The following is a 144,179-nucleotide window of genomic DNA, read 5'->3' on the forward strand; positions in this document are numbered from 1 at the left end:
GAGCACATTTCACAATAACTGCAAATCAGAGTCAGTTCTTTTCTTTCTCAGCCAAAAAGTACAGCATTGCATTTCTTAACTAGGATGACAACTGGGAATCAACAGAGTTTTCAAATATTTTAAGTATTCTATGCACACATACACATGTAAATTAATACACCCAACTTGTCAACAGTAAAGCTTCAAAGGCTGTTCTTCAGAGCTACACTTACAGTCAAAGTTCTTAAAATTCTGGCTGAAACAAATGAAGTATCATTGATTTTTAAATAACTTGAGATCTAAAGTTTCCACTTGGTCTTTTCACCAGAGAGCATACTTCAGGCAAAGTACAATGGTGATACTTCATCTTGTCCGTGCTTCATTGCACATTCAAACTCTTTGAAGCTGATGCGCCCATCAGAATCCTGATCAACCTCTCTATAAGAGAAAAGAGATCTGGTTTTAAAACCCAAAAGACATTACGTGAAACAGACATACTTATTGTAGGTATTCAACACCAACATTGTTTTGAAGAGCTCAACTTCTACACACTTGAATTCTATGCCATGAACTGAAATACACTTTTTGCATAGCACATCTCATTTGAGGAGTTAAAAGATTTTAAAAAAAAGTATCGTTCTGTCTATTCAAGAGGAAGCAGAAGTGAATTACAAGATGAAAATTTGAATTCTACAAATTTAGCACTTTTAGCACAAATTTAGCTCTTCTACATCGTCCCTAGTTCCCAAAATTCAGTTATCTGGGGTGGAGATCCTCAGAGTTCCACAACACAGCATAAAATCCAAGACTTCTAGGTCATAAGATATCATAAGCTTACATTTAAATTTCCCCAAATTGTCCTATAACCTTTTGCATACCTCAAGCAGCTTATTTTGAAGCAAATATTGTGTTAACAAACCTAATACTTGTAGCTGTAAGAAAAAAATGCTCTTTTGCATATGAGTATATGCTAAAGTGCATATTCTAATGCTCAAAGAAACACCTCTGAGAAGAAAAACAATTTTACTTATTTTTATCCCCATGATATAAGCTGATAGAGGACAGCAATTCAGTTAATGTCACTAACATACAGGTCTAGGCTTTGTCAAACACGGTTTACAAAATTTGATGTAGTGACAGATAAGGCTAACAGAATAGTCTTCTGTAAAGTATTTATCATAGTTCTGTCTACCTTTCTTACTAGAAACTAAGAATTATATAGAAGTTAACATTAAATAATTAAAAAGCTGATGAACTCTTGGAGCTCAAAATCTGCTCGTTGTCTCAGAAAATATTTTGTTTATAACAATATGCAGTCCAGCATTCCACTAACGATCTGGAATAACATTTTTAATTATTACTGATAAAATTTGCAGATGACAAAAATTGGTGGTATTATAGTTCTGCAAACTTTGCCATCACAATTAGTGTTCAATTGCAGCATTCCTACTAAACCGCAGCATGCAAAATGTGATGCATATTCTACATAGATTAAAAAGAAAACTTCAAAATAATCCAGGCTGTTTAGCAGTAGCCTCTGCTAAACAGCTTTTGAATGCCCTGGAAATTTCAAAGGGATTCTAGATCCTGCAGAGGTAGTACAGCATCTCAGTATTAAAGAAAGCCTCACACAAAGAGACAGGATGTACTACTCTATGCACATATGCTTAAACATATGCTAGAAATGAACTTCTTGTGACATGAAACATTTTCTGAACTTGGTCAGATGAACTTCAGACCTCATGGTGCAATAGTGAACCCTATAGCTCCACAAACCTATGAAATGGCACACTATCAATGTGGAAATATGTAAATGAAAGTAGTTCTTTCGGTTTATTGTTGGCTCTCAATCAAGACTAAATCATATTCATATTCTGCTGCTTTTCAGGTAATGACAGGTTTGGGATGATGATCACCCATGTGTCTTGGTGGACAACATGACAACTGATAACGGATCCTCTCAAATATCATATGCTGTAATAGCAACAAACATTCACCAGCAAGGGACAAACACAGGTCATAATTACAAAATGGAGATGCTGTCTTGGAAAGCAGTAACTGAAAAGGGCTGAGGAGTCATAAGAAGTAATCAAATGAAGATTACTTCCTACTGTGATGCTTTACATAAGAGGGGAAATATGATCCTTGAATGTGTAAGCAGGATAATATCTAAAACAAATACAACTGATTTTATTTCAGAATACAGAATTAGGAAAATTCTGAAGAAAATATTGTGTTTAGTTTCTGCTGCCCACACTTCAAGAACGATACTAAGCAACTAAAAAGAACTGAGAATAACTGCTGTAAATTACATGAGTTCTGGAAACGATGCCTTATAATGAGACATTAAACACTCAGTTTAAAAAAGGATTTAGTGAACTGATTCTATCAAATCAAGTCCACAGGTATCTCCTAGGGAAAATATTTCAGATAGTAAATATCTTTTAAAGGAATGAGGAAAGACATGATGGTAGACACCAGTTGGAAACCAAAGCTAGAAAGATTTATATCTTATATTAGGTTTATTTATTTATTTATTTTATGAAGCTGACAAGCTATTGAGATAACTAAACTATGGGTTATGAGACAATTTCTCTCTCTTGAAAATCAAGACTATGTAACTTTCTACAACATATATTCTAGTCAAAAGGAATACTAGGTTTAATTACTTCAGGACAGACTCACTCTGTGGTGGAAATCGTTATTCTTTGATTTGTATTGTATGTACCTTAATTATCTATTAAATTATTTAAGCATCCTCCATCAGTATCAGAACAAAATAGGCATTTCTAGAGAATACTCATATTCATGGTTATAGATAAGTGAAACGAAGCCATCCATAAAATTCTAAGCAAGGCTTAAGAACCTGATGAGTTTTGTGATTGAATAATACCACCAGACTTATCCACTGATACATTCTTACACAAAAGACATTGAAGATGATGAATGATGGTCCACGCTTGTCTTGTTTTTACCTATACATCCCTATTTGTATACTGGTATTTTTCAGACAAGCAGAAACCCTATAAGAAGGTATTTGAACCTGCTCAGAGGATCTGTTCTGGACTTCTAGCTGTGGTATTCCTGTTCATTGCAGGGGAGTTGGACTAAATGGCCTTCTGAGGTCCCTTCCAACTCTAAGGATTCAATGATTCCATGAACAGTTTAACCATCCCAGGCCAGTTCATCCTCTTGCCTCTGACAGCAGCCATCAGTTGGGTATGTATGGAAGAAAGGGGAATGTCTAGTAACATTCCCTTGATGTATTCTCTGTACATTCATGGCTTTCCAAAACCAGACATGCATGTGTGTATGTAAATATTCTTGATGCGCTTTTATTGCATGATTTTTTCTAGCAGCTTTTCAAACCCCTGTGAAGCCCACAGCTTGAACACCTGTTCTATGAATAAGTACCTCATCTTATTTGAACCTGCAAGCGATTTGACATTTCCATATTTTCAAGGGTTAACTGCCACTGAAGAATACCCTGTTCTCCACACAAATCAATTCCAGTTCTCTCAGCACTCCAAACAAGACTTGTGCTCTAGACCTCTCACCAGCCTCACTGCCCTTCTCTGAACGCGCTCCAGGGCCTCAATGTCTTTCTTGCAGTGAGGGGCCCAAAAATGAACACAGTACTCAAGATGTAGTAGCCTCACCAGAGGTGAATACAGGGGGATGATCACCTTCCTGCTCCTGCTGGTAACGCTATTTCTGAACCAAGCCAGGATGCCATTGGCACTCTTGGCCACCTGGGCACACTGCTGGCTCATGTTCAGCCAAGCATCAACCAACACTCCCAGCTCCCTTTCCTCTGCACAGTCTTCCAGCCACTCTGTCCCAGGCCTGCTGAATTGCCTGGGGTTGTTGTGGCCAAAGTGCAGGACCTGGCACTTGATCTTGTTGAACTTCATCCCATTGGCCTCAGCCCAGCTATCCAGCCTGTCCAGATTGCTCTCTAGGGCCTTTTCTACCCCATTTATGTTCACTATGTATGTCCTCAAATGAGCTTCATTTGGAAGCTCATCTTGAAAAATTGCCCTCTTCTTTATATAGTGTTTGCTCTACATTCCAAACGCCACCAAATGACTCTTAGAATTAAGTATCACTTTCTGAACAACCTTTCAGCAGAGATTATCAAGATATGCTGGCTGATATATGACTAATAAACCAGTAAGTAGTTAGCTTTTGTGACCTGAAGAAATGCTGTCTTTATTTAAATCTTATGGATTTTTGAAACCTTGCCAGAAGTAACCTAAAAGCTGGAATGGCCTTGGAGTGTTAAATTTTCCTTTTTTTTCCAGCTGAAACCAATGACACATTCACTCTTACGATTATGAAAATACTTTGTCACAGCATATTGATCTTTATTTCACAAACTACTAATCATTTAACAATTTTAGTACAGAGATGTTTCAAGGTATGTGGTGCTGTGGGTAGATTGTGTGATCTTTCATTGAAAATTGAGTAATAATCACCATCACAAGTTGCTGACTGTGAGATATAAATTATTCTCTTATACAATTAGGTAGTTGAAGACTCCCCAAATCACCTAAGTGTATTTTCATAGCAAACTGGATTAGATAAATGGCACTTCCCATCTGACAGGAATATTTTAACATGAATCTAAGTAGAGTAAATGAATAGCTTAAAAGACTAATGTCGGTATAAATTGCCTCTTGAAGTTTCATGTTTATTAATTCACGGAAATTAGTACTTATCAGAAAAGTATCCACATGCAAATACTGCTTACTCGTTTATAAATAACTGTATGTATTAAGCAGGCACTCCAGCTTTTTCCCCATCATACCTGAAACAATTCATACACGGTCAGATTTTACAGTTCCTAAAACAAAAACACTAAGAACAAGAAATACAGTATGCCTTCTTTTTGTACGGACTATCACAAAAACAGAACCCTTCAAGTAGGCACAAAATTTGAAATATTCTTTATCTGGTTTATACACAGTTTCTCATTAACCCATCATATTTATCTAAAACACGTAAAAGTAAAGATTAAAGATTTTAATGCTGCTCTTTGTTCCCTAGATAATACAGTATCTGACCTAAGTGGTAAATCAAGAAATTGAGAAAGCATTTCTATTACTCAAAAGGAAGAGTAGGGAATGCACATCAAAACCAGCATATACTGCCACTGAGTTGGCTTTCAACTCATTAGTTCAGTAAAACAAGCCCCAGAAGTCACATAAGAGCCAGGATAAATTAAACTCTATTCAGATCACTGATGTCGTGGCCATACATCATATATATGCAAGTGAGTAAGGTGGCTTAAAACTTGCTTGGATTTCTCCACTATGAAAACATAGTTAAAGATCATTAATTAAACAGCAAAGGGTAGATGGTCCTTGCTTCGACTTTGAAAGAACTGAAGTTAAACCATGGGGAGAAAGTTTTCATTTACTCTGTTTTTTGGAGACAGTACTTTACATAGATTATTATTTATTGCTAACATACAACTTTAAAATGCTCGTGATACATTTAAATGAGTAAAATAGCATAAGCAATTACCACAACTAAGTATGAAGAGACAACTTTTTGTTCACAAATAAATGTAAAATTAGAAAATTGAGAAAGCTTAACCACTTATTTGCTAACACGTTTTGGGAGTGCTCCTGGGTATAGTTCTTTCATGCTTAAAGCCCCAGCACCATTTAGGTGTTACAGCATCTGCCTTAACTTCATTCTTCTGATGTGGGTGTGATAATCCAAAGCTCTTTTTCTATTAAAATAACTTTTCTCATTTTCCTTTCTCTTTAAGGAATTCTAACATGAACATCATAGGGAACCTACCCAGGAAGTTCAGGAGAAAGCACTCTAATAATCCCATTGCCTTTTTCATTAATAATAAAATAAGTTCAATTTTGATCTAATTCATGTTTTCAAGAAAGTAGAAGCATTGAAGAAATGCAACTTGCAGTGTGATCCACAAATTTTCCTTTACAGCTCCTCTACTATTTCTGACACTATCCTTTCTCCGTCACAGACAGAAAATCTGTAATAAGTTTCCAAGGGAACCTGTTTCCCATTAAAATATAATCACCTACTGCATGTGCCTTGGTGATAAAATTTTACAAATTATGTTTGTCTGTATGCAAATTATATTTAATTCTATTACTGACACCCTTTTTTACTACCTCCACTTGCTCTGTTCTCCCAGTCCTCCTTGATTCACTGTGCTTCTAAAGCAGTTTGGTTAAGTGACATCTGGCTGTCATTCTGTTGGCTCTCATTCTAACTTATTCCTTGTGACTTAAAGAACACCAGAAGATCTGGAGGGTAACATGTTGCCTGTCTGCCATGAGTCAGAGATGACTGATTTACTGCCTTTTGCCTCAGATTCAATTTCAAGAGCACTGAGTTCAGAATTATCTATTTCTCCATTTCACTGGCTGAAAATTTCAAGCCTCAGTTCTTCCTTCTGGAACGACAATACAAATAATAACTTCAAAACATTAAAAATAAGGTAATTTACAAATATCGCTCTGTGAAATGCAGTTGCCTACTGTTTGGTCATGGGTTTACACATTAATATTGGCTCCAGTAGAGAAGGATCATAAAGTAGAAAAATATGTAACATTAACTGTAAAAAGATTTTTTTTTTCCTCCCTTGAAAACTGCCTATGGAAAGAATAATGAAATGAACAGAATATTTTTTTAAACTTTCCAAAGTACCAGCCTGTGATACAGATTCATGAAAATGTCCCACATTGATACAATATAATTCCAGAGTGTAAGCAGAAATTACTTGACAGTTATTTAAGAAAGAAAAAATTGAAAACAAAGCTAGAAAATGCATAAACCGATCACAATTAATTTCAACTGTCACATGAAGAAGTTTCCTCAGCCAGAGTTTTAAATCAATTATTTCCTTTACATTCAGATTTTATTGCTATTTATTTAATATTTTAAAATAAAAACTATCAGGGAATAATTAAAATAAGAGTCAATACATTCACTGCATCAAAACCTAAGCTGTCCTAATGATTGAACAGTGAGAGTAAAACTTACACTTCTTGCAAGCAGTCCCTGCCAAGGATAAAATGACCCACCAACTGAAGATTCGAGGATGACAGCTTCTTCAAAAAGCTGCCCTCTCTTCTGCTTAACCAGCTGGTTCTTCCTGTTCATAGTGCTTGCTTCTTTGTTGATGGGATTCCTGCAGAGCTCCACAGCTGTTTGGTTACTAATGCATATTAATTTCACTTCCTTAAAAACCTGATGAGAAAAGCCATTCTGAAGCGCTGAAGAATTATGAAGATACCTCTAGTTTTGCTTCCTGAAACAATGTGGTACTAGAGTACTAGTAATCAGAAGTTTCAGACAGATAGAAGAGTTTAAGGAACCCTTTAAATTGTTAGAATTACATTACTATTAAGGTAGAAACGTGCTTCCCTTCACCTTCAGTGCTGCTCAGTTTTTACAAACGTTTTAAAGTACAGAAAACAACAAATCACTAACTGTGGGGAGAACTGTTCCGGCAGTACGTTACATTCAGTTGTTTCTTCCCTGGAGGAAATACTGCCCTTTTTTTCCGAATGCACTGCTTGACCACTTCTCTCAGTAATTGTAACATACCTTACAGTATAGTAAAGTACAGTCTGTTGATGTCTGTTCTCTATCTGCAATATTTTTTATCCATTCTTGTACAGTTTCCCTGATTTTCTTCTCCCCGAACAGCAGAAATAGTCTTGGACACAATAGTTTTGCCAATACTTGTTGCTTCTTTCTTAACCAGTTCTCTTTCCTTTCAGTCTTTTTGTATCTTCTCACTCTTGTTCACTTAGAAAAAGATATGTATCCCTTGAATGTAAACGATTTTGCTTACATCATATATTTACTGTTTTTTCTGGTTCTTAAGCTTCTATCTCTTAGAAAAGATTTACTGAAGCCTACAAGCATCTACTGATTTTGTAAGTGAAGAAATGCCTTGCAGAGCTCAAGAAATAACTACTGTTTGGAATTGCTATCAAATGCTTCCATTTCCAGTGGCATTACTAGTTAGCAGCTGTAGAAACATAGTTAATAAATATTTTCATCCCTGACTTGAAATCAAGCATAATTCATTATATATGACACGTTTTAATAATATATACTATTATCATTCTACACTACATAAGCTAAAACATAATAATATTTAACAAGCAATACATAACACGTAATCTGTAATCTATAAGGGTTATATAACGATACAGTACTACATAACATTATCACTTTAATTATTATAATATGTAATCTACAATTGTGGATTATTCACAGAATGATGCAACCATATATAATGTGGAAGGCACAGTGTTTAGATACAATTGTCTGAACTGTGCATTAAGCTTGCAAGTTCAAACAAAATCAGGGTTTACAGAGCTAAAACTAGGAGCCTAGGAAAAAGAAATGCAGATAAAATTCCTAATGGGAGGCTTATCATAGAAAGGAGATCATAAAGAGCTTAATGGAAAATCTTAGTGGAAGATCTTAGTGGAAATCTTAGTGGAAGAGCAATCCAGTGTGAGCTTTTGAAGAGTAGTCAAGACATAAATAGTGAACTCTTTTTGTGATACATAAATAAGGGAGCAGCATTATTTACTCTGTAGATGTGAAATGCCATGGTTGACATCAGCACTGAAATACTACATTCAGCTCATGCCTGGTTTGTTGGTTTTTTTGTTTTTTTGTTTTGTTTTAAAAAGAATACTTAAAATGTTAGATGCAGAAACCTAATGTGACAACAATTATTTGAAATGAGAAATTGCCTAAAGGAGTTCAGTTCTTCCATTTCCATCGGATGCTGTTGATATGACAAAAGGCTTCCTCTGTGCAGAGGATATTTCATAACAAAGAAGTGATGAACAAAAACAGTCATAAGGCTTAAAGAGAGATTAAATGAAGAATAAAACAAAAATGTATCGGAAAATATGAGGCAAATTGTATAGCCGTATAACCTGTAATGTACAAAACAGGATAACATCTTTTTAAGATCTTTTAAAAACAACCATACTTATGTCAAAAGAGTTCAGATAAATTCCTCATCTCTTCCCGTTTTACTAAGTATAACTGCATTAAAACCATCATCCTTGCTGAGGACTAGATTCCTAATTCTAAAGCCTACTAATTTTGCCTTAGAGTGCCCAGTGAAAGCACTGAAACTGACACAGAAAATGTCTATTATCCCCATTGCACTAACTCAACAGCAGAGAAAAAAAGGGAGTTTAAAAATCAAGTCTTTAGATAAATCTAATGCACTTCATGTTTTCATCCTTTTGTCTACTAGCAGCTCTGAACAAATTTATTTGAAAACATGAAATACTTCACGGCTGTTTTTGTCACTAATCTTCATCTTCTGCTGTTGCTTAAAAGCCCCATTTGGGCTTGAGGTCTCACTTAATGAGAAACTATAAAATAAAATTAAAAAAGCAAGAAAATGAGCCTATACCTAAAAAACCAAGACATTTAAAAAAAAAGCGCCAAATTATATGAGAACTGGTCCATTCAAATACTGCCTAAACTGGAACTTGGCTTAAAACTTTCCAAAACTCAACATGGCAAATGGACAGCCTTCTTTCCAGAGCTGCCAGGTCATTGAGATGTGTGACTAGGCACTGCCTTGCTAACCAAGGTCTCTGTGTATAAGGCGCTTACCCGCAAGTGCACCCAGAGATGGTAGATGCAGAGGAGGGCATGTATGCACCTATTGCCCAGCCACAAGCTGCACTTTCCCCGTATTCCCATATTTAAATAGTTAAACACCATCAAGCAACTGAATTCAATATAACAAGATGGTATCACAAAGTTTGCCTCCTCCATATGATACCCTAACATTATTGCTGAAAAAGAACAATGCTAGTTCTCTAGTTAACTTGCAGACTGCAGGGAAAAAAAAAAAAAAAAACCTGCACAAATCCACGTATTTCATGTTTTTTTTTCTTAGTACTTAGAGCTGTGCTCTCAGATATTGCAAGCTAGATAGGATCAGATCTAAAAAGTTTTATTTAAAAGGCATAGATTGAAAAAGTAGAGTAGTACCTGCGTTCCAGTACTCATTCTTCTAAGTCATACTTCAAACAATGTTCTAGCATGGACAAAGCAGGTACTCTGCAACTTGAGATCTTATCTTAACAAAAAGATTAAAAGTTGAGTACTGAAGTCATGGGGATATCAATAGGCTAAGAGGTGGCAAGTTAAGCTCTCCTATTTGTACAAAGCTGAAAACCCACAATATGAACTTGGAAAGTAGTAGCAAATGTCCTTCTTGATAAATGATGCAATTTTCTCATGCTCTCAGATGTCCAACTTTCATGAACAATCTGCTTGTTTCTTATGCTTTCCAATGCATATCCGCTCATTTGTGTGCAGCTGCCCTAGCACAGTTTGCTTCCTTGAGCTTGACAAGTAAAGATACACTTGATGGGGTAGCTCTAATTGCACAAAATTCAGTCCAATGTCACACTCATAAGATATTCTTACTCAATCTTAGTTACTATATACTTGTTCCCTACACTTTCAACAGGATACTAGCAATCACTTAAACCTGTCTGATAATAATCTGAATTTACTGCAGAACAAGGAATAGAAAGAGTATTCCTGCTTCTGCCACACAATCCACTCTGCAAACTTGAGAGAAATCTTCATTCTTTCTTTTCAATCTCTCTACAGCATTTGACATAGCTAATTAATGAAGAACTGTACGTAAAAGAAGCTGACTGCTCAGAAACTGTTCATTTCAGGAGGGTGACAACCAGAGAGAAGAAAATTGTGCCTCAGTTTCTATTTTCTTCAATCCTGATTAAAAAACAGACATAGAAACTTAAAGAACTGGAAAGGTGTTGTGAACTCCAGGTAAAATACTATGTAGAGATTATAAAATCCATCCTTTCATCATATTGTGTTGTATATGGTAACAGTGTCACCAAACTGCATTGGCACTTAAGCTCATGGATAAAAAGTAGAGGTGAAAGCAAGAAAAAGAGAAGTTACGTTGGTGGCAGGAAGAAACACCTTAAGGAGCTTGTGGCATTATGAAATACCTTCTGGCTGATGGTGAGTCGGTCAGTCATTTGGAACTGATCTTGGACTTCCCTCTGGCAATAATGCTAAACCAGGTACAAAAATTCATCCCATCTTTGCTGTTGATGATTTAGCCTTCATAATACATGCCTTTGTCACCTTTCAGCTGGACTACAGCAATGCTGTATCCTGGGCACAAAGCCATTAGCCCTTAGGAAGCTCAGAATAGCACAAAACACAGCAGCACATTTCCACTGCAACCCAGGGAACTTTAAGCACATCAAATCTGCGTTCATCTTCTACACTAGCTCCTGTAAAATACTGAGCCAAGTTCTGCATCTTTATCATTATCCTTAAGGTGCGCAACAGTCCAGGCACAAAATACCTACATGACTAATTGAAAATCTGCAGCTCTGCCCCATTAAGGACAAAGCTTAGTTTATGCTGTATATAGAGCTTTGACAGAGAATAGCCTAAAGCAGTTGAACAAATTCTCCTTGAATCCAAAGCATCAGCACTTGCTATTGAGAACAAGACGTACTCTTTGAATCTTAACCTCACTAACAATTTCTTTCATAATAATAACACAACAGTTTGAAATTAATTCACAAAATTCTAAGTTTTTTCTTTGCTGTAGAAGGAGACAATGAAGGAAAACAGAGTCACACTGTGATGTTTCCTGTGTTTGTTCTGAAAACGAATAATCTACTACATGATAATAAAGAATATACAAATACATAAATAGAAGAGCACTTGCTGTTTTTTCCAAATGAGGGGCACTGCTTGCCTTGCATGAACCAAGATATTCAACGTTGCAACTAATCTAATTGTTAAAAAAATATATACATCAGAGCAATGTGTTTTAGAAACCTTTAGAAAAAAAAAAAAAAAGACAAAATATTAAGCAATAATCATTCAAAATGTTTGAGGATATAAGTGTAATTTATTTTCAGTAAGACAGACTTGTAAATACCTACCAGACACAAAAGTAAAACTTGGACACATTTAATGATTTTGTTTAAATTTCATTATACAGTAACATATTTAAGGTGATATGAGAAACCTAGTTTCTCATGCCACACCTCACTTGCAAAGATTAAATTAAAAAAAAAAAATCCAGAAACTCTATTCAGTAAAGGAAAATATAAGTGAAAATTTCTGCAGGGATATAATAAGCTTTCTCTCTCTTTAGAAATCATCAAAGTGGAATCCATATAACATTAATAAAAGTACCAGTTTTACCAACAGAATCTGTTCTGTCATCAGTTCACCCTTTGGAATATCACCTATATATAATATAATCACAGTGTAATAAAAGCTTTTGAGAACTTCTGACTGCTCAGAGGAAAGGTCCAGCCTCCCATTTAGCTTTCTTTGAGGCATAATGTTCCCATTTTCAACACTGTTAGGTGTATTTTTTCTTAATTGTATTTATTAGCACCAAAGTAGATAAGAGTTTGAAATCTTATTTCCAGCATATCATTTCTTGGTATTCAGATTGATACTCTAAACGTCAGTCAAATCTCCAAGTAAACAAACAGTTGCAAGGAACAATAAACATGTTACCATTAATGAAAAGAAATCCTTCTATCTTAAAAACTATGATACCAAAAAGAAATAAAACAATTTCTATTGCAAATATACAACCACTTCAACTGAGTTACCTACTACTATCTTGAAGCTGATTATGAAATGAAAGAAATGGGTCAGGGATGATAATCATTTTATCCTTTAAGAACAACTATTACGAAGGGCTTTTTACAATGCACCTAACAGTTTTTTTAGTTTGTTATGATCTGTCTAGAAAAGAACTATAAGGATGTGGAAAACCACGCTTCCAGCAACAGAACATTCCCAATAACAAGAAGTTGTATAAAAGAAATAATCAAGGAAAAGTGACTACTTCAACCAATGGTGTCACAGAAGAATGCACCAATGGAGTTAAGACAGGGATAAGTTCAGATTTTAAAATTTGGTAAGGGTTTGTAAACTTCAGAATTAATGTAGCAGAGGTTACATACATTTGCTAGTCATGGATGCTGAGCTTTTATTCACTACTGGATGAGATAGGAGACTTGTTCTTAAGAGTGGATGAGAGACTTTGTGATTCTCACTACACATTCACTGACATACTCCAAATGAAATCCTAGTCATTAACAAGCAAGGTGTCTGGACAGGTGACAAACAAATACCCAAGCAGCTTCTACATGGACTATCTGAAAAGGAGGGAATTTCAAGCACTGAACAAGTGCAACCGGTTTGTCAACGTGCTGCAGACAGGCTACTGTGGAACACAAAGATAAAAGAAAGAGGCACATTTAGGATGCCCTGAGGTCTGTAAGAGCTGTGGTGTTTTTCCTACGGAACACTAATGCCATCTTCCTCTAGAAAGAGACCAAACCATTCTTTGGTCTCCATCAATGTTCAGCAAGTGTTGATGAATATCAATAGGTGCAATTTTTTTCATATACAGGAATTCAATTTCACACCTTTGCTTCATCTGCACTTCCACATCAGATGTCATTTGATCAGAGTGCCCCCCTGCTGCCATCCGCCACATGGCAACAGAGTATAACGGCATATTGGTGGAAAGGTTCAAACTCTATTGCCATACACCAATCCATCTCTGATGCTGTGGGCCAATATAATAAAATAGGAGGCATTACTTTCAGAGCAGCCCTCAAAAGGGCATGAAAAGGACTGTATAGCCCTACCATGAGGTAATTTTTGCTGAAACCCCTTTTACATTCTCAGTTACTGCAACATACTTTGAAGAATGTTGTCTCTTACTGCAAAATGTTTTGGAATGTTCTAAGCAGATGCTCCTTTCTGGCTGAGTAAACATAAAGTTAGCATTGCGTTGCAATATCAATCAAACTTAAATGTGGTCTAAATGACTAGTTTGAAAGAAGAAAACTAGTAAGTACATCACTAAAGCAGCTAGCACAGCAACATATGATTGAACTTGATATGTAAGATCTGCTCTGTATACAGGCTACCAAGTATTTTTTTAATATAGGTATATGTATGTACATATATTTAAATATTGTGTGTGGTCTAGCAAGTGCAGCATCTAATACAATTTATTCTTTTCAAACCATGGAACAACCTCCTTAAAAACAAAAATGGGAAAAGAAAAACAGTTTAAGGAAATGCTTATTTTTAATAATTAAAGAAGTTCAGTAAACAGGAATAGAATCAGTCTGCTCTGATGATGCATGATAAAGCTGCACAGCAAGGAATTTCAGTGCTGAAGTAGCTATCATGTGATCACATACTGAGGTAGCCAAAGTTTTCAATATTGCAAGATTTGGAAACATCACTTCAGCCACTAAGAGATAAAGAAGTTACTTCAAAATTTATTTTGTTCCATTGTGACAAGATTTCAGAAAATTTGATGTCAGTTTTTGTTCCCATGAAAAATTTCTAAATGTTTGTTAGCACATATAATTAAAATTTCAACAATTTTATGGAGATTTGAAGTCATATAATGTTATAGATTTGATTTGTAAAAAGAATACTTAGTTTTATGATTCAGTCATAATATGCGGTCAGTTAAGCTTCTTTAAAATTCCAATAAAAACTACCATCACCTCATTTGTATCTACATATAAACAAATCTAGTGCAATAAAAACAAAAATCGAGAGCTCGGGAAACTGCAAAGTGGACAAATGTCTGGAAAAGCAGGAAGTTTTGATCAAAATTTACAACCAACAGAAGTGATTCAAGAAGAAAAACAAATTGCCTCAGAAAAATAACTTTTATCATGCTCTGAGTAGAAGAAACAAACTTAGAAGCAACCTTTTTTTCAGTTATTCATTAAAGTTGCAGAAAAAGCATAAATTCTTCTGTTGATATGCAATCATAATGAGCCAGAAACAAATGATGGCACGCGCTATACACAAAGATACAAGTTTTTACATATTAGTATATATTACAGAGCTCTAGATCTTCACAGTAACGTGTTTATAGCAACTTAAACCCATACTAAACCACTGACTTACAGAAGTACAGAGATACAGCCAAAACAGACTTTATTTTTAAATTAATACTTCACTAGGTAGAACTATTGCACTGCAGATTCATACAACTGATCTCTTAAATTATGCATGAGCTGTAACATTATTTTAAATTTTTGGCGTAAACTTGAGAAATGAAACTTTTCTATAATATTTTAATTTAAAAAAAAAAAAAAGAATACGGCCTTTTTGTTACATTTACTTCTGGAAAAAGTAAAATGTCAGCAAGACCTCTTTTGTAAACATTGGCATTCACATGAGATTTTGTACTTCATGTGGGTTTGGTTCTTAACAAAGCATTTCAACACTTCAGTGAAAAATGAATATCTCCCAATTCATTTTACTTTTGCCAGAATGTCTCACTGTGATCATCTATTGACATTACTAATAAATCAGAACAGACTTATCCCTTTGTGTACATGAAGAAATATAGGTATTCTGGTTTCTGCAACTAGCATTACATGAAAAACAAATTCCTCATAAGATAAATCAGAATTACTGATGCATGCAGTCAGCCCTATACTTCTGATTATTACATTCTGCCTGCCTAAACAACCCTCTGACACTGCATACGGTAAGCCTTATGTCTTGATTCCAACTTGTTTCTTGTGTTATCATACATTTCTGTCACATTTCTCCTCAGAAGCAGCTTAACTCAGTGATGGGCTAATGAGTCTGCATACCTGATTCTGGAATATGTGAAGCGATGCAAAAATGCAGCCTTCCAAGATTACTTGTATTCCATGCTGTAAATTGTATTTTTCTCCAATGGGCCAGCTTATTTTTTTTAATATGCTTTTTTTTTTTTTTTTTGTTATTCTTTGCTTGTATTTTGTTGAGTTTTTATTGTTTTTTTTTGTTTGTTTGTTTGTTTTGCAGAAATTAAGAAACTTTAGTTGGAGGTAACAGTAAATTCAAAAAATGGTATTTGGATTTTCCACTTTTCATTGATGTTATTTGTATTTTAGTAATTTCATGTCCAATGAAGGACATCTTAGCATCAAATATTTTTTTTCCCCACAGATTTGTTATAAAAAATATTAAATGTCTTATCCAGACTTTTCCTATATACATTAGTCTCCACTTCAGATCACAGCAAATTAATTTTTCTAGATATAAAGGCATGGCTTCAGGAATTCTTTTAGGAAGCTACTTTCAAAACAAGTGAAGCATAAAATCTTAGTTAGATAGGTTGTTCCAAAAGTAATGCCTCCTATTTATTTCCATGAAAACTACAACAGGTGTGAAGAGTACAAGAATACTATTTCATAGAGCAAATTATCAGCTACAGAAGACCAATTTTCAACACAATTGCCAGCATGAGCTATGCATTTTCACCAGCCATGTATAAGAGTCTGAATGCTACTTTCAAAAAAATCTGACCAGTGAAGGTGACCCACTATTGCTGTCACCACTGCTGAAACACCACCCACTGCCTCATTGTGCTCACATCCACTGTTTGGTCTCCATAAATGTTCAGCAATTATTGATGAATGCCAGTGAGTGCAATTGTTCCCTTATAGAGAATTCAATCCCACGCCTCTGTTTCATCCATATTTCTACATCAGATGCCATTTGTCAGACTGCCCCTTTGCTGACATCCATCACATGGCAACAAAATGGAACGGAATATTGGTGGGAAGGTTCAGCCTTTACTGCCATACCACCAACATCCCCCTCTGACATCGTGGGACAACGTAATAAAATAGGACACGCTGCTTTCAAAGTAGCCTTCATATAATAAAACAAAGTGAATTTCTGCTAAGTGAATTTTCTGTTCGCTTACGTAAATATTATCCAAAAAATGTATGAGGTAAAAAATAGCATTAACTGTGCATCAAAAGTACTTCACTTTGATATTTTCAGATGTTTACATCGTCTAATTAATTATTCTCATTTTTCTCCCAGCTCAGCAACTTGATTCACCATCTGTTTCAGTATAAACAAGTACGTAATGGTAGCGGAGAACTGGATAACATTAACTGCCCCAAAAGCTGCCTTGATAAAAACAGATGGAATCATACATGCATAAGCTTTAAATGTGCAGTTGCTGAAATTACACTGTTTCTATAAAAAAAGAGCTTTTTGTATTTATTTAAAGAAAACTAGGCCAGCTAGCTAGACTACTTCAGTAAAGGATGTGTTACAATAGATTTTAAACATTGACTAAACTATCATGAAACCTGCATGCATCATGTGATGTGCTCCTATTTAGCTGTATTGTATAGAGCAAGCAAAGATATGCATCAAGACATAAAAATACAAATATATGCTATAGGCAGAGTTACGAAGAAAACAGATTTCTAGATTTATAGGTATCAGATTAAGATTAAATCCTACTCATTTACTAAATTTATTGAATGTTTTATATAATTATTCCACTCTAGACAAATTTTATTTTCATTAAACTGTATATTTATATACATAAAATAAATAATGTTTGTAGAAGTACTAAAGAAGAACCTTCTTTAACAAGTGTATTACTCAAGTTTTTCCAACATGGACAGCATCAACACATGCAATATCTCAGCAACAGAAGCAACATTTATAGTCAATATTCTTCAAGTTAAAAGGCTGCTACTTAGCAGCCCATGGAGCTAGGCTATCTCCACTACTCGCAAGAGCTATGTCGAAAGAAGTCATTTAACCAAGTGTTTATTCCAGCACAAATACTTAATTCCATAAAAGCTATGTTCCTTGCTGCCTTGGGGGACTTGCATAGATGAATTAATTAAAAAAAAAAGTGAGAAAATCAGACAATTTACAATGAAATTCTTTTTTTGGTAAAACCTTCTTTTTCCATGAGAGGAATCAGTTTCATCAGGTATTGAGATATGACTGTAATAGCTAAGAGAGGTAGCAGGAAAGAGGAAAAACAAGATTACATTTTCAAAACAAGAATCTGATTACATTTATGGATTACAAGTTTTAATTGGCACTTTACATTTTTTTCAAAAAACTGTATCCTGTTCCAACAATCTATAGACAGTCACTTCATGTTTTATGGATAAATGCTCTGGTACAAATGCACCCTCTAACCCAGTAAGAAGATTTAACACAAAAGTTAATGCATTTACATACCATCTGAGATGAACTGACTTCCTCTTTAACCTTACATTCTCTCACCTAAATGAATAAAGAATATGAACACAGAAATCACCAAACTAGATCAGACCATTGGTTATACATTGTACCCAGCCTTTGACAGTTATCAAGATACTTACAGAAAAATTGCTATTACTTGCCCATAGTCCCAAGTACTGAACTAAGGCATTCAGAGGAACATTCTCCCCAGTGATCTTTGCTTTGCGGCTGCTTTATGCTCTCAGAGTCCATATTTTGTCACTTTAAAAACCATCAACTTAATGTAACTTGCTGTAATTTTAATCCACACATAAATGCTTAAGCCTTTTAAAAATACCATTGAATATTGGGATTTATATGAAAGTTAGTGTTTATACAATCCTCATTGCATTTTTTTTCAGATGGTGTTTCTTCTTTCACTACAGTGTAAGTACTAGTTTGTAGTTTCTTGGTTGTTTTTTTTTTTTTTTTTTTTTTTTTTTTATAACCATCTCTCTCTTTTGTTTCTTTCAAGAAAAGAAAAGAGAGGGAGAGACACTTCTTATAGCGAGGCATACCACTCTGTTACAAGTATCTAATACAGGTGAGATGAATCATCTCCTGTAAGAAATACTTTGCAGATGAGACTATCAGTTTCCAATGATTCACATAGAGTAAGCATGAGAAAGGAATACCAGTTTACAACCACGTAGTACAAATATACCAATATTGTCTTTTATCTTTCTCCCTTTACTTGCCAACCCTATTTCCATATGTTACTGACTATTGGTTAACATAAGCTGAGATATTCATTGACATGATCATGGCAGTAATCAGTACTCCCTTGAGTAGTTGCTGAGCTAATTTAGAACTTGGAATGAACATGACTATTGAGAACCACTCCTTTGGATATATAAAGGCCACTCTGAAAGTAATGCTTCATATTTATTTTTATGGAATCTACAACAGATACAAACAGAACAAGAAAATGATTTGATAGAGCAAATTCTCAGCAACAGAACACTATTTTTCAACATGCATTTTTGCCAGTGATGAACAAGAACCTGCATGCCATTATTGTAAAATTCTGCACCAGTACAGGTGACACTTCGTACCCTTAAATCCTAAGTAAATTAAGAGATTCCTTTAGTTAGCAGAGAAGGTGATTTTAAAAGATCATGGGGAAAAAGACAGCCAACCTTCAATGGCGAATGAGTATGTTAAAAAAAAAAAAATCAGAAACTCTGCTACCAAATGGTATTACTTTACACGTGAATGTGAATGCACATACTATCACCCTTACTTCTTAGAATTCTATTTTTGTAGTGACAAAAAGAATTCTCTGTGATCAGGTGCAACTCTTCCTTTTACTCTGAAATACCACAAACTGTCATTGGCTTTACAAACAAAACAGAAAGACAAATGAAAACCGAGTCATAAGTAATATCTCACAATTTAGGTATAAATAGTATAGTCTTTCCCACAAAAGCTTGCAGTTGCTCTATAAATAAGCAACATCTCTTTTTCTCAAAGGAAATTGTACAATCAGTGAATGTACAGATGTTATAGTTACAAGATGTACCAGAGAGCTTGGCTACGCAGTTATTGCACCAAAGCAGAAAAGATAGGATGCTTACCCATATCCTGGGCTAGCTTATAAAACTTCAGCAGAGCGGATCTCTGCAGCTGTTGTAAAAGAGTTAGATAAGGAATTCGTCATCTTTTGGGCCAAAATACAAGACTAAATCAATCCTCCTTCTTTTGGTAAGAAGCATAAAGATATTTCCCTCATACTGAGGAACTCTTTTGTAGTTCCTGACAGACAGAAGCATTGAAAGGTAATTAACTAGCAACAGGAAAAGAAGTAATGGCCTGAAGTTGCACCAGGATGTTCAAGTTGGATACTAGGAAGAATTTATTCTCAGAAAAAACAGTTAAGCATTGGAATACGTTGCCAAGGGAATGGTGAAGTCACCATCTACGGAGGTGTTTAAGAAAAGGGTTGATGTAGCACATAGTGACACAGTGTAGTGGGGAAATACTGGCGATAGGTGGGTGGTTGGATTAGATTATCTTAGAGGTCTTTTCCAACCTTAATTATTTTGCGACTCCAGTTGAAGTCTGAAAAGTGACTGGACAACCACTTGGTGCATTACTCTGCAAAGTTGAGTAGAAGGGACTTTGAAATACCTATGTTGCTCCAGAAGTAATGCCTTCTATTTATTTCCATGGAAACTGCAATAGATACAAGTACACAAATGCTATTAATAAAGCAAATTCTTAGCTATAAAACACTTTTTAATCATAGTTACTACCATTAGATATCATTTCCATAGAAGGCATTACTTTCATATCAGCTCTTGTAGATCTGTCCTTGAAATACACAAATACTACTAACTTGAAGTTCTTCCTACTAATGAAGTAGGAAGTTTCTGCCTCACCTGGTCTCTTTTTGTGTCTCATTAACCCGCTCTATCTTAACATTAAAAATGAGAGAAAAACTGATGTTCTGAATTTCTTGGGCAAGTTGCTTATGGACAGAGAATAACCTGCTCATCATATTTTCAGTGACAGACAAATGGGAGATATTTAGAAAAGCAATTATAATGCAGCTTCCATGTATCCTGGTTTTTCTCTTCATTCCTGATCAGATGCTAAGAAGGTAGAAAAATGACATAACTGTTCAATTCTCTTATTCTGAACAGTAAGAGATAATTGTAAAGGGAATTTCATGTCTCTTTCTGTAGGAATAAGAATAGTCAGTTTCTCATCTATTTCCTAATGAATAGATAGTGCTTTAATTTGGAGTTCCAACATCCAGTTTCTATAAAGCAAAGAACATTATAGGTTCAAAAAACAATTATGACAAATTTAGTGTAATGCTTTCACAACTGAGACACTCTAATACCTGAAAAATTCCCTAGATAACTGGATAAAGCAGAGGAATGAATAAATCAAGCAAGATTTCAAGCATAAAAGTTCTTCAATTTTTCCATTTTTTAAACTATTTTTTGGTGGAAAAAATCCCTTAAATGCAATATTGTAATTGAAATGGCAGTACAGTAAGTTTATTTTTTTAATAATAAAACCAAGATTTTGGAAAAATAAAAATAGTATATACTAGTAGCTCATCACATTTGGATGCTACCAAATTTGTGTCAAAAAAGCTAAGGTGTTCGTGTAGCTCACAGAAAATCAGTGAGAAATAATGGTCTAAATGTTAAAAGATCAATATTTGACTTATCCTATTCTTACTAGAGCTGTTGAAGATACCAATACACAACTTCTATAAATAATTGCATTTACATTCTTATATTACCATAATCTGACAACAGAAATGGGATTTTAAAAGGAAAAATCTTTGCTGACCATCATTCTCCAAAAATAATTTTCTTTGCATCTGACCAGCTTTATCCATTTGTGCAGAACATAGTGCATTTGGTGTTTTAGAAATTACACTTTCAATCATCAGCAATGCAATGGAACAAAATACTAAAGTGCTGAAAAGTGAATCGTGGTGTTTGAAGTCCAGTGAGTAATTATGCAAGACAAGCACCACACATTTCTTGTAAGTGATATTTACCCTTCTTACATCCAACTATTTTACTATAATAGAGGAAAGTCATGTTTTTAATTTGTAGCTTCTTACATTTTTACTATGCGAATCAATGAAGCAATAAATTTGTTTGTAATGAAGGAATATTGCTGCATATTGAAATTTTAATGATAGTAGCATCACAATACAGATTTAACCTGATAACTATGAAAAAGAACAATAGAACCAATTTTATGTACACTCTTACATCCACAAAGAAAACATAGTTTTGATAGGTACAAAATACTATTACTCCTAAATATGACTTTACTGATTAGTAGATCATGCTCAGATAAGTTTATCGTATTTTCAAAATAGATTACTCAATTTTGTGCAGATAACATTTTGTTTTAATAATCACCTTTGTGTTTTTCTTTTTTTCTGTGAACTGTTTCAGAGAAAGTCAACTTTTCTCATGCGCAAATGGACAAGAAAGCAGACATGTAAACTAATAAAGAAGAAATCAGTTTTATAACTCAACATAGCGTGAACTTACTTGCTACCTGCTTCTCTTCTGTTAATGTAGTGGTGTTTACAACCTGATTCTCCTGCTTTCATTCTTGGAGTTTTTCCTTTCAGCTGAACTCTAAATACTTGTACAACATTCCTGACTACCTCACTTTTCTTCCTATTGCTTAAAGCTTCAATGCTGGTAAAGAAAACAATCTCCTCTATTACTCTGTCCTTCTTACTACTCCTTCCTGAATTCATAACAAAAAGTTTTTGTTCTCAGGAACAGTAGCATCTATATCCCCCCTCCCCCTCTTTTTTTTTTTTTTTTCCCCTCTAGTTGAAAATGATTTAGAAAAACTGCCAATAAATCACTACTATGCTGGTTGGAATAAAAATAATCAAGTGATGAAAATTTGAAATGTACAGCAACAATTTTCTTTATCAATATCCACAGGGTGTGAGACATTGTAGGAGCTTACGAGTGCTATGAACACCACTCAAATTGCTATAGGAACAATACAGACTGGTATTTCAACACCAGAACATTCTTAGAAAGGATATTTTTAAAAGAATTTTAACTCTGGGAAAATTAACAGTTACTAATTACATCTGCAGCAACCATTAACACATCTACCACTTTTTACACTGTGTTATGTATCTGTCTGAGCAAGAAAAAAAGCTATGTTATTTCAGCCTAAAACACATTGCTACACCAGAACTGAGGTTTATAACACAGATAGGATTGTGAAGAAGATGGAAGAGCAATTGAGAGCAGAACTAAGACTCACAACCAGGAGGAATAAGGAATCATGTATTTAAAATGTTCAGATAGTAAACTGAGAAATCAAGTCATCTAGACTTCCTGCCTCACTGCTGGAGTAGAATATCTGACTTAACTGATTTGATATTGTATCTTTTGGTAGCTTTGAGCAAGTGATGAGGCTTCTTTGTCAGCTGTTGCTCTGCTTATTTCTTTGGATATTCTATTTAGAAAGTTCACATTAAAAGGAACATCTACTTTGCAAAAATCCAGGAAAGCAAAGTGGTAACTACTTGGTATTAAATAATAACATTGCTCAAATACAGTATGAGACTGAAAAGTAAGGTCTAATGATATTTTTGTCACTCAGAGGAGGACTTCTGGGACATTTCCACTGTTTAGGTTAATAAGTATGTAAAAACATTTGGCCAGGGTTGGAAGGGACCTCAAGGATCATGAAGCTCCAGCCCTTGTGCCACATGCAGAACCAACCACCAACCTCCCCACTTAATAGTAGACCAGGCTGCCCAGGGCCCCATCCAGTCTGGCCTTGAACACCTCCAGGGATGGGGCATCCACAACCTCTCTGGGCAGCCTGTTCCAGCACCTCACCAGTCTCATAGTAAAAAAACTTCTCCCTGAGATCCAACCTAAATCTTCCCTCCCTCAACTTAAAACCAGTTCCCCTTGCCCTGCTATTACCTACTCTTTCAAAGAGTTGATTCCCTCCCCGTTTGTAGGCTCCTTTTAATTAAGAGCACTGTTCATGGCTGGCTAGAAATCTTTTCTTAATATGTGAAGGCTTTAACTAGTGAAAAGAAAATAGAGCATTTTTTAAAGATTCAAAAACATACTTTGTTTCAAATGAGTTTCTACTTGACAGCAATGAAATTATTCTTTTTCTTTATGTTGTCTCAAAGTCTAAAATTCATCTGATCTCAGGAAGATCATTAATAGGTTCATGGGATTAAAACTCAAAAGGGTTGCTATAACCATAGCCTTTATGAATGAGGCCCCAAAGTTTCCAATCAATAATTCCTCTGATTAAGTAAATTATTCAGTTCTTCTTTACAACTAGTCCAACTATTTTTTTTTTCTTTTAACTAAGATATAGATAAAACTGCTTTATTTTCAGCAGCCTATGGGGAAGTAAGACCTGCTTTCCACGGGATAGGTATCTATATATTCATTAAGTGTTTCAATGAGCTGACTTTAGATAAATGGATGAAAGCTAGCAGCTTTAATCATATACTATTTTACTCTTGAAAACAATCTCCTCTGTTATAACCTTGAATTATATATAATTATATATTATATATATATATATGTATATGATATATGATACTCCATACAAGCAAAGGCTGAGTAACCCGAGTCTGTTCAGTCTGGGGAAAAGAAATCTGAGGGGAGATCTGATAAATAGGAGCTGAGAGGCAAAAAGATGAGGTCAGGCTCTTCTTGGCAGCTACATTTGACAGTTCTTCTCACCACTCTTATATCCTAAAACCATGGAGGCAAGGTCCATGAGAAAGATGCAAATGTTGCTATTGATTTCATTCAGCATGGAATCATACTTCTTGCATTATGTTTCTCCTATGGTAAACTGAAATGAAAATTATTTTGCCTGAATAACAATGAAAATAGAATAAATCATAAATACAAGAAAAAGCGTGAAGTTGTAAAAAAAAAAAAATATCACCAATACTACCAAAGATCTGGCACAGTTCCAGATCATCCTAAGAATGAAGATAAATATGTACAAAGCAAACACATACAAAAAAAAGATTCCTAGAACAGCAGAAACTCACTAATCAAAAGATTTGCATAATAATCATCCATCTGTATGAAGCACCATATGGCAAACAAGACTATAATTTCACTAAATGTGCTTTCTAGGAGAAACATGTTGCTGGTGTTTTCAACTAAGTAAAAAGAAAAAAACTCATCATAAATGGCTGATACACTCAAGCAAGGGGAAACTTTTGATATAAATATGAGCAAGGCAATGGAGGCAGCATGCTGCAATAATCACACAGCTGCAAAATGTATTTCAAGCGTGTAACAGAGTATGTAACAAAACAGTTTAGCGAAGAAAAGCAGTGGGCTACTGGTAATGATTTACAAATCTTCATAAGATTTATTACATAATTTTAAGTTTCTAACAAACTAAAAGCTAAATTCCAGCCTAGCTTTCAAGAGTTGCATCTTTAAAAAGTAACACTTTCATATTATTTTCTTACACACATTAAATAACAGAAATTGTGATCAAAATTACAAGGTGATAAAATTCAGAACTCTTCTGCCTATGTACATGATGAGAACATTAATGTTAACATGAGAGTAAACCAACTTTTGATCATTTATATGATACATGGATCACATGTGAAATTTCTTCCTGAACTGACCAACAAAGCTTCTAACAGCAAGAAAAGAATCAAATTGTAGCAGAACCGTATAAGCTATGCTCCAGTTTATCTTTGTAATATTTAGATAGCTGTATCTCAATTAGAAACATGAATTCATTGATTTTATAGTAAAAAAATAACTTTAGATAAGCATCTTCATTCGATAATGATGTTAGGAATGTTGTGGAACTGCACACGCACTGGGAGGTTTTAATAAATAAGCTAGCACCTTGTTTCAACCACTGCTGAGGAAGCTTTTTTGGAAATATTTTAATTACACTGTGCTTACCATAATAGTATTTAAATAAATCATTGGACTTTTTAAAATCGAGTGGCATAGAGAAACGTCAAATCAAGGAAGAAACAATCTGTGTCTCATTGCTGAATGGGTCTGTTTTGTAGATTTATAAATATAGTAAATGTGGTGGAGAGTTTCAGTCTTTGAAGAGGAGGGTAGGCAATTTTATTTCAGTAGTCATATACTCTTAGCTCTCAGGATCTAGCTACATCAGCAGAAGGCCATTCAGTCAGAAGACACAGTAGAAGATAGGACTGATTTTCATGGAATACACTGATTAAATCTTAAGCAACTCATGGGAGAAAGGCAAATAGAAAAATGATAGAGTAAAAGATGGGAGAAACTATATCAACTCGTTGGAACTATACAGTAGAAATACATAGAATCTGTTTATTAATCTAGCCTTACATAAGTCAATGCCTAACTGAAACTTTCACCACAAGGAAGTGTCATTTCACTTTAGAAATATCATTTTCACTTTTGTTAAATGAAAGTCCAGAAAATCCTCTGAAAGATTTTGTTTAGGACACAGCGTTTTTGACCTCCCTTTTGACCTCCTTCAATTTTCGATGTTCAATAATTGAAGAAAGTTTTCTTGAATGGAAGACATTCTTTGTCAACTGACCTTTGAAGCAACAGAAACTGCCACAGAAATTAAAACAAAACTAAACTGGAAAATTAAAGTGGAATATCTTTTCAAATTAATCATAGGAGACGGTTACTAAGAACAAGGTTGATCAAATTAAAGCTTCATTTTTCCCACTGGATAAAACCATCCCACAAGTCTGGGACAGTTACAGCTGTTTCTTAAAGAAAAGGGTTGGAAAGGATAATTAGTAATATAGTAGGTAGGGGCCTCTATTTAAAGAATCTCTTTACTGATGGAGTCTTCTCAACTTCCTACATAGTTGTGTCTATCTATCATATTCATTTTAATGAGCTCAACAGAGAAGTCACATCTTTGACCTCCAGAGAGCAAAGATCAAGTTATCAGTTATACTTCTTTCCAAAAAACTCTGAAATCTATTCACATCATGGGCATTACATGACCAATTGTTTTAATTAAACTTAAGCAAATACTGAAAGAAGAGTCAAAGTGACATGTTGCCTAGAGCCTTGGTGTCCATAATTGATTCATCTTTAAATAATTACCATCTCACCTATAAACCTGCCAAAGTATGTTTTAGGGCTCAGGACTCCCTGGAGAGAATAGTGTTTGATTACTAATTGGTGTTGCATTAGAGAAGATGAATGGAGAGGGAGGCTAGGTTTAATGCTACTTCTTCAATGTTGGCATAACGAGCTGGTAAATCTTTCTATGCTAGTCTTCACTCTTTCTATGTTTCTGCTCACCTATATAACTTGGTTGCTATTACGCAACTATAAGAAAGCTGTATGTAATTGCAGGCTGATGGTTCTCCAGTGACAAAGCTTTTCAAACTACGGTACAGCAGTAATATCAGTTTGCACTTCACCTTTTCTGAGGAGAGTTAATGCAACCAAGACACACACTGCAAATGGAACAAAATGCAAAGCAGAAATAAAAAAAGTCTGCTTTCTTCACAATTATTTCAGAAAGACAGCAGAAGCCATGTCATGTCTCTGAGTCTTTTCCTTTGCAAAGGTAAATACACCCATACACAATCATCAAGATAACTAGGATACTGAATGCCTTTTAAACAGTAAGTTGAAACAGTTAGCAGAACAGCTGTAGCTGCTTTTGGCCTACATGACACATGCATAATACTATGCTTAAAATAAAAATGCCATGTAAAGTCTGTCTCTAAACAATAATTTTTGTCACCAAACCTCACATCACAGAAAATGAAAGCACTGTTCAAGTTTTGTGTCACTGGGGAAAACTAGTAAAGAGTGTATCACACCCCACTTCCACCCTACAAGGCACAAGGAACTCAAGTAATTTAGAAAATCACTGCTAGCAAAAGGTCCTGAGCTTGTGTGCATGACCTGCAAGCACAATAGAGTGACAAACTCAACCTTCCCTTAGAAGTAGTGTTTCTGAAAGACGTTGAAATAAAAGACCATTTGATATAAGATACTCAGAAATAATAGATTTAAACATGACAGTGTGAATTTCAATATAATACTATCTTCATAAGATAACTATAGTAAAGCCAGTAAATCTCTGGGATCTTATATCATTTACAAAAAGAAAGTATATATAAGCACCTGTTTCATTAGAAATGGAAATTATCCATTCATTTTATATTATATTTATAGGATATTATTGAATTATATGGTTATAAAGACATTTCACCACTTCTGCTACATATCTTCAACTGCCAGTCATTCACTTTTAAACAATACAAGATAGTACAATTTTAAAAGCTGGAGGACAAAAATACCGAGTTGAAGATCTTAAAAGCAAACCCTTTATCCTTTTACAGAATCCACTCCATGTCTAGTGGAGGCAGGAGAATAGAGACCTTTGAATATTAATGAGAAAAGCACTGTTGTGCAACAAGCAAAAATTAATGCTAAGCAAGGTAATGATACAAACAGCAACGAGGTCAGAGTTAGTACTGTAACTGTAAAGCATAGAATTGATTTTGGGGTAAAAAAGTTGATCAGTTATAACCGCAATTAATTTATGGCCGTGCATCCCCCCCTGTATAATTACGTAACCCATGTACACAGTAGAGTTCTTTACAATACCACTAACTAAACACAAATGACTGTCAGTAACACAAAGTTGAGGTCCCATGCAAAACCCAACACCTCATGAGCTAGAATCCCACAAAACCGCAGGCAAAGCAGTCATCGCCTCCAAGCTCCAGGGAAAGTTGCCCATAATGTTTATAGCAGTAGGTATGCTCTCCAGAAACATCACAGCTGTACCCATTCTGCCCTTGCTCAGAACTTTTATCAGCACTTGCTAACACAGAATTGATTCACATCTTACCAGCAAAGCACATGCCTGCGTCAACTTTAACAAAAACATTTTTAAAAAAGCTCTTTTTTCTCAGAGTAAATCTTCTCTATTCACAACAGGAAGTTTGCTACTATCAGGAAGATCTCTACTAGAAAAAAAAATGTGTTACCAAGGATGTAAAATGAAATAGGTTGTGAAGATTTTCAAAGTGCTTTTCTCTTGTATGGACCAAAATGAATATCAAAAAGTATATATCTTCAGCAAAATGAAATTATTTCCTCCAGTTCTCTTACTACTTTTTTGCTTTACTACTTCCAAGAGACAGCAAATAAAATTATTTTACTTCATAATAGGAACTAGTATCATGCATCCCAATACAATAATAATGCTTACTGAATTAGAGCTGCCCATTTTGCAGCCTCTTCTCATTTAATTCTAAAATATATTCAATAACCTTGGAAGCTTGAAATTAATATTTATGGAACATTTTGGTACTATAATCTTCCTTGAGAATGGGATCACCTATTCATCACCACAGAATCGCTAAAGTTGGATGGGACCTCTTGTGAACATTTTGCACTTGCTCAAGCAGTGCCAGCTAGAGAAGGCAGTTCAGGATCATCTTGAGTTGAATTTTGAAGATCTCCACAGCAATGTCTAGACTCCACAAAATCTCTGGGCAACTTGTTCTACTGTTTGAAAACTCATATATTAAACTGTTTCCTTGCCTTTTTATCAACTTCAGAGAAAGCAAAAATGCATATGAAAATAATTTTCCAGTAAAAAGCAACCCAAGGTAAAAGAGGAGACATACAAGCTAAGATTAATCTCAACATTATCGTGAAGCAGAATGCAATCATTTTCTCATGATAAATATTATGAAGCATGCTGAATCCAATTTCTCTTGTTTTCTGTGCATTCTCATCTAGTCATTACGCAAGCCTGAGCTGTCTCCTCTGGGAGACATTTTATTGCTGTGTTTATATACAGAGTTCATTGTTTCAAGTACTCTGCAAGTCAGATTAATTAAAGTATTCATTTTGTTTATTTCACTGCTGCTGAATCAAGGCAGACCTACATCTTGTAAGAATAGAAGTTCTTTACACTTCTACTTTCAGAGCATACAAAGTATGTTATCACATATGAAGTAATTGATTTTCCACATAGGGACCAATTATAAAATGTGAAGGAAATTGACACTGATACCACATCTTCAAGAGGACCAATCAGAAGTAGTAACAGAGCAAAGACACTTATTACTTATTTTTGGCCCCTTGCAGAAGTCTTGAAGAATTATATGTTCACATTCTTGTTAGAATACTGATACACACTGAATAAATTCATTTAAATGTTTCCTTTCCCTCCATCAATTAGTGATTGTGACCAGAAGGTCCTAGACCTTCTCCAATTTGGTTTTTTTGGGGGGGGTTGGTTTTTTTGTGTTTTTTTTTTGTTTGTTTGTTTTTGTTTGTTTTTTTTTTTTTTGTTTGTTTGTTTTTTAAACACTCTTTTGCTTCTACTGTAGAAAAGAAGAAAAACCTTAGCAATGCTGGCCTGTTCTTGATAGGCTTACAGAATTGGTGTTTCATGTATAAAGGGATAGCAAAGATTTTTGTAGGCATTTACAAACAGGATTGCAGGAACTGACGTTATCACACACGAGAAATCACCAATAGCTATGCAAACAATATGAAAACTGAGGAAAGAAAGCAAGCAGTATTACTACTAACAAAGTTTTCTTTTGTTTTTAGGTAATATTGTGTTCTGGCAAACAGCAGTAGATTGATTTCTTCATTGTTTTTAGGAGGGCATTTGTTTTTACATAGAGTTCTTAAAGAATAGCAGCCAACTTAGCTTGGTATAGTAATACACTGCTTATCACTGGTTTTAGTTAAAGCAGATTTTTGTTTCAGCATTAGTAATACAAAATTGTATAATTAAGTTTTATATAAACTGTTTTGCTTAAATAAATATCATCTTCGCACTTAAATATGTTACATTCTAACTATCCAGAGAATTTCCTATATGTCAGTACTCTAGAGAACTGTATGTTGCTGCTCATCATGACCCTGCTAAGGTCAAGACAGATAGTGAGGTAAAGGCAAACACCACTGGAACTAGAACTAGAAACTATCAAGTAAATAAACTCCACATGCAACCTGTGATGAAGATTTTATATGGCTTCCCGAGTTAACAATGGGATTTTCCTGCAAATTTATACTTGAATATATACCTATTACATATCTTCAAAAATACATGTTAACCTGCATACCTTTTGCTTGTCACCAAGTTTCTGTCATAGTTGGTTTGTTGATTTTATGGAAGATATACTTTTCACAGCCTATTAGTCTGGAAATCCCAATACTTATTGGTGGGGTAAGACTCAAAGATATTTTAACATGAAAACAGCTTACAGTTTGATTAATCACACATTGATTTTGCTGACAGTATACTTTGTATACAGAATGGACTGAACAAGGCATAAAGCCTCACACTCAAAATAAGGATAAAACAACTACTGAACAGATGCACATTAATCGGTTTCACTTGATTCTGAATGAAGCCATGAAACAGGAATTCTTCCTTGAAAACAGAAAGGAGAGCAATGTGTGATCGCATAACTAAAGTCTGTTACAAAACATATGATCTCAAAGCATCTCAAACACAACCACACAGCACGTGCACCTTTGATTCTGCAGCCATAATATTCTTTTATAATAAATTTTATAAGCATAGTTTTACAGGTTTTAAATCAAGTGAAGGTAATAGCATTCAAATAAATTATGATTAGTTTGAATTTACAGCTTCTTAACAAAATATGTATACATATATATTTAAATACATCAACAACTTATCCTTGTATGAGGAATCGGAGCATGCTAATGATGTTCTAAAATCCTGCTGGGATTAGGGAATATTGCATCTCAAGATTCTTGAGATTCCAAATTATTCTCTATTTCTTGGTGCAAATTTCCAAAAGAGTACATCAGAATCCTTCCTATAAACTTTAGATTTCAGCACCTTGTTATGCCATACCTTTTATTCAAGTCAATGTTCAATTATCAGTCATAACAAATTTATAAAACTACAGCTGAGCAACAGGACAGAACTTAATTCAGACTGATTTCTTCTGCTTAGTAGTGTATTTTTTTAAATAACTCATTAGGTACTTCATAAAAATAAAATTCAGAGAATACCAGCATCACAGGGATTGGATGGGACTTTGGGATATCATCTAGTCCAATCCCCTGCTAAATCCAGATTCCCAATACAAGGTTGCACAGGACAACGTCTAGGTGAGTTCTGAACATCTCCAGAGAATAAGACTCCACAATCTCCCCAGGCAGCCTGTTCCAGAGCTCTACCAACCTCATGTAATAACAGACATATAATGCAGTATTTTGCAGCAATTCATTATATACAAATAGTCAAACTTTGTAAAAGCATTAATAATTACGATACAGAAGCACTCAGTGTGGCTGGTGAGGAATACCATTTTGTCATGAGGAAACTGAGGCACAAACAGCACAACAATTCACAGAAGAGTGTGCAACAACGTTTGGCATGTATAAAAATCAGAGATCATTTCACTACTCATACAAGACAATCATTATAACTATACTCAGTGATCTGTGTGTTAGGCACCTATAGCATAGCTTTCTAAATCATTAGTCCAGAGGAAAAAGAAATTCAAAATCATATTTGAAGTCACAAGTGCAAAACTGTATTACAAGGAATCTTATCTAAGCACCAGGAAATTAACCCTTAAAAGCAATAACAACACACTTTTGAGAACTGAGTCAGAAGTAGAATCTTTGGGCAAACAGGATTCTGGCTGAAAGAGAATGGTACTATTTCAGATGCTCATTTGAAATAATTAAAAATTTATGTTAATTCTACATTATACATAAGTTTTATTATTTATATTTTAGTTGTCCTTTTTCCCCACATTTTTCTTTACAGTATTCATATCGGGAAAATCTTGTTTCCTTATGGAAATTTATATTAGGGCACTAACAGATAAAGTTGCTGCCTATTTTTTTTTTCAGCTATTGTCGTGGGGAAAAAAAGTCACCAGACAATAAAGGAACTTTAATATTTATCCTAACATTCTTTAACTCTGTTCTTTCTCCATCTTTGCTTTCTCATCTTTTCTTTTTTTTTTTGCATTCCTGATTATTATACTGTACCATGTCATGCATATGCCTCTTTCCTTTAATTACTTTTTGTACTTACTTGTTCATCCACATTTTTACTGCTAGTCGCTAAGCAACATGCATAACATTAAGACATACGTTCATTTATCTCTTAACACATTCTACTTCCTATTTGTGCCATTCTTTTTCAATACTTTATCCCACTCAATTTTACTGGTTTCCACATTCTTTTATGCTTGTTAAGAGCAAGTTGACTAAAAATACCTGTACAATTCTTAATAAAATTCCCAAACAGCCAATATAGAATGATTTCTCATTTTTATCACTACAAAAATTGAAAACAGTTGATAAAGAAATCATTACATAATAAAAAAGAAAGGCATTAATAACTTATGCAGAGGTATGAAATCAAAAATAGGATAAAGGCTACCAGGAATAGACCTACTAGAAGGGCAAAAGACCACATATCTAAGTTTCTCCTGTTTTCATAAACATGACAGGGTCCTGGAGATAAATAAAGTGTAAGTTAGATACAGTTGTGAAGAAGAAGCTAACATGGGACTTAAAAAGCAGAATATCTTTGATAAACCAATTAAACCAAGGATTAGGAATGGAAAGCTTTGATCCTGTAACTGTTTCTTGAAAGCTATACAGAATAGCCAACAGGTTGACTTTACTGAACTTTTTTTCTGAAAGATTTTTAAGAGTATATATGGACATTACAGGTGTCTACTTGTAAGAATTCATATTAAAAAAATCAACATCTTGGTTATAAACGAATACAGAATATAAAAGAAATTCAACCATCTGTCATGTTTCCAGTCGTGGAATACCCAAAAAACCCCACAGGGTTATGGCAGGCTAAGAAGTGGCTAACAGAACCCAGAGAATTTAGTCTTGCTAAATAATAGATACTATTAGCATCAAAGCAATTTTTTCCCTTCGAAAAACAAAACTCCTGGAGAAGAAACAAGATGTTTAATGTGCAGAGAAATTATGCATTCTAGCCCTCCGTAGATTTCCTTTATCTATCACAACAGCCAGATTCTCCAGCAATTTTTCTTTTTACAACACTTCCAATCTCCATACCCTCTTCCTTTTTCTTGCAGTCTCCTCTGTGTTTGGCTAAGAGGCAGTATACATCACAATCAATTGAAGCTATGTAATTGTAACCAAAACAGTATATGAAGAAATAAAAAACAGAGGCAGCATTGGTCAGAAGTCACAATGTGGAATGAGGAATCAATGTGTCTGCAGACTCCAGAGTAGGCAGTATTTTGCAATTTGCTTCAGCAATTCTTGTTATTAAATATTTATTCTACTTGCTAGCATACATATAGGCCCTTCAAAAGGCCTTTGATTAACTTTGAATTGAACTGTGCAACAGAGTGCCCTCTTCAGCCAAAAGTATGTTTGAGCACTGAAGGAGCTTTATTTCTATATAGTTTTCTTGTTGACTCCAAAAACCTTGCTTCTTTCTTAGCCCTTTACCAAACCCCATCTGTTTAAAAGGGGTGCAGAAGAAGGGAGGAAAGATTGAGTTGTAGCAACATAACAATTTCTGCTAACACTTTCTTTAGTATATAACACCATTCATTATACCATCAGCACGATTCATTCTATTCCAGTGTTAGATCAATTGCTCTCCATTCCCCAAATTTTTCAGTAAATATTTAATGTCAAACTTGGTTTAAAGTAAAGCATTCTACTTTCCCCATCTCATTTACATATCAGGCTTCTTGGCATTTATTTATAAAGTACAGGTGTAAATTTTGCTGTCTTTTTAATTAAAAATTTATCTATAATCATTTACACATGTACATTCCTTCACTGCTGCTGCCTGCAAAGCAGGCTCTGCATAAAAAAAGCCAAAGTCCTACACCATCAGGAGCCACAGGGAGCACCAGCCTTGCAAACAAGGCGACCAGATCACAGAATCTGTATCTTTATGGTCAGCAACAAATAAAACAATATAAAGGACAAAAGTGTTCAATTTTTTAAAACCTATATGGAGAACATTTTCCATACTTATATTCTAACTACCAACACTGGTTCGAGAAATCTGTGATTTCTGAACACCAGTGACTTGGCATTAGAAGCTAGTCACTAAGAACTCTACCCAGTTCTGATATCTTTATGTGTATATGTGAGGCATGACCATTGTTTACTTTCCTCTAAATGAAGGACGTGCAAATGCAAAGAACTTGACTCCCAGAAGGGAGTGTCTATGAAAAGCTTCCAGTCAGAACAGTCAGGATTTAAAGCATGAACAATTGAGAACTGAGCCTGTACAACAGCAGCTGTGCTATATATGCACATGAAAATAAGTATAATACACATTAACTAAAAATCAATCTACAGGAAAAAGAACAATACTTAGGCGAAGGCAGGAGAACAAGTTAGTTAACTACAGTCTTGTTAATTAAATGCATCAGTGACTCCTTATTGACCTTTTCCACTAGATGACCCCAGATCAGACTGCATTTTTGAAGCACAGTTTGTCTGGACGAAAAAGTTAGCTTAAAGAATTTATTAACATTTTGACACAAGAAACCATAAGAAATAGAAGAAATAGTTGATAAAATTATTCCAAATAAAATTTTGAAATGCCTTTTTAATTATTCTATGTTTCTGGCTTTTTGTTTGTTTGTTTTTTCCCCCCAGAATTATTGATTTACCAATATAGAATTATTGTAAGAAACAATTTATTAGGTTCTTCTACTTGAATAACAGTCATGCTGAAAAATTCCAGTCACAGTATGTTATGTATGTTTATGTATAAATAGAAGACTGCCATTAAGTACTTATGTTTGCTTCCATAGGTAAAGAACCAACATTGCATTTGGCACTGTGCTGCATTTACCATGTTTGTGTTACTCATGGGGAAAATAACAGTAGGTAAAGAGGCATAGAAAGAAGAAGAGAACCTTCTGTCAAGTCTACTATTTAGGTATGTGAGACAAACAGCTTCTATTTATTAGAAGAATCAAGAGACACTGTCAGCTATAGTAGATGAGATTAATCAAAACTATCAATCAAGAGAACAAGCATTCTTCATTCACTCATTTCCTAAAATTCTTTGATTCAAAAGATGTTAACAACACTAGAAGTTTATAACTAGACACGCACATAGAACACAGCAGGCATAGCACCAGGTGACTAGGACTATTTGAAAAGATAAAATAAAACCCCATCACAAGATAAAACTGCATTCTTTGGCTTCATTCATGGCTTACTTTCAGCAAACTCATAACTCACCTGGAAAGTAAGACTTCAAGAAGGATTGAAATAATCTCTTTACCCATTTCTGCAGCATATTTGACATCACAGAGTGATGTGTTTACCCAGTGAGGAAGACTTGAATTTGTTCCCATAAGCTTTTGAAATATAAGAAATATGAACCTCACTTCGTAAGCAATACATTGTTGAACACATACTTTGATGCCTTCTACCTACTTAATTCTGACAACAGACTTTCAGTAGGTTGTCAATCAAGTAACTGAATCAAGTAACTGAATCAAGTAATTGAAACATAGCCCTGCAAAATTTTAGTCTTACTGAAATTGGTTTTCAGTTTCCAAACCAATTAATTTATACTTCCTTTAAGATCTAAACATTTAATCAAATTTTGTAAACACAGCACTTTAATTGGTATATAAGATTTCACAAGGGAAAAGAATAGCACCCTAATTAAATACAAAGAGTTGGTGATTGTCAGAAGAGATCTTGAATTGTTCAAGGAAAACGGGAGGAAATCCCTCCTCTGAGCCACCAACAACCTGGATCAGGAATGTGCTTCAAGGCTCTAAAGCCTACTGGCACAAGATTATTAACTTGGAGAAAAAAAATCCTGAATTAGGAAGAAGCATTTTCTAAACTGTCAAAAGTATTTTTCAAAGTTCAATATTTGCTAAGCATATGTAAGGATTGGGAGTAGATTGAATTCTCTGGTAAAACTCATACAGGGTGTTACCATGGTATTGGTATGGTATTTCCTATATCAAGGTAGAGAGATTATGTCATGCCAGGTAGACCTAACACAGGCCATAGTGCATCGATGGTACATCATATTTTGACAAAAGGAGTTTGTGCTCATTTTTTTCTTGTTAATAACTGTCAGGCTGAATCCAGCCATACATAATAATGAAAAGATGTCACATCATGTTACTGAGATGACGCATCACATTATGACAGATTTGGAAACTTTAAAATTCAAAAGCCTTAGCAAGGCTGTGAAAACACCTAAAATAATTCAGTTAGAAGAGTCCGCATTCAATGCGAAGGCTGAAATTACAGTTGTACAATTCAAAGGTTCGGAACCTGGATTGGGATAGTTCATAGTTGAAATGCATCTGTGAGTTTTATATGGAAAACTGTACCAGCCTATATTAGTGAAAAGCTCCTAAGCAGTATGAGAAAATTCCTAGAGAAAATGATTGTCATTCTAAGGAAACATGAGAATAAGAATAGAGTATTTGACAAATAGACGTCTACCTCCCCCATCTCCTTGCCCATTACAGTGGTCATCATTGTGTTCAAAATAATAATTACAAAGCACTTTAACCAATAACATCATTTTTCCCCCCTATATCTTCTTAATAATCAACATAGACAAAGAAAGAAAAATAGGGGAAAAAAGCAGTGAAATAATCAGGATAGGGTGAGATGGAATGAAAGATTAGAAATTATAGCACTTAGTATTCTATGAATTAGTTACCAATAGAATAAAAAAGTCACTTTTTTTGCAAAGGAAAAGAATTTAGTGTGAATCCATTACCTTCTGTATTACTGCTACAGAACAGAAACACAGCATTGAGAAAACATAAGTTGCAATTTCTGATCAGATTTGAGAGAAGGAAATGGGGCAGTGAAGGCCTTTTCACAAAAAGCTCTTTTCAAGCAAAAATCACAAGAGGATATGTTTCTCCAGGTTATGTGGCAGGTAAGCACTGTGAGGATGTATTCAAGGATGATTATTAACAAAGGCTTCTAACTGACTATCATTTTATTGGGAATATCTAAAAACTGTTCTCAATGGGAGGAAACCGAACCCTCATGACTCCACTGAACCAATGAATTGAATAAAGCTTTTATGGAGTACCAGCTCACTGGCAATGACACTGAAGTTTTGTGTGAAAGCCACATATGCTCATTCTTATATTTAGATGCACCGTATTTGTAAGTGAAAAAGTTAGGAAAGGCATAAAGACCTCAGAAACACAGAAAGAGATCATTAGAAGAACCGGTGATAAAGCTAACAACATTTGTTATTCAAATTATCAATGAATTTTTATCTGCAGCAAAAATCAGTGAAGCGCTCTCAAGCATTATCGTAGCTATATTCAATCACCAGACAGTCACATGAGATGAGTGTTTCCTGGCAGAAAAAACCCCACTATCATTATCTGTTTAGCACAGGACACATTTTACCCAACATGTACTCAGGCTTGATGCCAACTACTGAGCTACACAACAGCAGTAATCCAACTCTACCATTTCAGTTTGTGCTCTGCAACAGGTGAACACATTTCTGAGTCTTACGATCATTCCCCAAACCATAAAGATAATCAGTTTCACATCTCCATGCAACAATGCATGCCATAGTTCTTAAGACTGTGGGGTGTTCGATGCTTGAAATATTTTTGTCACCTAGAAAAACAGACCTCATTTATTTAAGATGAAGAGAACTCAGGTTTTGGAATCTATTATTTCATGTAAGTATTACATTTGTTCAGTAAAAATTTTGCTTACAAAATCTCTGTGAAAAAAACAGTATTCAGAGTACTGTATACTCAGAATGTGACTCTAGTGCTTAACTCAGTCTCTCAAGTGCTACTATGACTTCCGAGTTTGTTGTGTTGTAATAGAAATCTTAGAAGCATAAAACCATCTGGTCCAACATAATTTTGAAAGTAGGGCCTTAGATTAAGCTATCTGTGGCCCTGTGAAGCTGACCATTGAATATTTCCAGTGTTGGAGGAAAGGAGATTCTACTAACTTCTGTTGAACTTATTATAGACATAACTCCTCACAGTGAAGAATTTTCCCCCCAGGTTCAGACAATTTCCCCTGAAGCAACTGTGTGTAATCAATGAATATTAAGATGTTATGATTACAAAATAAACAAGAGAGTTAGGCAAAGCAGATTATGATAACAAAAGAGAATAGATAGAAAGCTTACCCCTACCCTGGGCTCACTTACAAAACTCCAGCAGAGTGGATCTCCAGAAGAGATCCTTCCCCACTGGTAGCCAGCTCTTAAATGGGTCTAGGAGAGGTGGCACCAGGCTCCACCACTTCTGGCAGCACAGCTGAATTGCCTTCACCTGTGCTCCTGCAGCTGACTCATGGCTCACCTCAGGTGATCAGAGGTTCAGGCCACAATTCAGCAGTTCCCATACAAACTGGTATATATTACTCTATACCATGGTACATTCTTGTGCTATGCTGGAGCCTTTTTACCGATTGAATCATTTTCAGTTATGAAGAATCATCTTCTGTAACATTATTAATCCACCAAAACACAAGACAGAGCACAGGTTTAGCGTTATCTATAATATTTTTTCTAGGATTCTGTAAGTAAAAGGTGATAATCAGTTTTAATCAATCTTACTTTATACATAAGTTGAAAAAACTCAGTGGATAAATTTTAAACATCAAGAAACCACCTTAAATTTAGTCACTATTTAGAGCATAATATTTTTCAAACTCATGAGGGAAATGATACAAAAACCAAATACAATAGAAATGAATCTGCATAAACAAATAATTCTGTGAATGGTAGAAACAATAATGCCCGATCTCCCATAATTTGCATCTTACGACTGACTTCAGAGTCTATTGTGGAATCTTTGTTTAAATCTTCTCCACAGTTAGGTTTTATAGAGTCTTCCTTCCATGTTTGCTCTGCTGTTTCTTAAGATTCAATAGCTCATGTAATGGCCCTCTGCTTTATTGGGGGCACCTGTAGCATCTCTCTCTTCCTCTTTGTTCCTCTATTTTTATGAAATTTGGAAAAATCCTATTATTTCTTTGATCTCAGCTTTGATATTTTGCTGAAACCAGCCTGTAGGCTCAAAAGGTATCAGTGAGAGGACATGCATTATAATAGAAGCTTTATAAGAAATTAGTTTAAAAAAAATCACAACTTCTTACCAAGCTTGATCATGAAGACTATTACAACCTAGCCAAATTTAGAAATACAGGGATTGCTAAGAGTTATTTCAATGCTATTTTGTTTTTATTAATATTAATAGTGTTTAATTATTTAATAGTAATTAATTATTAAAATATTAATTTTATTGTTAATTTAAACACAATAGTGAAGATTAAATAAAGAGTTACACTGCAATTACTTAATACATTGTAAGTACCATCAATTAACATGTTAGCATTTACTAAATCAAAATATAACTCGGCCTGTTACATCAAAAACAAGCACTGACTTCAGGTATTTCTTCCTATTAAGTTCTGTCATCATGTAACTACGCAAACTTTTCAACTATGCAGCAATTCTGATGTTGATTAGCTTTCTCAAAATGCAGCAAGAAAAAGAACATCTAAAGCCAAAGAAAACTAGCTAACATTTTGACACTGCAGCATTTTCATGCTGCAGAATTCTGTCAGTTTTTTCTACCATAAAGGGACCCTAGACTTTGCAAACACTTTCTTGCTGCAAATCTGTTGTTGCTTTCATTACCTACTATTGGTTAAAGTTAAAAAGAAAAAAAAAAAACACCTGTTTTTCAGTCTGTCAGCACACTTCAAATAAAAATTGCCATTTATTTTGGCAAAAATCTTTTATTCTTAACTCTGGAGAAAAATCTACATTTAATAAAAAGCACACTCAGAGCTGAAGGAACATTTTTGCCTATAGGCTAGAAGTGCTTGAAAATTAACAAGAATTTCTCTAATATAATGGTGATTCAGTAGTTCATCTGAAATGAGTTTGGAAGGGTCAGTCTTTTTGAGGGTTTCTATCATCCAATGCAATTAAAAATAATCAGCAAATTGAATAAATACAAGCTACTGCTAAAAACTGTTTCACAGTTGAGGCAAAAGATACCTGCACTGCTATTATCTCAGTTGTTATTCATAAAAAAGTCTTTCACATTGTGAATTTGGTCTATTTTATAGCTGACATACTTTAATATTTTTAATTATATGTCACAGCTTTATCCTGCCTGAAAGAAACTGTCTAAAAACAGAGCCCTGAGGATATGACCAGCTAAGCACTCACTGTGGTATTAGTACATTTTAATAAGTTGCAATCCCATGAATGTAACTGCTGAGCAGTGCTTGTACAGCAGCCAGACTTCCTTTTTCCCCACTCTGCCTGCCTTGTGTGAAGTCTGGAGGTCAGCAAGAAGCTGGGAGAGGACACAGCTGACTGAAAATGACCAAAGGGATGTTCTGTGCCACGTGGTACGCTGAGGCCCTACTTTCAATGTGCCTGCTGGTAGAAAGCAATGAATTAATGCCTTATTTTGCTCTGCTTGCAGACACAGCTTTGTTTCACTCGTTAAAACGTCTATCTCAACCAATAAGCTTTTCCAGTTTTGCTCCTCTAATTCTCTGTCCCATCCCACTGCCAGGGGAGCACTCGAACCATGGAGTGGGTGCTTAGCTGCTGGCCAGGTTCAACTAGCATTACAGAACTATTTTTTCAGATGTTTATAGATAGGAATACAAATCAAAAAACATTAATAATTCCCAAAATACATATCAACTTTTAGGGTCACTTCTGCTTTAGTTAGCCCATTCAGAAATATAGTTTTGGAAAAGCAGACTTTTGCATCCTGTTAAGGAGAAACTCTATAACGTAGACATGCATATTGAATATAGTCCAAGAAAAATTCTTGAGAGAAATAATTAAATGAATTGCTTTGTACAAAGTAACTCTCCCTCCTGAGATGAGCATTTCCTTTCTTTCTACTAGTTACTTATGAAGGGGAATTTCGGCACACAAACACACACTACTGCTGTGCTGTTATAAATATTAGGTCTTATCCGTTAAGCTCTGTTCTTCTGAATCAGATACAAGACATCTTCCGATTATTTTTTTCCCTTTCAGATTCTGCTCTTTATGACAGCTGTTGAATTGCCTTCACTCCACAAGTACCAACAAAGGATAGGCAAGAATATGCTGGCTTACTCTTACTTCATGTCTTCCTGGAATCACATACTGATTATAGAAAAGTCGTCTTAACTCCACTCCCCGATAAAAGACTATGAAGATGCAGAGTCAGGCCTTTTACACCGCGATCTTCAATCTAGCTTACCATCTTCTTTTACAAGTTCTAAAGCAACTGTTAATTAGTAGTGGGTATGGAACAAGCTTTTAACCAATGAATTGAAAAAAAAGAAGTCTGCATACAGATATGCATGGGTAGACCAAAGAATTTCCTTTCTAGTAGAGATGGCTCTCAAGAGGTAAAGAAAAAAGACGCATATAGGTGATGTGTGATAATATGAAAGGCTGCAAGACAGTTGCTTAAGAAACAAGAACAACAAAGGAATAAACTACTGCAGGCATCACCAGAGCTGGAATGACATTGTACTGTGTACTATGTTTCCATGGCAACTAGCCATAGGAAAATGAATGTTTCATATTCACTGTGCTCTGCAGTATGTGTCTATAAATCAAACTTGCATAAAAGAGCATAAGATTTCCTCCATGGGGTTGCTCTGAAAACCAGGTTATTTTTTTCATTATTAGATAATTACATGAAAGAAAAACACAACAATTAGGTCATTTTTTTTTGTATGGAAAGTACCAATGCATATAAGAATACTAGTATACCCCCAGTGACAGTCATCCTATCAATCTGAGAATACAGCAGTGTAAAACGTTGATCATGAATGCCTTCATTTCTTCCTTTAGATGTGATTTATGCTTGTTAGCTTTAAAAACTGAATGAGACTTTTCTGCCCATTTTTGGGCTTTAGGACATTTTTCATCTTTTAGAGACTCACATTCACATGCAATTGGTTTTCAGCTCATTTCTGTTACTATTTCCATTATCACAGTCAGGATTTACCATGCAAACACCTATTTTCTCTAAACAGATGATAAAGCTAAGACAAATATTTTCTTACCAGTTTCAATTAATAATATTGTATAATTCTAATTCGTACTCACATTACTTAAATATGTTTTCTAGAATTTGAATCTACTTTTAAAGACAACATGCTCACTTGCAGACAGTAATTTATCACAAATTATTACTTCAAAGGATGTGTCACATTTCATATCAACACTGCTAAATGCACAACAACAGTGTAATTATAAAGAAATTATTTTCTCTGTTAAGTATCAAAAAGAGCCCCACTATGAAAGAACATATCATCCCATATCACCACATCATTTACCTTCACAGGTACTTCTGCAGTTCAACAAAGAATGTTGAGCTTTCACTGCACAATGGCACTTTAATGAAGTGAATAGTGGGCACGCAAGAATTAAGTCCATAGAAATGCAGTATCAGCTCAAAACCAAGAAACATGACACTACTGTTAATTTAAAATTGATGCAAGATTACAGTCAGTTAATAAAATCGAGATAAACTGAATTTCACCTACATTTTGTAAAACTTCAGCAACAATTGCAGTATACTACTGAAATTTGTAAGAAAACAATCCATCAGGAGAAAGAATGCCTATATTAAATATTATTTTACAGTAAGAGATGAAAATATATTTTTGCCTATTCCCAATCCAATTAAAAAAAAAAAAACCACCAACCAAGGCCACTTACTATATTTAGAAACACTACTGAATTGAGGTATCTTTTGTGTTTTCCGTAAAATAGAGCACTTAACATCCCAACCTGAAGCTCGATTACCAAGTCATACTAATTCACTACATCTTTTAACATTATACAGCATTAAAGTAAAGCAGAGGCATTAACTGTGTTTCATAGCTCAGCATTCTAATAAATACAGCACATAACAGGCCACAAACTCACGTATTGAGTTCACAAAGCCTGAAAACTGAAACTCTTCTGACATTGTCCGAGTTTGCCTGTCCTGCTTGAAGCTTTCTACTTGCTTTGTCTCTAACATCAGTTCTTTTAAGGGTCAGGATAGTATACCTAATTTGTTGTTCTTGTGTTTATACAGCACAAACATAGAATAAATTCTTGTTACTTCAGTCTATTTAAAACTATGTAAAATTAAATATTCATAAGTTTACGATAATGGTGTAGAGAAATACCAACCCAGCTTCACAGCAGAGACCTTCCAAAATAAGACACATTACTCACAGCAGAAGAGCACAGCATGGAACGTTAAGACGCAGGGCAGAGGCTAACACTGGAGGACCATGATTACAAACAACTCACCAAGAGTCAGAGAAATGCAGTCAGAGGACTGTACAAATCCAGCACTACGGATAAAGAGAGCAAAGAACAAGTATCTAAAACATACTATGTGCCACATGTAATAAATTTGAATACAACATGGGTTTGCAGACAAATGAAGAGATGGGAAATGCATAAAGTATGTCAGTAGACGTGTTAAAATGACTGGATGATAAGAGCAAGAGAAAAGAATTCATCCACATGAATTCCAAACTCCTCAAGACAGGATAATGGCAATTCACCCAACCCTGCCCACCTGGAACCTGTCACAACAGGACATGAGAGGGGTAGTGAAAGACTTGGAAGACCAGAAAGGAGCAGACATTACGAAGGGTGTGTGATGTATTTAACTTTATTATTGAGACTTCTCTTTAATACAGTATTCTGCATTTTATTTTTATGTAAGCTTTAGATTTATATTAGTAATTTTTCTTTGACTAGACTGCTAAGATTTCAATTTATTAACAACAGAATTTGGCTTTATGTATCTCGTCTCCTTTTAGCCATAACAAGATTTCAAATTAACGGTTAAACAGGTAAGATAGGAAAATAATCCATTATTCTTTAGCTCTTTATTATATTATATAAAGAAGTTTTAAGACTGCTTTAGTATTCATGAATGTACATGAATGATAAATACAAGCATTTCATTTTCAAGCCTTACACTCGTTAAAATCAGTATAAGATGTATGGATTTCTCATTATGAGCATTTTGGATATCTATAAATCAAATTTACTTGACCTGAACAACTTCAGTGGGGTGGTTCTTCTTTAGTACCAACTGTTACTGATGTTCTCCCCTCCCTGAGTCTTGCACAGCTAAAATACCCCTGCTTTCATTTTTATGAAAAAGTATATGTTGAGAATCACACCCTAGGAGAAATTAATTCCCTGCTCTGTATGGTAAGGGGACAAGTTAAGTACCACACATCTTTAACTTCTTTCCCCATTTCCTTTAAACCCTTATGACACAGACTTAATTTATACTCTAAAGTTTCATTTCATTTAAAGTATGCGAAAATAATACATGGAACCTTCCATCAGTAGCTAACGCGCCTTGTAGACAGCATGTCCATTAAGGTGAAAGTTCTATAAATAGCTATATTCAAAGCTATATTGCAATATGAAGCTATGTCTGAATTTATTTGACAATTCTTCACATAAGAGAAATAAAGAAAAGAATATATTAAACACGACAGCATTAACAGTAACTACATTTAAATTTCTTATATAAAGAGCCTTAATATTCAAGAAAGTTTCTAATCACTTCACAGAAATATTGGTTATTAGGGCCTTCATAAAAGTAGGCACTCAAGCCTATTCATTTCTTGGCAGCGTACCAAAAAGTGGTAGCAGAAACACTTGGTTTTCAAGAAAATATACCTCGTCCCTTAGAGATTATTTTCACTTAATCTATTGCATGCTTATAAAGTTCAGGCTTGAACTGCCTACAATCTCATTCCTTATTATATGATGTGATATGACTTTGTTTTTGTTATTAATGAGTAATATGAAGATACTTGTTTATATGTGCCCTACCAAATGAAATAAATCATTCAGCCCTCACAAAGTGATGAATTTCCAAGCGCTGCAGTTGACTATATAGTTTGTTAATGTTTTTTCAAACAAAGGGTAACATTCATCATGCAAACACAGACTTGAAAACTGCACACAAAGTAACAGATATGCATGAGTAAGTTTAAAAAAAAAAAAGGTACCTAATGCCATGCCTCCAAAATTGAAGGACCTCTTTCAATGGCTGAGCTACTTCCAAACAAGTCATTCATTTCACAAAACAAAGAAAGTTTTATTGTTTGGAACACACTGTTTTCCAAAATAGTTTTGAAATAATATTTACTTACAGCTGCTAAACAAAATTGATTTTTTTTTTTTAAATGATCCATAAATCACTCAAAATTTGATCCTCTCACTCCGCAGGCAAATTTCACCTTATGAAAGATCTCACTAGTGCACTAATTTTAATTCTAAAGCTCACGAATGAAGATTTTGTGATTACAGGAGGAATATTCAAGAGTAAGTAATAACAGGCTTCCTGAGAAACAGTTCAGTCAACAGTTTACTTTCTGTATTTAATATTATTGTATTATATGTATTTTATGTATTTTTCTACTATATTTGCATTGCTCATATTATTTACATACATATTGTTTATATATATTGCATTCATTATTAAAGGCATTAACACAACAACGTGCTGAAGCTCATATCTTCAATTGTACAATAGAATATAATCACTTCAATTAACCGAAATATACAAAGAAAAGACTGCTATCCAGACTGAATAAGGATTTCTCTACTAGTCTTACCTGAAGGCTTCAATTATAATTCTTTCAGATAATTTTGGAAGAACGGAATTGAAGGTTTTCTTAAAGTCTTCAAAAGTCAAGAATCCTCTATCTTTTAAATCAGAATTAGACAAGAGAAAAAGAACACAGGTTTATAAAACTTACTCATACAATTATGTTTGTATTCTAATAATTATAATTATATTATATATAATAATATTAATATATATATTAATAATTGATAAATATATTTATTATAATATATAATATATATTATATATTATATATATTAAAAATATATATATTAATATATTAATAAATATATAAATATATATAAATATATATATATAATATTATATATTATATATTCTAATAATTATTCAATTCACAGTTCTGAGATGATTAAACACTAAGTTATTTTATTTGCAAAATATTTTAGAACGGCTATGGTTATACGGAGTGAGCATATATATATCCTGACAGCTCCTTTGCACCACTGTGACCTCTATTTAATAGTCTAACATCCACAACTGTCTCATTCAAATTTTTTCATTTTAAAAGTAGGCATTTTAAATTGAAAATTTCAGACTTGTGAGATTTTGAAAACATATTTTCTAAAATATGTGAAATTACATTCCAAATCTGACATCTTCATTGACACCTTAGCCATTATAAGCATTATATATCAGAAAAACTCTCTTCCATAAAAAAAACTTTGTTTAATACTATTGAAGATCCTGAAACATACCAGTGTGATATCAATTGATCACGTAGGCTATGAATTCACTTCCAGAGCCAGCGAGAAAATAAAGCATTTCAAGCCAGGCTATCACAGATGGCGTGCAGCAAAAAGCAAGACAAACAAAAGCTCAGTGCTTGAAACAGTTAAGTCCTTTGAAATAATTCACTAAAAATAACACTTCAAAAGCTACTTTTAGTTCAGAGCAAAAAGCTGCAGTGGATGCTTATCTGATCATCCCAACATCTGATCTACCATATGTTTCACTTTCACTCATTTCAAGGGCCATAGTCCTATCTCAGGTCAGGAAGAAATCAGAAAAGATTGTCCCAATGTCTATTTAAAGAGAGGCTCTTGATGAATTTTTCCAGCACAGTGGTGGGAGATAGTCCTTGTTTTACTCTTTGTTTTCCAGCAAGAAAGAATCACTACATCTACTTCACAAAAAGTACATGAGAAAATTCACATTACTTTGGTTTCCATTCCTTCATCTATTATGAAGATGTAAAAGAAATATCTACAGCCACCAAAGACAGAAATCTCTAAAATATGTGGGAGGAATAAGTGCGTGGAGACACATGACTAGAAGTAACAGAAAATGATGAAGTCACTGGAGTTGGAATGAACCTTTAAAGGCCATCTAGTCCAACTCCCCTGCAATAAACAGGGACACCACAGACAGAACACGATGTCAGGGCCTGATCCAGCCTTACCTTAACAGTCTCCAGGAACAGGGCATCTGAGGCAGGGAGAGTTAACAGGTAGGGTGAATAGCTTAGAGATTTGCCTTGTAGGAGCTCATACTACAACTAGAGCTTCCAAATAGAACGTTGCAGTCTACTACCTTCGACTTACTTACAATAATATCATTGCTGTCTTTATTACTTTGTTAATGTTTTACTTCATGTGACAGCATTCGTGACTGTATAATCAATGAATGTACAGAAGTTATAATTATGAAATATACCAGAGAGTTTGGCTAAGCAGTTATTATACCAAAAGAGAATAGATAGCTTACCGTAGCCTAGGCTTGCTATGAAACTCCAGCAGAGTAGATTTGCAGAAGAGATCCTTCCCTGCTGGTGGTCAGCTCTTAAATGGGTCTAGGAGAGGTGCAGCCTGGCTCCACCCCTTCCAGCAGCACAGCTGAATTGCCTTCACCTGTGCTCCCATGGCTGACTCACTGCTCGCCTCAGGTGATCAATCAGAGGTTCAGGCCATGATTCAGCAGTTCCCATACACACAACATTTTAATCTCTTGTTTCCTTCAGGTGTTCTGCTTTACCTTATTGTTTAAGAATTAACACTCAAAATATTTATTTAGGAGAAGAAACTTACCTTGCATGTCAAAAGCTGTGAATATTTCTCTTGTTTCATCACTACACAGTTGTGCAGATTTCTTTGCACTCATGAGATTTAAAAACTTTTCAAATGATATACCTAGAAAAATTGGAAGTTCAGATAAATCTTCCCGAAAAAAGAACTGTTTTATTTTCCTCCTTAAAAACTTGTATGACTGTCTAATAATTAGGAATCATTTGGATTATATATAAAGTGCAAAAAAAAAAAAACAAACAAAAAAAGGAAAAAAAGGTCTTCAAAGTTTGCTCATGCAAACATTTCACTATCTTTTAAATTTTCTCATGTATTTTCTATACTTGAAAATAATGCATCAGTTTATTTCTATTTTTCCTTCTAAGTTATCTGTTATCTCATCTTCCTTTGCATTGGAATGAAATGTGGACATTTCTAAGTCAATAGAACTTTCATGCCAAGGATAAAGATCCATAGATGCTGCATAAACAATGTATCTGGCATAATTCCCAGCAGGGACAGAACTCTGAAATAATCAGATACAGATTCCTGTGAGATTCACAATAAAATTAAGCTTAAATATGAATTGGTGATTAATCCAATGAATTTACCTGTATATTTATCTTATCTTTTTAATGAATAGAAAAATGAAATGAAATAAAATCCACATCTCGTTTGCAAGTCCTGTTTTAACTGAGCATTTATTATAAAATCAAATAAAACCATAATATTAAGAAACAAAAATACACCCCCACAACCTTAGGCCTTTTCATGAAACATGCAAAATTTCTGACAGAAAAATTTCGGCCGACACGTTTTATTCTGGCAAAGAGAGCACATATCAATTCAGAAAGCATGAGAAAGACTGTTAAAAATATGCCTTATGCTCCTTTTTAACAGCTGAATTTTCTTAAAAAGGTGGCAGTATCTGGTGTGAATGTTTATCAAATAACGTAACAAAAGCTCTGCACTTCTCTTTCTTTTGATTCATTCACATTCTATTCTTCCTGCAGTGATTCAAAGGGACAGCTCCTTCAGCTCCACCTGCTGTCTCAATTCAAATCTTAAACTCCAAGCTTACAGATTTCTGGTGTTTCTTTCCTCACTTCTTGTAAAATCATACATTAAGAACTATTATAGTCTCAATTTCCAGAATTACAAAGACATGTTGATTTCAAGTGCTAGGCTCTTTATGTCCACAATTTATTTAATAACAGAGGTTGCCAAAACATACTGAACTTGTCCGCATGAACAGCTTTCCATTCAATTGGATAAACAGGAAAATGAAACCATAAAAAGCAATATAGGATTTCCATCTATTTATTTTTCTCTCTTTCAGGGTATTTCAGAGGAACGTACGAGCCCAGAAAATTATAGTATACATTCTTCATTTTATGGAATGACTCCTACAATAGAGTGCCACCTCTTCATTGATCGTGAGAGCTGGCAATCTATGAGCTACTGAATGGGTTGCAAAAGTATCTCAACACAAAAAGGTCACCTTAAAAAAAAATACACAAAGCATCTAGATATTGACAGATCCATAGTCTACCTCCATACATTCGTTCACTAATTTTCACAGACTTTATCTTAGGAGGGAGGGGGGAAGCAAAATCTTCTTAAGGATAGGGCTTAATGAATATAGGCTTTGACATCACAGTTAGAATAAACAGATAGCCTTTTCAACACCCTTCAAATGCACTGATACAAGTGGGATTATATGGCAAATGAGAAAGGGGAACTTAATGATAAAAACACCCACATTTTTGACATTTTTATTTTTCACATGAATCAGTTCTCTACTACAATTCACCGCACAGCCCCAGAAACAGGGGTACTGGCACCACTGATAAGGTCGAGGACAAGAGGAAAAACAAAACAAAAACAAGTAGAACTAGGTAAGTGGGTGTTGCTACAGACATATTTATTGAACCGTGCTGTAAGACTCATGTATTTGCCCAAATGAACAGTGAAATGGTATCAAAAGAAAAAACATTTTTAATGAAAATCTTTCTCAACACTTATCAGCTCGAACACCAACATTTTCTAATTACTTTTCTCTATCACTGATCTGTATAATATTAAGAAATGCTACTCTGAGAAGCAAGAAAAAGTTCAAACGTGAATTCCAAGCTAAATTTATCATAAAAGCACTAGAAATATGCCAAAACTCAATGAAATCCTATAATCCTCTTTAATAGTTATGATCAGCTCATTTATCATTAATCTGCATCAAGTTTCTCAAAACACTTTAGAGATCAGGCTTCAGATTTTATTTATTTATAAGTTAATGAATGAAAAAGGAGTAGAGATCATTGATTGATTGATGTTTGCATATTACCTGAATTTTGTGGTCTCACAGAAGACATTATTGAATCCACCTCCACCTGGAACAGAGGAGACACAACAGTGGTTTTCTACAGAAGTGCTCAATCTGAACTCTGCATGAGGTCCAAATATCAATGTTATGTCAATAATATGTGTCTGCACTAAATACTGATCTCATAATAGTACATATTATACTACAGTACCCTAACCTGTGCTATTTAAGCAAGAAAAGATTTGATTTTAATTTTAGAGAAACACACTCTTCCTTGGTAAGTAAACTAAAAGCACACATGAACCTAACAAAATCCTCATCAAGATCCTAACCTTAAACAAAATATAATTTAACAGGCATGGTTAAGTTTATGCAGACCAGAGTTCAACTACACGAAAAGGATGTAATGTGCAAAATAAATTTCTGGAGAGTCAGCCTCCGACATTTTTTTTCCTTTAAACAAGGAAATAATTTTCTGATTCAGCATTCAGACTGAAGTATTTCCTAAAAACTATTTTTGATCAAATTCATTTGGTAAATCAGACTAAAGCAGTAAAAGAAAAAAAAAAACCCCAAAACTTTGCATCATTCAGCTTGAAAACTTATCCTGAAGCCTGAAGCCAATTCATTCTTCTTTCATTTTCCTTATTATATAAATCCTTTAGTGTCTTTCAATAGGATCTTATCTCACTATTTTTCTGATAGAAAGAAAGGAATGACAGATGTTGATTAGCACGTTACCAAAATTCTGATTAGTGTGTTGCCAAGATTCACTAACAGCACAAAGTCAAAAAGCTAAATGACCTGATAAATACGAGGATACTGACTTTCTAGAATAGCATTTGGAGCTGACAAAGTGGTTACTGGCAAAGGTCTTTGAAAAATTTAAGGAAAGAAAAGGGTGTGTATATCTAAAAAAAAAAAAAAAAAATAATGAGTGGTCTCTTTTGGGCTGTATTTATATTGCTTTTTTAGCATGACCCAGTGTTCATGAATGCACCCCCTTCTATCTATACTATTAGAATACAAGACTGCACATACTGGCAACACTAAAACATTTCACACAGGAAGAGGTAAGGTGCTGGCAGCTTTTACTGCAATCTGAGTACAGCCTATTCTGGAGAACAGACGTGCCAAACAAGCTGTGACCAGTTAACCTAAGTCTACATGTCCCACGTGGCCTGCAAAGCTTTTTTCAGACTGAGTTGGGCAAATAGATGAGAGTTCTTTTTAGAATGCTTTAATAAGATGTGCCAAAGAGCAGCTGGAATTTGTAAGCAGCTCTGAGCTCAGACTGCTCTTCCATACTCCAGATGCTAAGGTGCCCTGCTGTTGGCATCTTGATCAGCAGCAGATGCTGAGACACAGGTGTCCTGATGTGAAGGGATGGAGTTAGGTCAGGGAAAGGACTGGATGCCTCCTGGCCACTGAACACCTAGGCAAAGTGGAGAATGCTCCTGTTTAGACCTAAGCGTAACATGTAGTACCAGGAATGAAACTTCAGCTGAGAAAACAAAATGTTCTCATGACTATTATTCCTGCAGTACCTTTTCATTTGAAAGTGTCTGAACGTGCATTTAACTAGCTGAATGAGTGTTGAAATATGACAGTGCTTTAGATCAGTTGAAATATTCTAGGGGAATACATTCTCATGTATTCATAGCTACCTGTCTCAGAAGGTCTAATTTTGAGAGCAAAAAGTTTGGAATCTCTTTGAATAAACACACAATAACAATGTGTAAATAAGAGTTCTGTTAAACTTCAACAAATGATTTAGAAAAAAAGTAAGTAGGAATGAGACTCAATTTTTTAGGGTCTACTTCCTTCAGTAGAGTTCATTGGTGACATCTTGTGGGGAAAGTCAGCATAACTTTTAATTTATGGAATAAATGAAAACATGACCAAAAATAGACAGCAACAAATTACTGAAAGTGCAGTCAACCAATTGATTACAATTGATGATGCTAGATAACTGCCACTCCTACTGAAATAAAAATTAGGTTAGCATGCTGGGTAGTTGAGTAAAAGGTTTTGCCATAACTTAAGTAACATACATCCACTGTTGCCAGTTTCTTGTAAAGCTGTTAGAAGTACTCTAAGTGTCATTATTTTTAGTGACTCCAAAAAAATACAAGGATTTTTATTGTAATCCTTTATTTCAATAATTTTGACAACATGGAAAAATGCACAATAATACAATAAAGAGCTGGATACCAAACAATTTTTAGGTCCACACCTTCTACGTTCAGTCCCTATCTGGCGTACCAAAAGCATTATGTTTTTTGAAACTATATAAAAGCAACCAAAAACACACTAAAGCATTGAAGAGATCACTTACAATGCCTAGCCACTAAGAAAAAGCAAAAGGGATGGCTGTGCCATAAGCCATAGTTAACGTATGTTAGAGAGAGCCATGAAGAGAAGTATCTGTCTACACAGGGCTTTTAGTATTTCATCTTAGTAAGTGATTGCTGTATAAAGGGCAGCAGCTGCTAGAATTGTGACCACTTAAGGAAACAGCAAAATCATCAGAGGACAGAATAACTCCTGGAACAAATGTTTTCAATTAATTTTTGTGCAGCTGCACAGATAGAATAATCTATGGCCAGGTGTTCACAGCACTGTCTAGAGACACAACAGGTGTGACATGGCTCCCTTCCAGGAAGAAAGGACTAAACCTACATTTCCCTTCTTCCTAGGAGTCCTCCTCTTCTACTCTCTTCCCAAAAAGGAACCAACAGTGACTTATGCACAGAAACTGCTCTTGTTTGAATGCCTTAATCATGCTTTCAGAACACCTACTGGGAAAAAAAAAACAAACCAAAACAAAAAACCCCACAACATTCAGGGAATGTAAAAAAAGAACAGCAAGTTTTTAAACAGGAAGACAGCTAAGGGGAAACTGAGAATTTGCAGATTAAGTCAGCAGTTAAGATTCACTTTAGTAACCTACATTATTTTTAGGTCTGACTCTAGTTCATGAGGAAAACATTTGTTCATAACTGAAATGTAACAGATTACTCCTTTCAAAGTTAAATAAAATATTTATATGATTTTTACATTATTTGATCATATACAAAAAGTTGTCTATGATTGTCTTAGGCTATTTTCTGAAAATTCGTATGAAAGAAAGAAAAAAGTATAAAATTATTCACAAGTGGTCCCTGGGGAAGAAGAATGCTCAAACTGCAGAAGAAAGGTGAATCATAATTTCTGTACTAGATTTACAGTATAACATATCGCTCCAGTTTGTGCTGTCACACTATGAGAAAAATCTCAGACATTTTGAATTTTGTGTGTATTCTTTATGTTGCTTTTGAGATGACTTACCTTACTAGAATAGGAATGTAATTTCTGAAATTGCATAAAGCTTTAGAATTCATTGAATTCATTAGAATATTGATCAATAACAAGTCCAATATATCGCTTTTTTCATATGTCACACACAGATATGAAACACAATGCATACTTCTGCTCATCAGGGTCTACAGAATAACTTCTCAGCAAGAAAAGTTTGATCACATTCTTTTGAAATAATCTCCCTAGATAAAAAAAATACTTCAAAAATCTGTAGGTGTTTATGTTCACCAGTTCTAGACCAATCTACCCCAGTTAGCACAGATCATTTAGTAAATAGCATTCTTAACAGCAAGGCATCTATATAAGCTGGATATTCAGAATTTAAAAGAAAAAACACATACCTCTGAGAGCTTATAACCAAACAACATTACTACAGCAACTTCAAAGTCCTCTATGTTCAAATAGCCTTTGTTACCTTCATCACACACTTCAAAAACCTGCAGAAACAAAGTGATCTGCATTAAAAACAACAAATATGATGCAGTATTTTTTACTTAAAATAATTGCTATGGGAAAAATAAAACAAGCACTTAGTGAGCAAACTAAATGATTAAAAAATATACATACTGAAGCTTAGTCCTACCTCTGTAATAACTGCATTCAACTACCATTAAGGTAGCTGAGGGACTAAGAGTTGTCCGTTTTGGTCTTTTTTATTATTTAAAATATATTTTCCTTCTTCTAAAAGGTTCCCCCCACCCCACCCAAACTTAGGAGATACAATATAGATTTCTAGAATCAAACTACACCCTGTTTGCTCCTTCTAGATGGCCTCAAAACCACAGTAAAGCACAAAGAAAGAGACAGAAAAGAGCGCAAGCACCACAGACAGCTTTCTAGCTGCGCTTGCTTGTTTTATCACGGGACGATAACAGGTACTTAGTTGTTTAACTGCTGCCACAGCCCGTAGCAGAGAGGCACGACAGCCCCACGCTGTGGCATTTCGCTCTGCTAGATGGAGCACACTTTAATGCCGTCCGTACTCTAACTGATTTTACACCTGTTTCCCTCCCACACCCCCCCTTGAAGCTGCCATGCAGTTACCTCATTAGCAGGGCGCTTCCGCTGCGGCAATTAACACCGAGCTGAAAGAATCATTATGCAAATATCGCACCTGCCCTGAGTTAACACGGGGTCCGACGCCAGCATTTCGCATGAACTCAGTGAGGTAACGCGCGGCAGCTTCACCAATTACCAGAGGCACACGGGAGCTGCCCGAGCTGCTTGAAGGGGCGGGAAAGGCTCCGCTCCGCACCTCATGTTTCCTAGGGACACCGCCGCACCCCGCAGCAGCCCCGTCACGCACCCTGGCGCAGCGCTCCCGCAGCGAACCCATGGCGGCGGCTGCCCGGCAACGGCGCCGCTGTGCGGGGCGGAGCGAAGGCGGCACCGCCTCCCTCATCTCCTCCTCCTGAACTCGGTCCCCGGCCCGAGCGCCTGGGGAAGCTGCCATCCTTCCGGAACGGGAAGAGGCGGGCGCAGGCTGGCGCGAAGAGGTGCTGGGGTGAGCGGTGGGCTTGTGGAGTCTTGGTGCGGGCCGGTAATGTCGCTATTGTTGCTGCCGTGAGGGGTGGGACTGGCGGCTGGAGTCCCAGCGCGGCGGTCCGGGCGGCACCTCGCGCCCCCTCAGCCGGCCGCGGTTCCCGCGCGCTGCTGCTGCTGCTGGCCCCGCCCGGCCGCGGTTCTGCCCGCCTCGGGGGCGGTGTTAAGGCGGGCGGTGGTGGTGTGGCGGGTGTGCTCCGAGCTCTCGTTCTCGGTAGCAGTGTGGGCTGTGCCTCTGAGCGCTGGGTTCAGCGAGAGAAGTGCTGTGTGATGCAAATCCTGCTGAGTGCTTTGCTGCACGTGTCTTTGCTCGAGCTGGTTTCTCACGTGCAGGTTTCCCTGTGCAGCTGCTTCCTAATTGGTAGCCGCTTCTGTTGCCCGCGTTTCTTTGTTTCTTGGGAGCAGCTTTGTTGTTATTGCATATTGTTTTGTATGTGAGGACCGTGTCAGATCTGGGGGGTGGAGGTTATTATAAGAGGCAAGTGGAGGCTGGGAAGGGATACAGTGTGGTCTCTTCGTTTGTAGCAACATGCTTCAGGAAGGCGCCCACGGGCGGTGGACTGTGTCTAGCAGTGAGGACAGCACTGAAGAGAATTCTGACAGCGAAAAGCCCTCGACGTCCTCGCTGCCGTGTGCCCCGCGCGGTGAAGCGAGCGCGCCGCAGTACCCCTGCTCGGAGGCCAGGAGGGCCGCTCACAAAAGGAAGGCTTCTCCGCTGAAGTTCGTTGACACACCTGCTGCGCATACACCTCCTGCAGAAAAGCAGAGGCCTGGCCAGGAGGGCTTGGGATGGTGCCTTTCTAGTAGCGATGAAGAGCCTGAAGACAAGGTGAAGCACGCCAGCAAGGAAACACTGAAAGAGGAAAAGTGCGATGCACCCAGAGAGCAACCTCGGAGTCATTGCAAAGATGAACGTTCAAAGGATGTGAAAGCAGAGGACTATAATGAAGCACCTGGTGAACCCCAAGATACCTGGGATTTGCTGAGTGGAGGGAACCCCTTTGGGTTTTTTCTCACCAAAGTTAGGGGAATTGAGCAGAGCTATAATTCTGGAGCCCTGCACATAAAAGGTGAGGAGGAAGTGGCTCTTGCAGAAGTGGACTTTTGGATGGGAGGGTCTTGTGTGCAAGTGGATACTTAATTTTTAGTTTATGGGATTTCTAATGCAAAGATTCCTTGGTTTAAATGAGACTTCGTACTCCAGGTATGAATATCGTAGGAACTGGTTCTGTTACTTCTTGTTTGTGCTTGTCTTTATGCTGCCAAGTGGTTTGGACCCAGTAAGTCACTGTTACTTGATGTAGTACACGGTACTGCCTTGTGAGTTTCTGTGGCTTGAGCTCACAGTCACGCATCAGTGCAACTGGAAGTGAGCGTAAGTCAGAGGTGGAATAGGATGTGGTGTATGACACTGGTGGTTTGGGAATGCCAGATGACTGAAATTAATTTTACTTTATATAAGGGTAAAAAGCAGTGTGCATCTGTAACCATCTCTATATTCAGAGAAGCCTCTTGCATTGCAAGCCCTCAAGCAATGCATCGCAAGCCCTCAAGCCCAAAAGCAATCATTAACAGGTGATTTGTGCACAGATAGTAAAATGAAGTAGGAAACTTCTGTAGTTCCTTGTGTGGATCCTCAATCTGTTTTTGTCATGCAACTCACCTGGTTAGCTAACTGTTCCTCAATCTTGTGTGCCCCCTACAGCAATGGCTGTAGGCAGCCTGGTGTCTGAGGCCTTGGTTGCATTACTCCTGTACAGTTTTACCTACCTTGTGAACTCTCTGGCTTCTGGGCAGTCTTTCCATAAGAGTAATTATCTTGTTATGCGATTGCTTGAGCTGGTACAGAGGCTATTTCTTTGTTTCAACTTGCAGAACAGTTCCTATAGAGAAGTTCTAGTAAAGACACAGTATCTCATAACCTATTTGTCAGATATATTTTGTAGTTGCAGCTGTGCTTTCAGTTCATGAGGTTTTAAATCCTCGGTGTGATTAGTGTTCCATGTTCCCATTAATAAAATAGACTAAGGATACACATATCCTGCAATCATCCTGCAGTCTTCCCCACATAGTTAAGTTTCTGGTCTGTGTATCTCTGAGTGACAGGGTGTCAAAGCGGTGGGTAGTTGTATTCTTCCTTTCTCTTTCCCTGAAAAGGAGAAGAAAAAAAAAAAAAAAAGCAAGGAGCTCTAGGACTGCTGTCAGTACTAGCACAAATGACCTGCAGCAGGTAACTCTTTAAGTATTAACTATGCCCTTTCTGTTTCTAAGTTGCCACAGTTCTTCAAGACCCTCTATAGGGGAGAAAATAGCTTGTCTCTTTACTTGGTCTTGGTCTTTCTACTAGTAAGTTTTTGAACTTGGTGCTCTGCTTTGAAAGGGGTGATGCTATTTAAAACCATAAGACAATAAGCATAGAGTCATAGAATCCTTAGCATTTCATAGCAGAACCAGGGATTTGAATGTTCTACTCAGTAAACTTGTCAATGTTTGTTACACTCAGTCTGTGAATCTAGCACTTGTAGTAATCGTGCTGTTCAAGGCAAAAAAGGTTCACTTAAGCTTTCTATACTCAATTGTGTCTTAATGTTTTTAATAGATATTTTGTCTCCTCTTTTTGGGACCCTTGTATCTTCTGCTCAGGTGAGTTTTCTATTTGCCAAATTGCCATTGCTTGCTTATTTCCCCTATCCTCAAACCTGTACGTGATAATCCATTTTTTTGCCATGTAGCTGATTTCAGCAGGGAACTTCATTAAAGTATTGAGGGAGCCCTGAATGCTTTCAGCTGCACATTGATTTATTGAAAAATAAAAATGATCCTATGTTCTGCTTAGAAGTCAAGCAAATGTGAAACTTTCTCTCTTGCGCTCTGGAAATGCACAACCGAAAAATGCATCTTCATGTAATTGAATGATAAAACAATGTGTTTTGCAATCTAAGCATGAGATTTTTGTTATTGAATGGAAGCTTTTGCTTTTGTTCTTGTTGTAAACATGTGGCAGAGGGCACACTGCATTCACCTTTTACATTATGTGCGTACAATTTTTTTTGTCTGCATTCTAAACTTTATGAATGCTACTATGTGCTTTGGAGTAACTTAAATTTATTCTTGAATGAAGAGATGTGAAAGAAAGCATTTGAAATTGAAAAATGAACCCACTGTTAAAACATGCTGATTGCAGTTTTGTAGCGTCACTGTGTGATGGAGCATCATTATGCGTTTGTATAATGTAAGTGATAATGAACAATAACTTTGCGTAGAAAGTATTTTTTTTTCCCATACTCGATTGTTCTGACAAACTGCTACTTCTTTTTAATGAGCTTATTTTCCTTCTTATGTACAAGTTTAACTACTGTATAGACGTGGCATGGCTCGTACGACAGTATCCACAGGAATACAGGTATGTTTACTTGTACAAAAATGAAATAATACAATTTCCAAATCACTCTGTTCATGTAAATTCATCTTATAATTGAATGATAAACCAGTGTTTCTTGTTTGTGTGCATATAGGCGTATTCCACACTTATTGCACTATATTTCTCTACTAATTTATTGTCTTTTTATGAGTCAGTGTAAGGTGCTGACAGTTCAGTATGGCTGGTTTTGATTTATTTTTTTTTATTAGGTAATGTTTAAGTCACCCCATTGCAGGCCAAGACAGCAGTAGGTGAACTGTGAAAACAGAATGAAAATTTTTATGTTGAAGAGCATGAGAGAAGTGTGTGAAAGAGATTGGAGTGATATTTAATGGGTAGAGTTGCTGTATATTGTTGTGGAAGCAGCTCTTATTTCCTTTAAATGACATTCTGACAATGGCAATTTATCACAGATGAAGTACACTTATGATACTGAATTTTCTATTTTGCATTTTACTGAAAATTCAGTAGAGCAGATTATGTGAAACTGCTGCTGGAGTAGACCTAGCCTTCTCCTTCACATCTTCTCTGTGAAGTAACATTGTCTTATAGATCCAGACTCTGTGTTTTTTTCCTATTTTCTGTCTTTCTGTTGAAGAAACCTTTAAGATGTAGTTAATGTAGTTAGTATAGTCTTTAGTGCCATCTTTCTAATAGGTCATTGGATTTAGGGACCAGAAGTCATAGCTCCATCAAAGACTGTTTCAGATTGATTACTAATTCAGTTGATGCTTTCATAATAATCTCGTTTTATTTCAGGAAGAAGCCATTGCTGATAGTTCATGGTGAAAAGAGAGAGTCCAAAGCTGAACTGCTTGCACAAGCACGCCCTTTTGAGAACATTAGCTTCTGTCAGGTAACTGACATTTGTGTTATCCTTTGGTTGAAATTAAGCCATTTATTTTATTCAATCTTCTTGCAAGAGGAGAAACACCTTGTATGGAAAGTCGAGAATTTATTTTTTTGCTTTAAGGAATATACTTGCTAGAACCATAGGAACATGTAAACTGTGGTCTAAAAGGTGTGTAATTGCACACCTGCCACCCACAACAAGTTTGCACAGAATTGCTGCCTTCAAAAAATGTCTTTGTTTACAGAAGAGGTGCCTGCTGTCTCCACTGACACATTGCACTGTAATTCCCAGTATTGCTGAGAAGGAAATACTGTTTGTCGAAGGCACAAAACTTAATGCTTGCGTCACTGTGATCTTAAGTTTAATCTAAGAATTATTTTTAGTCCAGATAGGTCATAAAGAAGATATTATTACACATAGTCTCCATCATAAAGTTGTTGGCTTCAGCCTGAGTGAGTGATATGGTTATAGCAGCTTGCTGGGAGAGCTACACAGTTGGTAATGGGGATATCTTCTTTGAAAACATGATATTGATCTTCCTTTTTTTTCTCAGATGGTCTGGGAAATAGGAGCTTACTGGAAATTGCAGTATTAATGCCATACTTAGTGAGTTCTCAAGGCTAAGTTTTCTGAGCTGCTGTGTGCTGTACTAACTGGGTGTTAATGCTAAATAGTAGACTAGCAACTAATTTTTTGATGAGATTAAGATTTCAAATATGCTACCAACAAACCTGGTTTTACATACAAAGCGTCTTTTTCACAAGCACACCAGGAATTGAATGTGATGCCCCTTATGATAGACTTGCTAGTTTAGTTCCTAGCAAGTGATAGGGACAAATTTCAAAGGTGTTGAGAGGAAAAGTAATGTATTTTGTGATCTGTCCACTAGAGAGCAGTGAAATGAAACAAAATGAAGGTGAAGGACCCTTCCCTCTTTAATAATAATGTTACATTCTAGAAGTACACAATAGGAATTTTTAACTAATTTGTAGTGATCAACTCTTTCATTTTATAGGCCAAGCTGGATATTGCATTTGGAACTCACCATACGTAAGTAACATTTATGAAGCAGAAAGCTCCCTTTTAAAGATGACCCAGTTACTGTATTTAATGTCTGAAAGTATTTAGAGGACAGGAAAATTACTGGATGTGAAGACATAATTTTGAAGGAATGCCTAATGTGTATTGATGAAATTTGAAAATAATCTCTATCTTGTTTTGTATGTGTCTATTTCAGTGTGCAAATTATTTTAAAGCTAAAACTGACTTTTATTGGAAAATTACTATTTTATTTTCTGTTTATAAATGATGAGATTTTTCTCCTTTGAGGAAACAAATGAAATGTCAATTATGCAATTATGCAACTAGAGTCAATGAACTGTAGGTACTAGCTGTTAATAACTCATCCCTTAATACCAAAACTATAGCGCAGGCTTCATCAGTCATTAGCAGATCAGTCAGAACACTGGTTTACAACTCTGTTTTTGGAGTTAATGTAAGCAGTCTGGAAACAATTACTGATAAATATATTTCTTTTTAGTCTTTTCAAAGCAGAACTTGGGTTTGATATTGTGGGAGTGTCATGAAGGGAATGTTGTAGATAGCAAGTAACTGCTAAGAACAGATTAGATCTTATGTTCTTTATAAAGAAGATCTTTGGTTTCAGGACAATGTAGTATTTATTTATCAATTAATCATTTTGTAGAACTTTTTTTTAATATGTGAGAGGATATCTTGTATCTGCGAAGGAGTGAGTGTATTTAAAAGAGCATAGCAAATAAAGTGTTCTGCAAGAGTTCCTGGTTGCTTCTGGAGGTTCGTCGCAAGATGATGAGCTGTGCTCTCGAATAAATCGTATTATATATCCTATTTTTAAGGAAAATGATGTTGTTATTATATGAAGAAGGTTTTCGAGTTGTGATACATACATCCAATCTTATTGCTGAAGACTGGCACCAGAAAACTCAGGGGTAAGCAACAAGGCTTTAGTAGGTCTTTTGTTTCTCTGCTATTAAATAGTGAGTCTGTATGGCTTGTTCTGTATTAGTCTGTTTTCTTGTTTGTGCTAGATACACACCTTTTCCTCTCTTTAAACACTAATTTCAACAAATAGGTTGAAAATCAGACTTTACGTAAGTAAAAGCTTAGTCACCTGGCTTTCACTGTTTTCTATGCGAATTAAATTGAGCACATATATTGTTTTCTAAGACAACCTGTGTGTCAAAACGATTGAGAAAATACCGTTTGGGCCTCTTCTTTACTGGAAAATAAACATTTAGACCATATTAACATCAGCTGAGCCAATAAAATGATAGATAAATGATAATCCTTGTGTGTGTGTGTGTGTGTGTGAAAGTCTGTTACGTTGTAGGCAAAGTCTCCTCCCCCATGGAGTTCAGGGTGCGGAGAGGTGAAGGCTGTGGTTCTTATAGTCTCTGGAGCATTTCTGATGATTTTAGAGGAGTACCTTTATGCCTGAGCCTGGCCTTTTCCACAGCAGTGAAACCTATAAGCATCTGCATGGATAAATGTGTTTAAATTGGTTGACTTCAAGTGAAATAACTAGTGTTGTGGTACTGGGTGAAAACGGTGAATCTGAAAAGTTGCTTCAGAGTTAGTAGCATCGCAGTAAAGTAAATATGTCAAGTATTATTTTTAGGACCTTCACATCTACTTTAATCACTTAAACCTTTTGATAACATGTGGTGTCCTTTTTTTTGTGGCTTTGTTTTTTAGAATATGGCTAAGCCCTTTATATCCAAGGCTACCTCAGGGATCATCTGATTCTGCTGGTGAATCTGAAACTAATTTTAAATCTGACTTAATAAGTTACTTGATGGCTTACAATTCTCCTGTGCTCAAGGAATGGATAGATCTGATTCGAGAGCATGATTTATCAGAGACAAGGTATAGCTTATGCTTATAATGACTTGCATTCTTCCCCCCGAGCTTGAGGAATCTGCTGTTAAGAGCTGTTAGACAATTGGTCAGTTCTGTAAGATTGCTCTGCTTCACACTTAAGTGTTCTAATGTGTGTCTAACTTTAGGCAGTTTGCTTTGGGGCTGACAGACTTCCTGAGCTGCTCATTCTGAAAACTAAAGAACACAAAGTGGTCCAAAGCAGATTTACTCCCATAAAGTTTGGGTTCTACTTAAATAGTTTAATTTCTGTGTTATGTGTAGAGCACATTTAGGTTATTTTTTTTAAGTTTGAAGTTATGAATCGTTGTATGTGGGTAAATTATCACTTCAGTATGCATGCATATTGTTTTTGTCATTCTTATTTGTAATAGTGAGTTCCATTTGAATCTCTTACACAAACATGTTGAATTGATCAACTTCTAGTTTTATAAGCATATGTTTTAAAGAAATGAGAAAAACTGAATCAGTAACTTGACAGAGATCTCCTTAAGTGATAGAGATGCAAAGTTTCTTTTAAGTCAGTCTGATGTTTGCTTCATAAAATTACTGGTAGAAGAGTCTGAGTTGTTATAATTTCTCTTTTATAAGGAATATCTATGCAAAAGATATTGTAATGAGGATTATATTAAGAATAGGCATTTTCACTTTATACAGAGCACTGCATGCAGGTATGTTTCTGATGCTAATATAAGGCATGGCTTTCTGCTAAGAAGTGCACTACCTTCGAATTCCTGCACATAAAGTAGCTTTTCTCATTGATTTGATTTCCACTGTTGGCTGGTAAAGCTACAGATATTTTTTTTCTTTCTATAGAGTGTATCTGCTTGGTTCTACCCCTGGACGATATCAAGGTATTGATAAAGAGAAGTGGGGTCATCTTAGGCTCAGAAAGGTACTGTAATGTTTTTTTTATCAATACCATTTTAACTGTAAATGTACTTTGAGAGCATTCATTAGTTCCTCCTAATTTTGCAGCTACACAACGATATTTTAATATGTTGACTTTAAGTTAGCAAAAGCATTAGCTTACAACAGTGTAGATCTTGCACATCATATTCCTCAGCCCCGTTACCCAGGTCAGCTTGCAATCCAAAGCGTCATTTGCTTGTGTGAAGATTCACCATCATTCAGGTGGCTTCCTATATTGCTATTTAAAAAATTGGACACCAGTCTTCTGTGAGTAGAAGTCCAATATCCGCACAAGTTTTCTTGCCAGTAAGATAAGGAGTGAAAACAAAACAAAAAAGTTGTAAAGGAAAAAATGTTCTTATGGCGTTGTTTCTGTGATTTAAAAAGATTAATAACAATATAGGTATATCTGGTAACACTACACTAAGGCCCTTTAGTCATAAGCCTCTTCCATAGAGGAGGGGAAAAAGGTTTCTACTACACATAAGTTCATATGTGCTTATATCCATCTGTTTTTAATGTGATATTTAAATTCCATTCACAGCTTAACAACAACTTAAAAACAAAACTGGTTAGTTTTCTTTTCAATTGTTCTGTTTTCCTCCCACTGTGGCGTGGGCGTTAGAGTATGAATAGAACTTTAAGATCAGCTATCACCAAATGTGAAAAGACTTGTAATTACAATTTCTGAAACTCTTGTTTCACAGTTATAGGAAGAGATCCTAGCATTCTTTTTACTGGTTACTTAAAGGTTGGCTTTAATGTTTTTGGATAAAATTTTGATGTTTCATCTTCTCCTAAAAGAACAGTATGTTTATTTGGAGGTCATAGAATGGCTTAGGTTGGAAGGGACCTCACAGATCATCAGGTTCCAACCCCCTGCCACAGGTAGGGTTGCCAGCCACAGATCAAGTACTAGATCAGATTGCCTGTGGGGCCTCATCCAACCTGGCCTTAAACACTTCCAGGGACGAGACATCCGCAACCTCTCTGGGCAACCTGTTCCAGCACCTCACCACTAAATCAGTTAAAAACAAAAAACAACAGCAACAAAAACGAACAAACAACTCCTTCCCCCTAACATCTAATTAAATCTCCCTTTCTCTAATTTAAGACCATGCCCTCTTGTTCTGTCGCAATCTACTCATGTAAAAAGTTGATTTCCCTCAAGTTTATAAACTCCCTTTAAACACTGGAAGGCCACAATTAGGTCTCTCCACAGCCTTTCTCTTTTTCGAGGCTGAAAAGCCCAAGAACCTAATGGGTCTGACTTAATTACCAGGTTGTTGTCAGAAATGACTATGGAGGATATTGGAAACAATATCAAACCTTTACTTAAGGTTTTCTTTGTTTGTTGAATGTCTTAATGTTTTACTTTTCCTCAATAGCTTTTGAAAGAGCATACTTCATCAATAGCAGCACAGGAATCTTGGCCTGTTGTAGGACAGTTCTCAAGCATTGGTTCCCTGGGAGCAGATGGGTCCAAATGGCTGTGCTCAGAATTCCAGGAGAGCCTGGTGGCTGCAGGCAGTGGTGTGTCAGCTCTTCTTAAATGTGATGTTCCAATTCATTTGGTATGTCTTTTAGGTACTACCTTTAAACTCCAGTGTGATTTTATTTTTGAAAAAAATGAAGCTTTTAATGGTTAGATTGATAACAAGTTTTCTTTAAGGTGATTTTTTTTTGTTGTTGTTGTTTGAAAATTAATCTCAGGTACATTTAAAGCTACGTTATTAAAGACAACTTTTTTCTCCATGAAGGTTTATCCTACTGTGAACAATGTGAGGCAAAGTCTGGAAGGCTATCCTGGTAAGCAGATGTGCAAAAGGAAATCCATTTTATTAGCTTTTTGTGGTAACAATGCCTTGCAAAGTCATTTCAGTGATTGCTGTTGAATGAACCTTAAGTTGCCAACTTGCTGACAACTTGGCTGAATAGGTGGCAGCAGAATTCTTCTATTTGTATTAATGGGATTCTGACTCCAGTGCTATTATGTTTGAATTTAAAAAAGTGTTCTGGGTATTGGTGTACATGTAACATGTAAATCTGTGTAATCACGTTCATGTATAATCATATAGGAAAATGCAGCTCTTGTCCAGTGTTTTAATTGCAGTCATACTTTGATTTTGGCAGAATGTTCAGGTTTTGTGAGTTTGTACTTATTCCAGGTTTATCTCCTGTTGTCTTCGCAGCGTCACTGTGTACATCAGTTATAACAGAGTTTTTTACTGCTCATGAGCCATTTTTTTTTATAATGCAATGTGCAGTTGGTCTGTTCAGTCTTCCTACACTTATCTTCATTAAATCATTGCATTTGTGTAGAAAGCATGGTCTCAGTCAACCTGAAAGAGATACTGTAATGTTCTGTTTGATGCAGTAAAGGGAGCTGTCTAATGTCATTGCTGATGATTAGCCTTCAAAAGGTCATGGCAATTGGAAGACTCCTGAAGACTGAAAGGAAGGAATTCTTTCTTGCCTTCAGGAAGAGTAAGGATAAGGAGGGGAGGATCTGGGGAATCTCGCAGTCAGCCTTCAAATTGATCCCTAGGAAGGTGATGCAGTAAGGAATCCTCGAATCCATGTCCAAATATGTGGATAAGAAAATAACAGGGAGTTGTCAGCATGGATTTTTTTATTTTAAATGAAAAATTGGACTTAGCCAAGCTTATGTCCTTCTGTGATGAGATTGACAAGCTTGATGAATGAGAGGAGTGCACTGGATCTAGATCTGAGTCGTTTCTAGATGAAGTATCTTCATGAAGGTTTTCAACATCATCATATATATAACATTCTTACAGATAAACGGATGAAATTCACACTAGATAAATGGGCTGGAAACTACCTGAACTGCCAGGCTTAAAATATTGTGATCAGTGGCATGAAGGCCTGCTGTAGATCCAGTGGTTGTGCCAAGAACTGATACTGGTGTCAGGTGTTCAGTAACTTCTTACCAGGATAATGGGGTGAAGTACACTCAGTAAGCTTGCAAGTGATAGAAAATCAGAGGAGTGGTTGATGCAACAGCTGACTGGTGCTGCCACTCAGAGGGACCTAAATACTGGCTGGAGAAATTGCAACATGTGCTAGCCTAAGACAAGGTACAAGACATGCAATTTCACCTAAAGAGTTCCTGCTTTTTAGAATGTTTGTTGTTTTTTTTTTTTTTTTTTCTGCTTGCTTTATTCCCTCTGGTTTGTGTGAGTAGTGACTGCAATTTGTTAATTTTTAAAAAGCAGTGTCAAAACAAAAAATTACCCACATATTTCTTTTAATAGGACTTAATTCTAGAGGCTCCATACCAGTTCTCTTTTTTTCTAGTGTATATTTGCTATTTAGTCTTTGGGGACTTGTTCCATTGTAAAAATACTTTAAATTCTTCTCTGTATATTCAGCTATATTCTACTGTATATTTCTGGAGCATTTAAGTTTTCAAAAAATGAGTAATGGGGACAGTAGGGATAATGTTTGTGAGTCCCTTGCTTTCAGAATATCTCTCAAAAAGCAAATACTGTATCTTTTTTTTCTTCTCCTTAAGCTGGTGGTTCCCTTCCATACAGCATACAGACAGCACAGAAACAGCTGTGGTTACATTCCTATTTTCAGTAAGTGAAACTTCTTTGATTTTTCTTAGGCAATGTGTTTAAACTTATGCTCTTGTAGTACTTGTGTGTTAAAAGCAAACGTGGTGAGAAGTTGAGGTAGCATTAAACTCCTTAAGATAAAAGCTTTTATTTCCTTATCTGTTTTTATCTCCAAAGTATAGTCAAAAGGTGCTTTTTTTTTTTTATTCCAAACTGTAAAAATTACATGCAGTACTGTTGCTGATGGGAGACACTGCCAGATTTTGCATTCCGTAAGCCTCTATTAATACTTTCCTTCTCTGAATTGGATTCATGTTACTTTTTTAAAATTCAGCTGAATTTCACTTTTCTACTCGTGCTTCAGTCTTCTCAGAAGTTCAGCTGAGACACAGCGGGGTTGGGAAGGCTTTGTTTGTTTCAAGTGTTGCAGTTGTACTGCAAAATTCACAGCTAGTTATGGTAATACTGTCTTTTGTTAAAGGTGCCTGACATTTTCCATTAAAAGCTTCTATTTTCACTTACTACTAATTTTTGCCATATTCTAAACATCTGAAAAATTCAATGCCAGATGTTTCCCTCAGGCTGAATTTTTTAAAAAATGTGGCGTTGTTGTTTTTGAGAACAATAGGGAAAAGTTGTTTTGCACAAACCAAAAAATAAAAATAAAGATCTGGTAACCTCTTACAAGACCACAGCTTTCCGTTCCTTTCACCAGAAACTGTGACTGTTCCAAGTGGAAGCTGCTCTGTTAAGATACTTTACCCACACTCATGTACAGTCAGGGTTGGTAAAGATGCATATTGAGAAGGTTGAGAATACAATTGCTAGTTGCCCAGAGCATCTCCTGTTCTGGAGCAAGCATGATTGCTGCTGTGAGTCTTGCTGGCCAATGTCCAGCCTTAATTTGTGTCTTCTGTGATAAGCACATACTTCGTGAGAATCTTACTGGAAAAAAAATATATATTTTCAATAAGTCTCTTATGTAATGAATGATCTCATTAACAAGTTATGTTTTATTTCTGCTCAGTGAGAGCACTGCTCATTGACCATATTCATATCCTGCTCTGACAACAAAAAGGCTGTATCAAAACCATCTGGTTGTGGATGACAAGTGACCTTGCATAATCTGCTCTTCAGTGACAGTCTAAGTGTACATTCTTATCCTGTAATAATACAAGACACTGCCCCTTGAGGAGAGCCTGCATGGAAGTTGTTAACATATCCTGTGTTTCTTATCTATGGTAGTCTGGGAGAGACAGACAATGGTTGGTCCTGTTTCAGTAGTATTAAATACAAGATGAGCTTGATATAGTAACGGGACTTCCAGAAGCAAAGAGAATAGAGGAATTTGTCTAGCTCGTTGGAAAATAATACAAAACTTTTAAGAAATGAGAGGGCCTGCCAGGGTTAAAAGAGGAGAAATATTTTATGCTTAAAGGAAGGGAGAAGGGGTATCTCCTTTTCAGAAGGAGAGAGGGATTTACAGAGTAGGAAAATGGTGGTCTATATTCTCACCTAAAAAGGCAGAACCTCTTTCCCAGATATGTGAATCTTATCCTGTCTGCAGGCTTTTTCTAACTCTACTGATAGTTGAGTGTATCTAACCTGGAGTGCAGCTCTGAATTGTGATTTCTTGGAAGTAATTTCTCAAAAGAACGAGAACCCAACTTAGTACTGATTTCATTTTTCTTACAATAGCAAATGAATAGCAATGTCTAGCAAATGAATGCTAGTATTCTTTGTTAAATTAGCTATTGTGTAAGAGGTATATATATATATTTTTTTTTTCTGTGGTAGAGCCACTTCTTTTCCTTTCAGTATTATCCATTGAAAAGGAGAGAAATATAATCATCAGTGATTTGTTAATTGTTACATTTTTGAAGCAGTTGATTAGTCTTAACAGTGCATAAACCATTGTATTTTTAATGCTTATTCTAATGATTGACATTTTTTAATGTTTATACAGTTTGCTTGTCAAGTCTTTATTTTCAAGACTTTGAAACTGCTCAGGGGGCCTGCAGTGCTATTATGGTGCGGATTAATGCTATGAGTTCTCATAACTGTAGTTAAGCCATCTTGTCAGTATCTTAAGGTAGAAAGTCAGTTAAGATGTATTAGTGATAAGGAGCTCTTGTCATAGAAGTGTAAAACAATTTTAAAAAGCTAGCACATCTTACTGCTCAAGTAGTTGATTTTGATGTGTAACTCCTTTTCATCATCCACGCTTGGGCCTTTGGTTTACGTGATTCTGTGACCCATCTGTCACTAGGATAGCTGATGCAAGCTGTGGTTTTGCTCCATAAAATTTCTCAAAGCTAGTTTCATTTAAACTTACTGTATTTATGGTGAACTGAACTTTGTGAGTCTGAATCCACTCAAAATTTACTGCAACATGAGCTCGGTACTTTGAAAATCCTCTGCTAGCTACACTGATGAAAAGTTTACAGTTTTAAACACATCAAGTCAGTTTGAATTGAATAAGCCTGACTTTGTTATTATGTGCTCTATATTGTGCAAAACAACTGATCTTGTATCTTCAGGCCTTCTGTGATCTTTTTTTTTTTTTCTAAAACACACCTGGACAGTTTTGTGATGAAGTTGAAATTTAGCTTTATTAAATGTCAGATGTTATGCTTGTTTGAAACACCTTCTAGTTTCTTTTGTCACTCTGTTACACAGTTCAGAGAGATGCTTGCTTTTAGGCTGAAGTAAAAAGATATCTTTAGCAGTTATTTTACAGAAAGCATCTGAATAATTGTATTTGACAATTACATATATTAGTGAGACAAACATCAAACACATACATACATCCGTATGAGCAATATATACACGTGTAAATTAGTTCTTGAAGTCGGCCTCAGAAAATAAATAATTCCTCTTCTTGAATCTTCTTAGGCCTTTAGGTGAACACAGTTCACTTGATGTTTTCCAGAGCTGATAAACTCTTCTTGATCAACTTTTTAGAAAAGAAAGCTAAATTAGGGAAACGAGATTGGAACATAACATGCTCAGCCACAAATCCAGGGAAGGCAAGTCTCTGATTTGATGTAGGTGTATTTAGAAGTCCTCTCACTTCCATATTTTTAAGCAAGGACTTAATGGTTGCAGGTAAAAGTGCTTATAGTTACCATGGTTACACACCTTCAGTTCTATACATTCATTTATTGTTTACTGATTGTTTGCAGTTTAGTTGAGTAACATTAATGTTGTAATACTCCAGCAATGGCATGTTGTTTAAACTGGTTTATGTATGACCTCTGCTGCCTTAAGACCTCGAGTTTCTCTGTGGCTTAGGGGCACAGGAAAGGGAAGCAGAAGAGTAGTGTCAACAGTCTGCTCTGTGCCTCTCCTTCATTTATAAATACATTGTAATAAGTTTGGGGAATTCTGGAAGGGTTAGTTTGGTGCCAAGACAAACTTCATTTGCTTAAAGGCGTAACCATTTATCATTTTCAAAGAAGAAAAATTGTTGGAAGTTTGGACTTGGTTTCTTGAAAGCTGGAAAGGTGGAATGGAAAACTTGTTAGGGGTTCCTTATACACTGGGAATGTTTGTTTTTAAGAAGAAGAATTTTCTCTGGCTTCAAGTATTTAAATACTTAAATTTAAATACTAAAAAATAAAGTATTTTTAGCCTTTTTGTGGGGTACACAAGTATTAAATGTAGTATAGAAGTATAGCATTATCAGAGAACATGGCATTAAGTGCCATGTTCTTTGTGCACAGTGGGGGGGAGGGGGAAGAAGGTTATTCTTGTTTTACATTTTATATATATATATATATATATTGTTGAATAAGAAATCTGAAAAACATTCCTTTTCTATTTCTAGCAAATGGTCAGCAGAAGTCTCTGGTCGAAGTCATGCCATGCCTCACATCAAGACATACATGAGACCTTCTCATGACTTCCAGAAGATTGCATGGTTTTTAGTTACAAGGTAAATGACTAATTATACACTTCTCATTTTGTGTTTAAAGGAAAGAAAAAGTTCTCATCAATTGCAGGCACAGGTAAGTTACTGCCTTAATCCTCACAATACTATAAGTAGTGTAAAAAATTTGTCTACGTTTCCTGCTTCATTTCAGTTTTAGAGACGTTCTGTAGAATGTCTTTAGATCCTTTTCCTGCAGATTTAAATGAAACTTTCAGTGGAAACTGAACGGACCTTAAAAAGAAGGGCCAAAAGAAGTGTGTGTACGTATACATAATGTGTGTGTGCATATGCACGTGTAAGCATGTATACACATACGCACGCACATCCATAGCATAACAATAGAAATTTTCCATTAGAAAAATGCTTAATAAATAAAGCAGTCTAGCTTTTCTAAGTAGCACAAATAATTGTAGGAATTTAAATGTGGGAGATGTTTTGACTTAGGTCTTTCTTGGCAGAAAGTACTTAATTTTAAATATGTAGAAAGTTTGTGAGAAACACTTTTAATTTCTTAATAGTAGATCAGAAGAAAATAAATCTTATGCCTGTATCTTGGGTGCTACTTTTATTGTTTCTTTATCTTTCTGCAAGTCTGTATTTGAGCATGCAGAGTGACATGATATGACCTTGTTGTTCTGTATGCTGCTGTGCTTTCAGAAACTCAAAGAGGAGAAAGGTATAGAAGGGCAGGGGTAGGTAGGCTGAAGGAGTAGTAGTTTACTCCTATTACATGTAGTTCATTTTTTGGAGTTTATTTATCTCTTCAGTCAGGTGACCTTGTAGTTACAAGTAAAAAAATTGTTATCACAAAATAAGCGCGCTAAGTACACAAAGCAAATCCTTCTCTTCCTTTTGAGGAGGTTTTACAGTTTTTACAACTGAATTACCAAGTAACCTGGATGTGAGAGGGATTTCTGTTCTTCAGCTTCACAATTGGACTAACCCAGTAGAGTTCTTTCTGCTGTGACAGCAAAAAGGAAGTGTTATTTGCAAAGAGCACCTGAGTTTAGCCATTTTTTTTTGCAGTTCGTTGTGTTGCGTTTGCTCAGATTGGGGAAATACCAATTTTACTCTCATATCTGCTCCTTTAATGACTTCTGTCAACTTAGGCTCTACCTTAGTCCATTTTCCCCAAACTGAAGTTTCTGTTGCTTTAAACTTGGCTTCCTGAAAAAAATCAACCTCAACTTCTTAAACACTTCAGTTGCCTTTTTCTACTTCTAAACTCCATGTGTTCTCGTGAAGCTGTGTAAAACAGTACTGCACACAGAACTTGAGACATGGATGCACCAGGGCTTGATACAGTGCAAAAATTGTTTTATCTTTTTTTATCAGTACCCTTAAGGCATCTCTTTTAGTCTTTTGGGGCTGCACATTGAAATTATGACCTCAAAAACCCTTGGCAATGGCTCCATAATCTTCTCTGGGCTTTAACTTCCAATTTCAGGGTCCAGCATCAACTGAAGTAATAAAAACTTCCTAAACCTTTGGCTGATGTTCCTTAATACACAGTGTTTGTGGATTGATGTTGGATACACCAGTTTGTTCATTGGCTGCAACAAAATAGAATAAGTTGAGGCTTAGTTTATGCTTGTGCTGCCTTTTTGCTATAAAGCATATAGATAGCTGATATTTGGTGTCTGACCTTTTGTCAGATTAAGTTGTGCAGCAGTCTAGTTTGAAGTATGGATGTTTTCAGTCTATGCTTCCGTCTGCTAGTTTTCTGCTTCTTTTTTAAAGAAGTCAAAAGGATCAGCGAGTAATTCCTTGATACAAAGGAAGGTTTTGTTACTGTGAATGAAAAGGTAGATTTCAGTTCTATGAGCAGGGGTTTTTGTATAACCCCAAAACAGTAGCTTATCGTGTTTGTATGTTTTCTTTAAATGTTCAGTTACTCAATCTTGTTTTACTTTGGCTTTTTAAATTTCATTGCTTGTTGATGCTGTTGTCTACAATAGTAGCAGTTAAGGTGATTGTTAAAGTATTTAATCATTCAAATGTGATGCTTCTTCACCTAATGCAGAAATTCATTGTTGGTTTGACTTTTTTCTCCCACCATATGCTACTATTAGAAAATATTCAGCATGCCTTTTGGTTAAAATGTATTGTTCAGACCTGATATTATTCCATAGAAGTCAGTTTTGAGAACTTTTGCATTTTTTGATGCCAACTTTATCTACTTTGTAGCAGATAGTAATGAAGGATTAACAGTGACATGGTGCTAATCCATCCAAAACAAAGATAAGCTTGTTTGATATTTATTTGTTTATAAATGTATCAAAATATCTCTTGCTCTTAGCCTTTTGTTCTGTTTAGCACTTGCAAAAATGTTCTATGCTAAATGTCTTATAACTAGTCATAATTTAGCTACCCTTTTATTTTTTAATGTTGTCACACTGAAGCATTTACCAATATTGAGTTTCTATCTGAAATGTGCAGAGTAGATTCAAAAGGCTGACCTTTTCTTTATAGATCTGTATGATATGAGCAAGCTTGTATAATTTTTCACGTGTTCTATCAATGTCCTTCTGAGTATTGCCTCTGCTGTTTCCAGTCTGCTGTAAAAATAACAGTTAGGAATAATACTCAAATTACTTTCATTAAAAACTAATGTGATTTGAAGTAAAATCCTCCTGCCAGAAGTGCATTGCTACAGCTTCAGTATTTTCTGCTGTGAAGGGTATGCCTTACTGAAATGCTTTCTCTTTGCAGTGCCAATCTATCTAAAGCAGCATGGGGAGCTCTGGAGAAAAATGGCACTCAATTGATGATCCGTTCATATGAACTTGGAGTCCTTTTCTTGCCTTCAGCATTTGTAAGTTCATAGCTCAAGTCAGATCCTGAGATAAGTTGAGAATCTCCAAGTACTGGCAAATATCAAACACGACTGAATAAATCTAGTTACTAATTCCTGTGTTTCTCTGTCAGAAAGCTTATAGTATTTCGAAGCCATGTGACATTTTCTTATGCTTTCTGTTCTGAGAACAAGGTGGTCTTCTAGTTATTTTCTAATATTATTATGCGGATCTAAGAACTTCATAAGTAAGAGTTTAAATGCTGAAGGAGTATACCATCCAAACTGGGGATAACACTCTCAGAACACTGAAGACAAGTTTTACCCCAAATATCCATTAGTTTAGCCAGTGGAGCCGAGAACTAGGAGACATGGAAATGTTCTAGTGAGGCATGAGGTTAATCTATCTTGCATCCAGTGTGAATGCAGCCCTTACACATTATGGAGTTTGGTGCAATAAACGCTATGCATTTGATTGTCTCTTTAGCATGTGTTCCCAATGATATATTTTGAGTATTTTTCAGATGTGTTTTTTTTAACACATCAGGTTCATATCACTCTTGCTTTGTTTCAGTTGTCACAAAATCCTGTGATGCTGTTTTCTGTAGTTTAATCATGCATTGTACTTGAGGAAAGTGATCCATTTTTTGTGTAGGTTGTTTTTTCTTTAAACCTGCTGCTTAATAATGGGAAGAAAAAAAAAAAAATAATCTCTTGTTCTTGTTGCTACTTGCTTCTTCCTTGTGAACCTACTGGCACCAAAACATTATGAACAGCAGATAGCTTAGGATCAGAAGCAATTCAAACTTTTTCCTCTGTAAAATTTTTGTTTTTCAGAGGATTTGTTGCAAGTTTTTCTGAGAAAGTTTGTATGCCAAAAGTCATTTAGAATATTTTTCTAAAGAATACATCTTTCCTAGATTATGTTCACGAATACTCATACAATGTTTAGTCACTTCTGTTGGTCTGTAATGAACTCCTAAATGAATATTTACTAATTCTAAAGATTTGGCTGTGGCTGAAGAACTCTTATCTTCCTCTTGACACTTCCTAAGGCATTCCTGTTGCAGTGTGGTCTCTGTAAGATTAACAGTGTCAGTCTCAGGCATCATTCTCCAGCCATGGTTTCTTTTCTCTGGGTGACAACTTTTAGAAATTGATTAATTAGAGACTGAAGCAAAAAAAATCTGATGATTTCCTGCAGTAGGGAGCATTGGTGTTGATAGTGTTGCACCCTAACTCCAACACCACAGGAGTAAACATTTTATACAATTAGTAATACTTTAAACATTTAATAAGGCAGTAGTGAAGAGTAGTGCAAAAATAATTTGTGGAAGGGCTTTTAAATCCCGCTGACCTAAAGGGACAAAACAACATACTAAGAAGTTGGCTGTGGTCATCTCCAGATGCTGCTGAGCAGAGAATTTATTGTAGTAGTGTAATTGTTTTTAGTGGATATATTTTTGTTGTTTTTTTTAACAACCTTTACAGGTCAGATTGAGCAGCCATTTAGTATAAAAGCAGTATTTCTGTTCTGTGTCTGGTTTTTCTGTTGATTACTAGCTTTTGGAAAACATACATCAAATGGGGAGAAAACAAGGAGTACTTGAGTTAACATAAGTCTTTTTGCCAAGAGTTGACTGTACCTGTTTCACATCTGAGTGATCTACAAGCTTTAAGAAGAAAATATGTATAACTGTGACAACATCAGGCTTACATTCCATTCTGAACCTTCTGTTCTATGTAAAATTTCTTGTACATGGAGCAGTATAGAGAGGATCACCAGAATTTCTCCCAGAGATAAAATTTATGGAAAAAAACTTGAACCTTCTTCCTCATTCCTAAAAATTAGGATCTCCCTTCTGTCAGGTTTCTCTATAAATAACTGTTTCATTATAGAATCGAGCTTTATTTTAATGAAGCGAAATATACATTAAGGAGCATTTAATGATCAGAAAGATAAGATTCTTAAGCAGTCACAAAGTTTCAGCAATTTGAAGTTAACGTGTTACCTTCTTGAAATTAGTGTGACCCACCTGCCATTAAGCACCTAGAATTACGGAAGTCGTCATTCTGATGAAAATTGTTAAAGCTTGTATTTCTGCTGGCACCAGTCTTAGCAGCTGAAACAAGATGTTTTTAGCCATTTTTCAGAAACTGAGTTACTAAAAATAGAAATATATTTTCATTCTTGTACTGCATCAAAAGGACACTGGATTTAAGTTTCAGTCAAAGCAAAGTTTACTAATGATTAAAAACACATTTAATACTTGTTAAGCATCTGCTCCAGCTTTTAGCAGAAGCCTGTAGGCTTGTTTACACAGAAAATTCAGTTATTTCACTACAAATCTTATGTGAACTGTAAAGAACTGTTTTGATAACTATTCATGGGTAAACAGTTCAGAAGGTAGCTCAAGCCTTCTGGTCATCAGGTGGAGAGGAGAAAAAGGCATTGGTTAGGACTACTTTTTTTCTTCTTTGTTTAGGGACTGCAGAGAATTCTGTTCCTTATGAAAGGGAGGTTATATTGCATTACATTTTCATTGAAGTTTTTACAGTAGTTTGGTTGCATTCTTTGTTCACAGGCACGCTCTAAATTTGTTTATAAAGGGCTCTCTGGGGCCCTTTATATAATTTATATAAAATTATTTTATATAAAATTATATAATTTTATAATGTGGTGTATGGGAACTGCTGAGTCACGGCCTGAACCTCTGATTAATCACCTGAGGCGAGCCATGAGTCAGCCAGAGGAGCACAGGTGAAGGCAATTCACTGTGCTGCCGGAAGGGGTGGAGCCAGGCTCCACCCCTCCTAGACCTATTTAAGAGCTGGCCACCAGAGGGGAAGGATCTCTTCTGGAGATCCCCTCTCTTGGTGTCTTCTGGGGAGCTCAGCCGAAGGGTAAGCTCTTCCACTTATTGTCTACCTTGCTTGATTCTCTCGATTATATTGTGATTACAACATCTTGATATCTGTTGATTAAACAACTATATTGCGATTATAGCATCTTGATTATACATGTGTAAAAGCCATTTTTCTGCTAAATCAGTCTGTTTTTGGAGAAGATAGTCAATGTGTTCCTGTTCCTTCCATTCTAATCCCTGCTATGTTCAGTTCAGAAGATCAGTATCTCCTATTGCTGAGTTGCTCTGCTATTTTTGCCATTAGTTGAAGTAGCAAGCAGTGTAAACCCTTCCTGCAATATGGAAGAGCCATTGTTGAAAATTCAGTTTGGACGAGTAAATGATGGGATGTAAAATGTTTGTTTTGTAATGTTTGTAGTGGCAGAAGGGAAGAAAAAATGGTGATTTTCTATGCACAGTATCTCCTGGTATGCCTGTAAGTTTATCACATTGAATAGACAAGTGTAGGCTGTCCACTGTATCTACTCCACCGCTCCTGGTATCTGTTGAGGCTTTCCCATATAAAAACAGGCTTCAAGTCTGTGGTAGTTGGTCATGCTGTCTTACCTAACACTTGGAATTTTGTCAGTCTTCAATAGTGAAGTTCTAGTTCTCATCTTAGGAGTGTCCACCTCAAGAAAAAATTCTGTCATGAAAAAACACAGTTTCTGTGCATTGTTGTCATTTATTTTTGAAGTGGAAAATAAATGTTGTATTTAATATTGACAGCTTCAAGTGTGAAACCTGGGGGCCATTACTCGTAATATTGAACTCACACTTGCATGCTGAACGTGGACTTGAAAGTGTAAACATGCTGTATTTTGCAGTGGGGTGGGAGTAGTTTGGAATGAAATGTGGTTGTTTGGGAACCTAATGGCTTTGTGAAACATAGTGGCAAGATGAGTCACTGTCATGAAGTGAATAAGTATTGCTAAAAAAAAAAAAAAAAAAAAATAAGTTTTAACTGTAGGCATCAAGGATTTGGAACCTTGACTGATGTGTTTTTTGTTTTTTATTGCAGTGTGAATTTATCCTTGTGATGCATGCTCAGCACAATCTTATATCTGAAAACCAAAAATAGTTAAATGCATGCAAGATGTTTCTTTCTTGAGAACTGCCAGTTGACAGTTATAGCAGCAGAGCGTTCAGAAAAAACTGCTGAAACTTTCCACAAACTGCAGCTAATATGGAGCTGTGATAGGTATTATAATTACCATGCTAACAGCCTCCACACTAGTTTAAAGTACTTTCTCAGGTATACCTATACAAGTTGCTGTCACCACTGTAATATGCTATTTATTAAGTGCATTTGTAATATTGTAGTAGACAGCAATGCTTTTGGTGACTTTTTTTCCTTTTATGTGGCTTCAGGAGCATTTCAAGACTCTGGTTCCAGATATCTCTAAATGAGAGTTAATTTAGCATCTGTAACTTGAGATAACTTGTTCCAAGGCTGTTTTTCAATTGAATTACTAGATTCTACGGTGAGAGAATCTGAATCTCACTCTTGTGATCCCAGACTGAAAAGTCATTCATTTCAATGGTATCATTAACCTTTAGAGTTGAGAATATTGCCTGTTGGTTCCATTCTTTGTCATCAGAGTTTATAGACATTTTGTAATTGTATTTGAAAAAAAAAAAGACTAGCAGAAATTTAAGTACTTACTCGGAGTAAAAGAATCCAATTTCTACATATACAGTAGATCAGCACCACAATAATTACTAATACAAACGAGGACAAGATCTTGATCTCATTGAGGACTGAAAGGATGAGCTGAGATTTGCAAAGGATGCTGATCTTGGGGTCATGGCAGTCATCATTATTTGTTTGCTGTTTGAGGCCTCTCTTAAAACTACATCTGCTGCAGGGAGGATCAGGCTCCCAGAAGCAGAAGAGTACAGTAAAGAACTTTACTTGAACGTTTTGCTGCCTCTCCACATTGTGTTCTGGTGACAGGTACAATTGCTATACTTGACTTAGCAGACCAGTCTATTAGAGGATTTACCACCTGGAAAGGTAGGTTGAAATCTGTCTCATCTTAAACATGACTAAGTAATAAATTAACTTACCACGCTTAACTATGTAATTGGTTGGTCCTACTATGATTGTAGCCTGTTCGTGGCTGTCTTCATTCCCTTCTTTGTACCACTATTGGTTCTCAGTGGAGTCCTTGTGCATTTAATTAGCTCAAACTGAAGAAAAGCAATGAAAACTTGTGCAAATTGCATTCATAAGCTCAAAAATGATCAGGTGAATACTGATGCAAGAAAGAAGGGAAAGTGAGCAGAGAGGTGAGTGAGTATAGGATAACCAGGATAACCTGTAGGATATTCAAGATGATATTTTGGTATGGTTTTGGAACTACAGCCTATGGAAAGGGCTGATCAGAGGTTTGGAGGAAAATAGGTGTGAATGTCTAGGGGTTGGCTGTAGAAAAGCTACTATGCCTGTATACTGTATAGCCAAGCCCCTTAGTCTTTCCCTTTCCCCACACTGCTGACTCTAAGATAGCTGCTGGAGGAGTAGAAGGCGAATGGCGTTGTCTTATCAAAAATACGTTTGGAAACTCAGTGGCCGAAAGCAGGTGCTTATGGGGAAGAATGCAATGGGCAGGCATGTACATAATAACATCTCTAAAGATTTATTGAGCTAGAGACTATGTAACAACTTCTTTATAAATGCTGTAATCATCTAGCATTCACAGCATGCCTAGCTGAGTTTAACAACGTCATATGAAGCGTGCATTTTGAAACCTTGGTTTCATTTGACGGCTTACAATTCTTGTATTGGAAGAGGCAATAAAGACTTGATCCCTATTCACCTTTTCTATGCTGCTCTTTCTGTAGACAGTCTTCATTTTTCTAGGCTCAACAGTCCTAAACCTGCTCAATTGCTTTCTTGAGTGGAGCACAGATCATTCTTATTGCTTTTCTGTTCTTTTTGTTTGTTTTTTCTTCTATACTATTTGAGTGAGGAAAAAGTGCACATAAGATGCAGATATAAATCTGTGGCACACTGATGTTATCAATGTTCTTCTCACTCATTAAAACTGCTTAGCCTGCTGTGCTTTTTACAGAATGCTGTGTAGTAAGTTAGTCTTTCTTGTTAACTTGTTGAACAAAGTTGTTCATCCAAGACTGACAAATTGTATAAACAAGAAGCAAACATTTAATTTCTCTGCATTTTGAAGTTGATTTTGTGTTAAGTGTGATTAAAATATATGCAATATAAAGATTCTTCATGCAACTAAGTAGTGCTTTCTCTACAGACCTTTCAATTTTTTTCCTGTTTGTTTTACAGAAAACATGCAAATGTGCAAATGTACAGGTGGCTGTACTAAAATTCATCAGCTTATGTGAAACAGTTTCATGTTTGAGTTTCAGACCTCAGAACACAACTTAATTGCAGCAGTTTTTCCTGTTTTTACTGGGAAATATCTGCAGAGACAAATATCTATACGTATTTCTCTATCATAGGGATAAATATCCACACTTGCATTTGAATATCAGATAATTACATGTATGTAAGATACACTGCAGAGTGCGTACATACAGTAGTTTCACAAGTTAAGCAGAGTTAACTCTGCATTTAAAAGCATTCTTTAGGTAACTTAGTTTGGTGTGAAGACTTCTATTGGTTCAGTATGGTCTTAGTATATTATGTACTACAGTAGTCTAAATGAAAGTGTCAGGGGTAGAAATAGATTAACACGTTTACAGAAAACAGTATTGTTTTAAAGTTTATTTACCACTAGAAATATGTGCAACACAAACTGGATTAAGTGCTTTGAAACAGAACAAAAGCATTCCTGCATCTCTAGAGTCTCAAAACGCTCTAGCTGTTGCAATGCTGTTTTAATGCTGCTGATTCCTGATAGTTCTGTTTCTTCTGGCTGTTTAGTGTAGTTTAATTTTAGTTACTGATTTTGATAGAAGTTATGGCTTGCCTAGCACAAATGTAATATTCTTAACCTTAAAAACTCCTTTAGCAGGGGGTGGACGTAACGATCTCTTGAGGACCTTTCTAACCCTGCAATTGTGTGATTCTGTTTTCTGCTGAATACAGATTCAGAAGTAGATCACTTCTCTCTTGCCATCATTTGAATGCTAGTTTTTCTGTTGTCTTGTTTGTTTGTTTAAATGCTTTCAAAACTTATGCTTTGAGGCTGGGTCTCAGCCTGGTGTGCTAATGTAGGCTATCAAATATGTTGGGTAGTTGCTCTCAACACCGCTGCAGCTGTCATCACTTACAGTTTTAGTGTTCAGTGAAAAATCAACGGATGCTGACATTGATCAAAAGCTTCTCTTGATTAAAAAGCAACGTTTACAGAATGGCTGTATCCTGGTACTGGAACAGCATTTGTCTTTATCTTCTTCTTTTCTCACCTCTTACATCTTCTTTGTCACTCATTTTCAAGCTTGTTCCTTCAGCTCCTGGGGATTCCCTTCCAAAGGTTGAGATAAATTACACCTTTAATATGTAAAATATATTGAGAGAACCCATCGCCTTACAGTATGGAGTTGTTCTGGAAAGCATGTTGAAGTAATAATTTAATTAGGCACTCCCAGAATACTTATAATGGAAAGCTTTTTTTAGTAAATAGTTTGTCTAAAAACTGGAGAAAGTAGAACTTTCTGCAGTCGTTCCTTGTGTCTGGTAAGGTTGTAAAATAAAACTGAGCTAGACTCATAGAATGGTATAAAAATGTTTGTGGAATTCTTAAATCTTTTGAATGGCCTGTTGAAGAATGTGATACTAGCCTGTGAGCTGCTGGAAATATAAACTCAATTATAGCAGTTGCTATTAAACAGGAAGGTTACCCATTACTGCTATTTTGTGGTACTGGATGCCACAGTTGTAAATGAATAATCAGCACAGGCATCTAGAAATAGCACTTCAGATTCTGAAATGCCTTATTGATGGTAAATATTGGCTGTCTCATAGTTGTTTGTGGGGAGAGGATTGAGCTGAAAATGGATTTGATAGCTGTCAGTCATTTTTGCTGAATTGAAGGTGAACTGAAGCAATTTCAGTTGTAACTTAGAACTGACTTGCAGATTAACGTAATGCTACTTCACCTGCATCCAGATAAATTGAAGAGTAAAGTTGCACTGTGTAGAATTGATTGTGGGCAGAAAATAAATATAAAATATTGGTTCACTCACATTGTATGTGAACTTAAGGGCATTAAACCTTGCTCAGAGTGTTTGTAGAACTGTTATAAGGTTTTCAAATTCAGAAGTTGTAAAGACAAAACCATGTTTTGCAAGCAAAGGAGCTTTGGATGTAGGTACCCGAATTTCATTTTAGGGCTATTGGGAATAAATAAGCTATGGCACAGTTGAATAAATGTACTTCAGTATTGAGAAAAGATTTCCGTGTGTTCTGGCCAGAGAATTACATTACTGTAAAGCTTCTTCGTATTCCTAATTCTTTACTGCCCAGACTAGTGAGTTTTTAAGCATTTTTGCCAGAAAGATGGCTCTTCTATTTTTACCTGTATGGGGAAAAAGTAGTCCCATAATCATCCCAGTAATAAAGACAGTAGAATCATCAGCAGTCTCTAGCAGAAGTTACTTCAGTAGTGTCTAAATACATTAGTGTTTATTCCCACTTTAGTAGGGTTAGCAATTTTACCTTGTCTTGTGTGTTGTTTTTTATAATCTCTGATCTATCTTCTGTTTGAGTAGCAAAAACTTTTAAAACTATTCTACTTCATTCTCCCTTTTCCCATTCCTCCTACTAATGCCTACTTTAACAACATATGATGTTAAGGTAGTAATAAAATGCATGACTGTATCTTAAATTTTGTAAGTACAAGAATACGTACTTTGCCAACTGAGAAATGTATCTCTTAGCATTTCAAAATTTACTGCTGTGAGCATACATGTCAAAGAACAAAATCTTGCTGTAGAAGAAAAGTTCTGGAAGAACAGGATTTGTCTGAGAAGCAAAATGTAGAAGGCAGTGGATTTTTTTTGTTGTTGTTTTTTTCTTTTTCTTCAAGATCTTGCTGATTTGTTTTTGGAAATGGTGGTGGGAGCTGTCAGCATCCAGGAAATGCTCAAAACAGAAAAAAGTGTGAACAGTGTCAATTGCTGTGTGCTCTTCTGTGAAGATAGACATGAGAGCTATTTTTGAAAACAAGTGAATCTCCTCAGAGAGCCTGAATGTAAGAATGTATTCTATAACCTAGACTTTCATTCCAGGACGTTTTTGAGGAAAACTTGTAAATAAAATTTTGTTCAGTGTTTTCTGAATGGAATACTTCTGTGGGTTAAATCTCGATGGCTGAAGAAAGCAATTCTGAAATGAAGTCTACTGATGATGTGGGACAGCATCAGAGAAATAAGGCTTAGAGGAGGGGAAAATTTATCTGGTGACTGGAGATGGAACAAGAAAGAAGACAACGGAGGTGTAGAACAAAATCTGAGAAGATAAAGATGTATGCTGAAGTCATAACAGGACAAAGGGGGGTTGTAGAAGAAATAAAGCAGAAACAAATATTTATATCTTTTGGGGGGTGGAGGGAGGAAAGATAAAAAAAAAAAAAAGGACTAAAAATATGCTAGAATCTGTATAATGTACATTCTGTGGTGTGTTTTCTCTTATGCTGTGTAAGAAGCACCCAATACACCCCACTTCATAGAGGAATAGATGTGGCATTTGTTACTGATTCTTGAGTTACATTGATAGAGATTACTGACTATGTATGTAGAAGTAGTTGTTCTTGTACACTGTATTCTTTGGTAGCAAAGATTACTAAAAATTCTAAATTAAGATGGTGTCAGACAAGGGTTTAACTTCAGTGCTCTTCATCTGACACGTATATAAAGTTTATTGTAGAGTAAGAGAATCAACTTGATACACCAGGGAAGCACTGTCTACCATTCCACAGTTCTGTCATCTCCATGTGGAAGAATAGAAAAAAGCTCACAAGCAGCTGGCTTCTGTGAGACTTGCTTTCCCTGTTGTGGATTGCAATTAGAATGTTAACTTATTTATGGTGTCTAGGGATGCACCTTACCCAGCTTCCTCACTTAATGAAGCAGAACTACTGTGGGATGTTGAAAAAAGCTTTCTCCACCACTACGACTCCTCTTATACAATTCCTGTGCTTTGATGTATAGCATTGTCTACTTCAAGTTCTTTCCACTATGTGCATCAGTGTAGCTACGTGACTGCTTACATTTTTATATGAAGTTTCTGTCAATCCCTGAGTGACTCTGGGATCATTGGTGGTAAAGGTGTATAATTGTTGCATTTTTTTTTAAGTAACTCTGGATTTCATGTTTAATTATTCAATTTCAAGTCCTCATTTGTAAAGTTTTAAGAACCTTAATGTACCTGTGTGTTGGTATACTTCGAATGTACTGCTTGATATGAGGAGACTAATCTCTACAAAAGGCTGTAGGTTAGCTTTAAAGAAGTTTATTAAAATTCCACTGACCTGAAAGGTGTAAGAAGTGTAAGTTCAAAACAGATCTTGGTTCATGTGGTCATTGTTTATTTTTTTTTCTCATGTCCTTTTGTTGGAAAAACAGTGGGTTTTAAATCTAGTCCTTGAAGTAATATACAGTATTTCTTCATGTATGGGTACTGCTGAATCATGGCCTAAATCTCTGATTGATCACCTGAGGTAAGCAATGAGCCAGCCACGGGAGCACAGGTGAAGGCAATTCAGCTGTACTGCTGGAAGGGGTGGAGCCTGGCTGCACCTCTCCTGACCCCATTTAAGAGCTGGCTACCAGTGGGGAGGGATCTCTTCTGGAGATCCCTCCTCTGGAGTTTTGCAGCAAGCCCAGGACGAGGGTAAGCTTTTGGTCTATTCTGTTGTTATAATCTGCTCTGCCAAACTCTCTTGTTTATTTCATAATTCTAACATCTTTATATTCATTGACTATACACTGTAACTAGAGTTTTCCTGTTATTTTCAGTCATGAAGTAAAATAAGCTTCTGTACTCCCAGGGAGTGTTTTGGACTGAATTGCCAGAACTGCTGTGATATAGCTTGATGTTGTCTTTGGTAGCTCTCCCTTTTCTCTACTGCTGTGTTTCTTGAATATTAGTTGAGAAGGTGTAAAGCTACTTTGTCTTCTGTGCTCTGTGTGGTCATATTAGTGTTGCTTCCTCTAAATTTATAAAGTGTTGGGGTCACGTTGATGGGGACAGACTCTTTTCAGTGTTGAGCAACAATAGAACAAGGGGCAGCAGGCAGAAACTGGAACTGAGAAAGTTCCATACTAAAACAGGGAATAACTTCTTTACTGTCATTGTGACGGAATGCTGGAACGGGCTGCCCAGAGAGGTGTTGTGGTCTCCTTCTCTAGAGAGATTCAAGACCTGTCTGGATGCTTAGCTGTGTAACCTTCCATAAGGAGCCTGTTTTAGCAGGGGAGTTGGACTCAATAATCTCTAGAGGTCTCTTCAAATCCTTATTTTCTGTTTTTACAGCACTAATTCTTGATGAAGTAAAAGTTTGGTATTGTTTAAAAAGAATACTGTGTGTAGGTGGAGCTGTCAGTTCAGCCAACAGTGTTATGTGAATAAAATGGAATTACTTAGTACAATAAAATATTCCTCCACTGAGGTGTGCTGCTGCCTGTGATGTATTAGGAAGGGAATTTGGATAGAATTGTTCACAAGTCAAGTCACAACTCTATTTACCTGCTGAATGTGGAAATAAGTTGGTGGATGTGAAAGCAGCTGAGAATGTGGAGTATATCCAGTTTGAATACCTTTGGGGCCAGGCCAATTCTATTAAAAAAAAAAAAAAGCCTGCAATTGTAGTGGTAAGAGCAGCTGAATTCTTATGAAAAGAAGGTGCTCTAGTAAGCATGTTATCTCAGTAACAGAGGCAAAACTTTGTTTCTTAAAGTAAGTTCTGCTATTGAGAAATCTACTGTAAATTGGGTTTGTCTTGGGTTTGTCTCCTAAAAAGCAATGGTTTTTTTTTTGTTTCCTATCTATTGTAGGGATTGGACAACAGTTACTTCCATGTGAAAGGGAAAATGCTTTCAGAAGGTAAAGATTCAGCAACATCTTTTCCTGTACCATTTGATCTGCCTCCAGAACAGTATGGAAGCAAAGGTAAGGTGTGGCTTTGGAAGACAAATAGCGTATTATATAAGCAGTAAGCTCATCTGAGTAACTTTAAGTTGGTTTTAATGGAGGTATGTTCCAAAGCTTTATTTTAACATTATGGCGGCTTGACTTTGCGTTTGAAATGGTAGCACTCCTACATTCTGTTTTAAGAAAAGAACTTAATATTTTGGTTCTTATTTTTCTGTATTGTTATCTAGGTTATGAATTCATCTTTTCTCATGCTGGTAGTGGCAATCATATCTGCATTGGGAGATCTTGCGTCTTTTCACCTAGATTCCACAGGACTTACTATTGTTATGATTTGCAGGAATGTGGTGCATGTTACTTTGGAACTTGCAAAGATAATGTATCTGTTTTATGAGCTTCCTTCATTCTTTTACACTTAAAGCTATTCTTAAATGTTACTCTGTCTTTCCTAGTGGAGAAACTACTGGCTTACTGAAGAAATTATAATACAATCTACTTGCTACTGTTTTATCTAGTATAGAACACATTTAAATAGCAATGTCAGAGAGGGGTGATGAATTGTGCCTGAGTTACTTGCTAGCAAAAGAGAAAGAATATTTTATGTATTGTAGCTATTACTGTCCTGACTTTCGACTCTTCCTAATTGCGTGGTTAGATATTAGCTGATGTTCCATTAAATGCAGTGAACATCAATGCTTATGGAAAAATTTTTAGATAGTGCCAGTTGCAATTTGTTGTGCTTGGGGATGCATATGCAGCTGTACCTGATGGATAACTAATGCCATGCTGAAACTTTGGAAATTTTAAAGCTAAGACTTTTAAAAATGAGCCCATATGTATATTCTCAAATGCATGTAACGTGCAATCTTCTTTTGACAAAAATGTGGTTGTATATTTTTAAGTCCCTGCATTCAATCTAAGGTGTTAGTGATCCTCATGTGTCTTTCATATGAATATAGAGGCTTTTTTTCTGAATAATTTTTCATTTCCTGCGTGGAAAAAAAAATCTTTAGTGAATTTGCTTGTCTGTAATCCAGCTTCTGAGTTTCAGCATTCTCCTGTGAAATAGATGGATAGAACTCAAGTTGTCTGGGCTTTGGCAGTAGAAGCAGAGTCAGCAGCCTATAGCTTCCCACATTTTTCCCGAATATTCTGTTTCAGTTCCTCAGCCTCTTGGTGGAAAAAATGTGTAAAGAATTTCTATATTAGGGATGGACTCATGAAATAATCAGCCAGTAACAATGCAGTTATCAACTCCCTAAGTCTCCAGAGAGTAGTGTAGATTTATTTTAATGAAGTCTTGAGAAGCAGAAATGCAAGTAATTATCCTTTCCATAAAGAAGCCATATTGACTGATCCCTGTAATTGAAAGAGAAAAGGCTCCAGGGGTTTTTCCATGAACTCAGATTGTCTAAGCATGGGAAAGCAAATCATACATAGCTTTCATAGAATCAGAAGACTCCTGTTAGGAGCAGGAAAGAAAAGAAACGGGAAGCATAGTAAGCAGATGGTGAGGAGCAGAGCCATTTGTTTGCCATATAAAGCTCAAAGTAGAAGATAGCAATACCAGAATGCACTCTTTTTTTCCTGTTTGTAGAAATTCCAGTCTTGAATGAGATATGCTTAGTGATACAGAATTGTAGTGTATAATTACATACAGTGAAAGAAAAGCAGTCCTTTAGTGTGTGGAAATAATCTATTTGTAGTGGTCCTTCTTTGTCATTCTGTCAGAATGACTTTGTTATATTAATGGGTGTTCATCAGATAGGACCTGGCTTCCAATGTGGGAATTCTTACACTGTAGTAAATTCATCAAAAATCCTGAAAAACAATAAAATATTTCTCACAAGATACAGTGATGATCTCATCAGTAAATGATGCAAATTATCTATCTGGTTTCATCCATAATTTTAGTCTTGATCCACAATCTTTTAAAATTTTGTGTTCATAACACAATGATCTGCTGTCTGTCCTTTTCCCCTCGTCTATTGTGTCACATAGGTCTGGCTTGCCTTGTTAGTTAGACAGCAGACTTCATTCTAAAACTGAAACTTAGGCATAGCACAAAAAAGATTTCTTAGAGAAATGATCTTGAAAACATTCTTGCTCTTCTTTTAGTAATTTGAACAGTGTAATTTGAGATCATTGTGAGGAAGATATCTTCTTGTTTTGCCTTGCCTGCTCTTTCAGAGAAATAGTTGATTCTTCACTGAAATGTCATCATAGGTCACTGAAGTATGTGTTGATGTGGCTTAAGATGTTGCCGATGGAGTAATTGCAGTGTATTACCTCAGTGGTGCACACGTGAAATTTTCCTGTTGCTTTCTCTTAATTTTCAGTTGTACTTCAAGCTTGCACATAGGTGCACTTTATAATTGATCCGCAGTTAAATTACGCCTGCTTGTGTTGATCTTTCATTTGATCATAATAAACACGGAATAAAATATAACGCTATTTAATGTAGCTGGTAGCAGTGTAGTTCTTCTGGATTGAAGTGAGGAGTTTGTAAGATGGCTTCTCTGAGGGAAATCATATCAGAAATATTTTCATGTCACATAGCAACTTGATTTAACTACAGAGAATTTTTTTATATAGAAATTAACAGGAAGTAATGATTGTACAGTGAACTAACCCAATGAATCAGGGAATCTGGTTTACTTCATGCTATAGCGAGTTGCTGTATATTTTTGCTATCTTATCTGCTTCGCTTCTTAGTGAATTGCACTTTCCAGATATGTTTGTGTGATTAGTTTTCTGCTTTAGTGGTTCTACTTTCCACTTGTTCGGGGCTTGTTGTTTTCTAGGGTAAAACATTTCCAAAACACTTTTCTGTATTGCTGTTTTGCTAGATTTCTGTAATAAGTGTGTGAGATTAATAAATCTTAGAGCTACTTAGTACTAGGGATGTTTTGATGCAACTTGACTACTGCTGTGTCCAGTTTCTTATCTTCCCTCTCACGCAAGTATGAATTCATAGTGGATGTGATGAGAACATAAGTGATACTAAAGGAAAAGATCTTTCAATCTGGAGGCTACTTAGTACAATTGACAGGTAAACCTACAGTCTGACTGTGGCCACTGTCTGTTGTTCATCAATATTTGAATTAATATATATTGTCTACTCCATTAATACAACAAACTCCTGGTAAAAGCTACTGCTCACTGTCATTGCATCTTGTTTCCCATATAATGATCAGTTAGCATGGGAATCTTTGAGTGAACTGACCAAAGATTGTCTTTGTGTAAAACTAAGATTTAATGTCCAAATTATCTTGAGAGCCTTAGGAAGTCAACTCAGTCCGTAGAGTTCATCCATTCAGGCATAAATTCAAAGCTTCATCTCTGGTTTCTGCAACTTTGTAAGACTTGTTGGAGTGAGAGTTGGTTGTTTTTGTTTTCCTCATTGAGTGCTCATAGTCCTGGCAATCAGAATTCTATTCTTTGGAAATATTGGAAATATATCCAACATGTATGCCTGGTCTGCCTTTTTCCCTTTACTGAGACCTCTCAGGTACAATTTTTTTTTAATTGAGAGGAACTGAGAGGACAAGAAAAATTGCTTTTAAGTATCATGTCCTGCTCCCCTCAACAACAACAACAACAAAAAGAGGGACAGAAAAGAGAGGCTAAAATAAATTGGCATTTTCTGCAAGAGGGATTAAGTTTGCTGTTACTAAAATGTGTATGTAGATGGCACAGTTTGAAGAGTTGAAAACCTTGACTGTAGAATCACCTTTCTCTACGTGTGACCACTTATTTCTCCAAAACGAATTTTCTAACTAGAGATCTTGTGAAATGTTGTGAAAGAGGATATAAGTATCCATTCTGTGTTGAGAAATCAACAAGGGATAACTCATCCAGATCTCCATTTGCACTGCAAAAGACACTTGTATGACACTTTAAACTCTCAGGAAAGAATAACAAAGATGCTTTAATTGTATTTTTATACTTTATTCAATTGTATGTTCCTTTAATTCACAGACTTTCTGGATTTGGCTGTACATACTGTACTGCCATCTGTCATACGCCTGAGAACATGAAGTTTTAAGATGGCTTGCGTACATGCTATTGACCTACACAATATACTGTATTTGCAAAGTCCTGTATTTTTAACATCAGGTAAGATTTAATTTAATTTTTTTTTAATATCACTTAATGAAAACCTGCAACAGCAAAACAATCTTATTGTACCATTGCCAGCTCGTCATTTCAGATTCTGTAGCATTAACTCAAAGTGTGTGTGTGGGGGGGGGGGGGGGGGATTAAGGTATTAATTAGATGTACTTGGAAAAAATTGTTTTTTCTTCAGGGCCCTTCTATCTTTGAATTGTTATAGTTTATTCAGTTGTGAGAGAATCTTCAGTAGTCTGCCCAAATATAGCTGAAATAGTGCATGGTCTGAGATTTCAGGTAATCTTGGAGTAGCAGTGGGGTAGAAATGCTACATTTGTTTAATTGTGAGCTAGCTGTAGTGTCAGAGTTCTGCTGCTTTATTAATGATCCAAGGAAAAGCTACATTGGGTTAGACAGTAATTCCAGTAAGGGGTAGTTGAGACAATGAAGCAGAAGTAAAGGACTAGATTTCAGAGTTATGAAAGATGAGTGTTTTGAGCACACTTGAAAAATGCATAGTGAGGCTATAAATAGGGAATAGTTCATCTTTTTTGGTTTTTTTTCTTCAGAAAATCAGCAGATTTAATTTTCAAAAGCTTGGAATTGAAAAATTTGAAAAGCTTGTGAATATACATCAGTAAGAAAATAGGTCCTATGGCATTTGTGTATGTGGTCATTGTCTTTCTCTTGTTGCTGTTGCTCCTATTAAGTGATATTAAAAAAAAAAAAATTAAATCTTACCTGATATTAAAAATAACTATATTGTAATTTGTTTCACCAATAGTTTCACACATAAAATATCAGATTTCTAAGAAAAACAGGCTAGGATTATGTAGGATTATTTGAGGAGAAAAGTCATTCTGAAAGGAAAGAGGAGATTGCTGTATTTTAGTAAAAGTAGCCTGAGAGAAGTAGAATAGTAGCCTCACATCAGAGATCAGCAGCTTTTCTGCGACGTGTACATGGGAGGAAGAAGAGCCTACAGCAGGCTGCAGAGTTAGCGATTGATTCCTGCTGCTTTGTTTCTTTTCCTTCCTGAATTCTTCCTTCCCAAGATTTGGAATAGCTCCTGTATTTTGAGAAGTGGAGAGTGGGAACAGTCTGCTCCAAACCTGTTGCTCATCTGTAGATGTAACGTTTTAAAAAGTGAGGTGTAAACTTGAACATTTTAGAGTTCGTGCGGGGTTATTTTTAGGTATCAAAAATTAAATCTTACTTCCTTTTTTAAAAAATAAATGAATTGGTAAATTGAAAATCTGCATGGGAACTTTTATCTCTTCTATCTTACAAAAGGAAGAGATGAAGAGGCAGGTCAAAATTTTGCATTTAGTAAGTGAATTTGTCACAAATATGTTTCTTGTTTTGGTTTACAGATCAACCGTGGATTTGGAATATTCCTTACACTAGTGCCCCTGATACGCATGGAAATATGTGGGTTCCGTCATGAATGTTTCCAGTGTTTTGTGATGTTTCTCTTGCTGACACTGAGCCTGCAAGACTAATGCAAGACTGCTTATTTCTTTCTTAAAGCTGTAATGTCTGCTAAAAAGGCTATGTTGAAGTTGAAAGGTAAATGTTGATAATGGAGAGATTCTTGAAGAATTCGTAACAATAAATGAACTTGTAACTGCATTTTTAAAAGTAACTTTTTGTATGTCTTCTCATTAGTTCTCTTTCCAGTATACTTTTCAAGACTGAAAGCAGACTGTCCTCAGACATTCTCTCAGTATTTTTAGCAGTAGTGGATTTAAATGTTATTGAGAGTCTACCAGTTGGCCTCAGCACCTCTTAAAAAAAAATTGTGTTAAGTTTAAATAAAGTCAACCTTGTTTATGTATCCTTTGTTCTGTCTTTTGTTCCATCTTCCAAGAGTATACACTTGCTTTATTAACCATCACTTCTAGTGCAAGCTCTATTACTAATGGGTTTGGCTTCTTGCAGCATGTCACATCAGTTATTTACTGATCTCGTGGGTTTTTTGGTTTTTTCCATTTGCAGACACAAGTGCAGTCAAAAACACTAATTTAAGCAAGCTTGGGTGCTCAAAAGTAGTCTTAAATATGTTATGGTCCTGCAGCCCCAAAATCTTACTTCACTGTGCACTATTTCGTTTATTATTCCCTTTTGATTTTAAATGATCTGACTAGGTAGCAGTTCCACTGTTGTCTCTTTCATTTTGTATTATCATTCTCCAGGGTGATGTGGGCTACAATGGGGGGTGTGCTGCTCCCCAGTGTTTGCCTAATGTCTGTCTGTTTCATTCAAGAGTTATCATAAAGTGAGGTGTGTTTTTACAAAGGCATATAGCAAATGCTATGAAGTGCTGCTGCTTTGCTATCTTAGGAACTCTAGGAACTTGGCATGTTTCAACTTCAGCTTTCCAGGGCTCATCTAATCCACTATCAGAAGATCATTCTGAAGCCCTTCAATGGGAACAAAGTGATCCGTTCTGTTAGAAAACTCATGAAATCTTTTTATCGTGTGGCTGTTATCCAAAGCAACCAGAGACGGGTCCTTACCTGTATCTTGTGATACCTTAATTGTTAGCAGCCCTGCGCCAAGGGCATGGTTCATTGCACCTCATTGTATGAGCAAGGCCTTGGGCATAGCAACTAGGCTGGAGGAGGAAGCTGGGGGGTAGGAGGGGGAGAAAACAGTTAAAGTATGCTATCTGAGGCACTGCTGGGTGGCAGACTTGTACAAAAGAGTTGGTTTGCTTAAGTTCGCTTACCAGTATGTGGTTTAATGTTCCAAGTAGAGTTTGAGCTCAGTTGACACACATGCATGTAATTTGATTTTAACTTTCACTCTCCCAGAACAATAGGTAATACTTGTTTTGAAGAAAGTGAAGTGCCAAGGTAGTCGTGTGCTTTTGCAACCAGTCCTGTGCATCCAAACACGTATAGACTTGATGGATGACATGTTAGAAGTGAACGGAAAACTTTTGAAAACACCTTTAGCCAGAAAATACTGATCAATCAGAACAAACTTGAGAACATTTATTGTTCTCTTAAGATTCCATTTTGACAGAGTGCTTTAAAATTCCATTTTTCCTATCACCCTAATTGTTTGTTTCATGTATTTTTTTCCCACAATTTTGCTGTTTTCACATCAGATTCTCTTGAATCTAATAAGTAGCTGAACTGCAAATAATCATTTTTATCTAGAAGACTGGATTTCAGCATTGTCTGAACAAAGTTGGGGCCCTAATATTCAGGAGGTGATGCTACGGATGAAGGAAAGGAGAAAACAAATTAGCCCAAGCTAAAACAGCACCTGACATATGTAACTAAGTTTGGCTGGGTACTGTTACTGTTCTCTGTAATATTGTAATCCTATTTGCATTAAAGAAATCAATGAGATTTTACAGTTGTAGGATTAATCACTGTGACCCAAACTGTCAGAATTGTAGGCAAAAGATGGCATTAGTCACACCACTACTTCTCTTTACAATAGAATTTCTTTTATTCTGACCAATTATAAATGAAGGGCAAAAGCAGAAAACATAGTGAAAATACAGAAAGTGTTGAAAGGAGATGAGTACAATCAGAAATAATTCTCTATTTTAATGTACAGGTCTTATCCTCCTGTAATATATTGGGTCTTCTGCTTCATTTATCAAAATTGATTCTACTAATGCTCTGACTCTGTTCTGACCATATGGAAGTTGTTTTGTATGAAGAGGTTTCTTCCTTAACATGCAAATCACCACTGTACATGATTTCAAGAGCAATCTGGGAATCTTTTTAGTGATTTTTACATGATCTCTGGGCATTATATGTTGACTAGTTGCCTAAATCTAATTTCTTTTAAATTGCCTTTTTCTTTCAAATACTTTTGTGGTAACTCTTGCTCCTATGGTTCTTAAAACAGCATCCTGCTTTGTGAAGTTCTGACTGTACTGAAATGCACAGAGTTTTGGCACTAACTGCATGCATCGTGCTCTCTCCTTGTGACTTTCCTTCTGTTCTCTTGAAGTTGGAAAGAGTAAAGTTGAGGTGATTTGTTTGGTGCTTTCTTTTATAACCTATGTAACACGTGTATGTAAGCTATTACAATGCGACAATATTCTGCAGAGTAAGAAAACAGTCTGTACTTTCTGAAAAATCCTCTGTGGAAGCATGCATCCTTCTTGTGATGCCTTGTGTGACCACATGTTGCTCTTCTTGCAGAAATAATTGTTATATGTAGTGGCTTTTTATTATTTTTACTGAATTCTGCCTTCTTTCCTTTCTACTAAGGCTATTACTAGGAAGTGGGTAAGTAAGCAACTGTGAAGTGGCTTCCAAAAAAGGTCTGGTTGTTCTTGAGAAGGGCTCTTGAGGAATCTCTTGTGAGGACTATTGAGTCCCGACTCTGCCTCACATCATGCCTCATGTACCAAGAGGTAATATTCAAATGAAAAATGAAAATAACTGCTATAGCTCTAAGCACAAATGAAAGATTATCTTCTCTAAGTCTAAAATATGATTATCCTTCCATTTTAGTAACTGATTTTAAAAAGACGGATGATGTAGTCACATTTCTCATTTCTGAAAGTCTTTTTGTACAACCAGGTTGTCATATTTGCTGCTAAGCATCTGCTTTGTGAAAGATACAAATAGGTAGATAAAGGCAAGAAGTGATATCATGTTCAGTAGGACTCCCCCAGATGCAATCTCTTTGAAACTTAGCAATGCAACAGGCATATTGAAATATTTAGCCTACTTTATGCCAGTGTCACATATTTATGAAGGCTTTCTTTAGTTTCAGATTTTTTGTTAATGTCAAGGTTATGAAGTTTTGAAATAAGTTTTACTCAGCCTCAGAAGTAGCGGAGGGAGGACTATTTGCTTTACTTCCCTAGCAAGGTACTTCATTACATATAAAAATTGCACAGGAGTAAGCTGCAGCTCTTGTACAGCTTCTCCAAAGAGAAGCAGTGCATTTTAGTTAAGCTTATAACTTCTGAATGTGATGCTTAGTTAAAAAATATTGCCACTATCAGTGAGATACAGAAACCAAATCTCTGTCTGAGTCTTATCATTTAACAATATCAACAGACCAAGTAAATACCTTGGGTTTTTTGTTTGTTTTTTTTTCTTCTACTATTTACAATTATACTAAACCTCACTCCACCGATTGATTTTATCTCTAAAAGCCTGCACAGGTAAACACAGTGAAACTGTGTTGGTGGTGCTGAGGTGTGTAAGGCAAACGTAGCACATTTCCTGACAGCGATACCACAAATGGGTATACTTAACTTAATCACTTCAGTCTCTCAGCATGTTAATTTGGGCTTGGGGTTAATCTAATTATCATCAAAATGTTTCGTCTTGTTTTTTATTTTTTTTCTGAAGCTAAAAGATATCTTATGCCAATGAATACATTGTATTTTTTAATTCAACTGTGCTTAAACACTCAAGGTGAGCAACTGCATGACCAACTGCATCTTTACACTGTTCCTATTCTACTCAAATTTTTCCACCAATGGGGAGAGTGCCTTATTATTTTTTTTTTACAGGAAATTGTTATTTAAAATAAAAGCACCTTAATTTTAAAAATGAATGTAAAAGAAGAAAAGGAGCTTAAAACAATAAAAGGTGTCCTACTTGTGGTATCTGTTATCCATCTTTTCATTTTCCACTTCAGGGTTCCAGTCCTGAAGCCCCATATTTGCTCAGTCCCAAGTAGAAAGAAAATCCTTAAAAAAGGCTGCTCTCTCAAGAGATTAAATCACCACACAACCTTTGTAATACTTTAATTTAGTGAAGATTTCACGTTTTTATTAGATTTGACAAAACTTGCAATTTTTGATGCCCAGTGATAGTAGTACACTTCATTGTCTCTCAGAAATATGCCATGTGTTCTCTACTTGTATGAACGTAATGATCTCTGTACCCAGAAGGCCAACACAACACTAACATGGCAGTGGATCATTCTTTGTGATTGTTCTTCCTGTTCCTTTGATCAGTTGATACTATGGATATGAGCAGGTAAAGGCTTGTTGCTCCTACTGTGCTTATTCAAGCTACCTCAGAAAATGGTGGATAGAAATGGGATGATCAGTCCATTCTGCTGCCCCTGCTAGGACAGCACTGATGTTGGGCTATCTGCTTTCTGATTGGCAGAGCAGGGCAATAAACTTATTTTCCTCTAACAAAAACTGTCAATAATATTAAAGGTACAGTGGCATTTCCTACAGATGCATGTGGTTACCTTTTGCACTTGGTACAGTTGGGTAAATCTGGTGTTTAGTCTTCCTCTTTTTAGCTGTTTATTGTCTTCTAGCATCACTACTAATTTTAACTGCCAAATGCTCAGTGTGAAGACTAATGAAGAGGGGAAAAAAAACAACCCTGCAATATAATGAGTTACATGTTGCCTATGAGCGACAATACATAGGAAAAACAAAGAGGAAGTTTGGATCTCCCTCATCCTCAGCTGTTGGTGTGTGGTGCAATGTGGCTCCTCTCTCAAAAACCAGGACCCAGGCCTAAGGTGCAAACGCAGCCCGGGCCCTGAGCCGGGACGCAGCTTACAGCGGGTGTGCCACTGCCTGTTGTTAAGGGACTTGTGGAACCACCCATATCTGAATTCCTATCGCACTTGTGCTGCAACGTAATTAGTGGGAAAGGGGGGGGGGGGCAAAGAATGGCAGGTAGTAATATCTCGCTAATCTACTTTCTAAAACAAAATACACGCATCACGTCTTTCACTGGAGAGAAAATGTGGTACTATACAAATATGTTCTGCAGAGCTGAGTGCCAACACCCCACTGTTCTGAGGTAGGATTCAGCACCGTGCTTATTTCTACAGAAGGTTTTGATCGTGAGCGCTCCGACACCGAAAATAACACAACTCTGCTCTGCACTCGAGTTGAAGATCCGCGTCTGTGTTCCACACACGGCTCCTTCGAAGGCAGGGCGCGGGAAAACGCAGAGAAGTTGCTGAGGAGAGAACCTGTAACGACAGAGGCGCCTTCTTTCGGCAACGTGCAGTACTGTTTCGTGCTCTCACGGCACGAGGACGCCAACTTCGGGTTCCTGTAGCAGTCCCGAGGTGCTGCGGCACTGCACGGCGCCCGCCGGAGCACTCACACCCGCGGGCTCCTGACAGCTGCCCGAGCCCTCAGCCAGGCAGCGGCGGGGCGGGGAGGCCGCCCCCCTGCGGGCCGGAGGCCGCGGGGCAGCGACAGGTGCCGGCTCGGCGCGTGTGGGCGTCGGCCGAAGGGAGCTTCTCTCAGGGGCGCCTCGTAGAGAGCGGGGACCGAGGCGGCGGGGCGAGCGCGGTGCCGCCGCCCCCTCGGCAGGCTAGCGGCGGGCGGGCGGGCAGGAGGCGCTTGGCGGTGTCCCTGCGCCCCTCTCCGACGCGCTCGGGGCGGGGGAACGAAGGGGATATGAAACTCGCCGCGGCCCGTGCGGCGCTGAGGGGCTGCGAGGTGCGGGCGGCGCCGCGATGCCTGGCGGCGGGAGGGCCCCGACGTAGCGGCGCGGTGCCGCGGGGCGGAGGATGGCGTGCGGCGGTGGCGGCTGCTGCTGCTCGGGCGCGGGGCGACTGAACGCGGACAACGCGCGGTTCCTGCTGCTGGCGGTGCTGATCGCGCTGTACATGCTGTGCGGCGCGGCCGTCTTCTCGGCCATCGAGCTGCCCGGCGAGCGGCGGGCCAAGCAGCGCTGGGAGGAGCGGCTGCAGAACTTCACCCGCCGCCACAACCTCAGCCGCGCTGAGCTCCGCGACTTCCTCCGCGAGTATGAGGAGGCGAGCGTGGCCGGCATCCGCGTCGATGACATCCGGCCCCGCTGGGACTTCACCGGCGCTTTCTACTTCGTGGGCACCGTCGTTTCCACGATCGGTGAGTGCCGGCGAGCGGCTTCTCCCCGCCGCGTGGCGGTGCGGGTCGGACGGGGCGGGCGGCGGCCGCTCCTCGGTGTTGGTGTCGGCCAACAGGTGCGTGTGTAGCGCTGCTCCGCCAGCGAACCGAGCGGGGTCGGGCCGAGGAGCTCCGGGGGGGGGCAATGGGGGAACGCGAAGACGCGGAAGAGGGAAGCGCGGCGGTGGAAGGGGCTGGCTGCAGCGCTCGGGGGCTGTCGGCAGAGGGGCTGTGTGCGGGCGGCGGTCTGCGCGGTTACCGCCGCGGTAAGCGTGGGTGCCGCTTTTTGTTAACAGCATTTCCAATTCAAATCTGTTTCCCTCCACACAAGAAACGCTCTGAGGGGCGGCAGCAATTCTTCCAGCAGTCTCTGTTACCGCGTGCTCCCTGGCTGCAGGCGGGACGCCTCACCCTACGTACTGTGGGCGAGCGTTGGCCCGGCCAGGTGTTACAGCTGGGTACTGCCCGTGGTTCTGCCCAGCCTTCCTCGGCACCGGGTTCCTTAAGCTGGAGATAATTTGGTGGTGAATGATGCAGTCAGGTTGGCTTTGTGCTACTCAGGGCCGTCACATCTTCAGTCTGGAAGACCTCAGAAGCATCCTTACATGTTTTGCTGAGCTACTGCTTTAAAATGACTTTATAACGTTGTTCAGTCGGTATTTGAGAACTGTGTTTGAGAAATCTCCTGTAATGTTAGTTTGGTGTATGACTGAAGTATGTTGGTGAGCCTAATGATTTCTATTGCAATAGAATCACAGGGAACAGAGTTGGGACCACATGTTCCCTGCTCCACCTCTGCTCCAAGGGGAGGCACCCATTGTGCAGTTACTTCCCCACAGGTGTTTGAACAAGCTGGTGTTTTAGAACTTGCAATGTTGGAGATCCCACAAGGAATCAAACTCAGTGCATCATCACACTCATAAGAAAAACACTTTTTCCCATTATGTACCTTATTGAAACTCAGCGATTTCCCATGTTTTTGTCCTGTTCTCTTTAAACACAGAGGACGCCTTTTTTTTTTTTTTTTTTTTTTTTTTTTTTTTTTTTTTTTTTTTTTTTTGCACAAGGGCTGTAGCAATGTGTCCTTTCTGTCTTTTCCCAATCCAGAGAACCACAGTATTATAAAAGCGCTTAACAGTGATGCAGTTAATCACCTGTAATACTTGGTGCCGGTTGTTGTGAGTGTTAATATTTATTTTTTCTTGTATACGGAGATTGTTAAGGGAAGCAGAGTCTCTGTGGTCTCATTAGCTGTAATTACTTTAAGGATAAGCACCACTTAGCCAGTCACACTTCCTAGTAATTCCTCTGATTTGCTGATTCCCATTGCCTACAATTTAGCACTGTGTTTCTGCAGATGATGCCATGGAGAACCATTTTCCTTCACATTGTATATAGTCAGTACTCTGAAGTTTTACATCCTGTGCCTTCTTTTGGCCTGGCTTTGCTCTCAGTCTCACCAGTGGTGTTGTTTTCCCAGTTTTATCAGTTTCGTCATTCTTTCTTAGTCCTGTCAGTGCTGACTATCTTATCACTGGCATCACTCTTCCTTAACCTTCCCAGAAGTGTGGCTGTTCTGTGAGGCTAGCTGTGTGTTCCATCACTTCGCCTGTGGCAGGCAGGACTCTCCGGGTGATTTTTGTCACTTCCCCAAGGCTGCACCACACAGGTGCTTTCTCCTGTGTGCTCTGCAAGCACACATTTGTTTTTATTAACTGTATTGTGGCTGTTCCTAATGCTAGGCTGTGTTTTACACATCTCTGATCAACAGTGTGTCTCTCTTCTTGGCCCCTTCTGAATGGCCACATCTTCTTTCATGTCCCATTACAGTGCCTCAAAATCGATGCACGAGTCCATCTGGGATCTTGCTGGGCTGAGGGAACTGGGAGGATTCTTTCTTGTGCTTTTCAGTCTGTTCTTCTGGTGGCTACAGCCATTTCGACAGCTAAGTAACATTTAGTTTTCAGCTAAGAACACTTCTTCAGGAATCAGTGCTGTTGTAGTACATTCCTTTTATCTTCCAGTGTTTGTACTATTTACTGGTATCAAATATTTTGATTTGGCAGGTAAATTGTTGCAAAAGCAGCCATCTTTTATTTCTTCTATAAATTCTATATTATTTTTTTCTCATCCACCTGGTGAAAATTATTTTGTTACCGTACTGTAAATGTATTTCAATGTAAATGTATTTACTTCTGCAGTAAGTAAGGAAAATCCAACCACTTTGGTATACTGCTAAAACATTGCTGAGGCATTACCTGTAGCATTAACTGCTTGCTTGTACCTGAACTGCAAAGTTTATCACTGTGGGGTTTTGTCTCTGAGAGGAAAGAAAAGAGATTTGTAATATCTAAGAGGATGATACTGTCTTTTAATTAAGTCTCACATAAAATATTTCTCACCCAGATATCAGCTTTTGATATCAGTGCAGAGTCAGTGGTTTGAAAATAAATATAACTGACCTATATTCATTTGTCGAGAAAATACGAAACTCAACAGAGCTAATAAAATAGACTAATAATAGACTAATAAGCATAATTAGTTTGTTTTAGTTTAGTAATTTAAAGTTTGTTCTGTAAAAGGCTTTATTCAACCTGTAACTCCTCTCTTTGATGTGTCTTTTGCTTAGTGTGATCCTGCATTAAGCACTCAGATTATCCATATAGTGGAAAGATTAGAAGTTTAAAAAGGCAGCCACCATGCCCACTGGGAGATGACCTGTGCTAGACAGATCCTGAGAAAGATAGAGGCAAAGCCTCTCCATCAATGAAAGCAGCTACCTGCTGGGAGGAGCCCAAGCGTGTAAATGAATCATAAAATATCCTGAACTGGAAGGAACCTACAAGGATCATTGAGTCCAATGTCTGGCTCCACACAGGCCATGTATGTTGCAGACTCTTCCATGAACCCACTTTGTTTTCCAAGTTAGATGTGTTTCACTTCCCACATAATAAGACAAAGTTGGATGAGGCCCTGGGCATCCTCATCTAATGGGTTGCAGCCCTTGTCCAGGGAAACTGGAACTGAATGATCCTTAAGGTCCCTTCTGCCCCAAGCTACCCTATGGTTCTGTGATGATGTACTGCCTCTTTTGCTTAGAAATCAAGAGGTAGTAACGTCTGAGAGATCAAAGCAGTTTCTTTCTTATCAAGGGCTTGAAGCAACATCTCTGTGTCTCAGCAGAATGCAACCAACCAACCACCAATCTGAGCAGTAATTTTAAGCAGAGACTCTCAGTGTTCTCTGATGAAATTGTTTCATGTTGCATAAAGAAAATCTTCCATAGGCTAGTAAGTAATAGAAAACCTGAGTCTTGGTTCGCACTTCAGTGAATGCCACTTCTATATTGAAGGGTACAGCAGTTGGTAGGCTCCAGGTGGTTGGCAGTTTTGGACTTTAAGATCCCAGCTATCAACTGGCACTCATAGGACGTCTGTGGTAACTTGGGACAGTAGTCGCTCCAGGAGGCAGGGAGATGCTTGAGTATTGGATCGTTGCTTGTCATTCTACTATGAATCACCTTGACATCCTCAATTCCACTTGAAATAGGTGGATGCTGCTCCCCCTGAGTGATACAGAGGGCTGGCAGCATGGGGTATTTGCAGCACATCCTCCTCTGCTTTTTGAAACACAAACAAACAAACAAAAAAACCCCAGTTATTGACTTCAGTTGCATCAAGTGAAGAACTTATCATTAATGTCTACTTATCTCATGTACATCTGTCTTTTTGCAAATAACAAAATCAAAAGGAATTTGTTTCCCTTTCTAAGAAGGAATCATAGAATGGCCTGGGTTGAAAAGACCACAATGATCATCAAGTTTCAACCCCCCTGATATGTGCAGAATCACCAACCACCAGACCAGGCTGCCCAGAGCCTTGAATGCCTCCAGGGATGGGGCATCCACAACCTCCTTGGGCAACCTATTCCAGTGCATCACCACCCTCTGTGTGAAGAACTTCCTCCTAATACCTCAGCCAATATCGTGGTACTGATAAAAAGCTGGTTGTTTTAACTCTGAAAGAATTAAAATATATCTTGTAGTGAAGGGATAGCCTAAAGAAAGTAACTGATCAAACTGGTGTCTGATATGGTGAATGTGTGGTGTTTGACCATCCTCACAGCAAAAGAGGGTATTCAGTTTGTGCCCATTGCTTCTTGTGTTTTCTGAGTGAACTGCTTGTGGAAAGTGAGGCAAAGGAGGAAGTTATATCATTTTCACGAACTGAGTTGCGTTTTCTGGAAAAACTGATAAAATTAGACTGCTTCCTCTCTGCAAGAAGCTGCAGCACGTTGTTCTGGAGGCATACAGTCTTGGTGCAGGATAAATTGAGATTTGTCCCCTGATGCATTGCTTGTGGCCCAGGAGGTGAGATTTTGTTGTGGGAAATACCTACTATTGAAGGACATTACAGCCAAAAATAAAAAAGAATGGGGAGGAATGCCTAGCAAAACACCAAGTCGTGCAAACTAGAGAGCTACAGCCTGCAGCCTTCAGGTTACTGCCTCGGTACCATCTGTACTGTGAGTCAAAGGGTGGCAGCTGCCCTGTGTGCTCCACTGGTAGCCAAGGGCCTGGTGACACAGAGGCGAGGGACGTGCCGTTACCAACTGAACCCGATCTGCATGTCTAAACTACTTGAACTTGTGCAACTCTAGGTACATTGTTCTTACAGATAACATTTTCCTTCTTTCAATACTGTTTATGCTGCAAACAGTTCTAATAATTCAAAACAGTGACCTGCTTTAGCCAGTGAGCTGTAACTGAGACCGAGTAATCCCAGGTGGGACAATGAGATAAGCTCACAGTTGTGTTTTGCTTTTCATAGACTCGTTCTGGATTTTTCTTACGGTGGACTCTGCAGTTTTCTTCTTGCTGAGACAGCACTTCAGCAAAGTTGTGCATGTGTGTGTCCTACTGTTCAGAGACAAGCAATAGAAGTCAGTGCTTTTAGTCATGCTTGTATCTGTGCCCCTCATTCATTAGTAAAAGGTAATGTCATCTCTTTGCTTTGTTTTGTCCCATGGCTCTTGTCCATGAACATTAGTTTTCTAATCATGAACTTCAAAAGATAGCACCTGACCCTGAACTCTGACCTGAATGGAAGCCCTTGCACATTTTCCTTTAATGAAATCCCTCTCTTTCCTTAAAAATGGGGGCACACAGCTCTTATATAAAGTGTGTGTATAAAGTTCTGCCCTTAGAGGAGAAGTTTGGGTTTCGGTTCCCTGCTCTGTCCCCTCTCCCATTCTGACTATACTTGCTGAGGGCATGGCTTTTTCACCTGCAAATGCATACTTTTTCACCTGCATTTTGTGGAGGGTGGTTGCACATAACTTTCAGTTTCATGGCTCCTTTACTGACTCCAAGATGTGTTTCCCCAAGATTGCTCCCGCTGATGGAGGCTCCTGTGAGTATCTCCTTGTTCAGATGGGGGCTGTTTCAGGCGTTCTTCTGAGGTGTTGAGCTTCTCCGAGGTATGACAGAACAGGTGCCTGCAGGGACCAGATTGTGCTCCTGGAGCCACTGAGCTTCTGAATCCTTTCCTGGGTACAAAGTGCTTTTTGTCATCTTGCCATACTCCTAAGCAAAAGTCCTAAAGATTGCACATTTATATATATACACAATATGTATATATACACATAAACCCCATTTATTTATTTATTTCCAACAAGAACCAATGATTCTCCTGCCTTCCTTAGTTGTAGAGCTTCTTGAAGAACGGAAATAGCCCAAATGTCAGAGCAGGTCATGACTACTTGAGCTGGTACAACACCCACTCTCCCCTTGAATCCACTCATCCTGCAGTCTCTGACCTGACGATCGTAATTCCACTTGTATGCTGGAAATGCGGAATGCAAGAAACTGAATGCCATGTCTGATGTCTTTTCCCTTTTGGCAAACTTTAAAAATGATTAGCTTGCAAGATGACAGAGGCTGGTAGATTTCCAAGGTCTCACACTTTCAGTGCAGAAATTGAATTCTGATAAGCAGAAATAGTGTATGAGAAAGGACTGCGTAAAAACATTATTGCAGTAATTAATGTCTCAATAACTGTATGGTTAATTTAAAATGAAAAGCATGTCTGGTGAAATAAGTAGTAATCAGCAAGGATATTAAATTTAGAAGGGAGGATTTTTCATACTTTTCATATTTTATAAATACGAACGAAACAAGGTGAAAAAAATGTTCCACTGATTGCTTTAGAGGTTGTTGGTTGTTGTTTTTTTTTTTTCCCAGAAGGTATTGAAACACTTCTGCCGGCTGCATTCATTGTGTAAATAGAGTGGGGCTGCTTTCCTTTTTGTTTTGTTTTGTTTTGTTTTGTTTTTCCCAAATAATGTAGCAGTTGCATTAAGAGTGCCAAGAGGATTTTAATTAAAGATTGAAATACTCTCTTACTATGTGTCTTTAAAATGGAGCTGCAGAAGAAAGAGGAACAACAAGGATTGCTCAGTGCCAACAAGAGGAAGCAGAAAACAACCAGAAAATATGAAATTAGAAGCAGCAAAAAACAAGGAGGTTTGTTTGACATGCAGGCAACTGATAGAGTTAAAAAAAAAAAAAAAAAAATAATAATAAAAAAAAAAAGCCTGGAAAAATGTTTCCTCTCTTGTACTAATACTTTAACAGGAAGGTGTTTTTCCTAGTGCATGTGAAAAAGGCTTGTGTTAGTTGCAAGACAAGTTTAAAGCCTGAATTCAAGCAGTACTAATCTGATAGACCTGAGAGCCTAAAAGACATGCTTTTAGAGACAACTATGGGACCAATTCCCTTCCTTTGGGCTTGAGGGGGCTGTTCAGGAAAGGCACCTCTGGAGCAAGAGGCTCTTGACTTCACATCCTGTATTTTTTATCTCTCTCTCCCTGTGTTCTGTTTGCCAAGGAAGATGCTCAGGGTGATGCTCCAGGGAAGTTGCTGGTAAGTTGAGACAGACCTTTGGAGCGCATCCAGACAAGGGTCACAAAAATGATCCGTGGAATGGAACACTTCTCCTATGAGGACAGGCTGAGAGAGCTGAGGCTTTTCAGCCTGTAGAAGAAAAAGCTGAGAGATGACCTGATAGCGGCGTTTCAATGCCTAAAAGGAAAGAAGGATCTGTGGTAACAGAACCAGGGGAAATGGCTTCAAGCTTAAAGAAGGTAGATCTAGGTTGGATATAAGGAAAAAGTCTTTTACAGTGAGGGTGATAAGGCACTGGAACAGTGGCCCAGAGATGTGGTGAATGCCCCATCCCTGGAAAATTTCAAGGTGAGGCTAGATCAGGCTCTGAGCAACTTGATCTAGCTGTGGATAACCCTGTTCCTTGCAGGGGAGTTGGACTAAATGGCCTTTGAAGGTTCCTTCCAACTCTAAGGATTCTGTGATTCTGTTTGTTTCAGAGGCTACCAAATGATCATTAATTCACTTAGCATCTTATTGCCACCAGCCTAGGATTGGATCTGTCAGTAAAACTTAGAATGTTCTCCACGTGTGAAGGACTTATTTCCCCAAGTAAGTGATTGGTTCACTGTAGTAGTTATTGATTCATGTGTAACAGACCTGTATAAAGAAAAGATGTAAAACAAAAATGTAGAGAGGAGAATGATGGTTATGATGAAAGAGTTACCACTGACATATATGCAGATCTAAGCAGAACTTTCACATCAAGCAAACGATGCAGTGGGAAAGAAGTTTGAAATGAAGTCACAGAAATCATGTTTTGTGCCATTTATAAACTTGATCTAAAAGTGCATAGGCATGGTAGCATAGCACATTCTGTCTTGGACAGAAGCTTAAACAGCATAGGAGTGAGCCACAAGATTAAGGGAAAGGCCAAGTGAGTTCTCGTGTGTACATTTCATTACGTCTCATCAGTCTCCAAGTGATCTCCAAGTCATCCCACTTTACAGAAGATATCCAAACTAGATCAGATGAATTAATGTATCCTAACCCATCTTTTTCTCTTCCCAGAAAAAAAAGTTGAGATTCCAAGTGCAAAAGTTCATAATCATACTGGTGGTGTTGAAAATTAGATTACTAAATCCCACCATAGTAATGTAAAGGTGGGCACCCCGAAGGTGCAAAATCAGTACAACACACCACTGTCAGCAATGCTGACTGCAGCTTTTTTGACATAGGTTCTCTCCTCAAAATAAGTACTTAAAAGCATTCTGAAATCTGCAGAGGAAATAATTTTATGAATTATGCTCTCTCAAGAAGATCAAGATGAGACTTTTTTTGTCCAGGGCATGGGACTTGATCCCAGTAGGGAATTTACCTAGTTGCAAGTTTATGTGCTGGGAGATGAGCACAAATTCTCCTACAAGTTCTTCAAACATAAAAGCAACTTAAGAGGAAACTGCCTAGATTTGACTCTAACCTAGCTGCAGTGTAAATGTAGAAGACAGCTTCTGTGACCACAAAGTGGCAAAGTTCATTAATCTATAGAGGAGAAGGAAGAAGATAAAACCAAGGGTCTTCAAGTGCAAAAGTTTTATTAAATTCAGAGATTTGCAGTGTGCAATCTCAAAGGAACCAAAAATAAAGAAAAATGAAGGCAGGCTAGGAATTTCTCAGACAAAAGATTCTTGTGATACTGCCTCAAGTGTAGAAAGAGGACAGGACCAATATGTCTAAATTTTAAATTAGTTATAGATTTGAGTTGTATAGGAAAGAAGCGTACTGGAAATGGTCCTGTGATCACGATGAAAAGGGAGCAGTTGGAAATTCTATTTTATAAACAATTTTCACTGGATCACTGTCAGAATACAAGAATGTATCTAATGGGGCTCTGCAGGGGCATGCTGCTTGTCTGCAGTCCAGAACTGCTGCTGGGAGGAAAAGAAAAAAAAAAGTCTGAAGAAGCTTTCAGTTAATATTTTTACTATGTTCTGTTCTGGAAAGCATTATCCAGAACAGTTTTCATATTTGGGCTGCTGCACTTCTAGGAGGAAGTAATTGGCATGACCAGACATCTTGAAGACAGGACTTACAGAACTGGGAGAAAACAGGAATTTCAATAGCTGAAAGAAGGGAGTTTTTGAATAACAAAAAGTATAATATGTGAAAATCCTTTGCAAGAAGGATTTAATACTGAGTGCACAGAAGTTAGGATGTAAGTTAGTGGGGGGCTTAAATGACAACAAAGACAGTTCAGATTGCACGTAAAGAATTTCCTAACACAAGTACAGTGTGAGTCAGTTGTGGAGCTTTCCTGGTGAGAATCCATCACTGCAGGTCTTTAAGAGCAGGTTAACCAGACATCCCCAAGAATGGCACTGCAAACTTTGATTCCATCACTGGGCAGGGAATGGACAGAATGACCTTTTAATGCCCCTCCAGAGGTTCTATGATAGTATCTACTCATGTTCCCTGTTGGCCTCCAAAAATAAAGGCTATGTGTGCAGCCCACTGCATTTAAAACATTGTTCTTCATCAGTTTTCCCTTGTGTTTTTAGGATGCAGATACAAAGGATTTTGTGGCAGATTTACAGTGAACATACAGATTTAAAAATAAATGTTGAGGGACATGGTTTAGTGGGAGCTATTGGGAATAGGTGAACGGTTGGACTGGATGATCTTTCAGGTCTTTTCCAACCTTGGTGATTCTATGATTCTATGTTGTTAAACCTTCGTGAAATCAAAGTAAGATTTTAATACTGAAATAAAACAGGCTTCAATGTATGCAATTATGTTACCCTACTTAGTATACTTCTCAAATTAAATAAACTTTACAAAACCTAAAATAGAACTGATCATGCACTGAGAAGCTCTAAATTAAAGCAGTGAAGTCAGATACAGCAATATCTTTAGTGCTGCTAACATGAGATAGAAAAGATGAGGTGGAAAACGATTCATTAAAAACAGCGTAATGTACATGAATGTTTACAATAATGTAACATTTACACAAATACTTGTGTGACTGAGAGACAAAGAGCAGGAGGAAAGTGCCATTGTTCTTATTCAATAGATGAAGAGTTAGGGCAGTTACATTACTTTTAAACTGAGTAAAGGAAGGAAGAGCAGTTGTGCATACTCTGACCCCGCCTTCACGTGGGGTGGAACACGGCTGCGGGCTGCTGTTGGATTTGTGTTCTTTTAGAATCGTTTTTGTATGTATATTAACCAGGAAAAAACATTTGGGAAAGCTAGAACTATAGCCACCTTAAATAATGCAAAATGTCAGGGCAGTGATGCGAAGTATGGCCTGCTGCTGGCTTGTGTGAGTTTGTAACTGTGTATCAGATCCCACAAGTTTTAAATGTGTGTGGTTTGCTTCTGAATTCTTCTGGCAATATTCTTCTTACCAGGAGCCTAATAAGCAAACTCCTGCAAGCGGTCACTCAGTAAAACTGTGGAGCACAAACTGTCTGCAAAGTATTTAAAATCTGCTGAGCAGTGTTTCCTAAATGCCAAAGCTACAGCTCAGGGAAATGGGAGTTCTGACATGGAGCAGCTTGTCTGAACTGCTCCCACCAGTATCTGCTGTGGGTACCGACTGCTGTGCGGCAGCAGGTTCTCTGCAGGATGTCCATTTCCTCTTTCAGAAACTCACCTCCAGGTGTCACACAGACCAAACTCTGTAACACTGCTGGTGTGCACAGAAGGCCATCTTGTGCGAAGATCTCCCTGCTACAATTCCTCCCTCCTTTCCCGGAGTATTTGTGGTGGTTCTCCCTGAATTCACTATACAATAAATCCTTTTGTCCTTCGTGATGCAGTTGTGATGGGATATCTACGAAGGTGAAAATCCACACCTTCCCATGTTACCTGGTCTGCTCATCTGACTGAGAAGCAATGTTTCTGTGAAAGGCCTGAAACTTTGGCTTTGTGCTAAACACTTTCCAGTGTAATGGTGATCCCTGATTAAACTGCTTAGTATATGATGACCTGAAGAACAGATATCAAAACTAACTCTCTATAGTACTTCTAAGGCATCTCTACATTTTTAGGCCAGAAGTTTCCTGAGGAGCATGTGGCAGGCTGAGCTGGATTGCTTCTATGTGTTGGAGCACACAGCAAATCAGAGTTCTCTGAATGGTGTGCTGACACATGCCACAATGAGATTGCTTATTTCCTGGAGGAAAGTAACAGCCTAATCACAGCTGAGAACATTAGATGTGCAATGAAGTGGGATAAGTTGAATGGAGAAGAGAGCAGTAAGCCAAACAACCTACTTGCTGGTTATGGGAGTGGTCTTTCTTGGTGCAGTGGATGAGCACTAGGAGTAAGACAAGTCAAAATGTAGCAAACAGCGAGGGAGTTTTGATTTGGTTGTTTGTTTGTTTGTTTGTTTTTTAAATAAAAAGAAAAAAGAGAGGAAAAATACTGTCTTAAAGTGATTAAAACTAGTCAGGTGAGGTAATTATTAACTTAATAGTTTATAATATGAAGCAGTTATTTTAACTTGGATTGGACCACTTACGTGAAGAAGCATATAGAAATGTTGCTGTAGCAAATTTGTAATTCAGTCTTTACTGCTTGGGGGAAAGGTTGGAACTCAATGCCCAGTACAAGCTGACTGCCTTTACTGAGTTTTAGAATGGTTTAGTCCAGATATAAAATACTGAAAATAAAGGCTTTGATGACTGCTTATCATAACTTGTTGGAGCAATTCTGTTTACTTCAGTTGAGTTATTTCCACTGTTAAGATGAGGTATTTGTTCAGATAATTGCCATATGGTAATCCTCAGTTATTATGGTTAAGCCTTTTTAGAGCAGTATAAAATATTTCAAAACAAAATTGTTTCAATATCAAAATTGGAAAAAAAATTGATTGAATCCTTGAACAGTATTCTTTGAAATGTTGTTATATAACAGATTGCAACAGAAAATGTTTAGGATTATAAGGCTGGGACTTTTATGGCATTCATGTGGCTTAAGTGCCGTTCCTGATGGAGGACTATAGCTTGTGGAAACCCTTCCGTTTTCCAGACTTGTGAAATGTCAATATATCAGAAGATGGTAAAGTGGTGTTGATTGCAAATAATAGCCCAGGCTTCTTTCAACCTCAAATCAATTTTGAGTTTGAGATGGGTATTTTTTAGACAGTGCAAATGTTAATAAGGCTGTAGATGTGTTTTATCCACACAGGAAAAGTGGTGAGCATTTAATAGAAATCTGTTCTGTTGAAAATCCAATAGTCTTTGGTCATTAGGGAAATGGAGAAATGGGAAGCACTTATTGCTTCAGTTTAGAAAGGCAGCAGTGTAAAACGAAAAGAAAAAAAGTAGCAAAAGGTGATAAAACATTGAATTTGTATGTACCAAAGATGTAAACTAAAAAAAGTTTTTCTATTTTAAGCAAGTATTTGCATTCCTTTTCCACTTCTGTTTGCAGTTGTCAAAACTTCACAGCAGCAGCTGCCCAGCCTTCTTGCTAGAACAGACTCCTTCTTGTCAGCATCAGGACTCTTACTGATGGCAGCAGCGTAGGTGCAGCCTGTGCACAGCTGAGCATTGCTACTTGCCACAAGAGTGAATTCTGTGCTCTTCAGCACTGGCTCGTAGTCAAGCTGAAAAATTAAAGCTGGTTGAAGCACAAGGGTTGTGTTCTGTAAGTTACTTTGAAAAGATGCTAAGGTCCAGTTAGAAGCAGAAACATACTTTTCTAAAGTTATAAGAAAATATAAATGGAGCAGTTTGTTGTTAGGCAAAAATCTTCTCTTTCAGTGCAACTTTTATGTTGCAGATTTTAATTCCTTCTTTTGTTAATCACCCCATATTGCATCTCTTTTCTATTCTCTATGTGCTTTGCAGTGCCATTGTGCTGCTGTTGTCAGAAAAATTATACTCTCTAATGGGCAGTTTCTCTCTTTTTGTAAATAGGAGTTAATTTTGTTACACAGACTGCCCTTCCTCCTTTCATCTTTTATGTATAATGCTTTATATAGGAAGTCCCATCTGCCTGAAGACCTGGAGTCTGCTCTGCCATCTGTGGCTGCAGTACTCCTCATTCACAGAGTAGGCAGTGGCAAGCTTCATTTGGAGTGCAACAAGGAATTTCATAAGGCTGTCCTAAGTGCTACAGTGAACAGTGCTGCCTTCCTACCTATGAAGTGCTGTTTCTCCATCAGTTTAAACATTGCTGTGCTGGTAACAACACCACCTTCCAGGTGAACTGGACGCCAGAGCCTTGTATCATTAGAACTGTCCTGGTACCCTCTGTAGGATTTCAGCCTTGCCTGTCCTTTTCGATCACTTTCAGAACAAGTACACAAAGGAATTCTTTGCACATGTACAGTTATTGTGGCTGTGCTCTGACTGTCTTTTTTTCTATTAATTTGCTGCTGTATTATATCACAATGGACAGGACTGCTATAGTTCAGTGCTGGTGATCAGTCATCACCATATAATCTTTTTTTTTTTTTTTTTTAAAAAAAAAAAAAAAGGGGAAGAAAATTTTTTTACTCTTATGGACCAAATTTTGGTCCCATTAGTGACAGCTTCAAGGTTCCCTACATTTGTTACCTTCCAGTTTCATTGTTTGGAATCCAAAGGAGCAGAGGAATTGGAGGTATTGTGAAACATCCTTGCACAGGTAGATAGTAAATACTATATCATATAAGTAGCAGAAGCTGGGTTACTGGTTTGTGAATTCCCCTTTCCAAGGGGAAATGCTCCTTTAGCAGTGTGCTTTTTCTCTACCACTTGCTCAGAAAGAATTATCCCTTGCTTAGTGAACAGATTCAAGGAGTGCTGGAGAAACCAGGTTAGCAGATGAGATTTTATTGCAGAAACTTTGGAACTATTTTCCTGATGTGTTTAGAGTTGAGTGTGTAAATAACAAGATAGGAGAGTCAGCAATCCATTTAAAAGCTGTGTTCTACAGTATGCTTCTGTGCAGGCTGTATAGTGTTTGTGTACTCAAATCAAGGAAAAAATACTGGGTTTTGAAACAGCATTTCATTTAGTCTACAAGCCTGTTGTATCTTGGAGAAGCTGTTACACTGAAGGGCAGATGATTTTAAGATACATTTTTTATCTTACCATTGTTCAAGGAATCAAAATCAATGCTTTAAACAAGCTGTCTGAAGAGGCTTCTTACTGTACAGAAAACATTGCCATGACTCAAAATAAACAGAAAACAGATCTACTGCATTCGTTAGGTGATTTTACAGTCGTGTTTCAGAGCAGACTTGCACTTTTAAAAATCAAATTTTGCTTCCATTAAATAAAAAACATTAAATACTGTTCAAGTGCTGGTTTATGTATTTGCCCTTCCTAAAGTTCTTTCCCATTAATTCAAGGGGTCATTAACTTAAATGACCACATTAGAAAAGAAGATGGAAATCTATTTTAATCTTCCTTCTTCCTCAAGGGAAGAGTTGCAGTCAGCTGGGTCTCGCCACTCTCTTTAACGCAGGCAGGTGCATGGGGAGCAAACAGGCTGCAACAGGGAAAGGGCTGCCAGGAGAAGTGGTTGTGGCAATTGCAGAAAAACAAGCTCACCTGAGGGCCGTGGGGCAGCAGGAGAGGACATCAGCCTCACAGCCACCAGCTGAGCTTCAGCAGTGGTAAAGGTCCCCCTTGCTCAAACTCAAACTGCTGATCTAGCTGCCTTTTAGTGGTTTTGAGTATTGTCGTGCCAAATGCTTCATCCCTCATTTGCAGATATTCCAGGTGTTTTAAGTCTGGCTAAAAAGCATGTTTAATATAGACACTGACCTTTTCAACAGTGAAGCTGTGCTCCAAAATCATTTTGCTTGCGCATTCCTGAACTGTCTGCTATAATGACTCCTAAGATAGATTTTGCTCCTTTACTTGACAATGCGTCACCCTAGTGGTTGTCTTACAACTTTTCATTTCTTCATTAAGGATTTAGAGTTTGAGGCTTTGCTGATAATTGGCATATCCGTGGTGCTTGAAGAGGAAAAACCTTTGATGTAATGAAAGGATCTGCTCCTTAATTTTTTGCTTACTATCATCCTAATCAGGAGCACAGAAGTTAACATTTCTTGTATATATGGGCAGGAATTGGACCTTTCAAATGGCCATTTGAAGAATTGCCTGAACAAAGAGCTGACATGATCCAGGAACTTAAAGGGAGTAAAAATGATCTTTCTATAGCTTTCCTATTCTTCAGCCTTTGCTTGGCAGCCCTGCTCATATGCTCTAGCAGCACCGCCCCAGCATACAAGGGACCTTGCCAAGTAGGTACAAAGTTAGGCAGATTTCTTTGCAGTCCTTGCTGCAGGGACAGAGATCTCACAGCTAAGACTGCTCCAAGTGCTCCTGGCAGGACCTGCCTCAGTGGCAGAAAGTTCTCCTGCAGTGTAAGGAGATCAGAGCCTGCAAGGCTGCAGCATAAGCAGTGCATGAGGAGAGAGCAGAACAGGTGCATGAGCTGTCACTGACTCTGCACCCTTTGTGACATTCTTTTTCTGAGCAATAAAGCTGCTCTGATGCACTGGGGTCCTGGGGGTGATGCAGCTGTCAGTCACCATGCCCCAGCTGCTCCACAGCAAGCCCTGAGATGCAACAGGCTCAGGCAGTCTGGGCTGAATCAAGTGCTGGCTGGGATAAATAACGAAAATAGCCTTTCTCATCTATGTTTTTTGGTTGTTGTTGCTTTTCTTAGAGCAATGCATTATATCAGCACCACTTTCAATTGCAAACAGATCATTTTTTCCATGACAGAACATGTTGCACAAGAAGTAATAGGGAGTAGCTGAAATCTAGCATGAAAATGAACAACTCAGAAGCGTACAAAAATGTCAGCTCAGTTTCTGATGTGTTTATTTGCTGGTGGAGCTGTGAGATACAACAAGCTCCTACCTAGGGCTGCCTCCCTATCTGATAAAAGGGGGAGCACTGGCAAGCATTTGCAGTCCTGACAAAATCATGTCAGCTCCTGACATAATGAGTAATAAACAATAAAAAAAGTGTGAAACAAATTTAAGTATTAGTTTGAGGTATCTTAGAGTTGACGAGTAGAGAATCGACAGTAGATCAGGTATAGAAAAATCAAAGCAAGAAGTCTGGGTAAGAATAAGAGCCATTTTGAGGCCCCTCTGAGCGCTTGTGTGACCCTGGCTCCCAGTGCTCCAGTTACCTGCAGCTGGGGGCTGTGGTGCTCAGGAGCTGCCTTGTGCCTTGCAGTGGAATGAGAAAGATTGAGTGACTGAGATGTAAGTTGAAGTAGCTGTGGAAGAAAGGAGTGGATGGGAATGGCTATGAAATTCCAGGAAGGCAGTAAGTATCCTCAGCAGGAAAGTAGCATCTGATTGGGCTGAAACATTAAAATGGCATCTTAATCGTTTCATCTTTTAAAAAGTACTGGGGTATCAAATGCATTCCCTTTTTCTCCCCATTTCATTTTGACTGTTATCCTGTTGACTGGAACCATGTCCAAACTGTGTAACTGGAGAAATTTAAACCTCATACCTTGGTTGAACCCCGTGATTTTTTTTAGAGTGGATTCTCGCAGCAAAGCAATGTGCAGAAAACTTTCCCTAATGGTCACTGCTCTGAGATCACCTGTCGGCAGGGACATGGGATCTGTCCTACCACCCACCAGTCCACCTCTATCAGAACACTCTGTCTTCTGTAGCAGAGGAAACGATTGTTTTCTGCACAAATATATTTGTCCTCATTCTCCCCCTTTGTTCTGCTTGTCTGTTTTTTTCCATGTAATGTCTAGTGGGCCCTGGCCTATATTTGCTGTGATGCAAAATCATGGAGAGCAGATCTGTCACCAGCTGTGAGGAGGTGGTGAAGGGGACAAATCTCTTCCTGACTCCAGCTGAGTATCAGCTTCTGACCAGAAATAATGAGTCTTTCTCTTTATTTGAGCTCTTGTAATTTCAAACATTTGCTCATAGTTTTATCAGCCCATTAGTGAGGGCTCTGCACCTTGGCTGCTGTGGGCCTGCAGCTCTGCGTAAGGTGCTCTGCACCCAGAGCTTCTTGTCACCGCACAGCCTGCATGTCACACAGCCACACACATGGAGACTGGAGCTCCTCAGCTGACCACTGAGGGAGATGGCTTCTCTGCTGTCAGAATCCTCTTTCTGTTTTTGGAAAAATATTTCAAAACCAGAATGTTTCTGTGAACCACTGGGGTTTGATGCTTTGTTATTTCCTTGTGAAAAAATGTTTTGTCAGATAATTCCTAGTTAATTCCACTGCACAGAAACAATTAGAATATAAGTCATTTTATTTCTTCGTTTCTTTATTGGTTTTATTTTTTTAATAGATATTCTATTTTTAAGATGAGAAATGAACCAAGCATCTGGCAACAAGGGCTTTTTTTCAGTTCAAATAACTATTATGGGACTTGGTAAAAAGTCAGCTTGCTCTGCACAGTGAGGTTCAGCTACAGTGGCCAACAGAATTTTGCTGGAATCCAGAGAAAACAAACTTTTTTGTTCCATAGAGGATGTCAGAAACCTCTACCCTAATCACAGGGCCAAATTCAAATTCTCTTTGGCAAAACAACTTTACAGTGCTAATGGATGTGAACATGAGAATGTGTGCAAGGCCTTCCCCTTTGTTCCTGAGGTTCGCATCCTTGCAGGGCTCTGACCCAATGATCAGTTAACTCAGATCGGTGATAAAATATGGATTTAGAGGCAGTTTGGTCTAAGCTGTCCATGGCAGAACATTACAGGAACTACATAATTTGTCTGGAAGGAGGTTATAGCAGGGAGAGGATCTGCCTTTTCTCCCAGTTAACAGTGATAGGATGAGAGGGAGTGGCCTCAAGTTGTGCCGGGGGAGGTTCAGGTTGGATTTGAGGAAGAATGTTGCCTTGAAAAGAGTGCTGAGGCATTGGAACAGGCTGCCCAGGAATGTGGTGTTGTCACCATCCCTGGAGGCGTTGAAGGAACAGGTGGGAATAGCACTTAGAGACAGAATCATCAAATCACAGAATTGCTCAGGTTGGAAAAGACCTTAAAGATCATCGAGTCCAACCACAACCTAACCATACTACCCTAACTAACAGCCCTCTACTAAATCATGTCCCTGAGTACCACATCCAAGCAGTTTTTAAACACATCCAGGGATGGTGACTCAACCACTTCATGACACGATTTAGAGTGCTTGGTGGGGATGGGTTGATGGTTGGATTCGATGATCTCAGAGGTCTTTTCCAACCCTTATGTTTCTATGATTGTATATCGCACACTCTTGGTGAAGTTATGGCTGCAAATATGAAAAAAGTGTTTTGTTCAGCTGTCTCCCTCAATTTTTATTTTAATTTTATTACCGATTGTAAAGAATACTGACTGGTGCCTTCCCGGCAGACAGCGTGGAAGTTCAGAGTGATGTGTGTCTGCCCATCGTGGCTTTGGTGCATAGCACTATTTGAAGTCTCTTATAGCCTTCACTTGAAAGAAGCATCCTGTGAGATATCAGTTCCACAGGTGTTTCAGCTCATTGTGTTTGACTTCCACTTAATTAAAATGTTGAAATGGAATGACTTTGCTAATTAGTGCACCAAGTAGCAGTGAGACAGAAAGACAGAAAAAGCTAAGATTACAGTGCCATGTTAACATGCAAGATTGGAATTAAACATCTGTGACAACCTTTACCAATATGCTTTTTGGTAGACGTAAATAAAATTGTCATTATTTTATTAATTAGGAAGTAGCACAAGGATCTGTAGAGGAGCAAAAGCCTCAATCATGTCAAAACCAATTTTTGAGTAATTAATGTAACAGCTGTTTTGAAAGAATGGGAAAGACTTTTGACTGCAACATCTTCAAATGGGACTGCTGATTTTCTAGCAATGTTTTGTCCTTAGTACTCACCCTTTAAGAGGATATCCAGAAAAGTAACTTTATGCAAGGTTGTAAAAAGCTAAGCAATGGAAAAGGAAGAGGTTCTCAGCAAAGCAGTTGCATAATTAAACGTTGCACAGTTAATCTGTATGGGTCGGACCCTGAAATACTGCATACTAGTATTGTTCAGTTTTCTAAAATCTTGAATTTTGTATGAGTCAAATAGAGGCCATGGCAGGGTGAGTTTTAATTTCAGAATTATTTCTAAAATGGAGAATGTAATGCTTGCAACAGTCAGAGAAGTCAGTCACCCCTCAGAGCCTTATTTCTTGTCCAATGATCAGTATCACAAAGTTTTAGAAATGCTGGTAGGTCTCTTTGAAACTCCTCCACACCTCTGTTGCCAACTTTCCTGTTACTGATACTGAAATGATTGAAGATTATGGTCAGAATAATTTTTTTAGACAGATATCTTACAAAAGGATAAGAAACATTTAGCTGTGCAGGGTGATTTAGATGAATCTAAATAGCTACTGTTATGCTTTTATGTACTCAGGTAGCATCTCCTTGGATTGGTTCTGCACAGCCAGTGGGTAACATTTTGTTAGGAGAAGGGAGGCTCTTCTGCCGGGCCATGATGAGCTCTGTGTGCTCACCTGGGCCCTGGCATGCTTAGCAGCGTGTGGATCTGAACCAGTTTGTAACATTACCAGACAGTCCCCATTACCATCTGCTCAGGAGTCTGAACCAAGATATTGTCCAGAGCTGTTTGTGTATTTCCTTCAGTGAAGCTTGTAACACAAAATCCATAAGCAGCACAAGAAGTAGACTCGAACCTGAGATGCCATCCAGATGTCATCTTCTCTGGCAGCTCATTGTCTTCTTGCCCTTTTTCCTTCTGTTGTAGTTGTGTTCCACACCATGGCCCAAGTTTTCTAGGAAAAGTCTCTTCTGTCACAGCCTTGAGTTTGGGTTGGTGGGTTAGAGGATATCATGGGGAATGAGCAATGCTTGGAAACTCCCTGCGGCTGATAGGACTTAGAGCTGAACTTCTGAATTCCTAGGTGATTGGTTGCTTCAGTCACTGCCCACTGAATACAATATGGTTACATATCACCACTAGTGATTTTGAACAGAACTCCTAACTGCCAATGCCTAATGAGTCAACAAGTGTAAGTCAAGAGATGTAAAGTAAGTTCAGATATCTGCCTACATGATTGTTGACACACCAAGTCTGGATAGTGAGTTGCTGCAGAATATTGATGGCAACTCATGTTTAGGTGCTTAGATAACTTTGTGAAGGAGTAATGAGGCGAAGTGTATTTAGAGTCAGGTATCTGCAAGGGAGAGAGGGCCTGAATGATTTGAAAATAGGGAACCATTGTTTTGAACCAATATGTAGTGCCAGCTAGAAACAACATTAGCACAGTCATTTGCAAGAAAACCAGCTGTCCTGATAATATTTTGTTAGTTACTAGGGAAATATTACTGCTAATGCAGTCCTGTACCCATGACAATATGGCTTTGTAAATTTGAGTTTGCAGCTGTCAGGTGTCTTATGGTGTCCATATTCAGTTGCAAATCATCCAGGGCTTCTATCCTCTCTTCAGGAGCCATACAGCAATGAAAGTAGTATCTCTGCCACTAGGAAAGAAACCAGCGACTGCCCATTTTTGCAGTGCTAATGCACTCTGCACACTGGGATATGAAACTCACTGCTGATGTTGATTTTAGTTCCTCACTGACAGAGGCTGTGCAGCTGATGATTGCTGGGGTCTAAAATGTGCTTTGATCCAAAGGTCTGTTGTCTGAGAACCTGGTGGTAGTTACTTAAGTCCAGAAAATCCTGAACTTAGAAACTCAGCAATACTTTTATTTCTTAATGCTCAATTCATTAACACTAAGAAAGGAGAATGTAATAATATCACAGTTTCTTAAATATGCAGATTTGGATTGCATTTTTTCCTTATTCCAATGCATTCTTAAAAATAAATCTGTGATCTAGAAGGAAAGAAGCGTCACTAGGGAGTGGATGTTTTGGTGTTTTCATGATGATGCATCCATTTGTGTTAGTTGCGGTGATTTGCATTTAATTCTGGAATATCATGAGATTGTATCAGTGCTTTGGAATGGGAAATGTGCTAAAAAGTAGCAAGCAACACTTGCCAAGCAGCGCTCAATGCTATGGCCTGACTTAATCTTTATAATGCTGAAGAAGTATCATCTTTCAAATATGTCTCTTTTAAAAGGTATTTTAAGTAGAAAATGAGAGTGAAATTGTCCTTTGGAGCTGTATGGACAGAGTTTCAATTTGCATAAAGTCAGTGATGATTACGATTGCAACATACTGAAATGTTGAGTTTAGGTAGCTCTGAAGTAATGTTTTCATGTAGGTCTTTCTGTCTTTCAGAATTAGAATTCAGAATTCATACTATAAGAAGTGAAGATGGCTAAGACTGTAGGACTTCCTCCATTGCCGTGGAATCTTTATACTCCACCTTCACAGCACCTGTGTGTGGACTGACTTGGTGTCTGAGCATGAGGCATTTGATGCCTTCTGATCTTGGACAAGCACTGCTGATCTTTCTGTGCAGGAATAATTCCAAACAAGAAGAGAAATAGGGGCAGTCTGACCTCATTGTAAGAACGTGTCTTATTTGCTTAAAGATGTCTGGACATGTCTTTGCTATTGTACATCTTTGTAGAGATATTGATGCATTGTACAATATGTCCTCACCTATGTGGGGACACTCAGGAAAAGGAAAGAAGTGTGTTCCGTGCAATACTACTGAAAAGGTCTAAGTTTAGTTCATATTTTATGGGCAGCTGAATAAATCTGGATTTATTAGCAAAATCATCCTTCAACTACAAATAATGACAGAGCTAAAATATTCATTAATTTTGTGTTGTTGTTACCAGTGGACCAATAATTTTAATACAAAATCCGACTATCATAGAATCCCAGTAGGCTAAATAAATGAAGAAGAAAGTGCAGAATCCACTGTCAACAGGAAGCGAAGATGCCATCAAAATGTAAGCAGACATAACAGGGTGTTTTGCTAGAAGTGAAACATAACCATTCTTGTGTATATACATATCTTTTTTTGCCTTGTACCTTTGGTAAAAATGAACAAAGGAACTTACAGTATGGCCTTGATATTATCCCCATCCCCTGGCTCTGGACACTCTGGACACGAAACAGCCTGCCAGAGTACAGGGCCCAACTATAGTGTTCATGAGTTATTCTTAGGGGTAAACACATTGATGTTACATGCATTCTTCCTGTTGCTTTGCAACATGCACAAATGAAGCTGATTTGAGCCTTTGCTGATACAGAAATTAAATAATCTCCCTATGTTAGCTCTCCCCGCTTCCCTAAGAAGCTCTGTAACAAAAAATAAATCATCTTTAATACTCTGCTAGGGTGAAAAAACACGAGGAGAATGTTTCTGAGGCTCAGCTTTGTGAGACTGTCACCATATCGCCACATGTGCAGATAAGCGTTTTGCTTTAGAGTTTGCCCGTTAATGATGGGTAAGCAGAAGGGAGCTTTTGTTGACTGCTCATCGCCAGTATTGGTAACCTCTTGGGGAGCCTTCTCTGCTCTCTTTGTGTGAAATAACCACTGGTTCATCTGGAACCAAGACAACGGAATGGTCATCAAAGAGCTTATCCGCTGCTAGAGGCTGAAGGAGTGCCATGACACAATGGGAAAAATGCTTTGCTGTTGCTTTCCTAGAAGAGGAAGGTTGGAATTTAATGAATTGTCAGGGAACAGCTGGAGTCATCGTTTGCTGAAGAAATCATTGGCTAGTTAAGAGGCGTACAATGAGCAGCTTAGGTAAGAACACAGCAGGAGTTACGAAGAAAATGCCAAAATTAGCAACAGCTTCAGTGGCAGGTTTGAAGTGGACCAGTGACTACCATAGTGACCAAGTTGGAGAGCTCCTGTTGTCTGAGCAACTACAGATCAGATGGTTCACTTCACTTTGCTAGAAAGATATTAGAAGATATTAGAAACAATTCTGCAAAGCTGTGACAAGTTAGGCTGTGACAAATGCAAGTTGGCTTCAGCTGGCTAACTCCTATTAATGAAAATAAAATGTTCTTAACTTTTGGTAATTTTAGAAAATAAATCATTACCCAATGATGATGCAATAACCCAGGAAGTTAACTTCTCCACTCTGCTCCGCTCCCCTCCCTTCTCCTCTCCCTCTTATTTTATTGATACTGTTCTGTGATATATTATTGCTATTCTTACTGATTAGATTTATTCATATTTAAATTGCAGTAGCGTACAGATCTCTCATACCCAGTGGATGAACCCACTTTGGGGCTGCATTGTGCAGATGCATGGTAAAGTGCAGCCCCTGCATCAGATTATTATATAATGTGAATATATTCATTACTTTCATCAGTATTTGAGGATGCATTTGTATTCACATACCCTCTAGTTTTAGGTTTAGAAGAAAACATGAGCAAGGACGCTTTGTTTTCTTTAAACCATTTTGTATTTTTTCACTCTGGCACAGTGCATCTTTAAATTTAACAGCCATAGCCTTTCAGTCTCTTCATTCGGAAGTTTTCCTGTGCTTTTTATCATTCTTGTTATTATATCAAATCCTCTTTCTCTCACTGTGAGAGCAGCTGATGATGATAACCAGGCTGGGACCACACCAGATTTGTGAGCATGGCTTTGCCCCATGCTGCACACTCCAGCAGGGTGTTTGCTTAAGTGCTTACCTTTAATTATGTGTATAACACACTGGCCTCCTCTGTACTTTAGATTAATTTAACCTTCTGTTCTTTATGTTCTAGCATATGTTGGCTATTTTGATTGTCACTGAGCACTACACCTTTTCAATGATAAAATTGTTTGGCATGGCCAGTCAGCATCTTTTAGTTACAACTAAAAACCTGTGAAACCTGTGTCCCCTCTTGCCTTTCCTTTAAGAGGTTCGTGTTTGGCAGCATTAGGCAGATTTGTATTAGACTAATTTAGTTCATTAAAAATTCATTTCCATTTTTACTTATTGTCTATTCTTCAGCTTTTTTTTCTTTTTTTGCACAGTCTGAAGGTTTCTTCTGTTTTCTTTTTTGTTTATTTGTTTGTTGGTTGGTTTTTTCCTCCCCTCAGAACTGAAATACTCCCTGGGCAAAACTGAAGACCCAGTTGTGGTCTCCTAGACTGTGAATTAAATCAGGAGGAAAGGCAGTGCATACAGATGGCTTTAAAAACCATCAGATCCAGATGATGTTTCGAAGCTGTCAGGAAAGCCTCAGAGCTGCAACCAGTGTGCAAGAATACAGGTGGCAATGTTCTCCTATGAGGGAACAGCTAGACGTGGATGCAGGATTTCTGTATGAACTAGGGGGTTAAGAATCCCTGGGATTATTTGTTCTTCCTTAATTGGGTGGATAACAGTATGAGTACTTGCAGCACTGCACAGCTGTGCCTTCAGTGATGGGTATTCACACTTACCATAGTAACAGCAAAATTACTTGTAGTAAAATTAACCTTGTCATAAACCTTGATATTGACATTTTAGCACTTGGTATGCATTTTAACTTTGCCCATGGCCAGGATATATTACAAAATTGGAAAGGCCACAATCTAATCAATTAGCCTTTAATACTGGCAGTGCCTACGTGTGAGTAGTGTTTTAGAATTGATGCTTGGTAGTAAATTTTTGATTCACAGTCTGTCTTCATCTGAGAAAAACTGTGTATTAAAAAAAAAAGCCATTTTAGTCCAAAACCTGGGGCACCTTGAGTTCAGGGTAAATTTACTGCTAACTGTGTATTTTGTCACCAAGGCTGTTTTTGGATTCTGGAGAATTGGCTCAGATTTAGCAGGGACCTGCACAAAGACTTTTCTCCTAAGTGCTTGATAGGACTGCCCAGAGTTAGCTCTGCTAGTAGATGATTGTCCAGAAAATGAATGTCAGTGGAAATGGAGTTTTAGAGCAAATGGCAGCATTAGCCTGCAGTCAGTGTGAGCCTCCTGATAAATACGTTCATGTGATCAGTGTAAGTACACATATGTCAGTGATTTCAGCAATACTGGGAGGAAAGAAACTGCGTGACTTTCATGGACTTTTAAAAAATAATGCATCCTTCTTCTAAGAAAGGACTCCAGGTAGTATTTTCTTCTAAAAAACAAGAATTTCCCTTAAGAGTAAAAGCAACAGTACCTTGTCCTTGTGATAGATGCTTTGGTGCCAAGGAAAATACACTGTCCTCATGCAAGTCACGTTATGCATTTCTGCTGAACTTCTGGAAACCAAAAAGCTCGGTTATCCTTCAGTCAATTCATTGTGTTCTGTGGAAGCGACAGGGAGGCAGAGGGAAGACATTCATCTCTCTACTCTGCATGTTTCTGCCATGGGAGCTCCCACTCTGGCACCCCAAACTTCCCTGCTGGGGGTGGCCAGGGCTCGGGTTGGTGTCTCTTGGAGCCTCCCAGAAACCCATGAAGGTGTTGCTGCGCTCCAGAGGGTTTGGCAGCAGAGCAAACTGAACATCTACCACCATCCTTGTCCGTGGCCAGAGAGAAAGGACAGGTGGTGCCAGAGCCTGAGCACAGAGCTGGGGCAGCTTGGAGCTCCTCCTGTGCCCAGGAGTGGGCGAGAGCTCTGGGTGCAGGAGTACCAACCCCATTCTCGTGGTAAGCACAAGTAACTGGTGGGGCTCTTTCCATTCCTCTTTTTTTTTTTTTCTTTTTCAATTTTTCCAATTTTGAGTGCATTTTTACAAATAAAGGCAAGCTACGATAACCACACAAATTTCCAGGGAGTCCAGGTGCAAATAGATAAGACAATTTTTTAAATCATTTTCTTTTAAAGGCCAGTATTAATCACGTGTAAAGGGGCAGTAAAAGTAACATCCTGTAAATGTTTGATAGTACAGAATAAATTGGGGATAATTTGGCAATGATCTATAAATATTTTAGAATGTAAGCAGATGGGAGGAGACGATTTACTTAGTATAAAAAAAAAAAAGTATGATTAATAGCAATGAGCTAAAATTTAACAAGGAAAAGTTTAGGTTGAATATCAGAAAAAAATGGGAAATTCTATTAACTACTAGGTGCCTGACTGTGGTTTTGAATCAGTAGTATCTACAAGATACTGTAGAGTGTTCTTGCTTTCTTCATCTGTTAAGTGGCATTTCAGGCAACTAAAGGAGTAGCAAATCTTTTTTTGTTTCCTTCCAAATTAGCGCTTATGCCATGTTTGCGGCAGATGCCCTATGACTGCAAATGCCAAGGGATCAATGAGCACAGTCAAAAGTAGAAGAGGTACCTATGTGTATGGAAACTGCTGAATCACTGATTGATCACCTGAGGCGAGCCTGAACCTCTGATTGATCACCTGAGGTGAGCAATGAGTCAGCCAGGGGAGCACAGGTGAAGGCAATTCACCTGTGCTGCTGGAAGGGGTGGAGCCTGGCGCCACCTCTCCTAGACCCATCTAAGAGCTGACCACCAGTGGGGAAGGATCTCTTCTGCAGATCTATGCCACTGGAATTTTCCATGTGAGCTAAGGGTACAGGTGAGTGTATCTAACATTTCTGTTTCCTGCTTTGGTGTAATAGCTATGTAGCCAAGTTCTCTGCTGTACCATATCGTCTGTATATTCATTAATTGTACACTATGAAACATCCCTTCTACTAAAGAAAAGCTTTTAGAATCTGTTACGAGTCTATGAGGAATATCTTCTAAGCGTGATTTGTGCAGAACTTGCTACATGATCTATTTTACCCAATTCAATCACTTCAGTAGGTTAGAATTCTTGATTTAATAAGGATTACACTTTAAATTCGAGAATACCACAAAACTTTGTTTAAATGGAAAAGCTATGCACAGCCACAAGGTTTTAGATCACCAAATCTTTTTATGTAATGTAAAATATTATATATATAACTGAAATATTATGTAGCAGATTCCTTAACTGGACTATTAAAATGTCTTTGGGGTTTTTATGTGTTTTTTTTTCCCCCCTCAATTTTTGTTATCCCTATCAGAGAGTATGTATTTTGTTTGCTAGATGATGAGTCATCTGTGCAAAGTTTTACATCTGTTGTTTACAGCACATTTATATGTCACTAGATTTGCTGTCTTGGTGTCTGACTCATCAGTGTGTTGCCCCAAGTGTAAACAGACTTTTTGTAATGGAGTTAACGAAGGTACAGGAAGGCAGTAACATAGCACAGACCAAGCTCTTTGGCTGCTGTGAAATTTTCTGAGCGCATCACTATTGAGAATATCCACAAAGAGACACCGTTCTTTGGATTTTTCAAGTTTTGTTTTTGTGAGGTATATTAATCATTATGCTTTGGAGTCTCATCTGATCTCCAGCTGACACAGAAAGAAATTTTGCAGGATAAACTGTGTTAGACATTCAGATGCCTATAAATTTATATACACTTATGTCATGCCGCGTCTGTCTTCTTTGGAAGACAAACAGCACAAGAGCAGTGCAGTGAATGCCGTTTTAAAAACCTGGTCTCACCTTCATTTAATGACATTTACAATCATTTCCATTCAGAGTTTGTGAAGAATTGTTTTCCTGCTGAACATTTCATTGCTTCTGAATGTAAAGAGTTGCCAGCAAGAATAACCATATAACCAACAGTAAAAAAAAAAAAAAAAAAAAAAAAAAAAAAAAAAAAAAAAAAAAAAAAAAAAAAAAAGTATTGTTTTCCTTAATTTGAATAATTTAATTCCTTCAAACACAGTCTTCTATCTTATGTAACATGTCAGACAGGAACAGCAAAAGAAGATATTTAAAAAGTTCACAAGTTTTTCCTTTTCTTTATTTGCCACGTTCTCTTAGATTCATGTGATACAGGGGGGAGAAGTCACTGCTCCCACGTTGCTCTGCACTGTAGGCAGCAAGACACAGGAAAGTTGCTCTGCGGAAGCTATTCTTTGATTCTGCATCACTCTCCAGGGACAGTCTAAATCTTAGAAAGAACACTAATGTTTTTTTCTGTCATCTATTTACCATTTAATATGCTGATGGACGCATTATTGTGGCAGACAGGGTTTATTTAACAGAAGTATTTCTACTTCCATTAAAGCAGAGTATTTTTTCTTGTAGTGTTCGCAGGTTTATGGCATTGTGTATTGCTACTTGAGAATGTGTCTAGGTATACAAGTGGAACTGAAACCTGCTTTCACTAGCTGCAGAATATCTGGACAAAAAATAATTAAAAGGGCCACAGATGGCAATTAGAAAATGTTTTATTGTTGTTGCTTTTCTCGCTTTCAGCAATCTATTGCTGTGCTATTAACATAGAAGAAAAAAGAGGAGTACTTAACTGTTGAATTGTTTTTCATTTGAGTTGTGAAGATACAGTTTATCTGTGGGCCAACCGAAGGTGGTCTCCGCAGAATGCTTCTGGTTGTCGTAATTTAAAGCCAGTAATTCCTAACCAAAGGATAAACTAAGCACAGTCATTCGTAAAACAATGGCAGTGTTTACAGTCTTTTGGTGGCAAACTCAAACGGGAGGAAGTGTGTGTGTGTGTGTGTGACAGAGTCTTGCTGCACACATTGCACACTCATTTGTTATCTGAATGTGCCATCAACAACTGTTTTTAAAAGAGTTAAGTTCCCATTTCCTGTCACCACTTCGCTTTTTTCCAAGATATAAGCCTTTCACCATCTGTGCACATTTCACAGCAACGCTTCAGTTTCTGTCTGTCAAGCTAAGGGAAACATTTCTTCATAGCGCTTCAGTACTGCTCACTGACGTTCAGTGGGATACATCCTGGACGATGGTAAAAATCGTTGTCAGAACCAGGGGAATTACAGAGTTTAGGAGTAAGAATCAAAAGTGTTCAGTTCTCATGTGCGCGTACATAACTTTCCATGAGGAGCAAACGTGGCAGTATCCTGCATCTTGTTATTTTAAGGTGGCGAGACCCAGTTTGTACGAATGGAACTGTTCAAGTGTTCTGCAATGTCTAATGTTAGATTCCCCTGCTGGAAATTGCTTATGAATTTTTAGTGCCAGTGATTGCATCATATCCAGTTTGCCAAAAGCAAATACGGGTCTTTTAAGAAGACATAAAGAGGATATATTCATTTCTCTCTCTCTCTCTCTTTTTTTTTTATACTTCAGTTTAATTCACTGAATTTCTTCAATACTTTCTCATGTTGGAGGGTTAGGGGAGAGAAGAGAGTTCAGTGAGCGCAGTGCTTCCTTGGTGTGCACGTGTTGCGCTTTTGTTTTAAGGTGAAATGTTTTCCTGGTCTCTGTTTTCTTTGTAAAGCTAAACTATCATTCTCTCTTACAGTGTTCCAGTTAGTTTATGTGCATGTAAATAAAAGGGAAGAGAAGCATGTTTAAAATGTTAGAAAAAGTGAGACTGCTGCTTTCTAGCACGCTGTGCCTGTATTAAGTGCAAGAAGAAAAAAACTGGTCAGGAAAATGGAATGTTATCTTTAGACAGAATAGTGTCTAATGAGAAGATGCCCTAGGGTTTTCCATCAGGTGCTAGAAGATTTCTTACCTGTTTAATGATGCTAGGGAATAATTGGAAACCTGAACATGTGAAAGTTCCTGATACATTTCCATTTACTAAAGTTAGGCTTGCTTAAAATCATCCTTAATTGAAAAAAACGGCAATGGAGTGTAGCCTGGGAATTACTATTTCTTTCTCTGTCACTCCTTCATATGTTCTTCATGTAATTGCAAAACAACAGGAGGTGAAAGTCAACTTTTAAATGCAGGTATGTCATAGCAATTTCTGCTGCTTTTGATGTTAATAGAGAGAAAATGTTTCTCTTTAGTAGGGGGTGGCCCAGAGGATTACCTGTTCTCCTGGACAAGCAAACTCTTCCAGTTAATCTGGATTAAGCTTGTAAGTGCCTGTCAGACACTGCAGGTGCCTGAGGAGAAACTAAACATGAATTTCCAAATAAAAAATAATGGTGGCAATAAATAGTCGCATTCAGCTAAATGTGAAAAAAGTCTGATATTGCTTGCCAAGTTGACAATCAGGATGGCCAGCTCTCCCTCTGCTGTCTTCCCCCTCTACTTTGCCATGATGAAGCTACATCTGGAGCACTGTGCCCAGTTCTGGGCTTCTCAGTTCAAGAAAGATGGATCTTAGGAGAGTTCCATTGTGGAGGGTCACAAAGATGATGTGGTGCAGGCTAATGAGCCTAATGAGGAAAGGCTGAGTGATCTGGGGCTGTTTGATGTGGAGAAGACTGAGAGGGGACCTTGTCAGTGTTTATAAATATCTAATGGGTGGGAGTCAATTAGATGAGGCCAGGCTCCTGTCACTGGTGTCCAGTGGCTGAACAAGGGGCAGTGGGCACAAACTGAAACGCACAATGTTCCACATGAATATGGAAAAAAACCTTCTCTTTGAGGGTGACAGCACTGGAACAGGCTGCCCAAAGAAGCTGTAGAGTCTCTTTCTCTGGAAATAGTCAAGGCAGGCCTGGACACTTTGCTGTGTAACCTACCCTTCAGCAGGGGATTGGACTAGATAATCTCCTGAGGTCTCTTACAATCCCTGTAACTCAGATTTTTTTTTTTTTTACCATTTGCTTTTTGTGAGGATATATAAAAAGGCAGGATGTTGGGTTTTGTTTGTTGGGTTTCTTTTTGTTTTAGATTTGACTTTTGTCATGCATTATAGTAAGAGAATACTGTAGACATCAACACTTCCAATAAATGTGCAGTGAGCAAAATCCCTGAAAAAAGCAGTTACTGTTCCTCATGCTGAGTGGACTGCCGAGCAAATGGTGTCTTTGCCTGAATCATCAAGAGATCTCCTTAGACTCAATTTTTGCAAGGTAAAAATAGAAAAGTCTTTAACTGGAATTGTGACTGTTGTGTGGAAAGACAAGAATGCAAGAACTGAACATCCTTGTTCGTTGGTTTGAAGAAAAATCATCAATCTATGTGGTCCCTCTTTAAACGATCTTTGCACTCTCACCAAATTGAATTATAGAATCACAGAATGGCCTGGGTTGAAGAGGACCATTGCAGTGCTTAGACACTGTAGACATTGTGCTTTAGCTTCCTGAGCTAAAATCTGGATCCTTTCTGTTTCTCTAGCTCATTTGTAGGCAAAAACTGTTTTCATTTCATGGAACTCGCAGCTTGCCTGCCACGGCCTTCAGGACTAGCTGTGATCTGTAAGACCATCAGCATAAGCACCACCCCCCTCAGAGTCCCTTGCCCCACTGAGGTCCAACCTGTGGTTTACCTTTCCAGGGCTACATGCCAAATTGTATCATACAAACTCTTGAGATACTCTAAACCAACCATGGCTTTCTCTGAAGAGCTGAAGAAATATTCAAACTGAGATGAAATGTCTGTCTGGTAAATGGGCTGCACTACTGTGTCCCCAGTGTCCCCCATCTTTCCATTTAGATTTCTCTGATTCTAGCAGTTGTGGTTTCTGCAGAGAACATGGCACCTTCTCCCCAGGAGGTCCTGTTCTCTGAGGACACAAAGACTTGACTTCTGTTGACTGCTCTTGTCTTCTTTTTCCCCTTTAGAATAATTTCTATTAATTTGCAGAACATACCATTATATATTGTTCCTTTCCTGGGAAAGGAAGGAATCAAACTGATTATTTCCTGGCTCTAGTAACCTTCTTGGCACCTTAGTACCTTTTTACTTATCTTGTTTTACAGAGTCCTCAAATCGTCACAGGATGTCATACAACTTTCTCATTCACTCCTCAAAGTCATCTGTCAGATGTTAAGTGAAATGCTCTGCAGCAATATTATACAAACTTAAGGAAGGACAAAAGTAGCACACAACATGAGAATATACAGTTCTCAGTCTCATTGTTATTTTGCTTTTTGTGGTTTGTTGCTGTAATATGATATCTGCTCTCATTACACAAAAATTAATGGCAAAACTTCCCTTCCTAAGATGAGACTAGCAATTTCCAGGAATTCCACATCAACAGCAGCAGGCAAAACCCCAATTTCTAGACAAGTTGAAAAGTTGGCAAAAATAACCAATTGTATTTTTAGCATTTATTCTTCCATCTTATAAGAAACGTTTATTATAAATAGCCAGCTCCCACTGAATCCCAGAGCTATGGATCAAATTTTACCTCACTGTTATTGCTGCAAAACCAGTATAATTCCATTTATTGTAAGAGATTTATGTCTAATTTGTAGCATGTGTTTTGCATCAAGGCCAAAATTTGACAGCACAGTGAACTTGCCTGATATGCCATCATGTACAAATAGTGCAGGGACCTGGCTACAACCTGGCTGTGTAATTACTGCTTGGCCAATTAGATACTGACTCTAGGGAACCTGCTTTATCAAGGGGGGCGGACAGGATAATCTCCTGTGATCTCTTCCAATGCCTGTACTTCTGTGATTCTCTTGACTGCTGGAAATAAAACTAATGAGCAACTGAATTAAGGCATTTAACATTATTCTAAAAAATATTTTTTCAGCCTCAACTGATTAAATACAATTTGATTAATTCCCTCTAACTTTCATCCTATGGTCATGAAGGGGCTGTTCTTGCAAGGACGAGAAGATTGCAAAGACAATTTGTACAGAAGTACTTCAGTAGTAGCAGGACTGCTGGTGTGAAAGGAAGGGCTGGTAATTTAGAATTCCCCTTGGTGCTCAGATTAGCATGCAGCAAATATTTGCTAATGTCAAAGCTTCTTGTTAAATTGAAAGCTCTAGCTAGCTTCTTCCCTTACTTAATTCCAGTAACTTCTTGTGGAAGGATTTACACATATGTATGGTTGTACTGACCTGTGCTCTGTCTTCCTATTTAATTCACTTACCTTTCCCATGACATTGATGTTTGTAAAATCCAGGAGGTACTTACATACCACATTATGTATAACCAGAATATTAGAAATATAAGAAAATTCTGGTTGTGAGAATTCAAAATGCAGTGATAAGAAACAATGTAGAAGTTCCCAGCATATTGTTTGTTTTTATACCATCTTATAGATGCGAATAATCTAATATGAATAAGGATCAGGTCTGATTTATGAGAGAAGAAATGTATTTATTTATGTTGTGGAAAAGAAAACAAACATGTTGTAGTTAGCTCTTCAACACTTGCACCATAGTTGTCACCCTGATCCTTCAAAGCATTTTTCTCAGGAAAAAGGTAGGGGAAGATGGTAGTCCTGGTTGTTAGAGGAGCCAGTTCGTTGCTGTGCCTCTGCTGAGTAGCCAGTGATGGGCATGTAGAGAGGCTCTCACAAGACCCTCAAGAGCATGAAATAAACTATATGAAATCATCTCAAACATCCTATTGCTATAATTTGGAAGGGATTTACTTTTCCCCAACATCTGTAAATCACCATGTATTATTATATTGTTAAATTAGTTTTTTTATATTATTTAACATTTAATCTGTGTAATAGATATGTATTCACTAGGTGACAACATTTCAGCTCCCAGCTACATTCATGCAGAAAGCATGCAACTCCCATCTGCAGGGGGGGTAGTAAGAAGGATCCAGGGCACTACAGGCCTCTCAGCCTGACTTCAGTGCTGGGGCCAGTGAGAGGACTAGAGGGAATAGCCTCAAGTTGTGCCACAGGAGGTTCAGGTTGGGTATGAGGAAAAATTTCTTCTCAGAAAGTGTGGTAATGCACTGAAATGGGCTGCATAGGGAAGTAGTTCAACAGAGATTTAGATGTTGTACTATGGGACAATATGGGGAAATATTGGCAATGGGTGGACAGTTGGGCTGGATGATCTTGGAGGTCTTTTCCAACCTTGGTGATTCTATGATTCTACAATTTTTAAAGAAAATGTACCGTTCCTTAGGTGAAGTTGGGAGCTTTGAAATAATGAACATAGCATTCTTCCCACAGGGAGCCAAAAAGCATGTCCCAGAAGAGCAAGCAGATGACAACTTCATTTCTAAGCCAGGTGGCTTCCCCTGCAACTGCCTGCATAAACAAAAAGTGTTTCACACAAAGGTATTCAGTGATGGGCAGCTATGCTGGCAAGTCACCAAACATAGTTTGAAATGTCAAGCAAAATTTTAGTTGTTTCTCTCAGTAAGCTCAGTCCTTAGACCTGGCAGACAAAAAGGTTGCTGGAGAACCTGCATTCTTCAAAGCATTTTTAGGAAGCATATATTAAAAAAAAACAAAAACAAAAACAAAACCAAAAAAAAAAAAAAAAAAAAAAACTTTAAACAGAGAGGGAACAATTTTAATAGCTTCTGAAGTAATTTGTTCATCGTTCATCAAAATTAAACAAAGCTTATCATCTGTGGACATGGAAGCTTTTTTTCTGATCAGCACCTTTTACTGAGAAGTATTTTGTTGGAGTTGATAAAGCTTTTAATACAGAAGTACTGAAACCATGTGTCACACGAATACTGACATCTCTGAAAGCATGGGAATAGTTTGTGAAGACAGTTGCCCTGTCTATAATCCATTTTAAAAGACAAATCATTTGAACTGTCTTTCTATAATTAAATGAGTATTTGAGATAGTTCTGAACAGATGTTTACTGCTATCATATTCATTGTGAATGACATGTTAAGTATGACATGGAGAGCTGAATACAGGTATGGTGATTATAACAGAACAACTTTGTGACTGAAGGATTACTTACCCCCAGACAAGAGAGGGATTAAAATGTTCCAGCTGAGAAGAAAAGAGACTTTAAAAGTGTTTCTTAACAAATTGCTCTGAGTGATTGTCAATACAACAGTTATAGGGAAGTGTTTCAACTCTGTATTATTGCATATATGAAAGAAACCCCAGGATCTGCTGCATGTGGATCAGGGCAATCTGAAGCACAGATATGAATTGAGCGGAGGATGGCTTGAGAGCTGCCCTGAGGAGAAGGATTTGGAAGCCTCAGCTGAGGAAAGATTCAACATGAGCTGGTGATGTGCATTTGCAGCCCAGAAGGCCAACCATATTCTGGGTTGCATCAAGAGAAGCATGACCAGCAGGTCAAGGGAGGTGATTCTGACCCTCTTTTCTGCTCTTGTGAGACGTCACTGGAGTGCTGCATACAGTTCTGGAGCTGCCCACACAAAACATACATAGAGTTGTTAGAGCAGATCCGGAGGAGGTCTACGAAACTAATCAGAGAGCTGGATTACTTCCCCTACGGGGACAGACAGAGAGCTGGGGCTCTTCAGCTTGGAGAAGAGAAGGCTCTGACACCTTATAGTGGCCTTCTAGTACTTGAAGAGGGCCTACAGGAAAGCTGGGGAGGGACTTTTTATAATGGCATATAGCAACAGGACGGGGGAAATGGTTCAAAACTATAAGAGGGTAGATTGAGGCTAGGTATCAGGAAGAAATTCTTCACTGTGAGGGTGTGAGACACTGGAACAGTGAGGTTGTGAATGTCCCCTCCCTGGAAGTATTCAGCGCCAGGCTGGATGGGGCTTTGAGCAGTCTGGTCTAGAGGGAACTGTCCCTGCCTATAGCAGGGGAGTTGGAAAGATGATCTTAAAGGTCCCTTCTAACCCAAACCATTCTATGATTCTCTGAAATCACAAGGTTAGACTTCAGTCTTTTGGTGCTTATACACTGAATTATTAGGTGATGATTTTCTTTACTGGGACTATGCAGTGCTGCCTTCTCAATCAAAATGAATACAAATTTAAGCTGTTGTGTTTTTTTTTCTGTACATCATCAAGTAATAACAGCTTGGTAAAAATTTTTTATATCCTAATGCATTGCTTTCCCACTTTAAGAATTAATAAAAGGGTATTACCAGACTGCATGACAAACTCCTGTAGCACATTTCTGTCTGTATGTAAACATGAGCCTCACATGATTGCCATTCAAAAAATAACAGAATATGCATGTCTCTCTCTGTCCAAACTAAGTCACTACAGTACATTTTAAAAGCAAAAGACTTGGGACTGTAAAAATCTGTAGGGATCATACTGTGTGGAGAACTATTGCAAAGTAGAGGCTGAACACAACCACAGCCTGTGGGTCTGCAACTGTTGTGTTCGGTAGGAATGTTCAGTGCCTCCTTTCAATGGTATAGCTCTTTTTGGAGAGGGAACCTTATGAACCTTATGAGATATCCTCAAAACAGCTAAGAAAGTAGTGTATTGCTTTACTCAGTCTTCTGAATAACATGGCGGATGTCAGCAAAGAGGCAACATAATATTTCTGAGTTCTTTAAGATATCAAAATGACTGGTAAGGAATGAGTACGATGATGTCCAAAGAGGGAGCTTTCTGGGTAATATAAGCCCTTTAGCACCCATGTGTTTTGCCCTGGAACTGTAAAGAGTGAGCCAGATCCATAGTAGTTCAGTTCCAGTTTGTTATCAAGCAGACTTGTACATGCAGAATGTTTCTCTTGTAGCATTATAAAAACTGATCAGGAATCCTGTTTGATACTTTTATTCTTGTAAATTGCATGGATTGTATGGTTTTGAGCAGAATATTACATTTCTTTGCTGAATTTTGAGTCTTTTTGTGCTCTTGCAAAGTCTTTGTAACTTCAGCACAGATGCTTCACCAAAGTTTTCTCTAGATTTCTGTCTAGATTTCTCTATCTGGTGACACAAAAGAAAAGAGACAGTAGAAAACAAGATTTAAGAAATAAGCATACTTCATTGTCAGAACAACAAAAAATAGTGTTTCCAGGTTACCTGAGCAACAACCAGCCCTTTTTCAAGATAAATACGCTAAATGATGTGGGAATAAATACGATTTCTAATAAGTTCACCAGCTCAATTAGGTAGAAATAAGCAAATATGGCAAATTGCAGGGTGCTCTCACAGCAGGATTTGGGAAGGAAGCAAAGGTATTCCTAGGCCTTCCTCCCTGGTAAGTGTGTGGTGTGGTAACGGCTTTCAGGTCTTCAGACACCCAGGCTAGTTAGCAGCCTTGAGGTTCCAAGATAGTTGCCTGTTGATTTTTGTGGGGGTTGTTTGTTTGTTTGTTTGTTTTTTTGAAAACTGTCTTCAGAATATGGTCTGCTAAAATATCTTCAGCTTGTAATGTTGTGCTACCTGTTGTGTGGCTTGTAAATAGACATTGAAAAGATCCTGGTCTTCATAACCACAATTTGAGGTCAGAAAATATAAGAAAGAACACAAATCTGCTGTAACAAGCATATAAAGCAGCTGCCATTGATAACTAGTGGTCATTGGAATGTATTCAGATCTTCTGTCTGATTATACACCTCCATCTCCATTACTGTTACACATGTGATTAGCAGATCTTACACAAAAAAAATGAGTTCATTGGAGTGAAGAGCTTCTTAATTGTCTTGGACTCATCTGGCAGTGCACCTCTGCAGAGATGGATGCAATTCAGTTTGCTGCTCTCTCATCTGAGTATTTTCATTCCTCTCTTTCAGACTAGCATCCACTGTTCAAGAATAGTCAGTAGATGTTATTTCAATATGTTTATACTGATTCAGCTAACATGATCTTTCAGCATTTTAATATTAGCACACATTCAAGACACACTACACTCCTAACAGCACTGTGGGTTTATTCTTTTTTCTGTTTTGCATTTGTGGGCGTTTGGCAGTTATGGTCTGCCTACTGAAATCGGGTTATTTTTTCAGTCTATACTATTCAGCATCATACATGTTGAGAACTGTTTGAAACCACAACACCGTAGAAGTTTAAAGTTGCTGTGACTTTGAAACCATTAATTTCTTCAGCTGGGGAAAGAAAAAAGAAAGAAAAAAAACACAACAGAACAAAAAGATGTAGCTGACCAGCCTTGTTTTCAGAAGAAGGCAACCTCCTAATGGAAGTCTGATGAACTCCCTTCCTTCAAGTATTTCAGAGACAATGATTTTGTTCTAAAAGAAATTCTTTTGCAACATGGGCTTTTCCACCTGCTTCTCAGCATGTGCATTATATGCTATATCAAAGCACTGTTTCATGTATGGCAAACTGTTTTGGACGTGGCTGCAAGGAAGCCAATTACAGAGAGACAAAAGGCTGTATGGACTCATTACAGTTCAGAAAGAAGTTGGTAAATAGTTTGAAAAGTTTCAGATTTGTTTTCACACAGCCAAAGCTCTGGTCACTCACGCTCCTAAGAAGTCCCATTATTTAATTCTGCGCTTCTTTTCCAAAGAAAAACTTGTTATTAGGAGCTGTGAATGATGAGGTTGGAAACATTTGAACCTATTACCAGTACAGGTGACGTCCTCAAAACTTCTGGAAAGAGCCAGGACATTGCTTTGCTGTTTCATGATAACTTTTTCAAGGGTTTTTAAATGAACTGAATGTTTTGTTTTCAGAGCTGCTTAAGCATCTTTCCCCTGGCAGAATACATTATGAACTAGTGATAGATACATAGCAAAAGCATTTTCAGATTCACCATTTCAATTAGCAGAATCTGTCAGTCATTTTCAGTAGCAATAGTTATTAAATTGATTAGCATTAAATGTATCAAATAAACCACCATACATGGTGGAAAGCACACAGAGCACTGTGCTGTATGCAGACTGCCAACCTCTCTGCTTCCTACTGTAACAGCTGGGAAAAGCCATCCTCCACAGTAATGTAAACCATCTCTCAGATGATACTTTAGAGAAATTTCTCTTTGTGCTTTTTAAAATGTTTTCAGTTATTTTAACACCAATTTTTTGAAATGTTGGACCTTTCTTATGTGACTGGATCTTAGCACAGGGACCAGAAAACAGCCCTTGATTAGACCTTGCAGACCCTCAGAAAGTCTGTTCCTGTGCTGCTCTCCAGATTTGCTGTAATCTTTTTTAGGTTCAGATGAGCATTTCCCCCCCAAGAGTTATTACTCTTACATTTTTCAGCCGTATCATTTCAACTCAGTGACCGTTGTCTCTTCAAGTAAAATATGATTTTATTTTCATTAATCTAGAACTGTCTGGTTGGAAAGCCTGGCATCCCTCTTATCCTCTGCATAATTTTACATCCCACTGAGGCCAACCTTCCAGTCTCAACTGTCCTCTGGTTTGGGATGTCCCCAGTCACTTGTCCATTTATAACAAAAAAATGCCCAACTTTGCAGCTTTTAACCACTCTTTAACATCTTCTTGTAGTCTCATTCAATTTTGTCCTTTTCTGTATGCTTGTGATGGTGTTTTTCAATAGTTTGTATGGATAAGGCAACTGATGCTTAGAGTTAGAATCACAAATATAATGGTGCACAGAGAGCAGGACTTGTCCATCATTGTCCATCACACAGGAAGGAAAGAAAAGAGAATCATTCCCTGCAGTAGGCATTGCAGTGTTGTTGTGGGTTGTTTTTTTTATGTTTGCAATTGCAGTATCCTGTTTTACCTATAGTTTGCTTTTTTTTCCCCCTTCCTATATAGAAAGCCAAGTTTGTGTTGATAATTTTGCACCCAGTGTTAGCAATGCTTCTTCTGTAGGAGACAAACTCTTTGGAATAGCCTGGCATTGTTTCACACACTTAACTTCTGTTCCCAAGCGTCCAACAATCAGTTACCCCAGCATAATTTCTTGTTTTTAAAATGTCAAGAATAATGAAAACTAATTTTTCCTCCTTCATAAAACATATGTTTTACAAGTTAATATATAAGAAGTTAATATATAAGAAATAGGAGTTCAGTTTCTCCTCATATGTTCACAGTAAGCACTCACAGAACTCCCAGTTCTGTGTCACCGATTCTCCAGTGACAAATACTCATCGCAGTCTCTAATAGTATAACTGTCAGCAAAGTCTACCAGTTTTCAGAATTTTAATAGTAATACTTGTATCTGTTTCTTTCTATACAGAATATTTCAAGAATCCTGCTACATACCATACCAACAGGTTTCTCTTTAGGATGTGACCTCATGCTTTTTATTTGTATCTCCTGAAGCACCTTCTTTGTATCAGTGAATTTTTTGTCTTTATTCAAAGCTTTCGTGGGACTGCCTGTCTCTGAGGAGCTGAGGTGGTGTTTGTGATGTCTTTTATACATGCTTCTTTTGATCTACCCTTGCTCTTGATGTATATAAGCTTCAGGCTAACTTCATTTTTTGGATGAGGTTTTCTGTTACTTTGAGGTGGCAGTGTTGAGGCTCTTGGCATGTGATGGTTCTGTTAGCAGTTCCTCCCAAGCCTTCTCTCTGTCATCAGGACAAAGTTTGAATTAGTTAGGAAGATGTAATTACATACAAACATACATGCACATATACTAATTCTTTTACGGTATCAAAAATTATCTCAGTCCAGCTTTCTTCCAACCCAGCCAGAGATGGGTTTTTGGGTTGTTTTTTTTTTTTCCTTTCTTTTGCTTAACGTTTGCAGCAGAAGTTTTTCTTCTTTAGCTGAACTGCAAGTAATGCTGTTGAATAAATGTGCTGCAGCTGTCTTGATATTTAGAGCCAGGGAAGAGCATTAATTTTATGAAGTCCGCTTTACCTAAAAGTCACTGACATGGTTTCCCTGGTCTTTTATGTTCAAGAGGAAGAACTCACAAATTCTAACTTCTTGTTTTTCAGTGTGGGAAAACAAAACAAAACAAAACAAAAAGTGTCTTTACCTTTAAAAGAGAAGAAACACTAGAACTGTATACAAGGGGAAGCTCTCTTAATACCTCTTGGGCTGACAAAGCAAAACACAGAAGCTATTGACGTATGTACCTTTCCTACAGTATTGGGTGAAAAAATCCCTCCAGAAGATGTATAAACACTGTTTTCCTCCAAGAAAAATCAGATACTTTATGTATGCATGCCAAAAACAAAAGTCAAGTAAGACAATTTAAACTAACATCAGAAAACCTTTTAAATATACCTAAGTTTGTACCACTTAGATGGAACATTTTAGTGTAGACAAACCTATGGCACACATTTTGTTCCAATTCTGTAATTGCTCCAGACTGACTGCTTTAAAATGTACCCTTGAAGCGGTGCTAGCTATATTTATGATTCTGGTATTATTGTGCCCAGGTGAGTTATGGCTTGAAGCTGCTGTTTGTTGTTAGCAGTGTAGACTATTCAACAGAATAAAAGGTTTATGCACACATACATGTTCATCATACATGCATATGCTTAGCTGGCGCTGGTACAATCGTATGCATTTATCAGTGTAGCATGTCTGTGACTCCGTTAATCTTCTCTCTAACTTCCATGTCCAGACTCTTTGCCATCTTTGTAGAGCCCTCCTGTGGGTGTTTACTTATCAGTTTTATCTCCTTCTGTGGAGCCCAAACCTTCCCAGGGTGGAGGTGAGGCCATACCAGAGCAGAGCAGAACAATCTCTTCCCCTTGCCTGTCTGGCAATGCCAGCCAAGATAGCAAGTAGAACTTCTAGTTTTCAGTTATAAAGTGCAGAGTGTTTCCTCTGTAGAGCAGCTGTGTTTAGGGCTGCAGCCTTTGTGAGAGGGCTGAAACAGCAGTGCTGACAGCTCTGCCCACTGAATTTTGTTGATAGCAACCTGTGTTAGAGCTCTAAGGTCTCTGGAGAACTGGTGCCTGCAGTACATCCCCACACAGCTGCACAACTGAACCTTTGCTGCCTTTCCAAGGCTGGGGAGTGCTGAACAGATGTCATCGAGTGCTTGCATACTCCTACAGCCCTAGTAGAGCTGTGGGCATTGCTGTGCCTCTTGGAGCCTGCCAAACTGTTGATGGCTGCCTTTGGTGAGCAGTCAGTCTGGGCCAGGTACAGTGTCACATCCACCTGTAGATCTTGGGTACCTTTTGATAGAAAATATTAAATTTAATATTTTTCTGTACTTTAAGAATACATAAAAATTACATCTGCCTTAAATGTTCAGAGTGGTGAGGTGCTGGAACAGGCTACCCAGAGGTTGTGGATGCCCTGTCCCTAGAGGTGTTCAAGGCCAGGTTGGATGGGCCCTAGGCAGCCTGGTCTACTATTAAACAGTAGGTGGCCCTGCATGAGGCCGGAGGGTTGGCAATTCATGATCCTTGAGGTCCCTTCCAACCCTGGCCATTCTGTGATCCAGCAAGTCATAAAAAGTAACTATAAAATAGTTACAATGTCTTTTCAAAACTTAGCTCTGTTCTTGCCCTGTAGTAATGCAAACAGTGTGCAGACTTACCCATCTATCAAGGGATGATGGAGAGTCATTGGGCACAGCACCTCAGGCTTCAAAAACTACATAAAAATTGTGGAGGGAAACCAGAAGGTAGGTGTAAAATATTTATACATGGAATTTATGGTAGCAATGGAACTGTAACAAGGCTGTGTATTTCTGTTACGCAAGACCTAGCACGAACCTTAAATAAAAGATAAACTTAGTTATATGAAACACAATGGCAGGGTTCCCACGAATTATCATATTTAAAAAACAAAAACAAAACACCCTTAAAATAATTAAAATTACAGAGGCTGTATCTCAGAAAAGGTCATACATTATTTAAGGACTACATAGACTTTGTAACTGAGGTATCAACAGATCCATAAAGAAGTTGTCTACTAATACTGAATTTTTATTATATTTTACTCCCAGTGTTGTACCTTTAGCAGTTATTTTATTTAAGCCTTTTAGATTTCTCAAAATTGAGAGCTTTTCTTACACTAGGTTTCTTTTCAATACAGACCATGCAGTTTATGTATTTGAAATGAGAAGAAGCAGTAACAGTTATCCAACTCCAAAGGCAGGTTTCAACAGTGACTCACTGTGAGCTAAACTTTGCTGTGTTAAATACAGACATTGCATCATATACTTTAACACAACATCAATTTTACTTCTGCTCTCCAAAACCAAGTTACTGAAAACCCCACAAGTTATTTCTGCCCTTGAAGTCTCATTCATACACTTATCATGGCACTAATCTTCAAGATTCAGTTTTTTAGGAGACTTTTCTGAGACAAAGAAATGTTATGCATCGTCAGTCACACAAATCCTTGTGTCCCTGCTATCACAGACTGAATGTGAGACTGGTACATTCCTCAAAGCTTGTTTTCCTCCTCTCCCTCAGCCTCACTATTTTTGTTCAGCCTGCCCTGGTTTTAGTGCAAGCATCAACTCACCCAGGCCTCCTGACCTGCTCACTGACAACACCAAGATGCCCTTTCTGGTCTGCATGTCTAAGTCCATGAGTTCACCCTGTTTGCACAAAAAACTGATGAAGAAGGTGCAGCTTGAATATCTGTGCTGAAAAGTCTGGTGTATGAATTGAGAGAGATGAAAAATTACAAAGCAGTAAAGACTTGGGCTGTTGACCTAGGACTCTAGCAAGTATAGTTTAAAAGCCCTTGCTTTATCCCTGTCTTCATTTTTCTGGGTCTCATTGGTGTGCATGTTTTGCTGGTGTCAAGCTTTTGTCCTGGATCTCCTTGTGCTCTTGTGACTGTCAAGTGCAGAGCTGCCCTCATGCTGCTGCTGAGGAAGGCTCTGAAACATGTGTATGTGTGTGTATGTGCCTGTGTGTGCACATATGCTTGCCTGGTGCATGCATATTGGGAAAGGATGAGAAATAACTTTTCTCTACATCTCAAAGCCACGTAGAGAATAAAGGCATTAAATATAGTCTTTTCATCCAAAAATCTTGTATGGCAGAGGAGCCAAAGGTTCCTACTGCCTCCAGGAAGAAAAGGGTTTGAAGACAGACAGCTCTCAGCCTAGTTTCAATCTGGGAGGTGGTAACATCTTGAGATCCCACAATTTTTTTGTTGTATGGAGCCAGCAGGGCATGCAAGCATGTCCCGGGATAGCCTGGCATTGTTGGCTCACAGAGCTGAGGACTCCAGTTAGCCAAATCCTCCAGATCAGCACAGTCTCCTGAGTTCCAGTGTGAGAGCCACTCTAGAAGCTCCTGCATGCTATAGATGGCTCAGGAATATGTATGAACCAACCTAGCAGAACCACAGAAGAATCACTAATATCAACTTTCAATACTGCAATTATTTCCCCATATGTATTTTCCATGGTTGTTGACAGCTAAGATTAATATTTGAATGAGATAGGGCAGTTCAGTTATTGGAGCGAGTCAGACTCATTTACTAGTTTTTTACCAGTTTAGGTTGTGGATGCCCTGTCCCTGGAGGTGTTCAAGGCCAGACTGGATGGGGCCCTGGGCAGCCTGGTCTACTATTAAATGGGGAGGTTGGTGGCCCTGCATGTGGCAGGGGGGTTGGAGATTCATGATCCTTGAGGTCCCTTCCACCCCTGGCCATTCTGTGATGCTGTGCTAGTTGAACTTTACCAGTTCAGCTCTTGGTTGCCATTAGTGGAAAGAAAAAGTTTTGTATCATATGGTTTGGTCTCATTTCTTTGAAAATAATTCAGTGGGCTTTGAAGCAGTGGCAGTATTGCTTTCTGCTAGGTTTCGTGACTCTCCAGATAAGTTAGGGAGGGAAGAAGGTATCAAGATACATGAGGAATTGTAGTTTGTACTTAGGTAGCTACATTTATTTTTTCATCACAGCATCTTAAATTATTAATTTCAACTTCAGTATTGCCCTTTAGGAATGGACTGGGTGCTGCTAGGAGCTGTGCAGAAGGTTACAATCCCTCCATGTCTGCCTGGGCTGAGCTGCATGCACGACATTGTGGGTGTAGGCTGGCACAGAATGGAGCAGCAGTGCTGCCACTGAAGGGAAGGTCCCAGGTCACCAAGCAGCTGGTCACTTAGCATAGTGCTGGATTTGCAGATATGACTCAGCTCTAGTAGCCCTGGAGGCATTTACAGCTTTCAAGGAGTGCTGGGGATGCCTGGGTGCAACATTCACGCAGATCACAAAGCAGAGGAGCAGAAAGCATAGAGGAGCTGCTACAGTCACATATCTCCTGTGTTCCTGGCAGGCTGAGCACTAAGCTATCTGTGCAAGAGAGTAGCAGTGCCAGTGAAAGGGATACTAAGGCACCATGCTGCCCATGAGAAAATCTTATTTTGTCAAATAATTGTTGCACTAACAGAGCGTTTCAGGACTCAGCTAACTTGTTACTCCCCTGCAGTCAGTGAAATGGTCAGGATGATGAAACAAGCATTTGTGAAAACATGTGACCACCAGTGTGTCACCAGACAAACTCTGCTCAGATGCAGAGCTTCCACTGGTGTGAAATCAAAGTGGGATATGTGCATGTGCATGTTTGTGATGTATGCGTGCAGCTAGGAAGATAAACTGTGCCAGATATTTTCCATGTTAGAGGTTGGACCCAAGTCCAAGTACAGCTGTCAGATAGCTGTGACAGTCCCACACCTGTTCCCATAAACATGTCCTCTATATGGTTTCTTCTTCTTCTCTTACTGGGAAGGACTTGATGTCCTCCTTTCTTTCCAGAACAGGGCTCTGTTATAAGCTTACTGGTGTGAGGGTGTCAGAAGGGGAGTAATATGGCATAATTTGCAGTGCTTTAGCTGTTCCTAGAAAAGTTCTTATTGGAGACAGGATTATTCTGGCGGAACTAGAATTTTGGTAGCACTACTTGTCCTGCTCGGAGAGTACAAGAATAAACTATCATGACAGAAGTGATTTTTACCAAATTAATAGTGTCTGCACACTGTGGGAACAGTACAGGACATTTTCTCAATAAAATCTTTCAAGTACAGCTTCTCTTAAAGTTGTTTTTCCTGCCTCTCCTTTAGAAGCACACAGTATCCCTACATAAATAGCTCAGTGCAGAATGTGTACTGGGGGAAAGAGGGTCAGCAACTTTGCAGGTATGCAGGATTTCCAATATTTATCTAAAGTAATTACAGTTTTCATTACAGTCAAATCTCTTGGTCCTATTTAGTTTGGCTTCCACATTTTTTGGTCCTCGATCATTTTTTTTGTTGTTCCACTGGTGAAATTTATTGTTTTCCTGGTGAATCATGACCAAACTAGAGCTGATAGAGGCAAACAAAGAAAAGAATTAAATAAATAGGAAATGCAGTGGGAATATAGAAACCACACAAAGAGCTCTGATTGTCAATTGAACTGGAAAGCCATTTGGTGATTATATTTCTAGCATTACAGTGATTCATTATTGTTGCTATACTGTTACCCCCTCTGTCTACCCACTTCTTTGTGGGAAAGGCAGGAGAAGCAAACTGTGCTACCAAAAGCACCCAACACACGTATTCAAAAGGGAAATGAAGCCTCTTGGAAAAAAGAAGAAAAAGTGCTATCTTGCAGAACAATGGAAAGATTCAATCTCATGAGCCAAAATGGAGTGTGAAATCAACATGTCTGTCTAGTCTTCCTACACAGTTATATTATATTCAGTGCTCCAGGCTTCATTCATGAAGGGTTAGAATTGATGAACTGCTTTTCATACCCTTTCACAATACTAAGCGACCAGGAAATGGAAATGGAAAGTTTAAATAATATAATACATGAATGTCAGAAAATCCAGAATTAGGAATGTGTGGCAAATGGTGTACCTCCAAGCAAAGTGTGTGTGATGACCTGGAGAAACGGCGACCGGTAGCTCTGGAGTAGTTTACAATAGAGATGATATGACATAAAAACTGCCTGCAGTAGGCAGCTGGACTCCTGGGGGCAGTGTACCGTGGCCTTCTGAGGACATCAGGATGAGGGGAGCACAGCTTCAGCCTCAGCCATGCCATGCAGATGCATCAGGAGAATGCAATGGGATGGGGATGGGAGATGAGGGCGGATGAGGATGGCTGTGCAGCCCAGGTTCTGGGATT

The 144,179-nt window shown here is 37.6% G+C and overlaps 3 protein-coding genes across 3 annotated transcripts in view; 2 read left to right on the top strand and 1 right to left on the bottom strand.

Annotated features, from left to right (window-relative positions):
• Positions 1-317: 317 nt before the first annotated feature.
• EFCAB11 (EF-hand calcium binding domain 11) lies at positions 318-56,110 on the bottom strand (the record flags this gene model as incomplete). The annotated part of the gene is made up of 7 exons (XM_079537474.1): positions 318-417; positions 46,326-46,416; positions 48,382-48,483; positions 50,699-50,744; positions 54,379-54,474; positions 55,344-55,586; positions 55,958-56,110. The coding sequence occupies 7 exons, from the start codon at positions 56,108-56,110 to the stop codon at positions 318-320; spliced, it is 831 nt and encodes a 276-aa protein (XP_079393600.1).
• TDP1 (tyrosyl-DNA phosphodiesterase 1) lies at positions 56,109-91,532 on the top strand (the record flags this gene model as incomplete). Its single annotated transcript, XM_079537293.1, has 15 exons — positions 56,109-56,649; positions 58,179-58,222; positions 58,927-58,982; positions 59,760-59,856; positions 60,869-60,903; positions 61,731-61,823; positions 62,590-62,760; positions 63,589-63,667; positions 65,073-65,258; positions 65,445-65,493; positions 67,220-67,286; positions 71,095-71,202; positions 73,912-74,014; positions 85,876-85,990; positions 91,459-91,532. The coding sequence occupies 15 exons, from the start codon at positions 56,109-56,111 to the stop codon at positions 91,530-91,532; spliced, it is 1,818 nt and encodes a 605-aa protein (XP_079393419.1).
• A 6,044-nt stretch (positions 91,533-97,576) lies between these two features.
• Positions 97,577-144,179, top strand: part of KCNK13 (potassium two pore domain channel subfamily K member 13) — a gene marked incomplete at both ends in the record, with an annotated part of 51,138 nt that continues 4,535 nt past the window's right edge. The window contains one exon of the mRNA XM_079536879.1: positions 97,577-97,919. Within this exon, the coding sequence (XP_079393005.1) occupies positions 97,577-97,919 (343 nt within the window). The remainder of the gene's footprint in view (positions 97,920-144,179) is intronic.

Source organism: Tetrao urogallus, assembly GCF_951394365.1.
Source record: "Tetrao urogallus genome assembly, chromosome: 6".
NCBI lineage: Eukaryota > Metazoa > Chordata > Aves > Galliformes > Phasianidae > Tetrao > Tetrao urogallus.